The 144,179-nt window shown below is 43.8% G+C and overlaps 4 protein-coding genes, 1 long non-coding RNA gene and 2 pseudogenes across 6 annotated transcripts; 6 read left to right on the top strand and 1 right to left on the bottom strand.

Annotated features, from left to right (window-relative positions):
- Positions 1 to 16,565: 16,565 nt before the first annotated feature.
- On the top strand, positions 16,566 to 41,192 carry FHIP2B (FHF complex subunit HOOK interacting protein 2B). The gene is made up of 17 exons (XM_044278985.1): positions 16,566 to 16,771; positions 20,389 to 20,467; positions 23,898 to 24,106; positions 24,541 to 24,645; positions 27,082 to 27,204; positions 27,289 to 27,408; positions 29,661 to 29,863; positions 29,944 to 30,055; positions 30,138 to 30,214; positions 30,332 to 30,521; positions 31,163 to 31,323; positions 31,451 to 31,567; positions 32,705 to 32,783; positions 32,965 to 33,111; positions 34,491 to 34,631; positions 40,376 to 40,476; positions 40,662 to 41,192. Exons 1-17 carry the CDS (start codon positions 16,727 to 16,729, stop codon positions 40,762 to 40,764), a joined length of 2,112 nt encoding a protein of 703 aa, XP_044134920.1. The 5' UTR covers positions 16,566 to 16,726; the 3' UTR covers positions 40,765 to 41,192.
- A 2,486-nt stretch (positions 41,193 to 43,678) lies between these two features.
- NUDT18 (nudix hydrolase 18) lies at positions 43,679 to 48,808 on the bottom strand. Of its 2 annotated transcripts, none has more exons than XM_044282943.1 (4): positions 48,691 to 48,808; positions 47,210 to 47,367; positions 46,065 to 46,278; positions 43,679 to 45,254 (listed from the first exon to the last, which is right to left on the bottom strand). In XM_044282943.1, exons 1-4 carry the CDS (start codon positions 48,752 to 48,754, stop codon positions 44,719 to 44,721), a joined length of 972 nt encoding a protein of 323 aa, XP_044138878.1. In that variant the 5' UTR covers positions 48,755 to 48,808; the 3' UTR covers positions 43,679 to 44,718. The 2 variants fall into 2 exon arrangements, with proteins under 2 accessions (XP_044138878.1, XP_044138879.1); XM_044282944.1 differs by lacking the exon at positions 48,691 to 48,808 and adding an exon at positions 48,612 to 48,677.
- Positions 48,809 to 49,498: 690 nt separating this feature from the next.
- LOC122929392 lies at positions 49,499 to 83,028 on the top strand. Its single transcript, XR_006387970.1, has 5 exons — positions 49,499 to 49,560; positions 55,372 to 55,490; positions 55,620 to 55,748; positions 56,779 to 56,995; positions 82,905 to 83,028. It is a non-coding gene; the product is annotated as an uncharacterized LOC122929392 (long non-coding RNA).
- A 120-nt stretch (positions 83,029 to 83,148) lies between these two features.
- On the top strand, positions 83,149 to 96,062 carry LOC122925612 (annotated as a pseudogene).
- An 11,884-nt stretch (positions 96,063 to 107,946) lies between these two features.
- Positions 107,947 to 109,446, top strand: LOC122929393 (nodal homolog 2-A-like). The gene is made up of 3 exons (XM_044282945.1): positions 107,947 to 108,232; positions 108,464 to 109,173; positions 109,294 to 109,446. Exons 1-3 carry the CDS (start codon positions 107,950 to 107,952, stop codon positions 109,444 to 109,446), a joined length of 1,146 nt encoding a protein of 381 aa, XP_044138880.1. The 5' UTR covers positions 107,947 to 107,949.
- A 13,751-nt stretch (positions 109,447 to 123,197) lies between these two features.
- Positions 123,198 to 124,707, top strand: LOC122925613 (nodal homolog 2-A-like). Its single transcript, XM_044276969.1, has 3 exons — positions 123,198 to 123,480; positions 123,712 to 124,421; positions 124,555 to 124,707. The coding sequence occupies exons 1-3, from the start codon at positions 123,198 to 123,200 to the stop codon at positions 124,705 to 124,707; spliced, it is 1,146 nt and encodes a 381-aa protein (XP_044132904.1).
- A 15,689-nt stretch (positions 124,708 to 140,396) lies between these two features.
- Positions 140,397 to 141,891, top strand: LOC122925614 (annotated as a pseudogene).
- Positions 141,892 to 144,179: the final 2,288 nt, after the last annotated feature.

Genomic DNA, 144,179 nt, shown 5'->3' on the forward strand with positions numbered 1-144,179 from the left:
ACAGATCGCCCCACAAAAAATGAACCCAGAGCACACAGCTCTGTACACATAACTACAAAAAAGTTATAGGTGTCAGAATATGGTGATACTATTTTTTTCATCTCAAGGATTTACATTTTTTTTTTTCAGTATTAAAATTCAAGAAAAATTATACAAGTGTGGTATCGATGTAACCGTACTGACCTGGAGAATGAAGATAACACACAGTGAATGGTATAAAAAACAAAACAAAAAAAAACCTTTGTCAGAATTGTGTTTTTTCCCAATTCCCTCCCCTTTTGGAAACAAAAATTCTGCTTCCCCTACATTGTATGCAACTGTAAATGGCGCCATTAGAAAGTACAACTTGTCCCGCAAAAAAGCCCTCATAAGGCTACATGCACACGAACGTTGTTTGTTTCCGTGTCCGTTCCGTTTTTTTTTGCGGATAGGATGCGGACCCATTAATTTAAATGGGTCCGCAAAAAAAACACAGACAGCACACCGTGAGGGCTTATTTTTTGCGGGACAAGATGTATTTTTTAATGGTACCTTTTAATTTAGCATGTGTTTTGTTGGAAAATGAGAAAAAAAAAATCTTTTGGGGTTAAATTGAAAAAAAAAAACAACCATAATTCTACCAAGGTTTTGACATCACAGCGTTCGCTGTGCGCTAAAAATTATATGACTTCTTTATTCTGCGGCTCAATACAAATCCAGCGATACCACACGTGTATAGTTATTTTTTTTGTTTTACTACTTTAAAAAAAATAAAAACCTTAGCAAAAATCTCTTTTCTTTGCATAGCCATTTTCTGACAGCCATAACTTTTTTATATTTCGCTTTATTAAGTCGTATAAGGGCTTGTTTTTTGCGTAACGAACTGTAGTTTTTGTGGTACATACGACTTTTTGATAATTGTTACTCAATTTTTCTGGGGGAGGGTTGACTAAAGAATAGTGAATCACATGTTTTTCATTTTTTTTTTTCGTTTCGACATTCACGGGACAAGAATTTGAAAAAAATATTTTAATAGTTCAGACTTTTTCAGATGTGGCGATATCGAACATGTTTATATTTATATTGTTAATATATTTGTATATGTAAAATTGGGCAAGGGGTGATACTTTTATTTTTATAACTTTTTTTAAAAAAACTATTAGACCCCTTAGGCCCCTTTCACACAAACCATCCGGATTAGGTCCGGATGCGTTCAGGAAAACTTGCACCATTTCGCAAGCAATTGCAGTCAGTTTTGTCTGCGATTGCGTTCAGTGGTTCATTTTTTTTCATGCGGGTGAAATGCGCATTGGTGTTTTTCACGCGCGTGATAAAAAAACGGAATGTTTATAAATAACATCTCTTAGCAACCATCAATGAAAAACGCAATGCATCCGCACTTACTTGCGGATGCAATGCGTTTTTCACGCAGCCCCATCCACTTCTTAGCATCTTAGAGAGCTAAATATTTCCTGGTCAGAAGTGTTCCCCCCCCCCCCCACAAGTGGAGATCGGGGAAAGCCTCCTATGCGAACATGTTCTATTTTTTTGCGGTGCGGAGGAACGGACCAAAACGCAATGGAAGCACTCCGTAGTGCTTCTGTGCCTCCGTTCCACACCGCAGCTCCGGATTGTAGACCCATTCAAGCGAATGGGTCTGCATCCGTGATGCGGGGAGCACACGGCCGATGCCCGCATATTGCCCTCATTTCTTGTATATTACACTTCAAACCAACAGGTGGCAGCACTGAACTGGGATATAGTGAGTTATGTATAGAATAAAGGAGCATATTCCATTATTCTATTCAAGTTGCAATCTGATGATAAAATAAAAAAAATAAAAATGTTTAAAAAGTTTAGAAAAATATATCGAAAAAAAATTCTAATCACCCCTTTCCCCAAAATCAAAATAAAAGAACAATTAACCCATTCCTGACCAGCGCTGTAATAGTATGGCGCAGCAGGACATGACTTGCCGCCCAGCGTCGTACTATTACGGCGGGCTGATCTCGCAGGTGCAGGAGCTGCACCCGCCTGATCAGCAGCAGGGGTCCAGCAGTGACTGATAGCCGGACCCCTGCATCGGTGAAAACACTGATGCCGTGCATTAAACTTTGATGTGCTGTGGTCCGTGCGATGTATAGGGAGGGAGGGAGCAGCCATCGGGTCCCCGCGCTGCTGTGACGGGGATCCGATGGCAGGGAAGGCAGTGTGATGCCTTCCTTAGGCATCGTGGCTGCCTTCCATGACAGCCTGCGAGATCCAGCCCCCTGGATCTCACAGGCAGGAAGCTGTAGGTGTATTACACTGTGTAACACACTTACAGCCAATCCATTACGATACAAAAGTATTGTCATGCATTGTAAAGGGGATCAGACCCCTAGAAGTTGAAGTCCCAGAGTAGGAAAAAAAAAAAAAAAAAAAAAAAAGTAAAAAAAAAATTAAACGTCCAAAATAAAGTAAAACAATAAAAAAAATAGGTAAAAAAAGAACAGTAGACATATTAGGTATCGCTGCGTCTGTATCGACCGGCTCTAATAAAATATCACATGACCTAACCCCTCAGGTGAACACTGTCAAAAAAAAAAAAAACTGCTAAAAAAAAATTTTGGGGGTCACCTTACATCACTAAAAGTGCAACACCAAGCAATCAAAAAGGCATATGCCCCCCAAAATAGTACCAATCTAACCGTCACTTCATCCCGCAAAAAATGAGCCCCTACCTAAAAATAAAAATAAACTATGGCTCTCAGACTATGGAGACACTAAAACATGATTTATTTTTTTGTTTTAAAAATGCTTTCATTGAGTTAAATGTAAAAAAAAAATACAAAAAGTAGACATATTAGGTATTGCTGCGTCCATAACAACCTTCTCTATAAAAATACCACATGACCTAATCTCTCAGGTGAACACCGTAAAATAAAATAAAAACAGTCATGAAAGCCATTTTTTTTTGTCACCTTACATCACAAAAAGTGTAATACCAAGCGATCAAAGTCATATGCACCCCAAAATAATACAAATCAAACCGTCCTCTCATCCCTCAGAAAATGACACCCTACCTAAGGCTGAGTTCACACGGGCGTTGCTGGAAAATGTGCGGGTGGGTGCGGGAACATGCGCGATTTTTCCGCACGAGTGCAAAACATTGTAATGCGTTTTGCACGCGCGTGAGAAAAATCGGCATGTTTGGTACCCAAACCCGAACTTCTTCACAGAAGTTCAGGCTTGGTATCGGTGTTCTGTAAATTGTATTATTTTCCCTTATAACATGGTTCTAAGGGAAAATAATAGCATTCTGAATACAGAATGCTAAGTAAAATAGCACTGGAGGGGTTAAAAAAATAAAATAAATTTAACTCACCTTAATCCACTTGATCGCGCAGCCGGCATCTCCTTCTGTCTTCATCTTAGCTCTGTGCAGGAACAGGACCTGTGGTGACGTCACTCCGGTCATCACATGATCTTTTACCATGTTGATGGATTATGTGAGGACCGGAGTGACGTCACCACAGGTCCTTTTCCTGCACACAGCTAAGATGAAGACAGAAGAGAAGCCGGCTGCGCGATCAAGTGGATTATTTTTCACCCCTCCAGCACTATTGTACTATGCATTCTGTATTCAGAATGCTATTATTTTCCCTTATAACCATGTTATAAGGGAAAATAATAATGATCGGGTCTCCATCCCGATTGTCTCCTAGCAACCGTGCGTGAAAATCGCACCGCATCCGCACTTGCTTGCGGATGCTTACAATTTTCACGCAGCCCCATTCACTTCAATGGGGCCTGCGTTGCGTTGAAAACGCACAATATAGAGCATGCTGCGATTTTCACGCAACGCATAAGTAATGTGTGAAAATCACCGCTCATCCGCACAGCCCCATAGAAATGAATGGGTCCAGATTCAGTGCGGGTGCAATGCGTTCACCTCCCGCATTGTACCCGCGTGGAATACTCGCCCGTGTGAACTTAGCCTAAGAAAGTCTCCCAAAAAATAAAAACTATGGCTTTCAGAATATTTTTTTCAAAAATGCTTTATTATGTAAAACTGAAATAAACAAAAAAAAGTAGTCATATTTGGTATTGTCGCGTCCGTAACAACCTGCTCTATAAAAATACTACATGATCTAACCTATCAGATGAATATTGTAAATAACAAAAAATTAAAACGGTGCCAAAACAGCTATTTTTTTTGTTACCTTGCCTCACAAAAAGTGTAATATAGAGCAACCAAAAATCATATGTATCCTAAAATAGTACCAACAAAACTGTCACCTTATCCCGTAGTTTCCAACATGGGGTCTTTTATTTTGGAGTTTTTACTCTAAGGGGGCATCAGGGGGGGTCTTCAAATGTGACATGGCAGCTTAAAATTATCCTAGTAAAATCTGCCTTACAAAAACCATATGGCGTTCCTTTCCTTCTGCGCAATGCCGTGTGCCCGTACAGCAGTTTACGACCACATGTGGGGTGTTTCTGTGAACTACAGAATCAGGGCAATAAATATTGAGTTTTGTTTGGCTGTTAACCCTTGCTTTGTTAGTGGAAAAAAATTGATTAAAATGAAAAATCTGCCAAAAAAGTGAAATTCTAAAATTTGATCTCAATTTTCCATTAATTCTTGTGGAACACCTAAAGGGTTAACAAAGTTTATAAACTCAGTTTTGAATACCTTGAGGGGTGTAGTTTCTAGAATGGGGCCATTTTTGGGTGGTTTCTATTATGTAAGCCTCACAAAGTGACTTCAGACCTGAACTGGTCCTTAAAAAGTGGGTTTTGGAAATTTTCGGAAAAATTTCAAGATTTGCTTCTAAACTTCTAAGCCTTCTAACGTCCGTCCCCCCCCCCCCCCCAATAAAAATGGCATTCCCAAAATGATCCAAACATGAAGTAGATATATGGGGAATGTAAAGTAATAACTACAAACCGGATTCCAAAAAAGTTGGGACACTATACAAATCGTGAATAAAAACTGAATGCAATGATGTGGAGGTGCCAACTTCTAATATTTTATTCAGAATAGAACATAAATCACGGAACAAAAGTTTAAACTGAGAAAATGTACCATTTTAAGGGAAAAATATGTTGAATCAGAATTTCATGGTGTCAACAAATTCCAAAAAAGTTGGGACAAGGCCATTTTCACCACTGTGTGGTATCTCCCCTTCTTCTTACAACACTCAACAGACGTCTGGGGACCGAGGAGACCAGTTTCTCAAGTTTAGAAATAGGAATGCTCTCCCATTCTTGTCTAATACAGGCCTCTAACTGTTCAATCGTCTTGGGCCTTCTTTGTTGCACCTTCCTCTTTATGATGCGCCAAATGTTCTCTATAGGTGAAAGATCTGGACTGCAGACTGGCCATTTCAGTACCCGGATCCTTCTCCTACGCAGCCATGATGTTGTGATTGATGCAGAATGTGGTCTGACATTATCTTGTTGAAAAATGCAGGGTCTTCCCTGAAAGAGATGACGTCTGGATGGGAGCATATGTTGTTCTAGAACCTGAATAGATTTTTCTGCATTGATGGTGCCTTTCCAGACATGCAAGCTGCCCATGCCACACACACTCATGCAACCCCATACCATCAGAGATGCAGGCTTCTGAACTGAGCGTTGATAACAACTTGGGTTGTCCTTGTCCTCTTTGGTCCGGATGACATGGCGTCCCAGATTTCCAAAAAGAACTTTGAATCGTGACTCGTCTGACCACAGAACAGCCTTCCATTTTGCCACACTCCATTTTAAATGATCCCTGGCCCAGTGAAAACGCCTGAGCTTGTGGATCTTGCTTAGAAATGGCTTCTTCTTTGCACTGTAGAGTTTCAGCTGGCAACGGCGGATGTCACGGTGGATTGTGTTCACTGACAATGGTTTCTGGAAGTATTCCTGAGCCCATTCTGTGATTTCCTTTACAGTAGCATTCCTGTTTGTGGTGCAGTGTCGTTTAAGGGCCCGGAGATCACGGGCATCCAGTATGGTTTTACGGCCTTGACCCTTACGCACAGAGATTGTTCCAGATTCTCTGAATCTTCGGATGATGTTATGCACATTTGATGATGATAGATGCAAAGTCTTTGCAATTTTTCGCTGGGTAACACCTTTCTGATATTGCTCCACTATCTTTCTGCGCAACATTGTGGGAATTGGTGATCCTCTACCCATCTTGGCTTCTGAGAGACGCTGCCACTCTGAGAAGCTCTTTTTATACCCAATCATGTTGCCAATTGACCTAATTAGTGTTAATTGGTCTTCCAGCTCTTCGTTATGCTCAAATTTACTTTTTCCAGCCTCTTATTGCTACTTGTCCCAACTTTTTGGGGATTTGTTGACACCGTGAAAATTTGAATCAACGTATTTTTCCTTTAAAATGATACATTTACTCGGATAAACGTTTGATCTGTCATCTACGTTCTATTACAAATAAAATATTGACATTTGCCATCTCCACATCATTGCATTCAGTTTTTATTCACAATTTGTTTAGTGTCCCAACTTTTTTGGAATCCGGTTTGTATTTTTGGAGGTATTACTATCTATTATAAAAGTAGAGAAATAGAAATTTGCAAATTTTTCAAAATTTTTGATAAATTTGGTATTTTTTTAATAAATAAAAATGAAATATTTCGACTCAATTTTACCACTGTCATGAAGTACAATATGTGACGAGAAAACAATCTCAGAATGGCCTGGATAAGTAAAAGCGTTTTAAAGTTATTACCACATAAAGTGACACTGGTCAGATTTGCAAAAAATGGCCTGGGCAGGAAGGTGAAAACTGTCCCGGGGTTGAAAGGGTTAAAAAAATAACTTCATGGGAGTTGCTGTGTGCGAAAACACCTGCATTATTAAAATATAAAATAACATCCCATATGGTACCGTATTTTCCGCCATATAAGACGCACTTTTTCCCCCCCAAAAATGGCCTGGGCAGGAAGGTGAAAACTGTCCCGGGGTTGAAAGGGTTAAAAAAATAACTTCATGGGAGTTGCTGTGTGCGAAAACACCTGCATTATTAAAATATAAAATAACATCCCATATGGTACCGTATTTTCCGCCATATAAGACGCACTTTTTCCCCCCCAAAAGTGGGGGGGAAATAGCTGTGCGTCTTAATAAGCGGATACTTCGCTGGCTGCTATGCTGCACAGTGCGGCCATTGAAGTATCACACTCATGGCGGGGCCCGGTGCAGTGATTCTACTCTAATACACCGGGCCCTGCAACTGTAAAATACATTCAATCCGATCTATATCTAAATGTATACCGCACTGTTCGGTACTTACTGTAGTAACGTAAGTATAGCATTAAGACGGCGCAGACCGGCAGCTCCCTCCTCATGCGCCGCCTGCCCGCCTATCTCACTTTATGAATGAGCAGGCAGGCGCAGCAGGTGGCGCATGAGGAGGGAGCTGCCGGTCTGCGCCGTCTTAATGCTATACTTACGGTACTACAGTAAGTACCGAATAGTGCTGTATACATTTAGATATAGATCGGATTGAATGTATTTAACAGCTGTGGGGCCCGGTGTATTAGAGTAGAATCACTGCACCGGGCCCCGACATGAGTGTCTCTGCCTCCTCCCTCCACACTGATGCATCTGATGGGGGATCTGTGGATGACATACAGTACAGACCAAAAGTTTGGACACACCTTCTCATTCAAAGAGTTTTCTTTATTTTCATGACTATGAAAATTGTAGATTCACACTGAAGGCATCAAAACTATGAATTAACACATGTGGAATTATATACATAACAAAAAAGTGTGAAACAACTGAAAATATGTCATATTCTGGGTTCTTCAAAGTAGCCACCTTTTGCTTTGATTACTGCTTTGCACACTCTTGGCATTCTCTTGATGAGCTTCAAGAGGTAGTCACCTGAAATGGTTTTCACTTCACAGGTGTGCCCTGTCAGGTTTAACCACTTTAACCACTTCAGTCCCGCTAGCTGAAACCCCCTTCATGACCAGAGCACTTTTTACACTCCTGCACTACACTACTTTCACCGTTTATCGCTCGGTCATGCAACTTACCACCCAAATGAATTTTACCTCCTTTTCTTCTCACTAATAGAGCTTTCATTTGGTGGTATTTCATTGCTGCTGAGACATTTTTCCTTTTTTTGTTATTAATCGAAATGTAACGATTTTTTTGCAAAAAAATGACATTTTTCACTTTCAGCTGTAAAATTTTGCAAAAAAAACGACATCCATATATAAATTTTTCGCTAAATTTATTGTTCTACATGTCTTTGATAAAAAAAAAATGTTTGGGCAAAAAAAAATTGTTTGGGTAAAAGTTATAGCGTTTACAAACTATGGTACAAAAATGTGAATTTCCGCTTTTTGAAACAGCTCTGACTTTCTGAGCACCTGTCATGTTTCCTGAGGTTCTACAATGCCCAGACAGTAGAAAAACCCCACAAATTACCCCATTTCGGAAAGTAGACACCCTAAGGTATTCGCTGATGGGCATAGTGAGTTCATAGAACTTTTTATTTTTTGTCACAAGTTAGCGGAAAATGATGATTTTTTCTTTTTTTTTCTTACAAAGTCTCATATTCCACTAACTTGCGACAAAAAATAAAAAATTCTAGGAACTCGCCGTGCCCCTCACGGAATACCTTGGGGTGTCTTCTTTCCAAAATGGGGTCACTTGTGGCGTAGTTATACTGCCCTGGCAATTTAGGGGCCCAGATGTGTGAGAAGAAGTTTGCAATCAAAATCTGTAAAAAATGGCCTGCGAAATCCGAAAGGTGCACTTTGGAATGTGTGCCCCTTTGCCCACCTAGGCTGCAAAAAAGTGTCACACATGTGGTATCGCCGTACTCAGGAGAAGTTGGGGAATGTGTTTTGGGGTGTCATTTTACATTTACCCATGCTGGGTGAGAGAAATATCTTGGCAAAAGACAACTTTTCCAATTTTTTTATACAAAGTTGGCATTTGACCAAGATATTTCTCTCACCCAGCATGGGTATATGTAAAATGACACCCCGAAACACATTCCCCAACTTCTCCTGAGTACGGCGATACCAGATGTGTCACACTTTTTTGCAGCCAAGGTGGGCAAAGGGGCACATATTCCAAAGTGCACCTTTCGGATTTCGCAGGCCATTTTTTTTACACATTTTGATTGCAAAGTACTTCTCACACATCTGGGCCCCTAGAATGCCAGGGCAGTATAACTACCCCACAAGTGACCCCATTTTGGAAAGAAGACACCCCAAGGTATTCCGTGAGGGGCACGGCGAGTTCCTAGAATTTTTTATTTTTTGTCACAAGTTAGCGGAAAATGATGATTTTTTTATTTATTTTTTTCCTTACAAAGTCTCATATTCCACTAACTTGCGACAAAAAATAAAAAATTCTAGGAACTCGCCATGCCCCTCACGGAATACCTTGGGGTGTCTTCTTTCCAAAATGGGGTCACTTGTGGCGTAGTTATACTGCCCTGGCAATTTAGGGGCCCATATGCGTGAGAAGTAGTTTGCAATAAAAATGTGTAAAAAATGGCCTGCAAAATCCGAAAGGTGCTCTTTGAAATGTGTGCCCCTTTGCCCACCTTGGCTGCAATAAAGTGTCACACATCTGGTATTGCCGTACTCAGGAGAAGTTCGGGAATGTGTTTTGGGGTGTCATTTTACATATACCCATGCTGGGTGAGAGAAATATCTTGGCAAAAGACAACTTTTAAATACACACAAGAACAATTGGATTGGTAGACGTTCCTATAATACTTAGATAATCACAGCCTGATGAACGTTTAAAATTAAAGAACAAAGCTTTATTTAAAGTCTGTTTAAAAAGAGGGTGGGGAAACCCATATGTCACAATCTGTGACCATCAGGCAACTAATCTTTGAAATGTATACAGAGAGGGGAACAAATACCTCTGCACATTAGAAAGATTAGGTTAGAACCCGACCTGCTAGCTGGAATTTCTATGCATATGCAGGCCGGAGTAAAGGGACACTAAAGTCAGTGTGAATGGATGCACTGTGTGTGTATAGCCGGTGATCCTGTAGGATGTATATACACAGATAAGGTTGTGCCAACTGGTACAGGTATCCTGAAATGCTCAATACACTTGATCACACTGCCTCTGTCAAATAAAAGTCTCAAAGGACTTACAACCACTAGATGTAGTGTAGAATACAGATCAATCTTTTATGTGTATGGCTGATGGTATATACCTAGGTCACAGCCCTATATCCGCAGCCAGTATTGGCTATATACAATCACTCAGAGCCAATTTGATTTAGCTCTATTCACACACACCAAAGCCAGTATATTTTGGCTCATCCATTCATCACATGCAAACACCAAGGCTGACTAAAAGGTTAATTGCATCTAATGCAGTCCTGCCTAAAGAGCTGTATCCTGATACAATGTAGTAGCTCTACGCGTTTCTATGTGACCTGTTAATATCACACATCTTCAGGAGCTTCTTTTATTGTTACTAATGTCACAACAGTAAGCCGCACTGTGGTGTGCTATGGCTAATGGCGCTGTAATGGCCGCACGCGGCCGATAGAACGCCGAGTTCATATGGACGAGGCCCCGCCCAACAGGAAGAGTGTACCGGTACCATCTCCAATCAGAAGTAGGGGCGGGCCCTCTGGCTCCGCCCTCTGACCGGCCGATGCCGAAAATAATTCTTACACTTCCTGACATAGGCTGCGTTTTACGCAGTAACAAGGGGAATGAAGTTCGCGGCCCATGTAGTGTCATTTGAAACCAGAGCAAATCCACAAGAAGGGGTGCCCTCAAGATTCATAAACAGAAAAAGACAGGTACCGCTCCTACCCATGTCGTATGACAACAATGGGGAGGGGTGAATTGCTACACTGATAGACTCAAAAAACATCACTGATACTCGCAGCTCAGGTTTGATATATATATAATATACATCCAGCATGTATAAGTGCACATCAATATATATATATATATATATATATATATATAACCCCTGATATACCAAAATGGAAAGACAAGATGCAGCTTACATCATATTTAGATCATATTTATATTTAAATTCAAATCCAAATTTAAACTTAAAGGGCAGCATATAAATGTATACAAATCAAATATGAAATCAAATTTAAAGGGCGGCATATAAATATGTACAACTCCACTATCAGACGTACAGCTCCAATATAGATGACATATATCATCCCATGTGTATTGGGACTACTGTATTAGATGAAACTGGCGAAAGATATGGACTCATTAAGCCCTGGTGGTTGAACTGTCTGCAACTTATATGTCCACATCGCTTCTTTTCGTAGTAAGGGTATGTCAATATCCCCTCCACGGATTGACATCTTCACTAATTCAATCCCTTGTATTTTTAACGCATCAGGGTCACCGTCATGCATTTCGCATACATGACGTGCCACTGATGTGTCCCGTTTGTTACGGATGTCTGACATATGTTCACCGAATCTGCGTCTCAATTCACGTCTTGTTTTACTGACGTATTGTGACCCACATTGGCAACTGATTAGATATACAACACCCACAGAGGTACACCTGATAAACGCCCGTATCTTGTACCTTTTGCCTGTTGTGTGGCTGGTAAAGAATTCTCCTCTCAGGATATTCCTACAGATGATACATGAGCCACAGGGAAAGGTACCTTTGAGGGTATTTTTTAACCAGGTCTCAGGTTTAGGTTGTGTATATAAACTCTTCACCAAGTGGTCACGTAGATTTGAACTACGTCGGTACGTGATTGAGGGAAAATCTGGAATAAGCTCCCCAATATCTGGGTCAGATTTCAAAATAGACCAATGATTTTGCAAAATGTCACGAACATTATTGTGAGCCTTGTCAAAAGTTGCGACAATTCTGGGCGTAGGGTCCACAGTGTTTCTTGGTTTTGGAACCAGCAGTTGGGTACGATCTGTACTCATGGAGTGATGGAACGCTTGTTTCAAAGCATATTGTGGGTATCCCCGATTAATAAAACGGCCTCTGAGGTCAGATGCAGCAGCTCTAAAGTCACCTAGGCCTGAACAGTTCCTCCTGGCCCTGAGGTACTGTCCCTTCGGAATACCTCTTTTCAGGGTCAGGGGATGACCACTCTGCCAGTGTAGAAGATTGTTAGTCGAAGTTAGACAACTTTTCCCATTTTTATATACAAAGTTGGCATTTGACCAAGATATTTATCTCACCCAGCATGGGTAAATGTAAAATGACACCCCAAAACACATTCCCCAACTTCTCCGGAGTACGGCGATACCACATGTGTGACACTTTTTTGCAGCCTAGATGCGCAAAGCGGCCCAAATTCCTTTTAGGAGGGCATTTTTAGACATTTGGATCCCAGACTTCTTCTCACGCTTTCGGGCCCCTAACATGCCAGGGCAGTATAAATACCCCACATGTGACCCCATTTTGGAAAGAAGACACCCCAAGGTATTCCGTGAGGGGCATGGCGAGTTCCTAGGAATTTTTTTTTTTTGGGCACAAGTTTGCGGAAATTTATATTTTTTGTATTTTCTCACAAAGTCTCCCTTTCCGCTAACTTGGGACAAAAATTTCATTCTTTCATGGACTCAATATGCCCCTCACGGAATACCATGGGGTGTCTTCTTTCCGAAATGGGGTCACATGTGGGGTATTTATACTGCCCTGGCATTTTAGGGGCCCTAAAGCGTGAGAAGAAGTCTGGAATATAAAGGTCTAAAAATTTTTTACGCATTTGGATTCCGTGAGGGGTATGGTGAGTTCATGTGAGATTTTATTTTTTGACACAAGTTAGTGGAATATGAGACTTTGTAAGGAAAAACAAAAACAAAAACAAAAAAAAATTTCCGCTAACTTGGGCCCATAAAAATGTCTGAATGGAGCCTTACAGGGGGTGATCAGGGAGTCTATATGGGGTGATCACCCCCCTGTAAGGCTCCATTCAGACGTCCGTATGTGTTTTGCGGATCCGATCCATGTATCAGTGGATCCGTAAAAATCATACGGACATCTGAATGGAGCCTTACGGGGGGTGATCAATGACAGGGGGGTGATCAGGGAGTCTATATGGGGTGATCAGTAGTTCATAAAGGGTTAATAAGTGACGGGGGTGTAGTGTAGTGTAGTGGTGTTTGGTGCTACTTTACTGAGCTGCCTGTGTCCTCTGGTGGTCGATCCAAACAAAAGGGACCACCAGAGGATGGAGATGTGATTTTTATAACCCCTAACAGGTATATTAGACGCTGTTTTGATAACAGCGTCTAATATACCTGCTACCTGGTCCTCTGGTGGTCCCTTTTGTTTGGATCGACCACCAGAGGACACAGGCAGCTCAGTAAAGTAGCACCAAACACCACTACACTACACTACACCCCCCGTCACTTATTATCCCTTTATGAACTACTGATCACCCCATATGGACTCCCTGATCACCCCCCTGTCATTGATCACCCCCCGTAAGGCTCCATTCAGACGTCCGTATGATTTTTACGGATCCACTGATACATGGATCGGATCCGCAAAACACATACGGACGTCTGAATGGAGCCTTACAGGGGGGTGATCAATGACAGCCACTGGCAGGCTGGAGATACACTCGCTTACCTTCCGTTCCTGTGTGTGCGCGCGTTCACAGGAAATCTCGGCTATCGCGAGATGACGCACGGATGCGTCCAGGAGTAAATCAACCACCTTCCGGACGCATCCGTGCGTTAGGCGGTCGGGAGGTGGTTAATAAGTGGGATTTCTTGCCTTATAAATGGGGTTGGGACCATCAGTTGCGTTGTGGAGAAGTCAGGTGTATTTGTATTACGGCAAGAAAAAAGCAGCTAAGTAAAGAAAAACGAGTGGCCATCATTACTTTAAGAAATGAAGGTCAGTCAGTCCGAAAAATTGGGAAAACTTTGAAAGTGTCCCCAAGTGCAGTCACAAAAACCATCAAGTGCTACAAAGAAACTGGCTCACATGCGGACCGCCCCAGGAAAGGAAGACCAAGAGTCACCTCTGCTGCGGAGGATAAGTTCATCAGAGTCACCAGCCTCAGAAATCGCAGGTTAACAGCAGCTCAGATTAGAGACCAGGTCAATGCCACACAGAGTTCTAGCAGCAGACACATCTCTAGAACAACTGTTAAGAGGAGACTGTGTGAATCAGGCCTTCATGGTAGAATATCTGCTAGGAAACCACTGCTAAGGACAGGCAACAAGCAGAAGAGACTTGTTTGGGCTAAAGAACACAAGGAATAGACATTAGACCAGTGGAAATCTGTGCTTTGGTCTGATGAGTCCAAATTTGAGATCTTTGGTTCCAACCACCGTGTCTTTGTGCAAAGCAGAAAAGGTGAACGGATGGACTCTACATGCCTGGTTCCCACCGTGAAGCATGGAGGAGGAGGTGTGATGGTGTGGGGGTGCTTTGCTGGTGACACTGTTGGGGATTTATTCAAAAGTGAAGGCATACTGAACCAGCATGGCTACCACAGCATCTTGCAGCGGCATGCTATTCCATCCGGTTTGCATTTAGTTGGACCATCATTTATTTTTCAACAGGACAATGACCCCAAACACACCTCCAGGCTGTGTAAGGGCTATTTGACCATGAAGGAGAGTGATGGGGTGCTGCGCCAGATGACCTGGCCTCCACAGTCACCGGACCTGAACCCAATCGAGATGGTCTGGGGTGAGCTGGACCGCAGAGTGAAGGCAAAAGGGCCAACAAGTGCTAAGCATCTCTGGAAACTCCTTCAAGACTGTTGGAAGACCATTTCAGGTGACTACCTCTTGAAGCTCAGCAAGAGAATGCCAAGAGTGTGCAAAGCAGTAATCAAAGCAAAAGGTGGCTACTTTGAAGAACCTAGAATATGACATATTTTCAGTTGCTTCACACTTTTTTGTTATCTATATAATTCCACATGTGTTAATTCATAGTTTTGATGCCTTCAGTGTGAATCTACAATTTTCATAGTCATGAAAATAAAGAAAACTCTTTGAATGAGCAGGTGTGTCCAAACTTTTGGTCTGTACTGTAAGTGCCATCCACAGATCCCCCATAACAGTGCGACATCCACAGATCCCCCCATAACAGAACGTCATCCACAGATCCCCCCATAACAGAACGTCATCCACAGATCCCCCCATAACAGGGCGTCATCCACAGACCACCATTAGTTCAAAACCTACTAAAAGCACACCTTTTGGTTCAAAATATTTTTTTCTTATTTTCCTCCTCAAAAACCTAGGTGCGTCTTATCATCAGGTGCGTCTTATAAAGCGAAAAATACGTTAAATGGTTTGACGGAAAAAAATAAAAATGGCCAAATTAATTTTGTTTTTCCATCACTTTAGTTCTCAAAAAATTTTTATAAAAAAAAATCAAAAGTCGTACACAGCAGTCATATTAGCAGAAACTACAGATCGTCCGGCTAAAAATGAGCCCTCACACATGTCCGTAGACATACGGCAACTCTAAAATACCGTACATGGTATGGGGGTCAGAATATGCCAATGACAAGAAAAAATTGTTTATTTTTTTATTTCAGTATTAAAACGCAAAAAAAAACACGATATAAGTGTATTATCCCTGTAACCGTACGGATCTGGAGAGTGAACGCCTTAAAAATAAAGCCTGTGGCGGAATTGCGGTTTTTTTTTATTTTTAATTCCCACCCTTTTTCGATTTTTTTCTTGCTTCCCACTACATCAGGGATCAGCAACCTCCGGCACTCCAGCTGCTGTGAAACTACAACTCCCATTATGCTTGTTCTTGTAACTCCCACAGAAGTGAAAGGAGGATTCTGGGAGTTGTAGTTTCAGAACAGCTGGAGTGCCGAAGCATACGGATCCCTGGTCTACACAGTATGCCATATTGAATGGCGCCATTAGAAAGTACAACTTGTCCCGTAAAAAAGAAGCCCTCATACGGCGATGTGAACGGAAACATAAAAAAGTTGTGGCTCCAGGAAGGTGGGGGAGTGAAAAACGAAAAATTGCTGTATCGGGAAAGGGTTAAAGCTGTTGCGTCATCTCATACATTGTGGGTATATCGCTAGGGTATGCCCCCAATGTCTGACAGGTGCGGGTCCTACAGGTGGGAGCCTGAAAAGTGCAGGGGAGGGCACCGCAGGGGTGCCCTCCATACGTTTCGCCACTCCATTGACTTCTATGTGGCCGAGGCACTGCCATAGAAATGAGGGCGGCCGCGCATGCGCCGTCTGCTCTCCTTCACTTTGCAGGCTCTGATCTATAGATTGGTGGCGCAAATCTGTCAGATGGGCCAACCCCTTTAAGAAATCTCCCGCGAATATCGGGGAGTGGCTTTTATCCCCCCGGTCCGTTATTTTATGCTGCAGATTGAGAAATCCGGTAAATTTCCGCCGTCCCCTCAGAGTACAGACTTTGCATGGTGGATTTTGAGGCCATTAGCCTAGACCTGCGTGCACACGGTGCGGCTGGAACAGGACTTTCTGAAATTTTGCAAAAACGTTTTTTTAGCTGCAGCAACTTTGAGGTTATCACACGGTACGAAGTGACCGCAGGCTCCTCCGAGCACCCAGCTTTCCGGGGCACAGAGGAGGCCTCACAGACTCGCGCTGTAGCCTCCGTCACGGTGGGCGGAGCGGGAGAGGGTGGGACGGGGCACTGTTCAGGAAATACCGGAGACTGGGCCCGACACCGGGAGCAATGACTCCATGGCCGCCGTGCTGACACTGAGGTGGGAAACATGGCGGACAGGCCGTGAATGACACGACGACAGGGGAGGCAGACGGGACAATGTGGAGCCGCCTCGGAGCCCTCCTGCAGCAGGCCGTGGAGACGGTAAGTGCCCGTCGGTAGCCATAGGGCCGCACACCGAGGCCATGTGACGCGGGAGGTGCACTACGTCACACCTACGGTGCCGTCCGGTAACAGCGGGTCACGTGACGTCACGGCGCGCGGCTCTGCTACGTGTCAGCCCTCAGCGGACCATGGGGCGAACTAAAACTCCCAGCGCTGAGTGCATGGTGGGAGTTGTAGTTTTGTAAGTCGTAAAGACCCACAGGTTGGGGAACTGCTGGTGCAGAAAGTGCCCATAACTAGTGTCAGGGAGCGTGCCCTCATAAACAGTGCCAACCAGGGAGTGTGTGTCCTTATAAATAGTGCCAGGGAGTGTGCCCTCATAAACAGTGCCAGGGAGCTTCCCCTTATAAACAGTGCCAGCCAGGGAGCGTGTCCTGATCAACAGTGCCAGCCAGAGAGCGTGTCCTCATAAATAGTGCCACTGTGCCAGCCAGGGAGCGTGTCCTCATCAACAGGGCCAGCCAGGGAGCGTGTCCTCATCAACAGGGCCGGCCAGGGAGCGTGTCCTCATCAACAGGGCCGGCCAGGGAGCGTGTCCTGATCAACAGTGCCAGCCAGAGAGCGTGTCCTCATAAATAGTGCCACTGTGCCAGCCAGGGAGCGTGTCCTCATCAACAGGGCCAGCCAGGGAGCGTGTCCTCATCAACAGGGCCGGCCAGGGAGCGTGTCCTCATCAACAGGGCCGGCCAGGGAGCGTGTCCTCATCAACAGGGCCGGCCAGGGAGCGTGTCCTCATCAACAGGGCCGGCCAGGGAGCGTGTCCTCATCAACAGGGCCGGCCAGGGAGCGTGTCCTCATCAACAGGGCCGGCCAGGGAGCGTGTCCTCATCAACAGGGCCGGCCAGGGAGCGTGTCCTCATCAACAGGGCCGGCCAGGGAGCGTGTCGTCCTCAACAGGGCCGGCCAGGGAGCGTGTCGTCCTCAACAGGGCCGGCCAGGGAGCGTGTCGTCATCAACAGGGCCGGCCAGGGAGCGTGTCGTCATCAACAGGGCCGGCCAGGGAGCGTGTCCTCATCAACAGGGCCGGCCAGGGAGCGTGTCCTCATCAACAGGGCCGGCCAGGGAGCGTGTCCTCATCAACAGGGCCGGCCAGGGAGCGTGCCCTCATCAACAGGGCCGGCCAGGGAACGTGCCCTCATCAACAGGGCCGGCCAGGGAGCGTGCCCTCATCAACAGGGCCGGCCAGGGAGCGTGCCCTCATCAACAGGGTCGGCCAGGGAGCGTGTCCTCATCAACAGGGCCGGCCAGGGAGCGTGTCCTCATCAACAGGGCCGGCCAGGGAGCGTGTCCTCATCAACAGGGCCGGCCAGGGAGCGTGTCCTCATCAACAGGGCCGGCCAGGGAGCGTGTCCTCATCAACAGGGCCGGCCAGGGAGCGTGTCCTCATCAACAGGGCCGGCCAGGGAGCGTGTCCTCATCAACAGGGCCGGCCAGGGAGCGTGCCCTCATCAACAGGGCCGGCCAGGGAGCGTGCCCTCATCAACAGGGCCGGCCAGGGAGCGTGCCCTCATCAACAGGGCCGGCCAGGGAACGTGCCCTCATCAACAGGGCCGGCCAGGGAGCGTGCCCTCATCAACAGGGCCGGCCAGGGAGCGTGCCCTCATCAACAGGGCCGGCCAGGGAGCGTGTCCTCATCAACAGGGCCGGCCAGGGAGCGTGTCCTCATCAACAGGGCCGGCCAGGGAGCGTGTCCTCATCAACAGGGCCGGCCAGGGAGCGTGTCCTCATCAACAGGGCCTGCCAGGGAGCGTGTCCTCATCAACAGGGCCGGCCAGGGAGCGTGTCCTCATCAACAGGGCCGGCCAGGGAGCGTGTCCTCATCAACAGGGCCGGCCAGGGAGTGTGTGCCCTCATAAACAGTGCCAGATAGTGTGCCCTCATAAATAGTGCCAGGGAGCATGCCCTCATAAACAGTGCCAGCCAGGGAGCGTGTCCTGATCAACAGTGCCAGCCAGAGAGCGTGTCCTCATAAATGGTGCCACTGTGCCAGCCAGGGAGCGTGTCCTCATCAACAGGGCCGGCCAGGGAGCGTGTCCTCATCAACAGGGCCGGCCAGGGAGCGTGTCCTCATCAACAGGGCCGGCCAGGGAGCGTGTCCTCATCAACAGGGCCGGCCAGGGAGCGTGTCCTCATCAACAGGGCCGGCCAGGGAGCGTGTCCTCATCAACAGGGCCGGCCAGGGGGCGTGCCCTCATAAACAGTGGCAGCCAGGGGGCGTGCCCTCATAAACAGTGGCTGCCAGGGGGCGTGTCCTCATAAACGGTGCCACCCAGAGGGCGTCCCCTGATAAACGGGGCCAGCCAGAGAGCGTGTCCTCATCAACAGGGTCGGCCAGGGAGCGTGTCCTCATCAACAGGGCCGGCCAGGGAGCGTGTCCTCATCAACAGGGCCGGCCAGGGAGTGTGCCCTCATAAACAGTGGCGGCCAGGGGGCGTGCCCTCATAAACAGTGGCGGCCAGGGGGTGTGCCCTCATCAACAGGGCCGGCCAGGGAGCGTGTCCTCATAAACGGTGCCACCCAGGGGGCGTGTCCTCATAAACGGTGCCACCCAGAGGGCGTCCCCTGATAAACGGGGCCAGCCAGAGAGCGTGTCCTCATCAACAGGGCCGGCCAGGAGCGTGCCCTCATAAACAGTGGCGGCCAGGGGGCGTGCCCTCATCAACAGGGCCGGCCAGGGAGCGTTTCCTCATCAACAGGGCCAGCCAGGGAGCGTGTCCTCATCAACAGGGCCGGCCAGGGGGCGTGCCCTCATAAACAGTGGCGGCCAGGGGGCGTGCCCTCATAAACAGTGGCGGCCAGGGGGCGTGTCCTCATAAACTGTGCCACCCAGGGGGCGTGTCCTCATAAACGGTGCCACCCAGAGGGCGTCCCCTGATAAACGGTGCCACCCAGAGGGCGTCTCCTGATAAACGGGGCCAGCCAGAGAGCGTGCCCTGATAAACAGTGCCAGCCAGGGAGCGTGTCCTGATAAACAGTGCCAGCCAGGGAGTGTGTCCTGATAAACAGTGCCAGCCAGGGAGCGTGTCCTGATAAACAGTGCCAGCCAGGGAGCGTGTCCTGATAAACAGTGCCAGCCAGGGAGCGTGTCCTGATAAACAGTGCCAGCAAGGGAGCGTGTCCTGATAAACAGTGCCAGCCAGGGAGCGTGTCCTGATAAACAGTGCCAGCAAGGGAGCGTGTCCTGATAAACAGTGCCAGCCAGAGAGCGTGTCCTCACCTAGAATATCTCAGTAAGAGCTTGTTCATTTGTGTGTTTGTAGTCTCTGTCACAGATTCAGTTATAGAGACTGGACAAAAATCGGACACCAAACGTTCCGCACTATAGCGGTGGAGTCTGTTCAGCTCGGTTGGGATCAGGTATAGCATCTGATGGGCACCATTTACAGAGGTGGAGTGTGGATCTCTAGCAGTGAGAGTCCATCTGATTGAAGGTCCATAGATCCCACCATGTGAGGTCACAGCCTCCGTCCATATGGAGGGGCAGCTCTTCATTTTGGTATCAGACCCCCCCTCCCACATACCATCACGTATGCCGTTATCCTGGTGCATCACATATGTCAGTCCCCTGCAGTGAATGTGCATGTGTCTTCTTCCAGCGGGAGCCGACTCAGGACCTTCTGCAATCCTTCATCCAGCACTGGAGAGGGGTGACCCAGTACTACCTGGAGACAACCGGTAAGTGAGCTGACGCCCTAATCACCCGCCTTAGACCCTTTTTACACTGCATTATCGGGTTCCGGTAACCGTGCACGGCAGCCGGAAGAGGGGGGGGGGGGGGGGGTATATTAGTGTGGCAGTATTATATACAGGAGGTCCAGTGTGTGGCAGTATTACCGTATATACAGGAGGTCCAGTCTGTGGCAGTATCATATACAGGAGGTCCAGTGTGTGGCAGTATTATATACAGGAGGTCCAGTGTGTGGCAGTATTATATACAGGAGGTCCAGTGTGTGGCAGTATTACCGTATATACAGGAGGTCCAGTCTGTGGCAGTATCATATACAGGAGGTCCAGTGTGTGGCAGTATTATATACAGGAGGTCCAGTGTGTGGCAGTATTACGTACAGGGGTCCAGTGTGTGGCAGTATTACGTACAGGGGTCCAGTGTGTGGCAGTATTACGTACAGGGGTCCAGTGTGTGGCAGTATTATATACAGGGGTCCAGTGTGTGTCAGTATTATATACAGGAGGTCCAGTGTGTGGCAGTATTACGTACAGGGGCCCAGTGTGTGGCAGTATTATATACAGGAGGTCCAGTGTGTGGCAGTATATTTATGAGGTACAGTGTGTGGCAGTATTACGTACAGGGGTCCAGTATGTGGCAGTATTACGTACAGAGGTCCAGTGTGTGGCAGTATTATATACAGGGGTCCAGTGTGTGGCAGTATATTTATGAGGTACAGTGTGTGGCAGTATTATATACAGGGGTAGAGCATGTGGCAGTATATTTAGGAGGTACAGTGTGTGGCAGTATTATATACAGGGGTAGAGCATGTGGCAGTATTATATTTAGGAGGTACAGTGTCTAGCGTGTTGCAAAATGGGAAAATACAAAGAGAAGTTGGGAAAAGTTGTCATAGTGGTCTGGAAATAGAGAAGAAAATGATAAAATGACCGGTCACTGGTATGGTTGCATCAGTCATACTGGGAGCTGTGGTCTCACATGGTAGAGACTTCTATAGTTTGCTTTAGGCCTAGTTCACACTTCAGTGATTTTTAAACCAAAACCTGGAATGGAGCCTCCACAGATAAGGTAGAATGGAAAGATCTACACTAGGTCTGTGTTTTTGACCCTCACCTGGCTATGGCTGGAAATCACTGACCAAACACTGAAGTGTGAACTAGGCCTCACCCTGACAGTGGTTGTTAGAGTAAGGCTTCGTTCACACCACCGTTCAGCCTTTCCGTTCTACTGCTCCGAGAACGGAAAGGACGGAGAAGGCACATAACTGACGCCAAACGGAGCCCTTAGGACCCCATAGACTATAATGGGGTCCGTTATGTTTCCGCTCAGAAGATGGTTTTTAAACGGAGACAAAAGTCCTGCATGCACAACTTTTGTCTCCGCTTAAAAATCATCTTCTGAGCGGAAACATAACGGACCCCATTATAGTCTATGGGGTCCTTAGGCTCTGTTCGGCTCAGTTATGTGCCTTTTCCGTCCATTCCGTTCTCCTGCTCCTAAACGGAAGGCTGAACGGTGATGTGAACGAAGCCTAAGGCCTCGTGCAAGCGGCCGTTCCGTGCGTTGGGGACCGCAATTGCGGGACCTCTGTTCTAGTGATTGATGGGGGTCTCAGTGGTCGGGCCACCAGCGATCAGCTAGTTATCCTGTGGATATGGGATAACATAAAAACTTTGGCACAACCCCTTTAAACAATAGGTCATTTTATAATGACACTTCCCCTTTAAGTAGGTTTAGGTGAAATAAGGAAAATAAATACTGCAGTAAGATTTTTATAGGGGAGGAAAGATTATTTTTATTATGTTTTGGGAATAGGGTTGGGAAATATTAATATTATTTTCTTTTTTTTATGAAGAGGAATTGGGGAGTTTTTTCAGGAAAGGTCGGGGAAAGGAATGGTTTGGGGGATGTTTCAGTTTTTTGTGGGGGTTTTCTGACAGGTGACGCAGTATAGGACGGTGCTCGACTCTTCGCCTTTCTACCGGCTCTTTTTCCAGAGAACCTTTAGGCCTCTTTCACATGAACAATACGGATGCGTTCAGGGCGCGTTCAGTGAAACTCGCACCATTTTGCAAGCAAGTTCAGCCAGTTTTGTCTGCGATTGCGTTCAGTTGTTTCAGCGCGAGTGCAATGCGTTTTGATGCGTTTTTCAAGCGTGTGATAAAAAACGGAAGGTTTACAAACAACATCTCCTAGCAATCATCAGTGAAAAACGCCTCGCACCCGGACTGCATCCAGGTTACATCCGGATGCTTGCGTTTTCCACTGAAGCCCCATTCACTTCTATGGGGCCTGCATTGCATGAAAAACGCAGAATATAGAACATGCTGCAATTTTCACGCAACGCAGAACTGATGCGTGAAAAAAACCGCTCATGTACACGGACCCATTGAAATGAATGGGTCAGGATTCAGTGCGGGTGCTATGCGTTCACGTCACGCATTGCACCAAGGCGGAAAAATTGCTTGTGTGAAAGGGGCCTTAGATTTAATGTTTTTGGAATAAAAAAGAAGACGTCTCAGGGATCTGGAGTCTCCTCCTGACATGTCCGCCCTGGGTGGAGTTTGTGCACAGATCCTGTTATCAGTCTCCTATCATTATATGGGGTTTTACACGCTGGTGTCAGAGGCCCCAGACCATGCCACTGCTATGGGGCTTAAAGGGGTATTCCGGTTTATTACAGGTTGTACTGTGGCTCAGCTCCCACTATGGATACAGCCATCCATCCACTGTATAGTTTCTGGCACGAAACAGCTGATAATTGTGAATTTTGGTTGTCTGACCTAATAGTTATTAAATAAAAAGTTTAAAAAAAAAGTTTAAACCCACTCAAATATAGAAAACAATATATCGGGATATATATCGCATATCGCACATGCTTAAAATTATATCGCAATATAGATTTTAGGCCATATCGCCCACCCCTACAGTGAATGCAGCAGCAGGGGAAAGTGGCAGATTTTCTAGGGCAGGGATGCTCAACCTGCGGCCCTCCAGCTGTTGTAAAACTACAACTCCCACCATGCCCTTCTGTAGGCTGTCAGGGAATGATGGGAGTTGTAGTTTTGAAACAGCTGGAGGGCCGCAGGTTCAGCATGCCTGTTCTAGTTTTTTTTTTTTGGTTACTTCACCCACCCAAAAAATTTAATAAAAAGTGATTAAAAAGTCAACTAGCCCTCAGACAGTATCCAGTCTGCAGGTGAACGTGTCCGGCCCGTAACACGGACATCCCATGGCAGCTCCGTCATCAGATCACTTCTCTTTCTCTGCAGACGAGTCCTGTCCGGCCCGTAACACGGACATCCCATGGCAGCTCCGTCATCAGATCACTTCTCTTTCTCTGCAGACGAGTCCTGTCCGGCCCGTAACACGGACATCCCATGGCAGCTCCGTCATCAGATCACTTCTCTTTCTCTGCAGACGAGTCCTGTCCGGCCCGTAACACGGACATCCCATGGCAGCTCCGTCAGCTTCTGGACATCCTTGTGTACGAGGAAAACGAATGTGGGACCAGAGGAGACCCAGAGGATGGAAATATCAGCGGACCTGCCGACAACACTGGACCCTGCATGGAGTACCTACTGCAGCACAAGATACTAGAAACACTCTGCACCCTGGCTAAAGCTGAGGTAGGTACACATAGGAGGTCACGGCGCAGCCATATGTCGCCCATAGGCTTCCTTGTTAAAAGACATAAACCACACAATAGACAGTACTTTTTTTGCGGGGGGGTACCTCGTAGTCGATTTAAAAAAGATATACCTACGTTTACTGGTCCAGTAGAGGCCAAAAGGACGTCCCTCTTGGCCTCCATCTGGGGCCTAGGGATACATTTAAAGGGATTGCTCAGGATTTAAAAAAATACGGCTAGGAGTGGGTAAAGTTCTAACTAATATTCACCGTTCAGTCACCCACTGCTCCAGCCGCACCTGTCACCTCAGAGGGCAGGTAAGGCAGTGCGAAGAGAGGGCGCTGGAGTCGGGCTTATCTAGAGCACATGAGGATGTTTTCTGCATTTTACCATCCTGTCTCATTCGTGACGCTATCCTCTTCTTACCCGCAGTACCCGCCTGGGATGAGAGAGCAAGTCCTGGTGTTCTTCAGTCGCCTCCTGACCAAGGTGCAGCGCCCCCTGCTGCATTACATCAACGTCCACCGGCCTGTACAAGTACGACGTGTTCCCCCTCGTCTTATTTACTGAAACTGTGTGTTCTGTATGAAAAAGGTTCTTCAGCTGGAGTGTGGCCTCCGGGTTCAGTCTATTAACCCCTTAATACATGGACAATGGGGGCATATTGCTAGGATATGCCCCCGTTGTCTCATAGGTGCGGGTCCTACCGCTGGAACCCACACCTATATCGAGAATGTAGCCCCGCAAGGTGGTGGCTGGCGGCCCCCACTGCCATTAATTTCTATCTGAAATAGCCGAGCCAGAGCTCAGCTATTTTCGCCGGCCCCTTAGAAAATGAATTGAGGGCAGCTGCGCATGCGCAGTGCACCCTCCTTCACTTGCGGAGCTCCGTTCTCAATATAGATGCAGGGCATTTTTGCATTTACTGGTTAAGCAGCTATAACTTTTTAAAAGTGATTTTAGAATTTATTTATTTTTTGCATGAAAACATTTCATTGTTTTTTTACTATTTCTTACTAATATTGGTAAAATATTGAATAATTTAAATGAAAAATATCTTTTTTTTTTCACACTCAAACTATTTTTTTTAAAGAGGTAAAATAAAATCCCTAATTGTATTTTTTTCCACCATGTGCGAGGGCTATTCTGATATATGAAGTGGTGTTAAAAGGGGACCCATCACCTCTCCTGACATGTCTGTTTTAGTAACTACTTGCATTATGTCTGTTCTTATGACTCTATATTGTTTTGTTCCTTGTTTTGGTCCAGATGGGTGTTACCAGTTGGAGGTGTGTCCCTGCACAGTCTGACACTGGCAGCACTGATTGGAAAGTGTCACAAACTCTGCAGGGACACCCTCCAACTGGTAACACCCAGTAGACCTTTATTGCAGACTGCTAGCAATTCATTCATTACTCTCAGCAGGAATAATAGAGGAATGGCACAGAGTCATAAGAATAGAACCTCCAGAATAGTTATTACATGGGGATGCAAGTAGTGGCTAATGCAGACATGTCAGGAGAGGTGGCGGGTCCTCTTTCAGACTCCCACAGATGGATTTTGAAATCTGCAGCATGTCAGTGCTTTGTACGTTTCTTTTGTGTGGATTTCGGCTTTTTCAATGAGAGGATGAGACGTGTCGTGGCCAAAGTCGTTGACTAGCTCCAGCCTGGTCTGCCAGGTAGTGCATGTAGCAGGGCCCCATAGGAAACTAGTACATTTCTCATAGACTCTAATGCTAGTGCATTGGAGTCTATGAGACAAACAATCTCTTGATTCTTTGTTATCGTTCCCTATGGGAACTATAAAACCGTGTAAAAAAAAAAAAAATATTCAAATTGCCGCCGTTTCCCCAAAATGAAAATAAAAAAATAAAATAAAATGCACATCATGAGTATCGCCACATGCGAAAATGCCCGTACTATCAAAATATGAAAATATTTATCCCATACGGAAAAAGGGCAAATGAAAAAATGTCCGATTTACAGTTTTTCGGTTTCTACAAAAAGTCGTACATCCCCCAGAACGGTATCAATAAAAAGTACAGATCGCCGCGCAAAATGAGCCCTCACACATAACTACAAAAAACTTATAGGGGTCAGAAAATGGCGACGGTATCAAAGCGCAAGAAAAACTATACATATGAGGTATCGCTGTATTCGTACTGACCTGGAGAATGAAGAGCACAAGTTTTGCCGTAAAAAAAAACCCCCCGTAAAACTGTGGCAGAATAGCATTGTTTTTTTCCAATTCCACCCCTTTTGGAAAAAAAATTCCCACTAGATCCTATGCAACATTAAATAGTGGCATTAGAAAGTACAACTTGTCCCGCAAAAATCAAACCCTTATACGGCGATGGGAATGGAAAAATAAAAAAGTTATGGCTCTGGGAAGACAGGGAGCGAAAAACATAAACATAAAAACTGAAAATCACCTCGTCAGGGAACGGATTAATTCATTTCAGCAGGCTGCAATCAGCAACAGCACTGTGAATGCATGTTACTTGATGCAGTAACTGCGTCAGAACTGCATCAAAACTGCGCTATGTGCCAGCACCCTAAGGCCTCGTCCACATTTCCGTTTTTCACTGACGTGTGCTGTCCGCATTTTCTGCGGACCGCATAGGTACCCATTGATTTTAAATGTGTCTGTTCACATTTCAGTATTTTTTTTTTACTGACCGTGGGTCATGCGGGGCATGCACTACTTTGATCCGGATAGTAAAAACGGACACATGGACCAACCACGGAAACGTCACGGATGAAACGCGTATGCGTTTTTTTTCACGGATGTGACACTGACACGGAAATGTGGACGAGGCCTTACTGTTGCTAGTTAAAGGCCTAATCGCAGCTGTAGATTGAGCAGACTTGGGAGGTTTGGCCACATCCGTCTGTGCAGCGGCCACTATGAGGGACTTTGGTTTTGTCACTTGGCCAGATTATTTCCTGCAGTTTCCGTATTCTTTCACAGAAGCTGATCGCCCTGGGTGGAGATACTGTTGGGGTCACAGCACACAAGGAGGAGTTGCAATTCCTGCTTTCTATCTGCAGCCAACTGGAGAAGGAGCCATCACTCCTCTGCCATGTCCTGGAGGTATGGACATTGCCAGGCACACCTGTACAAGCCACCTCTGACCCTGCATTCTGTATTGGTGACCATGGGGTCTTTGTATTACAGAGTGAGAATTTAAGGGGCACCCTGTCTGCTGCAGGCGAGGAAGAAGAAGCCGTAGGACCTAGCAAGAAGAAACCTAAGCAGTCCTTGTTCAAAGCTGTGCTGAGACTCTGCCTCTGTCAGGTATTATAGTCCCCTCCACAGTCAGAGCTGATATAAGGATCTAGCCTAGGGGTCAACCACCTCCGGTACTCCGACTCCCAGCATGCACACATAATTCACTCCTATAGAAGTGAATGCAACATGCTGGGACTTGTGGAGTGCCAGAGATTGCTGAGCCCTGAGCTAGCTCCTCATCACCACATGAACATGGTCTTCATTTCACGTTAGTTGTCTCCTATAGTTCTCCAGCTTGGTTTGGTTATGTAGAGGTTCCTCTCACGTGTCTTATTGCCCCTGGTCCAGTGTCTATTAATGTCCATGTTGGTACTCTCCTTCCTGCTTCTCAAGATTAACATATTGTATTGATAAGGCCAAACAGAAACGTGTACTCAGATGCAATCTAGTTGAAATCTGCATCAAAAGGAAAAGGGCCACCATAAACCTTTCCCTGATCCCCCTTGTAAGAGTCCATTCACACGTCCGTATGAATGGTCCGGATCCGTTCCGCAATTATGCGGAACGGGTGTGGACCCATTCATTTTCAATGGGGACGGAAAAGATGTGGACAGCACACAGTGTGCTGTCCGCATCCGCATTTCCAGTCCGCGGCCCCAAACTTCCGGTCCGCGGCTCTGACAAAAAATAGAGCGTGTCCTATTCTTGTCCGCAGCTGCTGACAAGAATAGGAATCCTCTATATAGTGCCGGCGATGTACGGTGTCAGTGTTTTGCGGTCCGCAAAACACTACGGACGTCTGAATGGACCGTAAATGTGAGAGGTGAGTGAACGATAGGGAGAGCCAGTCTTGCGCTTGGCTTCTACTTGGGCTTCCACCCCAGCATCCTCTGGAACCCTCAGTCCAAGGTTTTGGCTCACTCTGAAAAGACAGCTAGAGGTTACAGGTGGCAAACAACCTAGAGAGGCTGGTGTGGAAGCACGACCACCACTGATGGAATACAGGGTGGTCGTAACCATGGAAATGAGGCGTGTATAATGTGATGGAAAAATGAATCCAGCCAGCAAAGGATACAATATGGACAATCGCAATACATTAGTAAGTGTCTTGTATTAAAGGGGTTATCCCATCAAAAGGATCATCGTTTAATTTGTCCACGCTGCAACAATGATCATTTTCCTAAATATAATGTTTAAGCCAATTCCTACCCTTCTCGCTAAAAACCTCCCCCTTTTACCTCATTGTTATACTGTGTCCTCCCTTAGTTACGGCTACCTTTCGCCGGCCGAATGCAATGGCCGCGCATGCGCGGCGAGCGAAACCACCTTCCAGTGTGTGGCTGCATTTCTTCCATGAGCGCGCACGCCGCCGGCCGCGCATGCGCGGTTCTTCATTCCCTTGTGCTGCTTCTGAAACAGAGCCGCGCAATGCAGGATGTGAGAGGGTAGAGAAAGCGCTGCAGCGTCTCCCAGAATGAAGTTCGGCTATAACGGGAGCGCGTACGCAAGTAAGGGAGGCGGAGTCAACTGATCAGCAGAGCGCTGACGAGCTGCCCATCAATAGGACGACGCCCCAGGAAATAGGCGTTAGTACATAGCGAACAGGAGACGCTGCGCTGAAATTAGAACTTCTACACAATACATGCTACTTGCTGAAGTGAGACATCCCCTTTGAAGTGGTCCTGGAAAAAGAATAACATTGGCCCCATGTTGTAAACAGATCCAATTTGACAGAAGGCGGGACAACACAAGTAGTACTATATTGCGGCACAAAATGCCATCCCAGTAGAGCCAAATACCACAATGCAACACAGTATACTGCCCCATCAGAACCAAATGCCTCCCCAGAAGCTGCCCCTCTATGGTGGCCGGGGTCAGCTACCGCATTCTGCCCTCCTACTCCAGCAACCTCAGGATGGCACCTGTGGCTGGTGACCAGGTGCATAATTATTTGACGCTCCCACGTGAACTCTGGGAATGTCAGATCATTGCTTGACTGGTTGGCGGCAGTGAGGAGGGCTCAGACGACCCCCTTGGCGGCCAGTCTGCCCCTGACCTTAGAAGGGAATGATATAGGATGCCCCTGAAGAGATGCTGGAAGATTGTGCCACCTGCTGTATGACCACCCACTGACCGTAAAACCAGAAAAGACTAAATGGTCCAGTGGTTGGACCATAAATGATACTGCAAGAGAATAACAGGGCTGACGACTTGCTGTGTGGTGAGGAGACGTTTTATGGTTTGCAGTCTGTATCGCAGACATAATATGAGGAAGAGAAGTATCATCCATCTAATGTAATCTGTCTCGCTTCTCTCAGTCACAGACCGGGCGACTGGCGGTGCGTGCCAGGGAGGCGCTCCTCGGGGTTCTGCGTGCCGCTCAGCAGGAGCGTCCAGCACATCTCATTGCACAGAGTGACCTGAGCCAGCAGGTGGCGCAACGTCTGTGCGAGCTGCACAGTGAGATTCCTCTGAGCACTCACCCGTGTGACATTACAGCCGCAGATGACACAGACTGGAGGTCAGGGCCCTGTGCTATATACAAAATGGAGGTCACGTTGTCCTATGTTCCCCAAGCTTAACACCATCTTTGAATTTCAGGACTGAGGTCGGCAGTGAGGAATACAATGCTATGCCGCCTGAAGTGGCAACTGTGAGGAGGTTTCTGTGCTGGGTGGAATTCTGTAATTGCCTCTTAAAGGAGTCCCATGAGGTGAGACCCTGTGCGGCCCTGCTGTGCATGATGGCCGTATTCTTGCTGTATCCTTAATGTCGCCCTCTGTTATTGTCCATAGATGATCGCTGTGACCATAGCAGATTCCATAGCAGATGGCTACCTGAAAGTGATTCTACAAGAGGAACTTCTCCATGTGTTAGTATCTATGGATGGAGGTGTCTGTGCAGCACAGGAGAGCCTGCAGAGAGCACATCTGCTACTGCCCTGATAGTCACCTACAGATTTACACTGACCCATGTGTATTTTCTCCAGATCCGAGCTCCGTATCCTACGAAGCACGGCTCTGCTCTCTGCACTGCTCCAGCGCCTGGGCCCTTCCCCACTAACCCATAGACTGGTGAGTTACCTGCTGGGAGATGACAGAGCCCCGGAGAAGAGGAGCGACCATGTGCCACAGCTGCGGACGCAGCTCATCCAGAGGTGTAACCACTTGTCTGATGAGGTAAGACATATCGGATGACAAACGCAGCTCTGCTACATCTAAGAGAGCTTGTCACTTCGCTGCTCCTGCATTTATTAGCTCGTGATCTCCACGCAATCATGTCTGTGGTTTCTGCTCCCAGGATCTTTTGCTGCTTGTGTAGGTTTGTACCTACAGTGCTGTGAAAAAAGTATTTGCCGCTTTACCGATTTTCTTTTGTTTTTGCACATTTGTCACACTTAAAAGTTTCAGATTGTCAAACGAACTTGAATATCAGACAAAGATAACCTGAGTAAATACAAAAAGCAGTTTTTAAATGATGATTTAATTAAGGCCTCATGCACGCGGCCGTTGATCGGCCGTTCCGTGCATTGGGAACCGCAACTTGCCTTCCCCAATGTATGGGCAATATCCGTGCAAATTCCACAGACGGATCCGGACCCGTTCAACCATTAAAGCTAAGCGCCCGAGGAAATCTAATAATTCAGTGCATTTAACCTCAATTGAATTGGCCTGGTGACTGTAATGGGTCAGCGTCCAGTTCTTGTGCTGTGCGTTCTACTTTCAGACAGCACCCGGATGTGAATCTGAATGATCTTTTACGGTGCATGTGATTAGCTCTGAGGATAAATGGGACATTTAGCCATTTTATGTTTGCTCAGATAAGTCTTGCTACATTGCGGCTCTTCGAGGAGATACTACAGCTACCCGAGGAGATGTGTATTCACAGCCTGGTGCTGCGTAACCTGGAGTCAAGGAGCTACCTGTCCGCAGTCCATGAGGAGGGCAGAGTACAAGACAGCGAGGCTTTTGAAGGCGCAGAGTAAGTGGCAGCATGTCCGGTAATGGAGGTGGTCTGGTAAGGAGCCGCCCCCCGTTACTGAAAACAGTTATTCTGGAACTTGTGTAGTTATCTCTAGTTGTGATAGCGGAATTATTGTCCCCTGCAGTGAGCTGGAAGAAGACCCCTACTTCACAGACGGGTTTCCAGATACAGGCCTGAGGCTTAATAATGGAAACCAACATCGTGGTACAGAATCTGCAGGAACAGAGCAGAGTGTCAGGAGGTGAGGATATAGGATGGTTGGAAATAAACTAAAATATGCAGGAGATGGGTGGGCATCACTAAAGGATCCTTTACACGGGCCGACTGTGCAGGCAATTATTGTGATCTGTTCATTCCCCGTATTTGCCTGCTCATAGCAGGAGGTGAGAGCTGCTGTTAGGCCCCTTTCACATGAGCGAGTGTCCTGTCCTGACCTTCCAGCACCGCCAGGTTCGCATAGCATTATATTGATTTATGATGCTATGTAACCCTTGGAGGTCTGGAATGTATTAGAGGACACTGACATAATGCTGTTAGTGTTATCCAATACATTCCAGAACTGTAAGACTACTTTCACACTTGCGGTAGCCTTTTACGGCAGGCTGTTCCGGCGGGGGAAAAGTCTGCGGGATCCGTGCTACTGCAAGTCCACCGTGCTGGCGGAAGTGCGCTCCGGCTCCATTCACTATAATGGGGAGGCCGGAATAACACTACAGCACACTGCTTTTTTTGTGCCGAGCTGTGGCTGGACCTCCGGCCCTCCCCCACTATAGTGAATGGGGCCGAAGTGGACTTCCGGCGGCACGGTGGACTTGTGGTAGCACGGATCCGGCAGACTGTTCCCCCACCGGAACAGCCTGATGGAAAAGGCTACTGTAAGTGTAAAAATAGTCTAAGGGTTACATAGCATCATAAATCACTAATTCTATGCGACTCTGGCGGTGCTGGAAGGTCAGGACGGGAGCTGCGCTCCTCAGAAACAATGATTTTACAGCACCTTTAAACAAGGCTCCTTCTCAAAATGTGCCCCAATCATCGACCCGTGTAAAGGGGTCTTAAGTATTATTATTACATTTTACTCACTTTGGGCTAAAAAATTGTTTAAATTGGTCTTTATTAAAATATTCAGCCATTTCTGAAATACAAGGGTTAAAAAAAAAAATCTGTGTATTTGTAAGCTGTCAGCTTTGTGTTTTGTTTTGAGGGCTCATGTGTAGCTCTTCTCTCTGAGCTCCTGAACTCATAAACACATATTTAAGCCATATTCTTATCAGCTTGTATCACAATGAGTAAAATGCAATTACGGTATAAAAAAAAAAAAAAGTTGCCCCAAAGGTGTCCATAGGCTTTAACAGGCAGTGGTGCTTGTGATTTCCAGCTTCCTGTCACTGGTTCCAGAGGAGATGAAATCTTCAGACTCAGGTTTTGACACTTACCTGCAGGACGCCCTGGTACAGGTGAGATGGCTTTATATGGTGTAATTTACCTGTGCTGCCCACATATCCTTGGACATTCAGAAATTAATAAACTCTGCCCCTCCACCCTACAATATCCCCCAAACGATACAGCCCCTTTAACGTTTACGGTGGGGTCGTATTTGGTGGTTTGTGAATGGCAGTGACCTCTTTCTCTACACAGTACCGAAGCTGCTGTCGGCGTGCGTCATCATGGGGATGGCCGCCGTCACCTCAACCACTAAAAACGGATCACCCCGGACAGGAGGAAATCTACGAGGGTCTTTTCCTTCAGGTTCTGTTCGATCGTTTGGGTAGCATCCTGGACCAGGTAATGTCCCCCCCTATGTGTCTGTGGTTTTCATTGTCACCCAGTAGAGGTAAAGTCAGATCACTTGGTCTTGTTTTTAGGAATCGTGAAGTCTTTCTTCTCTCATCAGGTTAAGGGCTAATGAAAATGATCGTTGGATGTTTTGAGGTCTGCAAATTGCGGATGCGCAAAACACGGATACCGGCTGTGTACATTCCGTATTTTGCGAAAGGAATGTCCAGCCCCTAATAGAACAGTCCAATCCTTGTCGGCAGTGTTGAAAATAATAGGACATGAAATGCACACTAAGTCATTTCCAGTTTTTTTGCGGACCCTTTGAAGAGAATTGTTCCGCATACAGGCCGCAAAACGGAACGGACATGGAAAAATAAATATGCGTGCATGAGCCCTAATAGAGGAAACTGTTCAGATCACTGGTGAAACATCTTCAAAATTTCTAACCAATTGTCTGGTCTTTCTTGATCCGTACCATCATGCTCCACACTAAATGACAGTACAGTATTCCACTGGTGGCCTAGGTGACAATCCTGCCCCGCTGTCTGCCAGTCTGCAGGATTCTCTGCATGGTCCCGAAACAAAAATTCTTGTAGCTCTTCTGTTCCAGTTTTGACCGGGGAACAAATGAAGGACTGGGGCTTAAAGGGGTTCAGCAAGTGGCATTTATCATGTAGAAAAAGTTAATACCAGGCCCTTACTAATGTATTGTGATTGTCCATATTGCCTCCTTTACTGGCTGGATTCATTTTTCTATCACATTATACACTGCTTGCTTCCATGGTTACCACCACCCTGTGGTGGTCGTGCTTGCACACTATAGGAAAAAGCGCCAGCCTCTCTGGTGGCCGGGATCATGGGATCTTTCGTAGGCTGGTGCTTTTTCCTCTAGCGTGTAAGCACGACCACCGCTGATGGACTGCAGGGTGGTCATAACCATGGAAACGAGCAGTGTATAATGTGATGGAAAATTGAGTCTAGCCAGCAAAGGAGGCAATATGGAGAATCACAACACATTAGTAAGCGGCTTGTATTCACTTTGTCTACATGATAAATGCTATTTACTGAAGTGAGAGAAACCCTTTAAAGGTGTTGTCTCCCCTTCCAAACGTCGTGGATCTTTAGCTGTGCACTTTCAGTTCATTCTGGGGGAGGTCACACGTCACTTGATTGGTGGCACAGGCAGCGCTGTAATAACGCCCACAGCTTTCCTGTGCGTGCTAGCTTCCCTGGCTGAGAGTGAAAGGGCACACCCCGATTTTTGCACTTGGACCCCAAGGGATCCAACATTTATCGCTATTCTGTATATAGCTATTAGCTGTCATTTGCAGGAAATCTTTAAGCTTTAATGTCGATCACCCTGTATCCACTGTTCTGTCTTCCAGCCATATGAAGTGAATCTGCAGGTCACCTCTCTGCTCACCCGCATAGCCCTCTTCCCTCACCCACACATCCAGGAATATCTTCTGAACCCCTTCATCAGCCTGGCCCCCGGTGCACGGACCCTCTTCTCTGTGCTAGTACGGGTGAGTATCCAGGGGAAAGCTGCAGTCCAGAGTCAGGATCTCTATACATAGGGATCAGATTATCCCCTTTGTTCTGGAGCAAGGTCTCCAGCGACTGACTAATCCCAGTTATTAATGTGGGGAACTGCTCGACATTGCTGCATTACACCTCAGCCATTGAAATCAGTGGGCGTTTATGTGACTGATAGGTGTGTAAAAAGCACTATCTGCTCCGACTGTGGTGTTTCATCAGGGGCCGCCGGTATTACCGCCATATGGCACATGCTAAGTGCTGGTATCATCTACTGAAAATAGTTACACACAGCGGCAACGGGAAACTCCACTAAGGCTACTTTCACATCTGTGTTTTCTCATACGTATCATTGGGGGACACAGGCTTGACCATGGGTATAGCTGTTGCCACTAGGTGGTGGACACTAAGCACAAAGGTGTGAGCTCCTCACTTCAGCTATACCCTTCCTACAGGGACTAAGCTAATTTTTTCCTTTTTTGATTTTTCTTTTCTTCTAGCTGGATTTCAGGCAGTCCTAGCTGCCTGCACTCCCACCCAGGAGACGGGAGACCAGGGGGTCCCCTAGTCCACTGCTCCTTCCCGTTCTCCAGAAGTCAAGGAAGACCAGAGGTTCCTAAAGCCTCTGCATCCCGCCAGCCTTCAGATCACCATGGCCGCCCACTACAAGTCCCCTCTGTTTCCGGTGTAGCGGCCCTCCCCAAGGTGCCGCACACCGAAGGTGGTGATCCTGCTGGAGCCGGGGGGGGGGAAGACGCCGGACACGTGAGTATTTCTGGACCCCAGAGTGTTCCCCTCCTCCCTCCCCTTCTCAGGTTACCTTTAGTGATTTCTCCTGTCGGGGGGTGTGGGGGGGGGGGGTTGTTTGGGTGTTTGGGCTGGAGAGGTCTCCGGTGCGCAATGCCCCCTCTCCTCGGGACCCCCTTCCTCCTTCTCAGCGTTCCCGGGCCTGTGCACCGCCGGGGCCGCTGTGCACCGCCGGTTTGGAGGCCTCTTTAGCAGGGACAGCAGAAGGGTCGGGCCTGCACTTCCCTGCGTTTTCGCCGGGGACTGACTTCATGTTGGGGGCGGGTCATGAAGTTCTCCCCACTCCCCCTCCCTCATCAGTATCCTGGCGTGAATCTTGGTGCCTTTTTCTGCCTCCACCCACCTCCTGTTTCAAGTGGACCTCTGCGGGACTCTGGCTCAAGGCACCTCTGGACAAACTACATTGAGGGACACAGGTTGAGTAACCTCTGTCTCCCCTTACTACACTGTTTAACCCCCCCCCCCCATCCTCCTACCTGTCCGAGCCCAGACCCCAGGCCCCAAAGCAGGTGGTCACTTCTGTGTGCCATTTTGCTTGTGCTTCTCGTCGCTCAAAATTTTCATCCAGTCAGTTAGATCCCCTCTGCTCTTCGCTGCTCCACCGCCAAGTGGCTCTGCCCCTGACCCAGTCGCCCCTACTGCCCAGCCTATGGTAGAGCTGGAGTGGGCTAGCTCCCTGTGTAAGCAAGGTACAAGATGTCTCCCATACCAACAAAGTCATTGTGGAAATACTGGGGCTCATTCCCATCGCGGCCGTCCCGCTAAACCGGCCAGACCATCCACCCCCAAAAGGGTGTCTGCGTCTCCCGTTTCCTCTCAGTCTCTGCCACCTGCCATAGAGTCTCACTCCGACGTGTCCTCCTTGGAAGAGGGATGTTCCGAGGAGAGGTTTTCAGATGCGGACTTTGTCTCTCCTGAGTCTTCAAAACTGTCCTTCATGGTGGACAGTCTCATTACAGCGGTTATTGAGACCTTACAGGTTGAGGACCCTGCACTCTCATCGGCCGGCTCAAGTTTTTCCTTCAGGCGGTCCCGTCGCTTGCCCAAATGTTTCCCCAACCACCAGGATTTTGATTCCTCTCTTTCCAAGGAGTGGAATTTTACTAATAGACATTTTGTCTTACGAAAACAATTAGACGTTCTTTATCCATTTCCGGACAATTTGACTAAGAAGTGGTCGTCTTCAGCTATAGTTGAGACGCCAGTATCCCGCTTGGCAAAACATACCACTTTGCCGATGGCGGATGGGGCTTCTTTCTTTGATATCAGGGATAAAAAATTGGAATCTTTCGCAAAATCATCCTTTAAAGCAGTGGGCACAGCACTGCGACTGGTTTTTGCCTCTACATGGGTGAGCAAAGCTATGGGTGAGTGGGCAAACAATCTACGTCAGAGTCTCTCCTCGGGGGACCCCTAGCAGGAACTTTCTGATATTTCCCTGCATCTCTCCCATGCCAGTGCATATATTTGTGAAGCCTCTCTGGACGCTGCCAGGCGTATGGCTTGCTCATCAGCCCTTTTGGTGGCTATTCGTCGTACCCTATGGCTCTCCTGCTGGGCGGCAGATAATGCTTCAAAGCGGACCCTGACGGCCCTCCCCTTAACCAGCAGCAGACTTTTTGGCAAACGCCACTCATTTACCACAGAACAGGGTTCGTTTTAACAAGTCAAAGAAGCATAAACCTCTTTTTTTGCCCCTTTCAGAGTTTTTCCAGCCCCAAGCGGCCAACCGACAAGTCTGCCGCTGATCAGAAGCGCAAGACTTCCTTTAAACCTCGCCCTTCCTGGCGTCCCCGTCAACAGGGCTCCAAGTCCTATAACCCCAAGACCTCCTCTGCATGATGTGCAGCTTTCAGCGCCCTCCGATCGGGTGAGCGGCCATCTTCATCTGTTTCGTCATGTTTGGCTGGCTCACGTCTCGGATGCCTAGATGAGAGAGGTCATCTCAAGGGTTGCAAGCTAGAATTCAGGTCCCGATTGCTGCGCAAGACCGTTTTTCGCGGGTTCTACTCCAATCTCTTTGTGGTCACCAAAAAAGAGGGGATGTTCTGTCCCATTCTGGGTCTTAAAGCACTCATCTGCTTCCTTCTGCTCCGCCGCTTTCGGACGGAGTCCCTGAGATCGGTCATTGCGTCCATGGAACTGGGGGAGTACCTGTCCTCGATAGACATCAAGGACGCTTATCTTCATGTTCCTATCTGCATCAGTCACCAAAAATGTCTCCGGTTCGCAGTGGGTCCCTTTCACTACCAGCTTGTGGCCCTCCTGTTCGGCCTGGCCACAGTCATGGCCCTGCTCCATGCCAGGGGTATAGTGGCGATTCCATACTTGGACGATATCCTGATAAAGGGTCCGTCATTCCGGGCAACAGTGGACAGTCTGCGCATAGTCCTGGACACCCTGTAACTCTTTAGATGGATTCTGAACCAGCAAAAGTCAGGTCTTTATCCATCTCAGCGGCTAACCTTGATGGGCATGTTACGCAACACCTTTCATCCATCTGCAAGCGATGGGGTCGGCCGGATGTGGATCTTATGGCTTCCCACTTCAACCACAAAAACGAGAACTTCGTTGCGCGGTCCAAGGATCCCATGTCCCTAGTGATTCCATGGATTCAGTTCACGTTTCCTTACGTGTTCCCTCCTATTCCCCCTCATTCCGCGTCTACTCCGGAAGATCTGGTCCAAAGGGCTGCCCGTCATTCTCATGGCCACACAGAGTGTGGCACGCATCTCTAGTCATCCTCCTCACCGACAAACCCTGGCGTCTTCCCCTTCGGGAGGACCTCTTTGCGCAGGGACCGATCTTCCACCCGAATTTACGGTCTGTACATATAACAGCATGGCTGTTGAAGCCGCCGTACTAAGGGCTCAGAGTTTCTCAGATGCTATTGTCCAGACCACGATTCGTGCCAGAAGGCCGTCGTCTTCCTGAATCTACCACCAGACCTGGAAGTCCTACTTTAGTTGGTGCGAGCGTCGCCAGCTGTCTCCCATTCTTTTCTTGTTCCCGCGACTCTTATCTTTCCTGCAGTCGGGCATGGACTTGGGGCTGGCTCTCAGCTCCCTCAAAGGGCAAGTTTCGTCTCTTTCCATTCTTATTCAGCGGAACTTTGCTTTCTGCGGTTTGGACCTGTCTGCAGGGGGTTGCGCTTGCTGAGTCCCTTTTCCGTCCTCCGTTGATTCCTTGATCTTGATCTAGTGCTCAGTGCTCTCCAATTTTCACAGTTTGAGCCTTTGCGGCAGGTGTCGCTTCGCTTCCTGTCCTACAAGGTGGCCTTTTTGGTGGCAATCACTTCCATCCATAGGGTGTCGGAACTCGCGGCTATTTCCTGTCGGTCGCCTTTCATGATCCTCCATCAGGACAAAGTAGTCCTTCGCCCTGTTCAGTCCTTCCTTCCGAAGGTTGTGTCGGCATTCCATCTCAATGAAGAGATCATTCTCCCTTCTTTTTGTCCTGACCCGTCTCATCCTCATGGGCAGTCGCTCCACACTCTGGATTTGGTACGAGCTGTTCGAGTCTATCTGTCCCAGACAGCATCTATCCGGCGGACGGATTCCCTGTTCGTCATTCCAGAGGGGCCTGATACGAGGGCTGGCTGCGTCTAAAACTTCTATTTCCCGATGCATTTGTTTGGTCATTGTGGAGGCGTACCGCATCAGTGACCGGAACCCACCCTTCCGGGTGACTGCTCATTCGGCTCAGGCAGTGGGGGCCTCTTGGGCGGTGCATCATGGGGCTTCGGCCTTTCAGGTATGCAAGGCGGCTACCTGGTTTTCTTTGCACACCTTTCCCAAATTTTACAGAGTACACCTTTGCTTCTGATTTAGCTTAGTCCCTGTAGGAAGGGTATAGCGGAGCTTACACCTTTGTGCTTAGCGGCAACAGTTATACCCATGGTCAAGCCTGTGTCCCCCAATGAACGGAAGAGAAACAGATTTTATGGTAAGTACAAAAATCTAGTTTTTGCTGGATCAGTCATGGGTTCAGTAAAAACGCATCCGGTATATAATATAATCCATTCGGAAAGGATCCGGTTATATTATATCCCAAATGAACAAGACGGATCAGTCACTTAATCCATTGTAAGTCCATGGGCACCAGATCCTTTTTTTTTTTTTTTTTTTTGTATCCGAAAAAACTGATCCGTCACCATTGCCTTACATTGTGTTTCATGACAGATCCGTCTTGATCAGTATCCCGGGATGCACACAAAAACACAGTTTGCATCGCTTTTGTGTGTTCCATGGGAACGCAATGGAACGGAATGCATTCTGTTTTTGTCCCCATTTATTGTCGATGAGGAAAAAACTAAAGCGTTTTCCTCCACTATTGAGATCCTATGACGGATCTCAATAGCGTAAAGGAAAGCGCTGATGTGAAAGTAGCCTTGAGATCCAGTCAGCATACAACATAGTGTTCTTCAGTCTGCTGCCGGGAAAGCCACAGGAAATAGGGAATTTCCGACTTCCTTCCAAATTCCCTTCGTTTAATCACCCTACTATACAGGTATACTCCCCAGTATTTTATTTAACCCCTTCCCGCAAATGGATGTACTATTCCGTTCAGCCTGCATTGTTCTTACTGCAAATGGACGTTATAGTACAGCACGTCACGGGCAGCGCCAGTACCATCCGCAAGCATCTTGCTGCAACTGCTGGGATGGTCGTCACCCTGTCTGGTCCCAGCCTTTTAATCCCTTAGTTGCGGTGGTCAATGGCAGTAGGGCCATCTAAGGATATTGATGTAGGAAGTGAGCATCCTCTCTCATGCCATCTGTGCCCTGCAATGTGCTGGCACCCAGGGTCCTAACAGGCACAGATATTAAAATATATGTTAAGTTAGATTAGGATATGTGCCTATTTCTGCTCCCTTAATACCCCCTCGTGCCCCTTTTCTCATCTCTTGTATGGATTACTACCTGTAGGTGGTTGCAGACCTCGCCCAGCGATCTCAGCGGGTATCAGATTTCCGGGAGTTGCTCCTTCTCGTTAGAAGACAATTGATGGGGGAACCTGCTGTTCATCCGTGAGTATATCTTCCTCTGTACCATACAGTTCCCACCTGTCCTTGAGAAGATCCCAGTGTTCACCATGACCTGTAGTGATGCTCTGCGACCGAGAAGCTCTTCCTAAAATAAGATATGGCCACACCAGACGACGGCCTGGTCTGTGTCATGAATCTCTTGTGTTTATCACTGTTTCTCTCTGCAGGTTGGCGCATGAAACACTATGCAAAGGCGTCGTCGTCCTGGAGGAGTTCTGCAAGGAGCTGGCGGCAGCTGCCTGTGTCACCCACCATCCCCTCAGCATCTAATGTCAACGTAATGGGACATGGAAATAGCCATGAATTCAAGTGCAATAGCTCTAATGTCTCCTTGGAGACACCCAAGACTATATTGTCTTATGACCTTACCGTGCCTTGTTTCGAAATCCCTGGAGCTTGGAGGAGCTGGGCCTCTTCCAATTTTATTGTAATGGGGCTTCCACCATAGTGGGGTCCACTTCCCACCAGCTCTTGCAGCCCCTTAGTGACTGTTTAGGTAGGTCCTGCAGGGTCTTTGTTTCGCCCACCGTGCTGCCACATCTTTCCCTCATCCGTAATTTTATCCTGTTCGTTGCTTTGGTTTTATGCAGTGTATGTGGGGGGTTTATCGGTTTTTAATTTTTTTTAACCCATCAGTGGGCTGCTTAAAGAGGACCTTTCATCAGTTTTGACATAGGCAAATTATGGTAGTACCTTGTAGGGCGGCCCCCACTAATGCCATGGGTGTTTTTTTTTTTTTTTTTTTTTTTTTAAAAGCCAGCCCCCCTCTTCCTCCTGATGATTTGGCACGCTGTATTATATATATAATAAGCAGTAAATTCGCAACGGGGAGGAGATGCAGAGTTCTGCTGTGGGCATCTCCTTTTCCCTAGCTGTGTGCGCGATCCAATCAGAGCGGACCATTCGAGAAGGAGATGCCCCCAGCAGAAGACTGCGTCTCCTCCCCGTTGCGAATTTACTGCTCATTATAATACAGTGCGCCAAATCATTGGGGGGAGGACTTTTAAAAAAAAAAAAAAAAAACACCTATGGCATCAGTGGGGGCAGCCCTACAAGGTAATACCATAATTAGCCTATGTCAAAACTGATGAAAGGTCCTCTTTAACACTCAGGCGGTCCGCTTCTGATCTGTCCTCCCTCCGTCTCGTCTAGAGGTAGAGTGCTCTTTTAACCCCTTCCATCCTGCCAGTGAGCACCTCTCTGCCCCATGTAAATAAATGCCTCTATGTGGATTTGTTTTCTTCCGTTTGTAATCCAGGGAGAAATCTGCGTTTTCTAATGATGAATTATTATGTGTGTATTTGCCATCTGCAGCTGTGGATGGTTAGGAGCCTGGCATCACAGGGAGAAGACTGACAGCTCTATTTTTTTCGGACACCATAATGGAACCTGACTGACCCCATCATTAAATGTCAGCGCCATTGGTGTCCGATGGATCCAACACCCCATGATGTCCTGGGAGACGCTCAGAGGTGCAGGAGACTGAGATGCGGGTTTGTGGTCCTCATACTGAAGGGCTGTTTAGAAGTCTCTGTGATATGAGGGGCATAATATGGACACCGGTGATTGTCAAGGCTACCGAAAACTGCAGTGAATAGAAACCATTCATAAATCACTGTAGAGAAAGACTGTTTGCATTGATAAATCTCCCCTGGACAGTAGCATAGGACCCCCACAATCAGCCTATTGAGAGGAATAAACCATCTGTGTAATGCACCAACATGGCGGTTGGGAGAGTTGCTCTGCTCTGACTAAGGCTGGGTTCACACGGGCGTGACGGATTTGTTCAGGATGCGTCCCGGGTGTTTTGCGGCAAACCCGCACGAGTAGGTACCCAATTGCAGTCAGTTTTGATTGCGTTCAGTTTTTATCGCGCGGGTGCAATGTGTTTTGCACGTGCGTGCTAAAAAAATGAATGTGGTACCCAGACCCGATCATTATTATTTTCCCTTATAACATGGTTATAAGGGAAAATAATAGCATTCTGAATACAGAATGCAGAGTACATGAGGGCTAGAAATGAATGGGTCTGGATTCAGTGCGGGTGCAATGCGTTCACCTCACGCATTGCACCCGCGCGGAAATCTCGCCCGTGTGAACTCATCCTAAGGTCACATCTGCTGCAAGCCTGATCCGGCACAAACGCCGGCTGTTGGACCGACCAAAAAACGTTGCATACAACAGTTTTTTGCCCGACCGAAACCTGTCTTTGCTGCAAAGTGACCTGATCACTGCAAAACCTCATCACAGTCCATGGGGAGCCAGTGGTGAACTGTAGAGTCCAGAAATGCTGGATCTACTGCTGCAGATGTGATCACGGCCTAAGTTCAAGTGCCGGGGATTCCGGTGATGTGTCTCCCATGCATCACTTGATGTATTTGAGACCACGCTTGTGGCCAGGCATCAGCTGCAGCACCAAACATGACCCCCATCAAATCGCAGGTGTATGAGCGGCCGGTGACCAGAGCATGTCAGTGGTAGCGGGGGACCGAGGGAGTGGTGCGGAGAACGTTGGTATGCTTCCCTATGCAGGTCTGGGGGAAGCGGGGTTGGCAGAAAGGTAATCATTGTTGGGCAAGCCCCTTTACGATTAATCCCCCCATGCTCAGCCAAGTATTTATGTCTTCTCAGTAGGAGCAGGGAAGTAAGTCGCTGCTGGACTCCTCTGGTGGTGACTTACCTCTCAGAGGACAAAAGGATCGGACAGTCGAAATCCAACATGCCTGATCCTGATCTCCACAAGGCATTAGACAGTTGGCGGGCGGTTAGTGCATATTCACACCCGGTATGCCCTCATGCAGACTTTTCTAAATGAGGCTTGTGGAAAATCCACACACATAAGTAATAATAATTGTTCTACACATTCTGCAGAAATAACCCTTCTCACATGTAGGGAAGTGATTTTCAGTCTAAGGCAGGCATCCTCAAACTGCAGCCCTCCAGCTGTTGCAAAACTACAACTCCCAGCATGCCCGAACAGCCTACAGGTATCAGCCTACAGCAGGGCATTGTGGGAGTTGTAGTTTTACAACAGCTGGAGGGCCGCAGTTTGAGGATGCCTGGTCTAAGGCATTTCTGCAATAAATCTGCAGTGTGTGAATGTCCTCTTCTAGAGAGGGTTCCCATTGTAAAGGATGATCAGCGTGGAGGTGGTAAGGACAGGCCCAGTCTGGCGCTCATCTGTACCATGGCACCGTTTATTCATGAGCCCACGCGGGGCGATGTGCTGCCGACAAACCATCACAGACCTGATCGCCCGGCATACGAGCGTATGTCTGGAAGCTGGGTGCGGTGGCAGCCATATTGGTTGTCACCCAGCTTTCCCAGACTCTTGAATCTACCCAGTTAAACTAGGTGCGGAGGGAACGCTGCATAACTGATGAGACCACATGTCATATATGTAGTTTACACGTGTACCCAGCGGCTGTAGGTGATGTCTGCCGCCATCTACCCATATCTCGTGAACATGCTTGGTTATATACCTCACACCCAAGTCTTATAGAAGAATATAAGCCTGACATCATGTCTGCACGCATGCTCGTGTTTTACAATATGGACATACATGTCGGTATATTGAAGCGACATACGGCATGTTGTGACTCCCAGCAGCTCTACGGCAGAGAACATAGGATAGCATTAGGCCGTATTCACACAGTCGGCATGCTGCGCAGTTATTTTTTTTTCCCAGGACATAAAACATCCTATTCACATGCACTGATGGCAAAATGCTAGCGGATTGTGACAGGAATTAGGCACGGCCCTTTAAGAATCCTACTAAGAGAGGGGTGCAAGATAACACATCCAAACGCTATAGTGATATTAAAGAGGAGCTCTCCATTCTCTGGACTTATATTGCCCTTAATAAGCTTTCCGACCATCTTCCCCCTCCCCTCTGTTATTCCTCCTGGAAATGTATCCCTAATGGGGGTTGTCCCACCATAAGATGTTATCCATAAGATCGGGACCCTCACAAATCACAAGAATGAGGTGCCGGAGTGAATAGAGCAACGGTCATGCATGCACGCTGTCCCATAGAGCACACGTGACCACCGCTCCATTGACTCCAATTAATGGTGGCCGACCCCGGCTGATCGGATACCTCTTCTCATTGGAAGGCCCCCTTTTAGTCAACTACTGGATGACACTGTATGGACACTCCCCATCTACCAGGGGAACTCCCATTTATGTATACAGTGCCAGGAGGAATTACCGAGGAACAGGGATTCAGCTATGTAAAGGCAGCAAGGTGTTCTTCTGCAACGCTTGCTCCAGTCGCTCTTTCAGTCCTTCATCCTCAACTGTCGCCCAGCTGAGACCCCCTGTTCTGACCACGGGCGGTTCAGGCCCCCGGAACACCCCCATGATATTAAAGCACACTCCATCTGCATTGTCCCCACCTTGGTGCTGGACGCCTAAGATGCCGTATGTCTCGGGACGATCTTGCAGCAGGTAGAGCAACGGAACGAGGATGCTGCCGCAACGTGCAGCGCACACAATGGTGGGGAGATGGCCGGTGGAGCTCTGCAGGATCTGGATTCCTCCGGGACTCGTCCACACAAGAAGCAGCCGGAGGACGAGAAAGGGAGACGGGCACAACTGTGGTAGGATAGATGGATGTGAGGGCAGGCGGCGGTACTCCAAGGCCAGCTTGATGAGAGGAAGAATGTCTCTGCTGCGCAGGGGCAAGGCCGACTCTGTGTCCCACCACGACGCCTGGAGAGATTCCTTGTCTGCTGCGGCAGAAGGTTTTAGAACGCCCCCTGCAGGGAAAGCAGTGTTACTCAGGATCGACCACACTTTTAGGGCTCATGCACACGAGCGTATTTTCTTTCCGTGTCCGTTTTGTTTTTTTGCAGACCGTATGCGGAACCATTCATTTCGATGGGTCCGCAAAAAAACCCCAAAAAAAGGAAGTTACTCCGTGTGCATTCAGTTTCTGTATGCCCGTTCCGCAAAAGAAATAGAACATGTCCTATTATTGTCCTCATTACGGACAAGCATAGCACTGATCTATTAGGGGCCGGCTGTTCCGTTCCACAAAATACTGAAACTTTTTTTTTTTTTTTCAATTAGATGACTACAACCTGCAACCCTCTTGTACTCTGTAATGACTATCTCTCCATTACAGAATACTGACGTGAGCCCCTCCTTCCTGCGATACGTGTATGGTGCTGGGACTCAAGGGGTTAAAAAAAACGCGAGGCAGCCCGGCACATTTATTATATTACATTTATTACCTATGGGTGAAAATGATACCGGAACTCCATGCCAGCTCCTAGAGGGCACAGATTTCAGTTCCAGGTATTTACAATAGTTGACCAGGTATGTGCCTATTAAAGGGGGGGGGGGGGGGGTCAGACTTTAATTGGTGGGGTTTAAACACTCCAGGACCCCCACTGATCCATCTGTAGGAGGCGCTTACCCTAGGCGGGTGACATCACATTTATCAGGCCTAGGCACAGTTCAGCCCAGCTGATCGGCAGGGGTCCCGGGGGTCAGACCCCCACAGATCAGTATAAAAAAAAAGTTGGAAAACCCCTTTAACAATTATTTCCTGTAATTCTCCATACCTGTTTCCTGAGCGAGGAATACAAATCGAACCCAGGAGCCGCCCCTCTCTTCTACCACCAGCAGGGTGAGGGGCTGGCACAGGAGCCCGGTCTCCTCCGTCACCTCCCGGCACAGACCCTCCACCAGGCTTTCCCCTCTCTTCAGCCGCCCAGCAGGGAGGTACCAGCTCCCCCAGCACTCCGCCTTGGCCTCCTGCATCATCAGCACCTCATTCTGGAGAAGAGATCACAGGTTCAAAGGGGGTCCGTGTCCTGCAGAGCATACACTCGCATAGGGGACCCCCAAGTGTTATTGACGGGGGGGGGTCCCAGTGGTCAATTATTCTGTGGATGGGTTATAATTTGATATGGTGCAAAAATCCCTTTAAGGGAAATCTCCCACAGGCCAATCCTTAAGGGTCTATTGACATGTCCGTGTGTGTTTTGCGGATCCGCAAAACACAGACATCGGCGATGTGCATTCCGCATTTTGCGGACCGCACATCGTCGGCACTTAATAGATAATGCCTATTCTTGCCTGCAATTGCCGACGAGAATAGGACATGTTCTTATTTTTTTCGGAAACGGAATTGCGGATGCGCAGTTCTGGATCCGGGCAGCACATCGTGCAGCCCCATAAAAATTAATGGGTCCGCAATTTGGTTCCGCAAAATGCGGACATGTGAATGGACCTTAAGGGTTCATTCACTCGTCCGTAAGTGTTCTGCGGATACGCAAAACACGGACACTGGCATCGTGCATTCCGCAATTTGCAGACCGCACATCGCCAGCACTATAATAGAAAATCCTTAATCTTGTCTGCAATTGTGGACAAGAATAGGATATGTTCTATTTTTTTGCGGGAACGGAAGAACGGATGCTGAAGTGCGGCTTCGCAAATGCGGATGCGGACAACACATTCCGAATCATTGAAAATAAATGGGTCTGCACCCGTTCCGCAAAATTGCGGAACGGAAGCGTACCCATTTTGCGGACGTGTGAATGGACCCTAAATGTGAGACAGGATTGGGCGTCCCCTTTGGCAGCATCTTCCATTGAATTCAATGGGCACAGCACCTGCCCCAGTTTTATCAGTAGATATGGTTCTCCCAGATGGGACTATCCCTCTAATGGGCGCTATACCGCCCCAGGCGCCTGGTCCTCACCTGTTCATTCACTAAGATGCCCATGACAATATAACATACGTTGTGCCTCAGTTTCATGGGTTGCGGGCTCTCGGGGGCCACATCGTATTTATCGGTAAGCGGGACAGCTCCTCCGTCTAGGACGGTTCTAAGCTCCTCCTCCGGACTGGAAGACATGTCTGAAACACGGAAAGAACATGTTCATTACTTACACCATGGGCCCCCGTCATCACAGTGCGGGAAAGAGGGAGCCCCCTCCCCGTGTGCACCTCCTATATGCCGTGGTCAGCATATAGGGGGTTAATCCGCTGCACTGATCGGACACACACAGCTCCGGGGCCCGTCCAATCAGCGCGCCGTACTATTACGTCCTCGGTGCAGGGGGGGGGGGGCTTACAAAGGTGGGCTGTGTGTAATGCTCTGCTGGGATGGGCCCCACAAAACACTGGTGGCCACATGGAAAGATAAAGATAAGCGGCTACAAAAATCATTGGCACCGCTTATCTCCAAGCATCTGTCGGGGTCGACGAGCCCATACACATCGCCAGCTTTTAGACATTGGTCTAGTTTTCTGGCTCTCGAATGGTCTTCTGTCATTCTTAATCCGTGTCCGGAAAAGCTGGGTAGCGCCTGATATGGCGATCACGCTTTTTATCACCCAGCACTATAATGGTTGTCACTTAAGACTTAAAGGGGTTGTCTAGGCACAGAAATTGATGACCTATCCTCAGGGTCAGACCGTAGGGGTCTGACTCCCGGTGTTCTGCAGATTACTATACCTTGGCAGAATGCTATATCCGGAAGTGACGCGGCCGCACTGCAAGCGCAGATCCACTGGATTCGTAATAATTGCACCGCCGTGGGAGAAGCACCTTCTTCATTTGCATGCACGAAACTGTACACCGCGTGTGCGCACTCAGGGACCGCACTCAGCTCTGCTATGTGGTGACCCCATCACCCCAATATCCTGCACTCAGCTCTGCTATGTGGTGAGACTGAACTGCTCCAGATGATGTGTCCGCGCGTGCGCACTCAGGGGTAGGGAGATCTGATGGAACATTTTGCACTGAAAAATCTACCTACCCCTGAATGCGCACCGCGGTGTACGGTTTGGCGCATGCAAATGAAGTAGGTGCTTCTCCCGCGGCGGTGCGATTGATTTTACGAATCCAGTGGATCTACGCTTGCGCAGATCCACAACCCCCCTCCTCCAGCTGTTTCCGGTGCGGCCGCGTCACTTCCGGGTATAGGAATCCGGCAGAACACCAGCACGCCGCGGTGCTGGAAACTATGGGGTCAGACGTCCACCGATCTGATATTGATGACCTATCCTATATCTGTAGCCTGGACAACCCCTTTAAGCAGAGATGTGCAACCTATGTCCATGCTGGGAGTTGTAGTTTCCCAGCAGCAGGAGATTCACCGGCAGCACACGGCTCTCAGCAGTCACATCAGCAGTCACATCCCAACCGTCTCATTCACATCCCAGCTGTCTCTCTCACCTCGTCTCTCCAAACCCGGAAACACTGGGCAAGCTGCTCCCTGCACACATTGGTCACTGCTCATCTAGCCTTCTCTTCTGATTGGCTGATATGAGATTAGGGAGTGGCTTAGTTTAAAGAGACATGACCCTAGTTTAGAAACTGCATAACACTGAATGGGAAAAAATGTTTGTAAAAATGCAGACTTTTTTTATTCAGACAACTTTGTAGTCGTTTTTAAGTACTAAGGAAAAACCTATGGGGATACACCCCAAACAAACCACGAGGTATGACAGTCCCAGTCTGATGTTGCGGTGGTGTAATTGCGCCTCTTCATAATTTTAGCGAATCTCCGGAGGTTAACGCATCAGTAACTGAAATGTACGCCAGCTGGGAGCGGCTTCTGCAAATTTTGAAACTTTTCTACTTAAGAAGACCCAATAGAAAAAAAAAAAAAACACCAGGAGAAACAGCATAAAAAAGTAATATCCGTTTCTGGGAAAGCTGGGTGATCACTAAAAGGCCATCAGTACAGCGTGTATTATCCTGCTTTCTTTCTGACTCCTGAGGACGCAGTAAGGCCCCTTTCACACGGGCGTCATTTTTTTTGCCCGGATAAGAGCCGGATGCGTTGCTGATGAACAGGACCTGGGGTGAGCTACTCCATTAAATAGAGCTTAAGGACCTTCGATGACGTCACTCCGGTCATCACATGGTACGTCACATGATCTTTTACCATGGTGATTCACCATGGTAAAAGATCATGTGTTGACCGGAGTGACGTCATCGAAGGTCCTTAAGCTCTATTTAATGGAGTAGCTCACCCCAGGTCCTGTTCATCAGCAGCGGAGACAGAAGGAGATGCCGGGCTTCGCGAGCAAGTGGACTAAGGTGAGTTAAATTTTTTTTTATTTTTTTTTAACCCCTCTAGCGCTGGTTTACTATGCATTCTGTATTCAGAATGCTATTATTTTCCCTTATAACCATGTTATAAGGGAAAATAATAATGATCGGGTCTCCATCCCGATGGTCTCCTAGCAACCATGCGTGCAAATCGCACGGCATCCGTACTTGCTTGCGGATGCCATCCGATTTTCACACACCCCATTCACTTCTATGGGGCCTGCGTCACGTCAAAATCGGAAAATATAGAGCATGCTGCGATTTGCACTGAACGCACAAGTGATGCGTTAAAAACATCGCTCATGTGCACAGCCCCATAGAAATGAATGGGTCAGGATTTAGTGCGGGTGCCATACGTTCGCCGCACGGATGGCACCCGCACGGAAAACTCGCCCGTGTGAAAGGGGCCTAAGGGTTCGGCTACACGGCACCAAAATACATGCGACTTGTCTGCCATTTGCTGTCGTACAACTATTTTAGAGCTGGGATTTGGCTGTGAAAACGCAGACAAGTCGTGCACGACTTACATTAAAGGGAACCTGTCACCGGGATTTTGTGTATAGAGCTGAGGACATGGGTTGCTAGATGGCCGCTAGCAGATCCGCAATACCCAGTCCCTATAGCTCTGTGTGCTTTTATTGTGAAAAAAAAAAAAAAGATTTGATACATATGCAAATTATCCTGAGATGAGTCCTGTACGTGAGATGAGTCAGGGACAGGACTCATCTCAGGTTAATTAGCATATGTATCAAATCTTTTTTTTTTTTTTTTTTTTTTTTTTACACAATAAAAGCACACAGAGCTATGGGGACTGGGTATTGCGGATGTGCTAGTGGCCATCTAGCAGCCCATGTCCTCAGCTCTATACACAAAATCCCGGTGACAGGTTACCTTTAAAATCAGAATAGTCATTAGTGTTGAGCGAACTTGTATTTTAAGTTCTGCGTCCAAAGTTCGGGTTCAGGTTATCGAAGAATCCCGTTATGGATTCCGCTACCACGGATCATAGCGGAATTTGGAATCCATAACAGGATTCTTCGATAATCCGAACTTTGGACGCCGAACTTAAACCACAAGTTCACTCAACACTAAGGCTGAGTTCACACGAGCGTGACAGATTTGGTCCGGATGCGTTCAGGGTGCGTTCAGTTAAACTCGCACCATTTTGCAAGCAAGTTCAGTCAGTTTTGGCTGCAATTGCGTTTAGTTGTTCAGTTTTTTCCGCGCGGATGCAATGCGTTTTGATGCATTTTTCACGCGCGTGATAAAAAACTGAATGTTTACAAACAACATCTCCTAGCAACCATCAGTGAAAAACGCATTGCATCCGCACTTGCTTGCAGATGCAATGCGTTATTAACGCAGCCCCATTCACTTCTATGGAGCCAGGGCTGCGTTAAAAACGCAGAATATAGAACATGCTGCGATTTTAAAGCATTGCAGAAGTGATGCATGAAAAAAAACGCTCATGTGCACAGCCCCATTGAAATGAATGGGTCAGGATTCAGTGCAGGTGCAATGCGTTCACCTACTGCATTGCACCCGCGCGGAAATCTCGCCCGTGTGAACTCAGCCTAATAGTCATGCACAACTTGTGATTTAGGGTAGCCACCTTTCCAGGGGTGCACCACCAATGAAGCCAGGTGAGGCAGCACCAGCTAGGGGCAAGAGGGGGGCAGCGGAAGGGCCATGGGCAATGAGCACTTTCATTGTGGAAAAGGGGTTAGCTTATGAAATTGGCATGGGGGGGGGGGGTAGCCGTTTCAGTTTTCGCCTCAGGTAGCAGAAAGGCTAGGTGCACCCCTGCAATTTTCCCAACAAAAAATACCAGCCAAGTTAAGCCACACCCTAAAGGGGGTGTGGTTGTGAGGCGTAGCTTAACACAGGGTGTTAAGTCGCTGTCATACTGTGGCCCCCAACAATAAAAATGCCCCCCAGTAATTTTAATGCCCCCATTAGTGTTTCTCCAGAATTAATAATGCCCCACTTAGTGCCATCATTAGTGCCCCCAGTAATCGTAATGCTCCTATTAGCGCCCCCCTTTTTAATACTACCACCATTAGTGCCCCTCAGTAATAGTAATGCCCCCATTAGTGCCCCAGTAATATTAATGCCCCCATTAGTGCCGCCCAGTATAAATAATGCCCCCATTAGTGCCCCCAGGAAGAATAATGCCCCCCAGGAAGAATAATGCCCCCATTAGTCCCCCCTAGGAATAATAATGCCCCCCAGGAAGAATAATACCCCCCATTAGTGCCCCCTAAAAAAACACTCACCTCCTCCTTGCTCGCACCACTGTGAGCGCTCCCTGCTGACTGGAAGCTCAGGACAGGACCTGCGCTCCAGCGTGATGATGTCTCGCAGGTCCTGTCCTGAGCTTGCAGTCAGCAGCGCGAGCAAATGGAGGAGGTTTTTTTTTAACACAAGTGTGGGGGTGGGGAGTAAAGGCTGCACTAATGAGCGCTCCACAATGGAAGCTTTCATTAGTAGCAGTCCTTGTAGAAAAAAATTACCGACACCGCCAGGGCCACTAAAATACCGGCCAGGTGGCAATCCTACTTGTGATGTGCGACAAAAAATCCGATGTGTCTCGTTGCATTGCGACACTGTTGACATACATTACATTAAATGTTGTGCAGTTTTCTTGTCACGTGACACACGTTGCTGTGTAGCGAACCCTGATCCATTCCCTGTTTTCATACTTACCAACATCTCTTTTGGTAAAATTTGGGCATATAAGCCCAGTCCCAGGAACGCCTTGGACCAACCCAGGAATGCCCACGTATGGGCGCGGTTTGTGTTAACCACACCCATTTTTGGCCCATTTGCCAATTCGGGACAGTTGGTAAGTATAGGGGTCATTTATACAACTGGTGTAAAGTAGAAATGGCCTAGTTGCCCAAAACAACCAATCAGATTCCACCTTTTATTTTATTTTGGACTGATCCTTTGGAAAATGAAAGGTGGAATCTGATTGGTTGCCATGAGCAACTAGGCCATTTCTACTTTACACCAGTTTGATAAATGACCCCCTAGGTGTTTTCATACTGCCATTCAGGACCCTAGGAAAGCTGAGTTGACCATTAAGGACATATGGGTGCACGCTCTATCTAAACTAGCCTGAGGATGTAGCTAGGGGTTCAGCACAGGGAGAAGGGCGAAACATATCTGCGTGATTGGAAGCCGGCTTACGTACCTACTGGTACCTGGGTACCGAAGCCGATTTTGGATCCCAGTTTTAAAATGGTTTTTAAGTTGATTAATCAAATCCCGAAGTTATTCACCGTAGTCTCGAGAGACTTTGGAGATAAAGAATTTCACCTCAGCATAGCCCATACATTTAAATGCTGTATACGGAGACTTCAGAGACTTCTACTAGTCACTACTATGAATATCAGAAGACACAACGTATATCGGAGATGTATACAAATCCCAAATATAACAGCAGGCCATATTACCATGCCCGTTCTCCATAAGGACATACACATCCAAACCCACTTGATAGTTGACAGCAGTAGACCAGCCACACAAGCAAGGAAAACATTGGAGGAGATTTCTCAAACTGGTGTAAAGTAGACCTGGCTTAATTGCCGTCAGTAACCAATTAGATTCCTCCTTTCATTTTGGACAGCTCCTTTGGAAAATGAAAGGTGGGATCTGATTGGTTGCTACGGGCAACTAAGCCAGTTCTACTTTACACCAGTTTGAGAAATCTCCTCCAATGTTTTCCTTGATTGTGTGGCTGGTCTACTGCTGTTTGATAAATCTCCCCCATTGTCTCTTGACATTCACACAGACCTTAGGACATACAAAGCAGACGACTGCCAAACCACCGGGTGATTGCACAGCTCCGCGCTCGGAGCCGGCCTTCCCACTGGCCTCTGTGGTCAACGCACAACATCTCTACATGTCGGTGTGACGTCATCCGCAGCTAGGGCTGCCCTGATTGTAAAAGGGACAGCCTCCGGGTATAGGGAATCGCTATTCCTGGTAATGCTCCCCTGGAATGCCCCCAGTGGTAGCAACCCCCTCCATTATAGTTGGACAAATGGGATGTGCAGTTCAACGGTGGATTGGCCATAGACCCTACAGGGAATTTTAACGGTGGGCCAATGCCCAGGTACATAATGATTTGAAGCTCAACGGCCACACGTGCCGTCAGGAACTCAATTGTATTACCATCCTCATGACAGTGATACAGTTGAATACTGTGGTTGGGGCGGCAGTATTTTGTGCTGCCCTGTGGTATTTGGCTCTGCTGGGGCAGTATTTTGTGCTGCACTGTGGTATTTGGTTCTGCTGGGGCAGTATTTTGTGCTGACCTGTGGTATTTGGTTCTGCTGGGGCAGTATATTGTGCTGCCCTGTGTTATTTGGTTCCGCTGGGGCAGGATTTTGTGCTGCACTACGGTATTGCTCACCCCGCCTACTTCAGTTGTCTTCACCTACTTGTTTAGTCCCGTTTTCTGTCAATTTGGACCCACCTACAACCTGGAACCATTTTTAGTTTTTTTTCCATGGCCACTTTAAGTTCCTAATCGGCTCCTAGTGCAAGTAACATTGTCAGAACTTGCAGCTCCTCAGTGGAGCAGTGCGCGCAGCACATCCCGATCCGGTCCCACTGTAACACTAGCGGAAAAAGACCACCTTAAAGTCTGAACACGATGGAGCTGAGACTGGCAAAGTATAAACTGCTAGCGGTGCTTGGTCAATGATCACACAACCAAGGCGGTGCCCCTTTATTTTGGGTTCTGTAGCAGGTATATGTTGATGCAGGGTCACATTAATACTGGGTGGCATCTCCCCTTGCTGCCATACAGTCGGCCCCTCAGGTATGGTAGTTGTCATACAGATGCTGGATCTTCTCCCAAGGGATGTCATTCCAAACTCAGTTCAGAGAGGGTGGTTCTTTACTGCTGTACATGGGAGGTCTGTCACACCGTCCAGTCCCAGATATTTTTGATGGAGGTTAACTCTGGTGATCGAGCTGGCCGGGGGAGCCGCTGGAGACCCGAAAGAGCATGTTGTGTAGTAGGGCTGTAGCAATGTTGTTGTTTTTTTTTATGGAGCTGGAGAGGGCACTAGCTTCCAAATGGGTGCACAATGAGGACATAACTACAGTGATGGGGCACAAAGGTGGGCTTTAGTACTATTAAGGGGCCACAAGGAGCACATAACTTCTCTGAGGGGCACAAAGGTGGGCATAACTACTGTGAACGGGCCACAAGAAGGACATAACTACTGTGATGCGGCACAAAGGAGGACATAGATACTGTAAAGGGGCACAAAAGAGGAGATAACTACTGTGAGGGGGCACAAAGGTGGGCATAACTACTATGAGGGGCACAAAGGTGGACATAAATACTGTAAAGGGACACAAAAAAGAAGATAACTACTGTGAGGGGGCACAAAGGTGGGCATAACTATTGTGAGGGGCACAAAGGAGGACATAAATACTGTGAGGTAACATAATGTGGACAAAACTGCAGTGAGGCGGCACACTGTGGGCATTTCTGCTGTAAGAGAGGCACAATGTGGGTGTTACTACTGTGAAGGAAATACAAAGTGGGCACAACTACTGTGAGGAGACAAAACTTGGGCATTACCGGTAATACTGTGAGGGTCCCAATTTGGCCATTATTGCGGTGTGGTAGCACTAAGGGGAAAGCAATGCCCTAGATCATCTTGTTATACATTGGGATGGCTCTGTCTTCCAGGGCAGCACAGCGCCCCCTGCTTGGGATTTACCAGGCACAATCACCATCTCCTGTTTATGTGGTTTTTGTTTTGGTCACCACAGGGACCTTGTTCCGGATCTAGCGAACATCACTCTGACACACCAGTGAAACCCTGGATGCGGTAGGACCAGTTGGGTCTTTCATTTATTAAGGTGTATTGGTACCGCCGTGATTTTATTAGGTAAGTGGGACTGGGTGAGGTTACTTATGTACAGTATTGGGTTGGAGCTAGAGGAGTGGCTTATTGTAAACAATATTTGTCTCTCATGCTTTTTAACTTTGCTCTCTTTATGTAAATTTGATTGGCAAGTGAGGGGGCGCCATGCTGAATCCATGCCCCGGGTGCTGTAAAGCCTAGCTACACCTCTGTTCCAACCCCCCCCAAAAAAAGGATTTTTTGTGAAAATGGGGGAAAAACAATGAAAGGATGTCCTTGCAGGTACATAGCTGCTTTTGAGGTTAGCAGCAGCTGCAGTTGTGCTAGGAGGCACTCCCAGCCTCAGCTCCTCACGTCTCACTCCCTGGCTGACAGCTTGCCTACCTGTCCCTATTTTACACACAATTCTTTCTAATTCCAGCCTTTCCTTTCACTCTCCCTGACAGTAGAATACAAGCATAATTCATTTTTCACTCTCCCTGACTGGCAGAGACTTTAAGGCTACTTTCACACTTGCGTTAGAGTGATTAAAATGCCTCATCAGTCAAAAAAATGCATTGAAATGCCAGATCCGCATTTTTTTCAGTCTGCGCATGAAGGATCCGGTATTCCAGTATATTGAATGCTGGATCCGGCACTAATACATTGCTATAGAAAGAAATGCTGGATCCAGTGTTCAGGCATGTCTTCTTTTTTTTTTCCGCCGGAGATAAAACCGTAGCATGCTGCGGTTTTATCTTTTGCCTGATCAGTCAAAACGACTGAACTGAAGACATTGTGATGCATCCTGAACGGATTACTCTCCATTCAGAATGCATGGGGATATGCCTGATCAGTTATTTTCCAGTATTGAGCCCCTAGGACGGAAAAGAAAAACGCTAGTGTGACAGTACCCTGACACCCAACCACTCTCATTCATAGCCCAGCACAGAATGTCAGCCCCCCCGATCAATACTTGCTTGGGGGACACATGGTGGCACAGCCCTCACTCCCCTTCCATTTCCCCTGTGTTTCTTTGTCTTTTCCTGCCTAATATAGTCGAATTTCTGTTAGTAACTGACCCCCATAGTTCTTTTAGAACTATTCCCTGTGGTTGTTGCTATAGTTATTTGGGGATCTCGTTTTGGTAGTAGTAGGTTTCTTTTACATATGGATAACATGGGTGTTGTTTTTGCCATAGATACGCTGCTTGGTTACCTAAGTGTTGAGACATTTGGTATTATGTTGCTTAGAACGTAATATATGGTTAAAAGCGAGATACACAGAGGGTAAGTCTAATGAGATTGCGAACTCTTTCTCTTGTTGCCAGTAGGAGCGGTTTCCTCAGCCAGTGCTGGGAGCAAACACAGCGGGAACTCCTTGTCCACCTCATCTATGGACCGGTCTGTCAGTGGCCAGCAGAACGTGGACTGGTTATTCAGCTGCATGGCCTGACTCGCTGTATTCATCTTCTACTATCTTTGACGTGGGAGTCATTTTACTATTTAGGCGTCGTCTGATGGAAAAGAAGCTGTCTAGCTCGGCAATAGGTAAACATTTGATATTTTCCGAAACTTTGTGGTGGTCAATCTAATCTAATCATGTGGTTAAAGGGAGTCTGTCAGCAGATTTACCCCTTTTTAACAGTTGCCATTATGCTGTAGCCGCAAAACAGACGATTAACACAGTACCTTTATACGCTTTGGTGGACTTTTAAATCTGCCAAAAACGAACTTTGATGAGGGCTCGCAAGTGCCCAGGGCGGAGTCCACCGTGTTGGAGCCCAGGCAGCTCTGCCTCTTCGGCTCTTATCCCCGCCCAGCCTCCTCCTCTGCTCGCCTATCTGTTGTCTCTCCCCCTCAGCGAGATCCCGCGCCGACGCGATGACTTCCTTGGTCGGGGCATGCGCATAAGCTACTGCGATGCCGTGTCAGCAATGGGCATTGCAGTGCGCATGCCCCGGCCAAGGAAGTTATCGCATCGGCGCGGGATCTCGCTGAGGGGGAGAGACAACAGATAGGCGAGCAGAGGAGGAGGCTGGGCGGGGATAAGAGCCGAAGAGGCAGAGCTGCCTGGGCTCCAACACGGTGGACTCCGCCCTGGGCACTTGCGAGCCCTCATCAAAGTTCGTTTTTGGCAGATTTAAAAGTCCACCAAAGCGTATAAAGGTACCGTGTTAATCGTCTGTTTTGCGGCTACAGCATAATGGCAACTGTTAAAAAGGGGTAAATCTGCTGACAGACTCCCTTTAAGCAGACTCTGAAAGGTTATCGGAATGTTTCTCCGGTTTTAGTCTGGAAATGCCCAATCACCTTCTCCTTATCAGACAAGTTGTTGTCTGTTTTAGTTCACGTCTGTTTTGATAGTTTTGTTGTTTGTTTGTGTAGAACGGCCTTTTTATTAGCCTTTTTCGCTTTTTGAGAATTAGCGTTCCTCCCGCAGCGAGTCCGCAATGCAGCTCCCGTCCTGACCTCCCAGTGCTGCGGTGGTCACATAGTATTATATCGATTTATGATGCTATGTAACCCTTACAGTTCTGGAATGTATTGGATAACACTGGCAGCATTAGGTCCGTGTTATCCAGTACATTCCAGACCTCCAAGGGGTATAGAGCATCATAAATCAATGTAATGCTAAGTGAATCCTGTCAGTGCTGGGAGGTCAGGCCGGGAGCTGCGATGCAGACTCGCTGCGGGAGGAACGCTCGTCTGCAAGGGGTCTAAGTGTAGACATTCTGGTTTGGCGTTTAGAGATGTTAGTTGTTTCTTGATCATTTCTAGATTTAGACATTCCTAGACATATCAGAGGGGCAGAGGTAGTTCATTGAGGATTGTGATTTGTGTCCAGTTTTTAACGTTAAAAGATGGTTTTCGTTATGTCCAATGGCTGGTCCTTCCTTTTTCATTCATATGGATGGATCCCCACTGACCATAGTCCAGTTTAATTCTGTCCTTGCAATTTTTGAATTTCAGTTCCCGTAAAATTTCTGCTCATTCCTTCAGAATAGGCGCTGCCACAGAGCCTGCGTGTCTGGGTTTAAATGAAAGTTTAACCCTTTCATAACCAAAGGTCATTGATGCCCCAGTGTCCAGGTCAAAATTTACAAATCTGACATGCGTCACTTTAAGTGGTAATAGCTTTGGAACACTTTTACTTATCCACGCCATTCTGAGATTGTTTTCTCGTGACACATTGTACTTCATGACAGTCATAAATTTGAGTCAATATATATCACCTTTATTTATGAAAAAATCCCAAATTTACCTAAACTTTTTTAAAATTTGCAATTTTCTAAATTTCTATTTCTCTGCTTCTAAAACAGAAAGTGATACCTCATAAAATATTTATTACATAACATTCACCATGTGTCTACTTTATGTTGGCATCATTTTGGAAATGTCATTTTATTTTTTTAGGACGTTACAAGGATTAGAAGTTTAGAAGCAATTCTTACAATTTTTAAGAAAATTTCCAAAACCCACTTTTTAAGGACTAGTTCAGGTCTGAAGTCACTTTGTGGGGCTTACATAGTGGAAACCCCCATAAATGACCCCATTGTAGAAACTACACCCCTCAAGTTACTTAAAACCAATTTTACAAACGTTATTAACCCTTTAGGTGTTCCACAAGAATTAAAGGAAAATGGAGATGGAATTTCTAAATTTCACTTTTTTAGCAGATTTTCTATTTTATAAAAAAAAATTCTTTAACACATTAAGGGTTAACAGCCAAACAAAACTCAATATTTATTACCCTGATTCCGCGGTTTACAGAAACACCCCACATGTGCTCGTAAACTGATGTAAGGGCGCACGGCAGGGCGCAGAAGGAAAGGAACACCGTATGGTTTTTGGAAGGCAGATTTTGCTGGATTGGTTTTCTGAACGCCACATTTTTTGCAGAAAGAGTTGAGGTTTTTATTGGTACCATTTTTGGGTACATAGGATTTTTTGATCATTCATTATTACACTTTATGGGACAAGGTGGCCAAAAAATTGTCTGTTTTGGAACATATTTTTTTTTTTTTTACAGCGTTCATCTGAGGGGTTAGGTCATGTGACAGTTTTATAGAGCAGATCGTTACGGACATGGCAATACCCAATATGTATACTTTTTCTTGAGAGAGGGATGGTTGAGAGAGGGAGCCCCCTCCTTCTATTAACCCCATGGATGCCGCTACTGCAGCATCTATGGGGTTACAGCAGTGTCAGCATAGAGCTGACACACGCTGCTGATGGCGGCGGCTCAGGAATGGAGCCGCCGCCATCACACACAGAAGGGGGACCGCATCGGGGGCAGCGCTGGAAACGGGGGAGGGGGGGCAGCATTTTACTTATTACAGATCGGGGCAGGAGGGGGCGGACCGCATCGTGGGCAGGATAAGAAGAAGGACAAGAAGGGGGCACAGATCAGGACAGAAGGGGGCGGACCGCATCGGGGGCAGGATAAGGACAAGAACAAGAAGTGGGCACAGATTGGGGGCTTCAAGAAGGGGGCACAGATCGGGGGCTTCAGGACACATTACCGATTTCAGGCTCTGATCTGCAGAGTGCAGATCAGAGCCTGAAACCGGCATTTTAACACTGCCGCAATCCAATTGGTTAGTCTGCACAGACTAACCAATCGGATCGATTGCCGGCAAGGGGCCACTCTGATTGGTCTCTTGCCGTCATTACTGCACTGTATGCTGTCCGTGACAGCAGCAGGGCAGGGGCAGAAGCTTTAATCCAAGCGCTTTGCAGCGCTTGGATTAACCACTTCAGCCCCGCTAGCTGAAACCCCCTTCATGACCAGAGCACTTTTTACACTTCGGCACTACACTCCTTTCACCGTTTATCGCTCGGTCATGCAACTTACCACCCAAATGAATTTTACCTCCTTTTCTTTTCACTAATAGAGCTTTCATTTGGTGGTATTTTATTGCTGCTGACATTTTTACTTTTTTTGTTATTAATCAAAATGTAAAGATTTTTTTGCAAAAAAATGAAATTTTTCACTTTCAGCTGTAAAATTTTGCAAAAAAAAACGACGTCCATATATAAATTTTTCGCCAAATTTATTGTTCTACATGTCTTTGATAAAAAAAAAAATGTTTGGGCAAAAAAAAAAATGGTTTGGGTAAAAGTTATAGCGTTTACACACTATGGTACAAAAATGTGAATTTCCGCTTTTTGAAGCAGCTCTGACTTTCTGAGCACCTTTCATGATTCCTGAGGTTCTACAATGCCCAGACAGTAGAAAAACCCCACAAATGACCCAATTTCGGAAAGTAGACACCCTAAGGTATTCGCTGATGGGCATAGAGAGTTCATAGAACTTTTTATTTTTTGTCACAAGTTAGCAGAAAATGATGATGATTTTTTATTTTTATTTTTTTCTTACAAAGTCTCATATTCCACTAACTTGCGACAAAAAATAAAAAATTCTAGGAACTCACCATGCCCCTCACAGAATACCTTGGGGTGTCTTCTTTCCAAAATGGGGTCACTTGTGGGGTAGTTATACTGCCCTGGCAATTTAGGGGCCCAAATGTGTGAGAAGAACTTTGCAATCAAAATGTGTAAAAAATGACCGGTGAAATCCGAAAGGTGCACTTTGGAATATGTGCCCCTTTGCCCACCTTGGCAGCAAAAAAGTGTCACACATCTGGTATCGCCGTACTCAGGAGAAGTTGGGGAATGTGTTTTGGGGTGTCACGTTACATATACCCATGCTGGGTGAGAGAAATATCTTGGCAAAAGACAACTTTTCCCATTTTTTTTATACAAAGTTGGCATTTGACCAAGATATTTTTCTCACCCAGCATGGGTATATGTAAAATGACACCCCAAAACACATTCCCCAACTTCTCCTGAGTACGGCGATACCAGATGTGTGACACTTTTTTGCTGCCAAGGTGGGCAAAGGGGCACATATTCCAAAGTGCACCTTTCGGATTTCACCGGTCATTTTTTACACATTTTGATTGCAAAGTTCTTCTCACACATTTGGGCCCCTAAATTGCCAGGGCAGTATAACTACCCCACAAGTGACCCCATTTTGGAAAGAAGACACCCCAAGGTATTCCGTGAGGGGCACTGCGAGTTCCTAGAATTTTTTTTTTTTTGTCACAAGTTAGCGGAAAATGATGATTTTTTTTTTCTCTTTTTTCCTTACAAAGTCTCATATTCCACTAACTTGCGACAAAAAATAAAAAATTCTAGGAACTCGCCATGCCCCTCACGGAATACCTTGGGGTGTCTTCTTTCCAAAATGGGGTCACTTGTGGCGTAGTTATACTGCCCTGGCAATTTAGGGGCCCAAATGTGTGAGAAGAACTTTGCAATCAAAATGTGTAAAAAATGACCGGTGAAATCCGAAAGGTGCACTTTGGAATATGTGCCCCTTTGCCCACCTTGGCTGCAAAAAAGTGTCACACATCTGGTATCGCCGTACTCAGGAGAAGTTGGGGAATGTGTTTTGGGGTGTCATTTTACATATACCCATGCTGGGTGAGAGAAATATCCTGGCAAAAGACAACTTTTCAATTTTTTTTATACAAAGTTGGCATTTGATCAAGATGTTTATCTCACCCAGCATGGGTATATGTAAAATGACACCCCAAAACACATTCCCCAACTTCTCCTGAGTACGACGATACCAGATGTGTCACACTTTTGCAGCCTAGATGCGCAAAGGTGCCCAAATTCCTTTTAGGAGGGCATTTTTAGACATTTGGATCCCAGACTTCTTCTCACGCTTTAGGGCCCCTAAAAAGCCAGGGCAGTATAAATACCCCACATGTGACCCCACTTTGGAAAGAAGACACCCCAAGGTATCCAATGAGGGGCCTGGCAAGTTCATAGAAATTTTTTTTTTTTCGCATAAGTTAGCGGAAATAGATTTTTTTATTTTTTTTCTCACAAAGTCTCACTTTGGGCTAACTTAGGAAAAAAATTTAAATCTTTCATGGACTCAATATGCCCCTCAGCGAATACCTTGGGGTGTCTTCTTTCCAAAATGGGGTCAGTTGTGGGGTGTTTGTACTGCCCTGGCATTTGAGGGTCTCCGCAATCATTACATGTATGGCCAGCATTAGGAGTTTCTGCTATTCTCCTTATATTGAGCATACAGGTAATGAGATTATTTTTTCCGTTCAGCCTCTGGGCTGAAAGAAAAAAATGAACGGCACAGATTTCTTCATTCGCATCGATCAATGTGGATGAAAAAATCTCTGCCAAAAAAAAAAAAGGAGGGGAAAGGCGTCTGCCAGGACATAGGAGCTCCGCCCTACATCCATACCCACTTAGCTCGTATGCCCTGGCAAACCAGATTTCTCCATTCGCATCAATCGATGTGGATGAATAAATCATTGCCGGGATTTTTTTTTTTTTTATATATATATATATATATATATACAAAGTGTTTGCCAAAGCATAGGAACGCCGCCTCCTCCTCAGCTCGTATGCCTTGGCAAACGTATCTGTTACTGCAGAGTAGAAATCTCGTCTTGCAGCGCCGCATACACCGACTTGCGTGTAATCTGACAGCAGCGCAATGCTTCTGTCAGAATGCACATCAGTGCTGCAGCTAATCGATCGGTTGGTCCACCTGGAAGGTAAAAAAAGAAAAAACCAGGCCGCAACGCAATAATTTTATTAACTTTGCAACAGAACATATAAACTTTAACTTTTTTAACTGAACATTAACCTTTTTGCTTACTGGTGTTTTTTTTTTTTTTTTTTTTTGCCTTTATAGAACAAACCTCTCCTTCCCCATGGGTCAATGTGCAAAGCGCAAATCGCCTAAAGATGTGGTGAAGTGCGTTATGCACTTTGTCCCATGTGAAAGGAGACGTTTGCAGCAGCTGTGTGAGTGAATGGGCCCTAATAGCTCTGTGTGCCTGTCCTGGTGAGATGATCCCTATGCTAATAGTGTACCTGTGAGTGGTACTTCCGGAAACACTCTCCAAAGCATAGGGCAGGGTGGTCAGGACAGTCAGGACAGAAATAGCGGGTGTCACGCCTTATTCCACTCCTGCTACAGACACGACATCTTTTTCGGGGTGACGGTTGGGTTGAGGTACCAGGAACGACATTGGGGAAATGTCGCTCGTGTGGACGGCTAACTACACTGGTGGATGAGGCCACGGAACCTCCTGGGTACAGGAGGTTCTCGATGATCTCTTCCTGAAATTTGAGGAAGGATCCAGTTCTCCCAGCCTTACTGTAGAGAACAAAACTATTATACAGAGCCAATTGAATTAAATATACAGACACCTTCTTATACCAGCGTCTGGTTCTGCGGGAAACTAAATACGGAGACAACATCTGGTCATTGAAGTCCACCCCTCCCATGTGAAGGTTATAGTCGTGGACTGAGAGGGGCTTTTCAATGACACGGGTTGCTCGCTCAATTTGGATTGTCGTGTCTGTGTGAACGGAGGAGAGCATGTAAACGTCACGCTTGTCTCTCCATTTCACCGCGAGCAGTTCTTCGTTACACAGTGCGGCCCTCTGCCCCCTTGCAAGATGGGTGCTAACGAGCCGTTGGGGGAAGCCCGCGCGACTAGTTCGCGCGGTACCACAGGCGCCAATCCGTTCTAGAAACAAATGCCTAAAGAGGGCCACACTTGTGGAAAAATTGTCCACATAAAGATGGTACCCCTTGCCGAATAAGGGTGACACCAAGTCCCAAACTGTCTTCCCACTGCTCCCTAGGTAGTCAGGGCAACCGACCGGCTCCAGGGTCTGATCTTTTCCCTCATAGATCCGAAATTTGTGGGTATAGCCTGTGGCCCTTTCACAGAGCTTATACAATTTGACCCCATACCGGGCGCGCTTGCTTGGGATGTATTGTTTGAAGCCAAGGCGCCTGGTAAAATGTATCAGGGACTCGTCTACGCAGATGTTTTGCTCTGGGGTATACAAATCTGCAAATTTCAGGTTGAAATGGTCTATGAGGGGCCGAATTTTGTGGAGCCGGTCAAAAGCAGGGTGGCCTCTGGGACGGGAGGCGGTGTTGTCACTAAAGTGCAGGAAACGCAGGATGGCCTCAAAACGTGTCCTGGACATAGCAGCAGAGAACATGGGCATGTGATGAATTGGGTTCGTGGACCAATATGACCGCAATTCATGCTTTTTAGTTAGACCCATGTTGAGGAGGAGGCCCAGAAAAGTTTTAATTTCGGAAACTTGGACTGGTTTCCACCGGAAAGGCTGGGCATAATAGCTTCCCGGGTTAGCGGTTATAAATTGTGTGGCATACCTGTTGTTTCGGCCACAACTATGTCTAAGAGCTCCGCAGTCAAGAACAGCTCAAAAAATCCCAGGGCCGAACCGATCTGAGCTGTCTCAACCCGAACTCCAGACTGGGCAGTGAAAGGGAAAACTACAGGTGCGGCTGAAGTTGGGGACTGCCAATCAGGGTTTGCCAGCACCTCTGGGATTCTAGGGGCTCTACGGGCACGTCTTTGCGGTGGCTGCGACGGGGTCACTACTGCACGTGCCACCGTACCAGCTTCAACTGCCCTTCTGGTGCTCGCTACTTCACCAGGTTGTACGGCAGTGCTGGTACTAGGTCCAGGAAGGGCTGCGCTGCTGGTGTATGCCTCACCACGTATTCCGACAGCACCAGCCCCACTCTGCTGCTCTTGAAGCGGATCCTGCGCAACCTGCGGTCTAGCGACACGGGGCCTGGTACGCCTGGTGCTATCAGGGACCTCAACCTCCTCGTCCGAACTTTGAGTCAGAGAGCCACTGCTTTCTACAGGTTCGTATTCTGACCCGCTAGATTCATCAGATGAGGGTTCCCACTCCTCATCCGACTGGGTCAGAAGCCTGTAGGCCTCTTCAGAAGAATACCCCCTGTTTGACATGTGGGCAACAAAATTTAGGGGTATTCCCTGAGACTACCCAAGAAAAAAAAGCAAGCCTGTCTTACAAAGGGGAGGCTAGCGAAGTACCGGAGGCCGCTGCGGTTGATAAAAAATATCAAAACTGATTTTTTTTATCGCCGCAGTGCGTGTAAAGTGAATGTGCAGCGATCAAAAAATTTTTTTTATTGTCACTGCGGTGGGGCGGGCGTGGGCGAACGCACGTGTGGGCGACCGATCAGGCCTGATCGGGCAAACACTGCGTTTTGGGTGGAGGGAGAACTAAAGTGACACTAATACTATTATAGATCTGACCGTGATCAGTTTTGATCACTTCCAGATACTATAAAAGTACAAATGCTGATTAGCGATACGCTAATCAGCGAATAACGGACTGCGGTGCGGTGGGCTGGGCGCTAACCGATCCCTAAACTACCTAACCAAGGGGCCTAAACTATACCTAAAACCTAACGGTCAGTACCAGTGAAAAAAAAAAGTGACAGTTTGCACTGATCACTTTTTTCCTTTCACTAGTGATTGACAGGGGCGATCAAAGGGGTGATCAAAGGGTTAATTGGGGTTCAGGGGGGTGATCTGGACCTATGTGTAGTGTTGGTGTACTCACTGTGTAGCCTGCTCCTCTGCTGGATCCAACCGACGAAAAGAACCAGCAGAGGAGCAGGCAGCCATATAACAGATCATATTTACAAATATGATCTGTTATCTGGCGCTCTGATTGGATTTTTAAAAAATCATCAGCTTGCCAGCCGCGATCATTGGCTGGCAAGCTGATGACGATTTACTCCCTGACGAAATGCCGGCCCGAACTGCGCATGCGCGGGCCGGCATAGCGCGTCATCTCGCGTCTCGCGAGATGACGCGTGTATGCGTGACTCTGCGCAGCGATGCCGCCTCCGGACCGCACATCTGCATTAGGCGGTCCGTAGGCGGTTAAAGAGCTGCCAGAACGTATATATACGTGGTAGCTGCACGGGGCATGTGCAGCTATCACGTATATATACAGATTGCAGTCGTGAAGGGGTTAATTAAGAGGATTCGTCAGTGGGAGTTTTATTGCTTTTAATGATACACCCGGCCTGGGACCATGGATGATCTAGTCTGATGCATCAGGCACTGGTGGGTGAAAATCCTGGCTGATCAACACCTGATTCCTCTTGACAAAGATCAGTCTCTCCACATTTTTGAGTGGACAGGCGAGTTCTTCTTGGGGTATCTATGGCCCCTGCCGCACTAAACACCCGCTCTGATGCCACACTACTGGCCGGGCAGGATAGCTTTTCCAGGGAAAACTCTGCCAGTTGCGGCCACAAATCCAGTTTGGCTGCCCAGTAGTCCAGCAGATCTTTAATGTGGGGTGGCAGGGTGCTGTCCAAGTATGCCACCACTTGCTGGTTCAGGTTCTGCTCCAGGTCTAGCTGCTGGTGAGTAGTTTATTCACTAGGTGGGTGAAGAAAGCTGCTCATCAGTGACTCTAGACTCAAGTTGCTGCTGATGGAGCTGGAACTGCTCCAACCCCCCCACCCTGCCACAGTAGCCATTGCAGAGGAACGTGAGTGCAGAGGACCCCCCCGGTCAGACCTGCGAGAGGATGGACGATGGCGCAGATAGGCAGCAGCCAACTGACTACATAGGATATCTTTATAGTAGTTCAGTTTGTCCTCCCTCTCAGCAGGTGTAAAAAAGCAAGTGAGCATGCATCGGGCCATTTGTGCAAGTGACTCGGAGGGACTCCATCTTCACTGCATACTGCCATAGTGTGTCTGGGTCCTCTGCCTCGTCTTCCTCATCGCCCTGTAGCTCCTCTGGCTGGTCCTGCTCCTCCTCTCCTGTCACCTGTGTAGAAAAACCAACCATTTTGCTACACATTGCTTGTGCTTTAATGTCCTTCTTCAGTTCAGCCCCCACAGGGCTCATGTGGCCGTAAGATCTAGGCACCACGTCTCCAGTACCCTGACCAGCCAGATTTACCAGCATCTGTTCCAGGACATGAAGCAGTGGAATGACGTTGTTCATCCCGTAGTCCTAGCGACTGACAAATAACGTGGCCTCCCCAAAGGGCCTGAGCAAATGGCAGGTGTCACACATGAGCTGCCACTGGCTGACATCGAAGTTACACAGGGGAGTACTCCTGTCCACTTGGATCATCAAGAAATTGTTTATGGCCTTTCTCTGTTCGTATAGTCGGTCCGACATATGGAGGGTGGAATTCCAACGGATGGAAATGTTGCATATCAGCTTATGTTGGGGGATGCTGTTCTGCCTCTGCAGGTCAAGGAGGGTGTGCTTCCCAGGCAAACGAGGTGAAGAACAGCGTGACACCGCCATGCCCTGCACATGTGGTATGCTGGAGGGGCAATGTGAATTGTCCCTGCAGTGGAGGATGAGGAAGCAAAGTCTACAAATGGCCATGTTCACCTCCTCCGGTGGCTTAACAAAACACAGCCACACCGCCGAGTAGGTGATTTTACCCCCAACACTCCGCATACTGACTGACTGCTACCGCCACTGCTTCCGTGAACCCCTGAACCACTACTTTCCGGGCAGGTAGGCTCCTGTGAAACAGGTGGTCTACCTGGGCATGTTTGGCTCCCGACCTCCCACTGCTGCGACCCTGCTGACTCCTGGCCACGCTAGCGACTTGCTGGCTCTGCCACTGCCTCACGAGCAAGCTGCCCCCCTCTTCTCCCGATGACGATTAAGCCCCTAATTCACCCGGATCCCAAGTGCGATCAGCTACATCGTCATCATCGAGTACTATCTGCATGTCACTGATGTCCTACTCAACAGTCTCTGGGTCAAGAGCCTGACCGCTTGCAACACCAGCTCCCACGCCACTCTCCTCATCACTACTTGACCGCCTACCGGAGGGAGTGGCGGGTGTCTCCTCCACATCTTGGCTGGCCAGTAGCCGTTGACTGTCCTCGCTGTATAGTAAAGCTGAGCCCACGGCATATAATACTTCTCTGGCTAAGGGAACAGAAAAGGACAGAGGCAGGTTGAGGACAGGTGAGGGCACAGGGCCATGCAAACTAAGGGTTGTGTCTGACGAACCCACCGACTCATGGCTGGGGGTGTCTGATGTCACTTGGAACAAAGTGGATGACCGAGTCAACCATTCAAGAACCGCTGGGTTGCTGGTCAAGACACGACAACTAGATGAGACTGGGAACTCAGGCCTCTTGTTGCGACTTCTGTTGCCACGCCCCCTTAATCTGCTGCAACCTATGCCTGCGCCAGAAACATTTAGGCCTCCCCTGTGCAGGGCCTGGCACTTCTCTGTCTGACATACTGTTAGATCAAATAAATAAATGAAAATTAAAAACTCCCCAAAAACGTCTGTAATTTTCTCACTTCACCACACAACGGCTAATAAGCCCTTTTTTCCCCCCACTAATACATGCTAAAAAGGGCTTTAGAACATAAAATTGCACCGCTGAACGGCAAATAGGCCCTTATTTTTTTCCACTTATACATGTCACAAAAGGCTTTCAAAAATATAACTGCACCGCTGAACGGCAAATATATATTTTTTTGCCACTACTACATGCCAAAAAGGGCTGTCATTTTCTCCCTTTACCACACAACGGCTAATGAGCCCTTTTTTTCCCCCACTAATACAATCCAAAAAATGCTTTGGAACATACACGCACAAGGGCAAATATGACGTAGAAATATTTCCTTATAATAAACCCTGTTAATGTCTGTATCAAACAGCACTTGCACCCCAATAACAAGAACGGTTTGCTGGAATTACAGAGCTGTATAATGGTAATTTGGATCCGTAGTCAGTGCAGCAAGGTGTAATAGGATTAGTGATGGACTAACATCGGCCCGGAGGATTCGCGAATGCGCGTTCGCAATCAAATGTTCGCGAACCGCGCGTTCACGGCGTGCCCCATTCACTTTAATGGCAGGTGAACCTGAAAAACCTTCAGGTCATATTTGCACCCAGCAAACACTTACTAGAAGTACACAAATAGTCCCACAACATAAACAGTGACATACCAGAGGGGGATCATTGGCAAAAATTCCCACAAAAAATATGTAGTTTTATCAGGGGCCATTTTTATGCATCTTAAAGGGAAACGCTCAAAAATGTGCCCTGCTGGAGCCTATCCATTAAAAAAATGCTTACGCTAACGTAATTTTTTTTTCTTCCATGGAACTGTATGGTAAACGGACGCCACTGTAAGGCATCAGTCTGAGGCATCTGTTAACGCATACATTTTTGGTACGCATTAAATGGATGGCAAAAATAGGATGTGAACCCAGCCCTAGAATAAGCACCAGTACACAGCGGAGCAGCGTGGCGGAGAGGGGAGGCCGCCATGTACTGACAGAGCGCTACCTGGTCCTGGTGGTCAGGGATGAGGTGCTTGCCAAGGATCATTTTCTACTGGGAAATACAGGGCACAGTATAATACACTAGAATCTATATAATATAAAGATATTATGCCTAACCCCCGAATAATAATACAATTAGGTGGTCATATATTATATAGAAATACTTCTAAGTTAGGCGTATTTCTGACAGATTGTGGCGCAAAGGTCCTTAGCACCACAATCTGTATATTTTTCACGCTCATGCCAGGTCTAAAAAAGGATGGCGTGGGCAGGGAAAGGGATACAGTTATGGCCATCCAGTTATTGGATACCACAGCCATACATTGACCGGATAACACCTCTGTACAGTGACCAGATAACACCGCCATACCGTCCCGATAAGAGGGCACAGTACAGGGAATGACTAGGGGCACTGCACAGGGTGTGGTAAGAGGGCACAATGCAGGGTATAAGAGAGCACAGTACGGGGGTGAGGGGCACAGTCACATGACCCTGTAACATTAGAAGGTCCTTATGGTGAATGAGATTCATACGCCACCATAATGAGAGGCAGAGGAGTGAGACAGGGAGGTGATTATGTAGCTAGAGATAAAAAATTTAACTTTCGGACAGTACAGGCCCCAAAAATTAGGCAATAGGCATTTACCTGACAGCAAAGAACTTTGAATTCTGTGACTGGAGGTACATTAGGCGGTCAGAAAAATGTCGGCCAGTACAGGCCCAAAAAATTAGGCATTCACACGACATAAAAGGCCTTTTATGCCGTTGTATATACATAAGACAGGGACCATTCTTTTTTCTGGGTGGTGGCGGATATGTGTGGGTTGGCATGAAGAATTTCAGTTACACGTGGTCATCACAGGTGTTGAATTCCTCAGAGATCCATGCCTCATTCATTAAAAAAAATGTGAGAGAGTCCACACTGTCGTAAACTAGGCGAGTGCGCTTATCGGTCACGATCCCCCCTGCTGCGCTGAATGTTATTTCGGACAGGACACTCGACGAGGGGCAAGCCAAGAGTTCCATGGCAAATTGTGCCAGCTCTGACCACAGGTCAAGCCTGCACAGTCTTCAAGGGATTCCTCGCTTCTCAGAGCGTCCACATCGGCCGTTAACCCGATGTAGTCAGACACCTGTCAGTCTAGGCGTTCCCTGAGACTGGATCCGGAGGGCGGCTGTCGATGGGTTGGCTGCAAGAATGATCACATATCCGAAGTGACCAACACATCTTCAAACCACCCTCTTTTTGCAGGCACGGTTGGATTGGTACCCGCACCAGTTTAGCTGTGGGTGGAAATTCCTCTGCCAGTGTCCGCAACAGCAGAATGCAGCATCTCTCGCAGCAAGACCTGGAAATGCTGCATTCTGACAGCCCTCTGTGATGCTGGTAACATGTCCGCCATTTAGTGTTTGTACCAGGGGTCTAAGTACGTTGCCACCCAGTACTGGTCCTTTCCTTTTATGCTTTTTATACGGGGGTCCCTTTTCAAACACTGGAGCATGAAGGGCCTCATTTGCACTAAATTGGAAGCAGTAGAGCACCCTGGCTCCTGCTCATCGCCCAGGATAATGTCGTCTCCTCCCCCCAGCCACGGACAACACCAGGAATCCCCGAAAAGTTTAAAGTCTGCTTTTCTTGCTCCTCCTTTTCCTTTTGCTCCTCCCTCCAGCCACCATTTTCCTCTGACTCCTCTTCAGACTCCTGCTGACTTGTCTCAGATGGAGTAGCCCCCCTGGGAATTCATTTAGCGTTGCGACTTCCTCATCTTCCAGCTCCTGCTCCTCAACGGCTTGATCAATGACGCGACGCAATGCATTCTCCAGAAAGAAGGCATAAGGTACGATGTCACTGATGGTGCTTTGGCTGCGACTGACCAGTTTGGTGATCTCATCTAATGGCCGCAGAAGTTTGCATGCGTTGTGCATGAGCAGCCACTGACGCAGTGAAAAAAAAAAAAAGCTCCCCAGAAACTGTCCTGATGCAGAGTTCGTACAGGTAGTCGTTAACGGCTTATTTCTGCTGGAGCAGCCTATCAAGCATATACATGGTGGAGTTCCATCGCGTCGGGCAGTCCAAATCAGACGTCTGATGGGCAAGTGGCGTCGCCGCTGAACGTCAGCAAGGTGAGCCATGGCCGTGTAAGATCTTCTAAAATGGGCAGAGATTTTCCTGGCCTGCCGCAAGTTGTCCTGGACCCCGAGGTATTTGGCAACGAATCGCTGCATGACTAAGGCCTCTTTCACACTTGCGTTGTTGGGATCCGGCGTGCACTTCCGTTGCCGGGGGCCGTGCGGACGGTGGGTGTGCTGCTCCCCCGCTCCCCACTACACTTTACCATGGCAGACAGGACTTTAGCGTCCTGGCAGCCATGGTAACCATTCAGAAAAGCTGAACGTCGGATCCGGTAATGCGCCGAAACGACGTTTAGCCTAAAGCCGGATCCGGATTAATGCCTTTCAATGGGCATTAATTCCGGATCCGGCCTTGCGGCAAGTGTTCAGGATTTTTGGCCGGAGCAAAAAGCGCAGCATGCTGTGGTATTTTTTCCAGCCAAAAAACGTTCTGGTCCTGAACTGAAGACATCCTGAATGGATTTCTCTCCATTCAGAATGCATTGGGATAATCCTGATCAGGATTTTTCCCGCATAGAGCCCCGACGACGGAACTCTATGCCGGAAAAGAAATACACAAGTGTGAAAGAGCCCTAAGTTCAGGACGTGTGCCATGCACGACACGTGTCATTTTGCCCTGTTTCAGCGTGCTCAGCAGATTGGCACTGTTGTTGCACACCACTTTACCAACTGTCTAATTGAGCGGGGTTACCCACTGATCGGCCTGTGACCGGAGAGTTGAAAGGAGTGCAGGACCGGTGTAGCTTTTGGCTTCCAGGCACAACAGCCGCAGAACTGCATGGCAACGTCTCACCTGGCACGTCGAATAGGTTCTGGGGAGCTTGGGGGACACAGCGGAAGAGGCGGTAGCAGTGGAAAAAGGAGTCAGCCGAGAAAGAGACTGAGGATGGAGTAGGAGGAGGAGAAGAAGAGGCAGGCCTGCATGCAATCCGTGATGGTAACACCTAATCCAAATGGGGGCCATGGGTTACATGCTTGACGGCCGTCAGAAGGTTCACCCAGTGGGCAGTAAAAGTTACGTACCTTCCCTGCCCGTGTTTGCTAGACCACGTGTCTGTGGTCAAATGTATCTTGGTACCGACACTGTGTGCCAGAGATATATTAACTTGCCGCTGAACGTGGCCATATAGTTCAGTGATGCCCTTCTGGGAGAAATATTTCCTTCCGGGGACCTTCCATTGCAGTGTGCCAATGGCCACAAATTTTCGAAAGGCCTCCGAGTCCACCAATTTATATGGCAATAGTTGGCGGGCTAGTTCTGACAAGCCAGCGGTCAACCGTTGGGCAAAAGGATTATCAAGCTTCATAATTTTTTTACGCTCAAACATTTGGCCCATGGAAGCCCGCCTTGTGCCAGATGAATGCGACGACGGCACGGTGGAAGGTGGAGTGGAGAAGGAGAAGAGGCAGGATGTGGAGCGCCAGGAGTGTGGCTTTATGGGTTCTGACGGCGTTGCTCCCACTGGGCTCGGTGATGGGAGGCCAAGTGCCTTCTTAAGGCGGTCGGCCCTAGGTGAGTGTTGGGCTTACTGCGACTTATGCGTTGACAGCACAGGCTGCAGATGGCAACACTATTATCAGACACGTTAAAAAAAGCCCACACTGCTGAGCCATGTGCCGGCGTCCTGGGAGTGCAAGATGTGACCGTGCATCGTGGATGGCTCGCTCCAGATACATTAGCAGTCTGCTTTTTGCCTCCTGTGCACTGCGAGTTCTGCCTGCTTCTCCTCCCTATCTGCTGCTCCGTCTCTCCCTCTGAACTCTCCTCTTCTTCCTCTCTTGTGGGCACCCACGTGATGTCCATCGACACGTCATCATCGTCACCTTCACCATCACTGACATTAGAGATCTCGGAGTAGGCAGCAACAGCGGGGACCACTCTCCTTGGGCTGATCTGGGTACTGTCGTCAGACCGCTGGGTGGCGGACGTTGCTACCTCCTGTTGCTCATCCGATGCCAAGAATGGCTGCTTATTGGTAAGGTCTGGGAATGGATGGGAAAATAATTCCTCTGACTTGAGTGGAGGGGCTATGGTGGTGGTGTCTTTGGGGGTGCACACAGCAGAGAGTAAGGAGAGTGCAGATACAGAGGATGCGGAAGGCTGAGTGAGCCACTCAACCAACTCTGGTGCGCCCTTTGAAGTGATCGCACGCGCCTTCTTCAACTTCCCACTTAGGCTCCGGCCTGGTGCATCTGCCCGACCCCTACCATTCCTGCGGAACGGTCTGCCTCTTCCTCTGCCTCTCATTTTCTAAATGACCCTCTGCCTAAGTTCGTAGAGAAGAGCAGTATTTGTGGAAGAAGGTATATCGCAGCCCTCAATCAGTATTTGGCGGAAACAGGTATATAGCACCCCTTGATCAGTATTTGGCGGAAACAGGTATATAGCACCCCTCAATGAGTATTTTGTGGAAGCAGGTGTATCGCAGCCCTCAATCAGTATTTTGTGGAAGAAGGTATATAACAATAGCACCCCTCATCAATATTTTGTGGAAGAAGGTATATGACGAAAACAGGTATATAGCACCCCTCAATGAGTATTTGGCGAAAACAGGTATATAGCACCCCTCAATCAGTATTTGGCAGAAACAGGTATATAGCACCCCTCAATCAGGATTTTGTGGAAGAAGGTATATAGCACCCCTCAATCAGTATTTGGCGGAAACAGGTATATGGCACCCCTCAGTCAGTATTTTGTGGAAGCAGGTGAATTGCAGCCCTCAATCAGTATTTTGTGGAAGAAGGTATATAGCAATAGCATCCCTCAATCAGTATTTTATAGAAGAAGGTATATGGCACCCCTCAATCAGTATTTGGCGGAAACAGGTATATAGCACCCCTCAATCATTATTTTGTGGAAGCAGGTGTATCGCAGTCCTCAAGCAGTTTTTTGGGGGGCAATAGGTATATCGCACCCGCAATTAGTTACAAAATGCAACCTCTCCCTTCACTGGCAAAACAATGTAAAATGGCGGCCAGATCTGGTTCTGTTATAAGGTAGGGGGTATGTCTATGTGCTGAAACGTCAAAATTGGCTGTCCTGTACCACCTGATGGATGTGTCATGGGTCAAAGTTTGGCGCTATACAAAAAAAAACGGCGTGTGCGAATATCGCCATATGTTCGCATGTTCGGCAAATCGCGAACGAGCAAAGTTCGCCGCAAAACGACTGACATAATGTCTGCCAGCTTAATACCCATTTTTCAGGTGACAGAAATCCTCTAAGCTTAGATAGCTCAGCTGAATCCACCAATTTCATGGGCACTGAATAACCATCTAATTTGTATGGAAGCCTCCCAACTTTTCTCTGACAGCAGATGTCAGGTGAAATGAAGATCAGACAGTCGGCTTTCAACTGCCCAAACCTTTTTGTTTTTGAGGAGATAAGTCATTGCCAGACGGTGTCAAACTAGGGCTCATTGGGACCACCAGAGGAAATTATTTCCTGGGTCCAGCCCCCAGATAATTAATAAAGTGTAATAAGTTTTGAATATAAGTGATTATCCTGAACCTTTGGGGCCTTCTACTGCATCACAGCTTGGGCCTACTGGAGGATCCTCTGGTGGGCCGGTCCAACCATTACCATGCTTTTACCAATAGCTAGACAGAGGGAGAGAAAAATGCAAAAAAAAAAAAAAAAAAAAAAAAAAAAGATAAAGACAAGAGAGAATAAATATTATTCCTTGGCCTAGACCCCAGAGTGTTATACACAACTTTTAAGAGCAATCTGAGCAGTTTCAATTGAGGACAAATTTATTCATACTGGAATCCAATCTTTCGACCATTTCATTAGAATTGAAGCCTAAGCAAATTTCCAGAGATTCACATATATCTGTTCAGGAATCAGGACATATGACTGCATAGCTGAGGTGAGCAGTATAATGTATGGGGGAAGTCGGGAGAGATAGTGAGTGTTCGGCCGACCACTAACTAATGAGTATAGCCAGGGGCGTACATAGAAATCACTGGGCCCCATAGCAAGAATCTGAATTGGGCCCCCTAACCCCGCCCACTACCCACCCCTGGCCCATCCCACCTCCTGTCCTGGCTCCTCCCCTGCCACACCCCTATTTGCCAATAAAGAAATGTATACATACGTTCGTACTTATTCGTACTGACCCAGAAAATGAAGGGCACAGGTCAGTTTTGCGACAAACGGAATGCTGTAGGAACAAAACCCTGTGGTATCTGAATCTATGGGACTCCTACGGATATCCATAAAAGTTTTATCTGCAGTCCTATGTAACATTACAAATAACAGTGATAACTCTCTGAGTACAGATAATGTAGTAGATGTCACCTGTAATCCTATGTAACACCACAAATAACACAGTGATAACTCTCTGATTACCGGAAATGTAGTAGTGTTACCTGCGTAAAAGTCCTATGTAAAACCACAGATAGCACTAGTGCTGATAATGTGGTAGTGTTACCTGCAGTAGTGTGCTTTCCTCCTATTCCCCCCCCCCCTTCCCGGGCATTTTGGGGGGCATTAGGGGTTGGGGGGGACGACTCATAGAGGACTCGGGGGGAGGCTCATAGAGGACAGAGTAGGAGGAAAGCAGACTGTCCTCTATGACCCCGCGCACCTCCCTCCCTGTCCGGTCAGGAGCGGTCCTTCAGTCTGGGCTGGGGCTGCACTCACTAATGCCACTGCACTTGCTGTCCGCAGGGCAGATGACTAGTCTTAGCCAGGCGGGCGGCGAGAAAGGACAATACGCGGGGCCCGTGCAGGGTGCAGTACGAGTCGCCTCCCTGAGTTGCTGCCTCTGCCAGTCCAGGAATGCACTGGCCAATCAGCAGCTGTCTTGCGCTGATTGGTGTGAAATGCAGCACGCCTGAAGCCCGGAGTCCTGGTCCTTCAGGTTAGTGATTGGCCAGTGGCTCTGACGGGGGGGGGGGGGGAGGGAAGGGGGTGTTTCGGAAGAACACACAAGAGCCGCTGCGCCGCATATTAACTAATTAACTAAGTGTGCAGAGCAAACGGAGGAGGCGGGGCCTTCCGTGCTCTCCGGGCCCCCCTGTGCCGTGGGCCCCATAGCAACGGCGTGGTCTGCCTTTATTGGCGGTACGCCACTGAGTATAGCCAGATTTAGGCCTTTTGTACACGAACGTAAGGGCTCCGCAATACATGGGTCACCATCCTTGTGCATTCCGCATCATGGATGCAGACCCATTCACTTGAATTGGTCCGCAATCACGGAGATGCGGTGCGGAACGGAAGCATGGAACGGAACCCCACGGAAGCACCATGGAGTGCTTCTGTGGTGTTCTGTTCTTCTGTTCCACAAAAAGATAGAACAAGATCTATCTTTTTGCGGAACGGACGGATAGTGGACCCCATTCAAATGAATGGGTCTGCGATCCACATGCGACTGCCCCACGGTCGGTGCCCGTGCATTGCGGACTGTAATTTGCGGCCAGCAGCATGGGCACGGAGCAGTTACATTCATGTGCAAGAGGCCTTAGTCTTCACCACGCAGTAGAGAGCAATAGACTGTAGCTAACCATTCTCTGCAGAGCACTGCGGTTTCCTCCTATTAAGGCCTCTTGCACACAACCGTATGTATTTTGCGGACCGCAAAAAATGCAGATGACATCCGTGTACATTCCATATTTTGCGGAACGGAACATCTGGCCCCTAATAGAACAGTCCTATCCTTGTCCGTAAAGCGGACAATAATAGGATATGTTCTATTTTTTTGCGGAAAATAAATACGGAAACGGAAGGCACACAAGTACCTTCCGTTTTTTTTGGCGGACCCATTGAATCGCCAAAAAAAACACAACGGAAACTAAATGAAAATATGTTTGTGTGCAAGAGGCCTAAAGCAATTTTAGCAGATACCATCCAGATTATTTGACTACTCCATTAGTTCATACCCTACTGCACATGGTCTGGATAGTTGATCTGTACCTTTCCGGATCTTGGCAACTCTTGTACTGCTTTAGACTACTTTATATCTCTGTTCAGACTAAGGGCTCATGCAGACGAACATGCCCTGTTTTGCCGTCCGCAAAACACAGATTCTGCCCGTATGCCTTCTGCAATTTACGGAACAGACGGCCCATTATAGAAATGCCTATTCTTGTCCACAAAATGACCCATAATTTTTGCGGGGCCACGGAACGGAGCTACTGATGCGAACAGCACACGGCCCCATTGAAGTGAATGGGTCCGCATCCGAGCCGCAAACAATGAAGCGCTGATGCGGAACGAAACAACGTTCGTATGAATGCGCCCTAAGACATATTCCTTGCCTTCCTCTTGGCTAGGAAGAGAATCCAATATTCCTCTTTAGCACCTACCTACGGAGTTGGTATTCCATTACTTCCTTATGGACAAATATACTGAACTCATGGGAGGAACTCTCCATGTGTAAAGCACCCATACATGGAGGGCAAGCCTGAAAAGGTGGTGTGGTTTCAGGGGCCTACACAGATCTCACAGGGTCATTTAGGGCCACTTACCTCTTAATTAAGTGGATAGAAATAAAGTATAATTGTTCTCTGCCTCACCGACTACCTGAATTCTGTGTTGGAAAAATTGAATTGTGAACACCATGGAGGATACTTTATGGTGTGAACATGACTGTCTTGTATGTCTTTCTTTTCTGTTCAGCAGGTCAGGGGTTAATCACCTCTTGCTTGCTGTGTATTCTGTGGTCCATTTAGAGGTTAATTCCTCTTTCTGTTCTGGTGCACCTGCGGGTCTTTTGAGCTAATGAGCTCAGCTATATGTTCTGTCTGATGATCCTGCCCCTTGGCTGAGCAGTGGTGGTTGTATTTAATGTTCTGATTGTTGGGCCAGGCCTGGGCAGTCTGTATGGTTGACCTGTGTCTGGTATGTGGTACCTTGTTCTTCCTGAGTTCCGGCTGTCTGTTTCCCTGCTTGTTTGGTCTCCGTTTAGTTGTTTATTTTTTGCTTTACAGTCTATCTTTTATTTATTTTTTATTCTGCTTGTTATGGTCTTCCACAGAACTGTGTTTTAGTCTTCGTTCCTGTTCAGACTGTGTATTTCCTGATCCTGCCTATGTTCCAATCCTGGGCCCTAGGATCGGCTGCCAAGTATTCCAGGACCATCCCAGGAGGCAGTGTTCTGATCACTGAATGGGTCGTCATTCAGTCCGGATGTTATGCATCTGTTTCATGAAATGCACCCACATGAAAAACTCGCTCATGTTTGGCCCAATGTCCAACCAGTTAGGCTACTTTCACACTAGCGTTCGGGGCTCCGCTTGTGAGTTCCGTTTGAAGGCTCTCGCAAGCGTCCCCGAACTGCATCCGTATGGCCCCAATGCATTCTGAGTGGATGCGGATCTGCTCAGAATGCCAGTCTGGGACAGTTTGGCCTCCGCTCAGCAGGCGGACACCCGACCGCTGCTTGCAGCGTTCGGGTGTCCGCCTGGCCGTGCAGAGGCAGACTGATCCGTCCAGTCAATGGGGATGGATCAGTTTGAATTTGACACTATATGGCTCAATTTTCAAACGGATCCGTCCCCCATTGACTTTCAATGTAAAGTCTGGATGGATCCGTCTGAGCAACTTTCACACTTAGACTTTTTTTTCTACAACATAATGCAGATGGATCCGTTCTGAACGCAAGTGTGAAAGTAGCCTTAGTTGGATTACTAATCATCCATCTTGATCCATAATCGGTGGATCTGTAAAAATTAGTGCTCATGCACATGAACATATTTCTTTCTGTGCCCATTCCGTGTTTTATGTTCTGATTGTGTAGCTTTCAGGACCATTTAAATTTTTATTTATTTTTTAAGATTAATGGGATCGCTTTCTATATTTGATTTATCTATGTATTTAATGTTTTTGCTGGTACATACTACCTGATGGTTATTGCCTGTTTATTTTAGACTAATATATCATGTGTTGGTGTTATGGGATTTGTTAGCTATTTAGTCCTTTTATGTAGAAAAATATGAAGGTACATTTTTGGGCCTCAAGCACATGACCGTTGTGTGTTTTGTGGATCTGCAAACCATGGATGGCATCTGTGTGCGTTCTGCAATTTCCAGAACGGCACTGGGAGCCATTAATATAACTGCCTATTCTTGTCCACCACAAAAATGCAGACAAGAATAGGACAGGTTATAATTATTTATTTTTTGCGGACCAAATCAACGGCCGTGTGCATGAGGCCTTAGTTGGAATTTACTTTACTTCTCTGTTCAGAACCAGATTTTGTTAATTTAGTTTTTGCGGACTGACTGCGGAACCATTTAATTTCAACTGAAAAAAAAGGTTACTTTGTGTGCATTCCGTTTCCGTTCCACAAAAAACATAGAACATGTCCTATTGTCTGCATTACAGACAAAGATAATACTTTTCTATTAGGGGCCAGCTGTTCCGTTCTGCAAAATACGGAAAGTAAATCATCCATGTTTTTTGTGGACTGCAAAAAAAACATACGGTAGTGTGCATGAGCCCTTATCCAAGCCATTCTGAGATAGTTTTCTCCTGACACTTTGTACTTCATGTTAGTTATAAATTTGTGTCAATGGGCCAGATTTATCATGAGCTCAAGTCAAAATAATGGAGTGAAAGTCGAAAATTTTTGCGCAATCGCTTAACCGCCTCCGGACCTACTAACGCAGGATCGAGTTCCGGAGGAGGCAGTCTCAGGCAGAGTCACGCATCTATGCGTCATCTCGCGAGATGCGAGATTTCCTGTGAACGCGCGCACACAGGCACTGCAGGTAAGCGAGTGGATCTACAGCCTGCCAGCGGCGATCGTTCGTGTTTTTTTTTTTTTTGTTTTGTTTTTAACCCCTAACAGGTAAATTAAACGCTGCTTTGATAACAGCGTCTAATATACCTGGTCCTCTGGTGGTCCCTTTTGCTTGGATCGACCACCAGAGGACACAGGCAGCTCTGTAATAAGTAGCACCAAGCACCACACTACACTACACCCCCCCTGTCACTTATTAACCCCTGATCACCCCATATAGATTCCCTGATCACCCCCCCTGTCATTGATCCATTCAGACATTTTTGTGGCACAAGTTAGCGGAAATTGATTATTTAATTTATTTTTTTCAGTTTTTTCTTACAAAGTCTCATATTCCACTAACTTGTGTTAAAAAATAAAATCTCACATGAACTCACCATACCCCTCACGGAATCCAAATGCGTAACATTTTTTAGACATTTATATTCCAGACTTCTTCTCCCGCTTTAGGGCCCTTAAAATGCCAGGGCAGTATAAATACCCCACATGTGACCCCATTTCAGAAAGAAGACACCCCAAGGTATTCGCTGAGGGGCATATTGAGTCCATGAAAGATTGAAATTTTTGTCCCAAGTTAGCGGAAAGGGAGACTTTGTGAGACAAAACAAAAAAAATAAATTTCCGCTAACTTGTGCCTAAAAAAAAAAATCTTCTATGAACTCGCCATGCCCCTCATTGAATACCTTGGGGTGCCTTTCCAAAATGGGGTCACATGTGGGGTATTTATACTGCCCTGGCTTTTTAGGGGCCCTAAAGCGTGAGAAGTCTGGGATCCAAATGTCTAAAAATGCCCTCCTAAAAGGAATTTGGGCCCCTTTGCACATCTAGGCTGCAAAAGTGTCACATGTGGTATCGCCGTACTCAGGAGTAGTTGGGCAATGTGTCTTTTTACATATACCCATGCTGGGTGAGAGAAATATCTCTCTATAACAACTTTGTATAAAAAAAATGGGAAAAGTTGACTTTTAGAGATTTCTCTCACCCTGCATGGGTATATGTAAAAATACACCCCAAAACACATTGCCCTAGTTCTTCCGAGTACGGCGATGCCACATGTGTGACACTTTTTTGCAGCCTAGGTGGGCAAAGGGGCACACATTCCAAAGAGCACCTTTTGGATTTCACAGGCCATTTTTAACACATTTGGATTTCAAAGTACTTCTCACACATATGGGCCCCTAAAATGCCAGGGCAGTATAACTACCCCACAAGTGACCCCATTTTGGAAAGACACCCCAAGGTATTTCGTGATGGGCATAGTGAGTTCATGGAAGTTTTTATTTTTTGTCACAAATTAGTGGAATATGAGACTTTGTAAGGAGAAAAAATAAATTTAAAAAATCATAATTTTCCGCTAACTTGTGACAAAAAATAAAAATTTCTATGAACTTACTATGCCCATCAGCGAATACCTTAGGGTGTCTATTTTCTGAAATGGGGTCATTTGTGTTTTTTTTTTTTTTTTTCTACTGTCTGGGCATTGTAGAACCTCATGAAACATGACAGGTGCTCAGAAAGTCAGAGCTGCTTCAAAAAGCGGAAATTCACATTTTTGTACCATAGTTTGTAAATGCTAACTTTTACCCAAACCTTTTTTTTTCTTTTTTTTTTATTGAAGACATGTAGAACAATAAATTTAGAGAAAAATGTATATAGAAATATAGTTTTATATGAAAAATTTTACAACTGAAAGTGAAAAATGTCATTATTTTTTTTGCAAAAATTTTGATTAATAACAAAATGTAAAAATGTCAGCAGCAATGAAATACCACCACATAAAAGCTATATTAGTGAGAAGAAAAGGAGGTAAAATTCATTTGGGTGGTAAGTTGTATGACCGAGCAATAAAACGTGAAAATAGTGTAGTGCAGAAGTGTAAAGTGGTCTGGTCATTAAGGGGGTTTAAGCTAGGGAAGCTGAGGTGGTTAATAAAGACTATTAGTAAAATGCTAAAATATATGTGGAAAAAAAAGTTAAAGTACAAGTTCAAGTAAAGGCTCAGGCTACATATATTCTACATTGGCTTTTTTTTATTATTTACAATTTTATTTTTATAATGAACAGTTTTATTTCACAATCATTGTTCCTGATGGATAGATGTGTGATAGGAAATTGTAACAATTCACTTTAAAACATTATGGCAGCATTACTGAAACACTGAGGTTTCCCCTCAAGTGTTAATTCTAAAGCAGTTTGTTTTACAGACATTAAAGGAGACTTTTCGTTTGAACAGGTACTTTTATGTCACCTAATGACTTGCTTCATTTACATAATATAAGTGTCTATTGTGGCCTTCACCTTTTGTTGAATTTACATAGATGAAAGGTCAAAGTTGTTAACATGGAGACCTTTGATCCATAGATATAAGTTAGAGAACCCTCAAGACCTCACTTCATTCTTGAAGTTCTGAGCAGACCTTACCTGTGCACAGATGTATTGGTTGACCTCCATTCTACACTTCATATTCATATCCATTGCTCTGGGAATGCCTTCTTCTCTACCAGGGAAACTAACTAGGATTCCTCTTCAACATTCAAACCTTGGTTTAAAGACTTCATCCAGTCTACATAGGACAGACTCCCTGAACATGAAGTAATCTCCTTTCATGATGCAGCATTATTAGGCCCTCATCATAAGGAATATGACAGACCTATCCAGCCTGGAACACTGTTCTTCAAGATTCTGACACCTTTCTAAGCCTCTGCCAAAAGTAAGTATTTATTGATTTATATTAAGAGAATTGTCATATGTTTAATTATTCCTGTTTTTTGTATAAGACATTGTAGACAACTAGAGCTGAGCATTTTATGTCTAATTGCTACCCTATAGAGATGTTCATTCACTTCTAATGTATATAAATATAACATGCATTGTATTTGGTAAAATTAGCTATAATGTAGCACAGTTGCTGTCCTTGATTTTCTTTTGTTTCTAGGTTGCGCTCAACTGTTATCCTTTTGATATATCTTCCCTCACAAGCAACAATGAAATACAGTTGGCAGAGTTTAGGATGTAGCTTTCTTCTACTGCAAGAAACCATGATGTGACCCTTGATCTATCACAGTGAAGAAGGCAAAAGGAAGGTTTTTTTTAGGGTCAATGAAAGTTGACCTTAATGGTGAAAGCAAATTGACTTTGTATCATTCTGGTGATAGACCATCTTCAATCTTATTTCCATCAAGAAAAAAATTCTAATCAAAAAGACATGAACAAGGGAACATCCAAGAATGATTGAGGAAACCTGTGTACAGAAGTTTCAAGTGAATTGTGTTGGTGGTTTTTTACCAAGGACACTCCTAACCTCCATGGATATCCCAACCTCCATCCAGACAGTTGAGTCGTCTAAATATGTGATGTCCCCAGTTTCTGGTATTAAGACACTTGGGAAAGGAATAAATGTAATGCATGGCATGGTCATGGCCAACTTTCCCACCAAACCTATTGAAGACTGAAGACCCTTGTGTAGAAAAGTGGATATCATTGTGGACTTTGAATAAATTGGATAGGGAGACCAGATAATCTATCCCAAGAAGTTCAATGCATACAGATGTTAAGAAGTCTGTCCTATCCCTCTGAGTGAGATCTTCAAGCCAACCAACCATGCTTATATTAAGGTGTTGTTATTTTTCTATATATTAACTTTACTGCTACATTTATCCTTTCATGATAAATAACCATTTCTTGAGAAAAATAATATATTTTCCATTTCGTCCACCATGACGGCTTACTATGAGATTGACCCTTGACCTCTGTAGGGGCAGGAACACAGAGTTTAAAAGGCCACCACCCACACTCACCCTCAGTGTTTCCTGTCCCTACGGGGATCAACCACCCAGAGCCCTCCTGGTGGAGGTGAGGAAAGTTTATTATTTTACAAATACCTGAGGATTTTTGTCCTCTCCCCCTGCAGTCTGGTCCAAAGCTGGGCAGAGGATCCAGATGGAGGTGATCTTGCTTCTGTTCCAGGAGCCTGTATCCCTCCCCACAGTGCGGTCCCCCTTCCCCTATGTTGAGGAAGCTGACCGCAGGGAAGCAGCATGCTGAACGCTGACTCTGTGGAAGCCTCAGCATTACTCACTGCTCCCGGCCCCTGGGGGGCCGACCTTGGACGGAAGGGGCGGGGCTTGGACGGCGCATGGCGATGACGTCAGACGCCGGGCCGACTACTTGTGGCGGCAGATTCAAACAGGCAGTGGCATCGATCTGCCTCCGGACACATAAACAGCACCTATGTCTGCTCCTGAAGCCCTGGACGCCCCTACAGCCCAGATGGACTCTGAAACTCCCTCGGCGACTCCAACAGTGAGTTCCCCTGTGGGGAAAAGACAAAATAATGTATCCTTTTGACTTTACTTGCCTGTTTTGTCTATTGATACCTGGCTGCTCCTCTCTTATAGGGAGTTAAAGAGCCCAGAACAAGGTCTAAAGTGCAAAGATGTGCAACTTGTAATAAAAGGCTTCCTGAGAATCATAAAAAGAAGCTCTGCCAGAGTTGCATTAAAGATCTTATAAAAGAGGAGCAACCGTCAATTTTGTCTGAGGTCAAAACACTTATTCAGAACGAAATGAAGTCCTCCTTGGCCTCCCTCAGATCAGTCCCGTCCACACCTCCTACAAAAAAACCTAGATTATCCGCTCCATCCTCCTCTGTTTCAGAGATTATGGATGAGGAGGCCTCCAATTCTAGACAGAATGTGGATCTGGACGTTCTATCAGAGGGTGAGATAACGGAAGATAGTAAAAAATACTTATTTTCTTCCGAGGATATGGAGGAGCTATTGGGAGCTGTCAGAGCGACCATGGGGATTGAGGAGGTGAAGAAACCGAGGTCCGTCTTAGACGAGATGTTCGGGGGACTTAGAGCAAAAAATCTAAAGTTTTTCCGATGAATGAAAATTTAAAGGACATGATTTTAGACGAGTGGACTTACCCTAAGAGGAGACTTGGTGTATCTCGTGAATTTAGAAACAGGTTGTTGTTTGATCCAGCGGATGTCAAATTATTTAATGAGACCCCCAAAATAGACATCCAAGTAGCAAAAGTAGTTAAGAAGACTTCCCTCCCATTTGAGGACTCTTCTCAACTACAGGACCTAATGGAAAGGAAAGCCGACTCTCTCCTAAAAAAAAAAAAAATCCTGGGAGACTGCTATGTTTGGGGTCAAAACCAACATAGCCGCAACATCTGTCGTGAGATCTGTTTTTGGCTCAACGAACTTGAAGAACATATCAAGAACAAGACACCTAGAGAGGAAATATTGAGCTCTATCCCACTCCTCAGATCTGCCACGGCGTTCTTGGCGGATGCCTCGGCGGAATCAGTAAGGTTCGCCCGCTAAGGATGCGGCCCTCACCAATTCTGCAAGAAGAGCTTTGTGGATGAAGGCCTGGGGAGGGGATAGAGCATCAAAAGCCAAATTATGCTCAATAGTGTTTTCTGGCGAATGTTTTTGGGCCTGTATTATACTCCATCCTGGAAAAGGCAGCAGATAAGAAGGGGTTCCCGGAAGAGACCAAAAAGAAGCCCTTTCGTTCCTCCAACCCTCAAACTAGACCCTATTAGGGCAAAGGTAAGGGGGTTAGATGGAGTTAACAGAAGGGGTGAAAAGGCAGAAGGTTCCTTCTTAACCCCCAAAACAAACAAGCAGATAAACAATGACGCCAGAGTAGGGGGAAGACTGCGGAATTTTCTGTCCCAGTGGGAGTCCATTACAAAAAATCCATGGGCCCTAAACATAATTCAGGATGGTTACCGGATAGAATTTTCCTCAGCCCCTCCAAAAAGATTCTAAATAACCTTCCACAGCCCAAAAATTATAGAGAAAATCTGGCAGGGTATCCTGCAACTTATAGACTCAGGCGTTGTGACAGAAGTCCCAAGTTCAGAAAGAGGAAGGGGTTATTATTCCAGTCTATTTCTGGTACAAAAACCAGATGGTACCTTCCGCACTATTATAAATCTAAAAGAATTGAACAAAGCAGTGGGATACAGGAAATTCAAAATGGAATCCATAACATCCATCATTCCTCTGATCAAAACGGGAGACTTCATGACGTCCATAGACTTAAAGGATGCGTACTATCACGTCCCCATAAACAGATCATCGCAAAAATTCCTCAGGTTTGCCCTAGCGGACAGCTCAGGAGTTGCAAGACACTTCCAGTTCACCGTGTTACCCTTTGTAATCTCATCTGCACCAAGGGTATTCACAAAACTAGTAGTAGAAATGATATCCCCCTGAGAGCAGAGGGGATAAAAATTTTCCCATACTTGGACGACTGTCTGGTCCTAGGATCCTCATAGCTGGAGACAACCAGCATTACCAGAGACCTGATGTGCAGGTTTTCAGACCTGGGGTGGGTGATAAACCTGAAAAAAATCAAATTTAATCCCCTCTACCAAAATGAAATTTCTGGGGGTAATCCTGGACTCGGTCTCCCAGGTGACATCCCTCCCTCGGGGAAAAAATTATGTCGTTTACGGAAAAAAAATAAAAAAATTCCAAAGTCAATCCCAGTGCTCCATTCGCAATGCCATGAGCCTCCTAGGCACAATGACCTCCTGCATAACAGCGGTGTCTTGGTCTCAGACCCACACCAGGATTCTCCAATCTTGGATCCTGAGAATCTGGGACAAGAGACAGTGCTCTCTAGAGAGAAAAATCCCCATCCCGATCAGGTAAAGTCAGATTTAAAATGGTGGACTAAAGAGGAAAACCTGCAAAAGGGTGTACCCTGGGTAAAAGATCCGGAGATTCTAATATACACGGACGCAAGTGGTACAGGATGGGGAGCAAAAATAGGCTCGCTAAATTACCAGGGCACTTGGTCAGACGCCATGAAAAAATGTTCCTCAAACCACAGAGAACTGGGAGGTGCTGAAGGTAGCACAGGACAAGGTCTCAAAAAAAACACCTAAAAATCCTCTCGGACAACGTAACAGCCGTGGCATACCTGAAACATCAGTGGGGCACACAATCGTCAAGCCTAAAGGAATTGGCGGGAAGACTTTTTTCCTGGGCGGAAAAGAACGTTCTATCCATCACAGCTATCCACCTAAAGGGTACAGAAAACATACAGGCGGATTTTCTCAGCAGAGTAACCATAGATCCCGGGGAATGGGCCCTAAACTCAATCGTATTCGAGCAGATTACCAGGAGGTGGGGGACCCCCAAGATAGACCTGTTTGCATCAAAAAAAGAACGCAAAGGTCCATCCCTTTTGCTCCCTAAACCCAAGAGACAACCCTTGGGCGACAGACGCATTTTCAGTCAGGTGGTCTTGGATCTAGCCTATGCTTTCCCCCCTTGGCCATTAATACCCAGAGTGCTGCAGAAAATAAGATTGGATCCGGTAACTGTAATACTGGTTGTCCCGTTCTGGACAAAGGAATTGGTTCCCAGTGTTAAAAGAACTAGCTCTGGAAGAACCCTGGATAATTCCCCCCCCCCCACCCCCACAGGAGGACATTATTTCTCAGGGTCCGATTCTCCACCAGAACCCAGGTCTTTTCAGACTATCAGCCTGGATCCTGAACGCGAAATCCTAAAAAGCAGAGGGCTATCAGAAAAGGTCATTAACACCCTTAAGTCCAGCAGGAAAGAAGTTACTTCTGCAATATATCTTAAGATATGGAAAAAATATTGTAGTTGGCTAGGCCAGACTTCCTCCCGTGAACTCTTCTCCAAATATTAAAAAAGTGCTGGATTTCCTCCAATGAGGGTTAGACCTGGGCCTTAGACCAAGTACTCTCAAAGTACAGATCTCTGCCTTAGGGGCTTGTTATGATACAGACTTAGCCAGTCATAGGTGGATAAGGAGGTTTATAAAAGCTGCCTCAAGATTGAGACCTTCCCTAACTCCTAGGACGCCTCAATGGGATCTAAACTTGGTACTAAAATCTTACGATTTCACCTTTTTCTCCTATACAGGATATAGCCCTCAAGCTCCTATCTTTAAATGCAGCCTTCCTAGTGGCAATTACTTCAGCCCGACGCCTAGGTGAATTCCAGGCGCTGTCCTGCAGGGAACCATACCTCACTATCTTCCCGGACAGAATAGTTCTACGTTTTAGACCCAGGTTTTCTCCCAAAAGTGGTGTCGAACTTTCACAGGGACCAAGAGATCATCCTTCCATCCTTTCCCAAGGACTGCTCATCACAAGATCAGTTCCAACTCCTGGACGTTAGAGATACTATCATACAATACCTAGAGTCAACAAAGGAATTTAGGAAATAACCTTTTCATCCAGTATGCAGGTCCAAATAGAGGAAAAAAGGCATCTAAAGCCACGATCGGCAGATGGATCAAATCTACTATTATCTGCTGCTATCAGAAGTCGGGTCTAGATAGCCCCACGAATATAAAAGCCCACTGCGTCTTCTTGGGCAGAAAAAGGAGGTGTCTCCCTAGACAAGATTTGTAAAGCAGCCACCTGGTCGAATATAAGTACTTTCATCAAACATTACCAAATTAACGTGTCAGCTTCTGCGGATTTAACCTTCGGTCAGAAGGTTCTACAAGCAGTTACCCACCCTGTCTAATAATCTGGTAGTTCTCATAGTAAGCCATCATGGTGGACGAAATGGAAAGACCGTAATTAGACTTAACGGTAATTCTGTTTCCTTGAGTCCACCATGACGGCCCAGATTCCCCCCCCCCCCAGATTTAACCCCTTAGTGACCAAACACATTTTTAAGAAATTGCATTCCAAGAGCTAGAACTTTTTTTTTTTTTTTTTTTTTTTTTTTTTTTTTTCTTTTTCAAAAATGTACTTGTATGAGGTCTTATTTTTTGCAGGACAAATTATAGTTTTTAATGTACCATTTTAAGTACATGTAATTGATTAAAGCCAGCCGTTTAGCTAAAACCCCCTTTGTTTACATCAGTAAAAACACATGGGTGGTCACTAAGGGGTTAAGGAGGGGTTGAGTATGAATTAATACTCAAAAAAATAAATGTATATTTAAAAAAGTGTATATTCATATATTGCCTAGGTTAAGGCTACACCCACTTGGTAATTTGGAAAGCACTGAGGGTGAGTGTGGGTGGTGGCCTTTTAAACTCTGTGTTCCTGCCCCTACAGAGGTCAAGGGTCAATCTCATAGTAAGCCGTCATGGTGGACTCAAGGAAACAGAATTACCGGCAAGTCTAATTACGGTCTTTTGTATTTTGTTTTAGAGTTTGAAGTTGTACAATCCAGACAGGTGGTTATTCCTCATGTATCCCAGTAAAGATGAGCGCACTATCTATGCCGATGTATGAAGAAGGAAAGGTGGTCTTGAAGCACCATGAAGATATGATTGTTGAAGACTGTGGATGTCATTGAAAGGACTTAACAGAGACTTCCTACTTGCCATAGTTGCTAGAATTGAAATATGTATTAACCTATAGTGGTCTTACAAGAGACCTTCCAGGCATCCAGGAAGAAATGCTTTAGAGTGTAACACTAAACAGCAAGGTTGTAACTATAGGGAAGCTGCAGTCTACCTAAAAGGCACCTTTTATCCCATATGAGAAGACCAAAGATGCATGTTTGGGGACCATATAAAAGATTGTCTAGCAATAAAGCAAATATTTGTTTTCTAAATATCCATAGACACATCTAAGGTTATATTATAAACATGTATATTGTGAGGTATAATAAAAAATAATTATTTGCAATACTGTCTTATGTGGTTTATTTTTATTTTTTTTGATGTCTATTTGTATTAGAGAAGTACAATCAGTCTGCACCATTGCATTTACAAAAACTATGAGCTCCAACCTATTCATTGTGTAAAATGTTTAAAGGAAGTGATTTGCAACCTATCCGGCATATATGGTATACACCAACCCATAAATGTCTCAAATTTGAGCATATTATCTAAGCTGCCCTTGCCAGGCATATGCACTGCTCCACTCACCCACTTGCTCTTTCCCAGTAGCCCAGACCTATAGGCCTTGGCTGGACACGGAGTTCTTTCTTTCAGTGGCAGACCATAACTTTTTTTTTTTCCCCCAGCAAGGCCATTCTCTGTCCTTAGGGCACACAAGCCTCTTCTCTCTGGCTCTTACAGGGCCATCACACGCACCCTAATTCACACCAGCCTATGGCTGGCCCCCTATAGGTACCCAAGGCACCTTTTACTTTATGGGATGGCACCTTAGCAATAGGTTATTAAGTTTGCTAGTTCCCTACAAATGTGTGCTGTTTTTGTTTGTCTGCCCATGTACACATTTCTGCCCGTTTTACCTCATTCTGACCCTCTGCTGCCTGACTTCTGTATAGACCCTTAACTGCATGCCCTAATCTTGGACTGCCCTGACTACGGATTTGCCTGATCCCTTGCTGTTCCACACCTGTATCTCTGAAGCATGTGGATCAGATGTCAACACTAAGCCCATTGCAGTCTTTAATTTTGGAAAATGATCTAAAGTGGTGATATGCAACCAAATAGGTGGGTTCCACATCTGGTGATAACACCTGTCAGACATTTATGGTACATACTGTTTATACCCTGTAAGTGTCTCAAATTAGAGCATTCCTTTAAAGAGGTTGTCTCATCATAAACATTGGTAGTATGATTTGCTAGGATATACCACCAATGTCAGATCAGTGTGAATCCCATATCACCAGAATGAAACCTCCTGAAGTGATCTGAGAGCAGCTTCACATGCGCAACCATCCTTCATAAATTTCTGTAGGACTTCCACCTCTGCTTCACTTTCGGGAGCAACTTTTGCGATTTTAGATTCAGGTCTGAGGGTTTGGACTACCACCTATCTGACTTTGATGGCATCTCATTGTGCAAGGTGTTAATGTTTTATGGGAGCTATAGTGACAGAGTTAATGGGAACAAATTATCCATAGAACATTACAGTCTCCCAGAAAAGATAAAGTACAGTCCATCCCCTAAGTGCTTGAAATTAGAAAAGCTACATATAAGGCCTAATCTGTGTGGATAGTATTGGTATCCTGTATCTAAGAGTATAACGGAGCTGTCTTCTGTCATTAATACCCTACCTTCTAGTGAAGAGATGACTCTGCTGACCCTGTCCCAGTCTATATTGTAAATCTAAAATTTTCTGTCATAGGAAAACTAGCTTGTTGTGTTTACTCCAATGGCCAGTGTAATCATTTCTGTTTACATGCATAATATGCCATTGGCAGTCTAATTCTATACTGTAACTATGAGATGGGGAAACTGCTCTCATTGTCTGAACACTGTTTGTGTCAATTAAGTTAAATATCTGGACTGACATTCTGCTGTTTGGCCACAAGATGCTGCTGTTTCCTAAACACAGCTAACAGACTGCATATTTTTCCATATTCATGAGGTGGGGTTACAAAGCCTGGATAGGAAGAGACAGAGCAGCCATCTTGGGGAGAGCTTGGAAGAGGCTCTAGGGCAGCCATCCTCAAACTGTGGCCCTCCAGCTGTTGCAAAACTACAACTCCCAGCATGCCTGAAGAGCCTACAGGTATCAGACTACAGCAGGGCATTGTGGGAGTTGTTTTACAACAGCTGGAGGGCCACAGTTTGAGGATGCCTGATCTAGGAGCTGTGTGTGAGGAAGATCCATCGACATTCAGGTGTGGGAGCACCCTTCGGTGACAAGAACTACAGCCCGGTGAAGCTGATCGTGTCCAAGGCCTGATCCTGCCCAGAAGAACAAAGATTGCTTCCAGGAACACTGATGAGAGATAAGGAGCAAAGTAACATACACTACAGTACCGCATGCTTGTAGGAGAAGCTTTTGTTGAGTTCACAGCCACCAGCGGAGGCAGAGCAGACCTGGGTCGGTAAGGCTGATCGTCCACGCACGTCATCAGTGTTGGCACCTAGAATTCTAGAGGCTGAGACCAGGCCTGTAGTTAGTTAGTTGGGGTTTCTGTTTGTCAGGCCACAAGTGTTGCTACTGTTCACTGCAAGGACTCCACAATTTAAATTGTAATTTCACACTGGAGAGCTGATAAACGTCTGGCTGGCATTTTGGCTCAGAAGGGATACTCGGGCACATGCTACAAGACGAGTTATGGGAGGGGGAATACTGTAGAGCATTGTAAGCGGCTGTGCTGCACCGCAGGTAAGCCTGTACCACACACCCATATAGCTGTTCTTGATTTTGAGGGTAATAACAGATACGATGTGGATGTTTAGTTGTGCTCCACTTTCTACACCACCCCTTCACTAGAGTAAGATTTAAAAAATTCATAGTTAAGGTAGATTTATTAACGGGATTGTCCGCTTTTTACTATTGATGGCCTATCCTCAGGATAGATTATCAATATCAGAATGGCAGGGGTACGACAGCTGGCACACCCATCGATCAGCTGTTTAAAAAGAAAGCAGCAATTATATGAGCGCTGCCTTCTCTGCTCTGTTTACTTGCTCCACACAGCAACTGCAGTGGCGAGCAGTGTAATTACAAGTTTGGGTCTCCATTCACTTCTTTGGGATAGCTCCATCTGTTCAAGTGAATAGGACAGCGCCATGCCATAGAAGTGAATGGGAACGTTGTACTGGTAATTACACTGCTGGTTGCTGCGAGCAGGTAAACAGAGCAAATAAGGCAGCACTTGTGCTTTCTTTTCAAACAACTGATGTGTCGAACCCCTACCGATCTGACATTGATGACCTATGCTGAGGATAGGTCATCAGTAGTAAAAAGCTGTCAACCCCTTTAAATCAACTGGACAAACTAGTTTCAAAACTTGAGTCCGTGGAGTAGAAATTCAAAATGTCTTAATGTGTGTTCAAATAATCCCAAAAAGTCTAAAACCCCCTAAAAATTGTAAATTGATACTCAGATTAAAAGGTAATAATTAAAGTGAAAAGAACCACTAAACATACCCAAACCCATAACCTTGTAACACATTCTACCAGTGCTTCTTTCCCTTTAATTATTACCCTTTAATGTATTAAGCAAATAAACAAAGTAATCATTCATATACTGTATCTATGATTATTGAAAATGTCCTCTGACTATTCACTAATATAGGTTCTATACAGTATGTTCTTCATTGTCAGAATAGGTTTCTGTCTTACAGACATGAGATGTACTTTTGTTATATTACAGGTATTTATCTCCCCTAATGACTCCTTCCGTTAACATAATTTAGAAGTCCATTTGGTCATTAACTTTGTCAGTCTTTTGAAGTTGAGGTTGTGTAGACGAAAGTTCAAAAGTGTGAACATGGAAGCTTTTGATCCAACCATTTAATTTGTAGGAAAATCTTCAAGACTTGGTTTAGTAATAGAAATGTTCTAAGCCATATTTCTTGAGACCTAGAAAGGGAACCCAGAGAAGATATCTACAGATATGTCTTCATCTCATACTTTATAATATTCTTAATGGTCATAAGTATGTGTTCCTCTTGACAAGGAAGAGAATCCAATATTTCTCTTTACTACCTACCTAATGAAGTAATCATTCCATTAATTCCTCATGGACAAATGTACTCAACTTATATGAAATACCCTCCATGTACCGTAGGATACATTTTATACATGACTCTCATTATGGGGGATGAGACAGATCTTTCCATCTTGGAACACTGGAGAATTCTTGACAAGGTGGTGTGGTTTCAGGGGCCTACACAGATCTCACACGGCCATATAGCAAAATTTTGAACCCCTTGCCTCCGATCCTCGTAAGATTTCTGACAAATTTATTTAAATTAAGTGGAGAAAAATTATTTAAAATCCCTGTTCTCTGCCTCACTGACAGTTCTGTGTAGGAGAAAGTGGATCCTGAACACCATATTTCTCCATCTATTTATAACACACAACTTATGTCATAAATATTAGGGGGAGCTCAGCAAGTAGGAAGTTTCTTTTTCTTCAAAAACCTATCATACAGGTCAACACCACAAACACGCTTATATTACCATAAACAGATAATTTGTCACCTCAATTTAAAGTTATTGTCTGAACTTTGATAAACTGTCCTAAGTGTGAAAATTGTATAGTCAAACCGATAAGGGCTATTGGATGAAGCACATATTATATTGAAGACTATCAGAGTATAAGACATTTTTCCCTCCCTTATCATCCTCTACAGGACCAAAACTTTTGGGCACCAACTTTTTCTATCTTATGAGACACCTTCTATTCCTTCTACTTAAAGGGGGGCTCTCACCTCCAAAATGCTAAAAAGTTGTAAGGGTCATAATATGGAGAATAAAAGAAAAAATATATATTTTTTTCAGTTTAAAAATGCAATAAAAAAATAAACATATATGGTATTGATTGATTCATACTGACCTGGAGAATGAAAGTAAGTGGTTATGGTATAGGGAACTCCGTAAAAACTAAACCTTTAAAGAAACTATTCTGGCATTGTTTTTTCCAATTGCACCCCATTTATAATTGGTTTCCCTCTTCCCACCACATTGTATGCAACAGTCAACAGTGCCACTAGAAAGGGCATCTTGTTCCTAAAAAAACAAATACCTCATACAGCTTTGTGAAGAGAAAAATAAAAAAAGTTATGGCTTTGGGAGGGCTGGGAGTAAAAAAAAAAAAAAAGGAAAATTAAAAAAAGGAAAATTGGCGTATCATCAGCCACTATCATCGCCAGTATATAGCCACCATCCTTCGGCTATGGGAATATAACCAACAAAGTCCCCTGAGGAACCAAGGATTTTGACTTGGGGAAACGCGTCGGGACAACAAATTTTATACCATCCAGGACTGTTCTCTTTGTCCTTCAAAACAGAGGGAGAACCAATTAGCCCACCGTGAGGTAACACCCTAGGGTCACGTGAGGGTAAGGAAAGGGTTTAGCCACCGAGAGGTGGGGTCGCCCCTTTCGGGGCGGGTGCTCTGCCTGTAGGCAGGGGTAGACACCACAGGGCATCATTAGGGATAATAATTCCTCCTGACCTCACCAGATCTGATCCAGCTATATATGAGAATCATCTAACTGTAAGTGCTATATCTCTTACCTTCAATACTAAATGACCTACTGCCTTGATGTCCACTGCGGGTCTTGATTCTACCTTCAATCTGGCATCTGATATAATATCATGAAATACTTGGAATTAATACTTCTCTTAAATAATATCCTGTAAAAGTTAAATTTTAATTGAATAGCTGATATTTCTGTGATATATTTGATGATAGCTTTTCACACTACTATATGACACTCTGTGATTGTATATAGATAAATAACAAAGATGAGATAGAAGACAGATAAATACGGTATTGTAAATCACAGGACAAAAACATTTCAGTAAAATTATACTATAGGTGTTACTGTAACATCCACACCTCTGGGATAAAACTATATAAAAATATATTACTTGAAGTAGAAGATCAAAGTTTTCTATAAGTGTTAGTAAAACACAATACACTATGTGCAGGTATATATATTTTTTAGAGTTTGTTGAAGTTGTACAATCCAGACACAATTGGTTGTTCCTCGTGTGTCCCAGTGAAGATGAGCCCATTATCAATGCTGATGTACGAAGAAGGAAAGGTGGTCTTGAAGCGCCATGAAGATATGATTGTTGAAGAATGTGGATGTTATTGAGAGGACATAACAGGAATTTTATACTTACCATAGTTACTGTAATTGATATATGTTTTAACCTGTAGTGGTCTTACAAGAGACCTTCCAGGCATCGACATGGAAATGCTTTCGAGGGTAGCACTAGACCAGGGGTGGCCAACCCGTGACTCCTTGCAACTTTATTTGCGGCTCGCAGAGGACCGAGGTCTGGTCAGAATTTGTGTTATTGCGATACTAGGCTGCGTAGCCTAGTATCTCAAGAGAACATTGCGTGTGCCGCGCTCGGCCTTCTACACGGAGGAGGGAGGTAGGGAGTCCCTCCCTCATATGACGCGACTGCCACTGCCACTAAAGCAGTGAAAGGAGCGGGCTATAAAGCTGCCCACACCACTGCCACCAATGAATGTGCGGCTAATTAAAGGAGGAGGGACGGGGGAGGTAAGAAACTGCTGCGCTGTCTGAGCTAGTGAGCTTGGCGAACAGCAGCAGCGGCAGCAGCCTCCTCCTGAGTGTCCTGTCCTCGCTCAGCATCAACCCCAGAGTTGGTGTGCCGCCAGCATAAAAGGTACCCCACACTCACACAGTGCAAGAGTGACTAGCCTGCCTCAAAATAAAGGCAGGCAAGAAACATGTATCAGGCAGCCAGCAGGATTGGGGTTAATGTGACTCATTAACCCCAATCTTGCCACTGCTATGTTTTAAACATGATGGGGGTCATTTATTTTTTATGTCAGGCTGGCTGCATGCTTTTGGACTCCATGTGCCTCACATTAATAGTAAGGGACCCCCAAAGTACCATCTCACATAATGAGCAACATAGGGTTAATGTGAGTTACAGAATACAGGCCACTTATTAATATGAGGCACATGGATTGACTGTGCCAATAGCAAGTGACTGTTCATGTTTGTAGCTCATGCATTAACCCCATGTTGCCCATTATGCAAGGATATGGATACTTGATAGGGTTATTATGAGGCACATGGGGGTTATCACTAGTAACGGTTGGACCTGTGCCTCACATTAACCCCATCATGTATCACTTTGGCAGCTTCCGATCTGAGTGATTGCATCCAGGACAGTTACCATGGCAGCCAGGATGCTACTGAAGCCTTGGTTGCCATGGTGAGCTCCCTGCTGCCCTGTAGTTATTAAATAAAAAGTGAAAACATTAAATAAAAAATTAATACAAAACACGAAAATATTAAAAGTTTAAATCACACCCTTTTCCTTCACACATAAAATCGCCATGCCCGAAAAAGTCCAAACTATTAAAATATAAAAAAAATCTCCTATGTGGTGAACACCGTGACAGAAAAAAATAGTCACCTTGTCCCCCCCCAAAAATAGGATAGGAGTGTTCTATTATGGGCCAAATGTTCCATAAAATGTTTGAAAACTCAGTTGCAGTAATACTGTTGTGTGCACGCATATTTGTGTAAATGTATAGCTTGTGGCTCCTGGCAGTCATACGTTTTTTTTTTGGCTCTTTGTGTCTGTAAGGTTGCCCATCCCTGCACTAGACAGCAAGGTTATAACTATAAAGGTGGAGAGGCTATAGTCGAACTAAAAGGCACTTTTATCTCATATGAGAAGACCAAAGCTATGAAAGATCTGTGATGTTTGGGGACCAGATAAGAGATTGTGCCTAGAGAAAAAAACGAAAGAAATGAAGCAAATAATCTCTAAATATTAATTCATGTTCCTAAGATAATATTTACATAATTATGTAGATGTATTGTTGATTGTGAATGGTGTAATAAAAATGTTTTATTTGCAATTCTGTCTTGTGTGTTTTTGCTTTGGGACGAGGCTACATGTATTAGAGAAGTACAATCCGTCTGCACCATTGTATTTACAAAAGCGATGAGCTCAGGCTATAAATGAGCAAAATTATTCTACAGAATCAATTTGTCAAATGAGCAGGGCTGTTCGGATCAATTTGTCCAATCAGCAGGGCTTCTTCAGTTCTGTGGATTCATTTTGCTCATCTCTAGTTTCAACCAATCCATAATGTAAAATGATTAAAATACGGTATTTTTCACCCTATAAGACGCACCGACCCATAAGACGCACCTAGGTTTTTGAGGAGGAAAATAAGAAAAAAAATATTTTGAACCAAAAGGTGTGCTTTTGGTGGGTTTTCAACTAATGGTGGCCTAATCTGTGTGGATATTTTTGGTATACTGCATCTAAGAGTAAAACAGAGCTGTCTTCTGTCATGAATATCATACCTGCTAATAATAATAATGATGAGATAACTCTGCTGGCCCAGTCCCAGTCTATATTGTAAATCTGAAAAGCTGCTTTTCTTTGCTGCTCCAGGGCCCAGTGTAAAACCTGAGCTAATTTCACTGTGCTAGAGGCCCATTAGTTTATATGTTGGTCTTTATATCACACAGTGCCGTTGGCAGTATTGGGTGGCCTCATAGAGAAGCAGTAAACAATAAACCACGTACTATGAGGTACAAGCCTAAGGGAATTTGACTCGAGGTCCCAGACAGATAAAAATAGGAAAAATTGACAGCATTTTCAAGGAATTAAAAAGGGCGTTCTTTTACTCAGACTCAATTGTTACAATATTTCATCTTATTATTATAGCCTTTCTCAAGCAAATACAAAGGTGCAACTGCCAGATATATATATATATATATATATATATATATATTTATATATATACATACCATATAATTCTTGTGGGCTTGTATATATATTACAAAATTTAAAAGGACATTGTGTGACAGTTCAAATAAAACAGAAGTACTGTGTAAGGCTACTTTTATACCTCTGGTGTGAAACTTTGGCATGGCCGTTCCATATTCTATAGCATGCAGTGGCTTGTGTCTGGCCGCTTCTCCACTTGTCGGATCTCCGCCGGATGCCATTATACTTAATAGGGCTAGTGGACATTAAGTCCGTATGGAAGAAAGAAGAGACCGAGGGGATATGATAGAAACTTTTAAATACATAAAGGGAATCAACTCGGTAAAGGAGGAGAGCATATTTAAAAGAAGAAAAACTACCACAAGAGGACACAGTTTTAAATTAGAGGGGCAAAGGTTTAAAAGTAATATAAGGAAGTATTACTTTACTGAGAGAGTAGTGGATGCATGGAATAGCCTTCCTGCAGAAGTGGTAGCGGCAAATACAGTGGAGGAGTTTAAGCATGCATGGGATAGGCATAAGGCTATCCTTCATATAAGATAGGGCCAGGGACTATTCATAGGATTCAGATATATTGGGCAGACTAGATGGGCCAAATGGTTCTTATCTGCCGACACATTCTATGTTTCTATGTTTCTATGTTTCTATGTATGTAGCAGCGCCAGATCCAGAGAATTTTAGATATGTGAAAGTAGCATACAATATACATAAAAACGTGATCAGTTCGGTGCCCCACTATTATCATTCAAAGCTGCACTGAAATACACAGTCCGGACTGCTGTGTTATACTAACATAATGTCTGGCACTTCTGTGTGCTGTGCCCTTCAGTCCTAAAAATGCATTTCAGTGAAGCTTTGAAACCTGGAAGCAGGGTAATGGGGGTATTAAACATAGAAACATAGAATGTGTCGGCAGATAAGAACCATTTGGCCCATCTAGTCTGCCCAATATATCTGAATACTATGGATAGCCCTTGGCCCTATCTTATATGAAGGATGGCCTTATGCCTATCCCATGCATGCTTAAACTCCTCCACTGTATTTGCAGCTACCACTTCTGCAGGAAGGCTATTCCATGAATCCACTACTCTCTCGGTAAAGTAATACTTCCTGATATTACTTTTAAACCTCTGCCCCTCTAATTTAAAACTATGTCCTATTGTAGCAGTTTTTCTTCTTTTAAATGTTCTCTCCTCTTTTACCTTGTTGATTCCCTTTATGTATTTAAATGTTTCTATCATATTCCCTCTGTCTCGTCTTTCTTCCAAGCTATACATGTTAAAGTCCTTTTAGTCTTTCCTGGTAAGTTTTATCCTGCAATCCATGGACCAGTTTAGTAGCTCTTCTCTGAACTCTCTCCAAAGTATCAATATCCTTCTGGAGATATGGTCTCCAGTACTGAGCACAATACTCCAAATGAGGTCTCACTAGTGCTCTGTAGAGCGGCATGAGCGCCTCCCTCTTTCTACTGGTAATTCCTCTCCCTATACACCCAAGCATTCTGCTAGAATTTCCTGCTGCTCTATGACATTGTCTGCCTACCTTTAAGTCTTCTGAAATAATGACCCCTAAATCCCTTTCCTCAGATACTGAGGTTAGGACTGTGTCACTGATTTTATATTCTGCTCTTGGGTTTTTACATCCCAGGTGCATTATCTTGCACTTATTAACATTAAATTTTAGTTGCCAGATTTTTGACCATTCCTCTAGTTTTCCTAAGTCCTTTTCCATTTGGTGTATCCCTCCAGGAACATCAACCCTGTTACATATCTTTGTGTCATCAGCAAAAAGGCACACCTTACCATCGAGGCCTTCTGCAATTTCGCTGATAAAGATATTAAACAAGTAGTAGGAAAATAAAAAAGTGATCTGGCCTATTTATCTGCATGACTACTCATATTACAGCTTGTAATAGTCCAAGATCATGGTGATAGCTTTACTTTAAGATCATAGGGAAAAATCCTCACCAACCATTTTCCATTAGTTCTACAGCACAGGTCCAAATGCAGTAGGGAAGCAGAGCTCTCAGAAAACCTGTAGCCCATGTCTGACATATGCATTGAACACTAGACATTGTGCCCCCACCTTAGAGAAGGGCAAAACACTGTGAAAGATACTGACATTCACAAATATTATAGTATACTACACTCACGATTTTAACTTCACGTAATACTTGTTCTATAGGCATACACAATAATAATTAAACTTGGCACTTACTGTCTTAATAAGACAACGCAGTGCTGGCAAAATATATTTGTTAATGTGTGTCTGAAAACTCCAAATACTATATGGTTTATATTTGTGTACATAAATGTCATTTAATCTAAGTAGAAAAGGGAGTTAAATAGATGAACTTATTTAAAGTCCTAGGCAACCAACACAGTGTTAAGACTTAAGGGCACAAAAGCAGTGAAGGTAAGTATCTCCATTTGAACACCAACCTCAGCGCAGAATTCCACACTATCCACCAGACTTTGCAAACGTGCAAATTGCAAAAGCTGGTTATTCAAGTGTGTCCCAAACAGCTTCATACTGTCTTAAATATGTCCCCTACTTTGTGCTAACTTATGTTTGGTAGGTTGCCCTGAAAAGAAGGTCAGATAGAAATGTATTCCATAGGGAAGAGTGAAAGGCTTAAAATATGATTTGGGTTCTACTCAGTCAAATTGGTCGACCAATTTAATTCAAAACCTACCAAATTGAATGTGCTTCAATTGGCCTGTTTTACAGTGGATTCTAAGAAATGGGAATAAAATAGGCTTAACATAGGCTAAGTGACTAAAAAGTTTACTGACGATTTATAAAAGACATGTATGAATAGATCATATACAAAGTAAAATAATCAATTAAACTTCAATCTTTGTATAAGCTCCTCGCCAGCCATCTCCCAACCCCAGCGTGGCCAACAGCCAATAGTGAATTCAAAAAGAGATAGTCACAGACATCTTACTATGTGAGTATTTATTTATTTTACTCACTTTTATAGTGGAGACGTTTTCCACAGTGCTTTACAGATATTAGCATGACATTGTCCCCAATAGGGCTCACAATCTAAGTTCCCTATTAGTATGTCTTTTAGAGTATAGGAGGAAACTTTAGTACCCAGAGGAAACCCATGCAAACAGGGTGTGAACATATAAACTCCATGCAGATTCGAATCCAGGACCCCAGTGCTTCAAGGCAACAGTGCTATAACTGAGTAAATGATGTCTTTCTTGGAGCTTAAAGCTTTGCTATATATAAGTAATATCACTAGTTCACTAAATAAAAAGATAATAATTAACCTCCTTACAGTCACGTTAAAATTGGAAAAACCCTCCCAAAAATGTCACTTTTCTATTGTACATTTTTAATGTGCGTCTACAGTAAATCTTGTTGGTGCACAACTCAGGGGACACCATTGCATTTTTTTTTATTATTATTTATTTTTGGTTTACAGAGGATACAGTTGAACAAACATTAAGATGTTGTAACATGGTTTACAAGAGCATATTATCCAAATTTCCGACTCCATAAATAAACATTTCCACAAAGTTGCTTGGCACAAGAGAGCAGACAAGTTTCCATGTGAGTTCAGGTTTTTCCATTAAGTTATATATGAGTCATTAGACTGGGGGGGGGGGAGGATCAGCAATTCTCGCCTAATAAAGAAATCGTTAATGAGGCTGTTGCCTATGTGTTTCCATGGTCCACTTCCCAATCATCAAGGGAGAGTTCTAAGCACCCATTATGTTCAAAGAGAGCTTGCGTTGTCTTGCCATGGTAACCATATTTTTAGGAACCTGTTGTGTGTTCTGATTATTCAACTGGACATTTCCTTGAATTGACATATCTGCTGTGTCACTATCTTCCCTTGCAGTTTGATATTCTTTGGGGGTCTGTGTTTGGTAGCTCTGCTCCATTGATCCAGGTGAGGGAGGGCTGACAATTTGGTTGTGAGTGTCACTGGTAGCCATGATGAGACCTCTACTCGAGGTAGCTCCAGGACCTGCCATGCTTTTTCCAGATCTGATAGTATGTAAATTATTACACGCCTGTCCCCTTTAAGGACAGAAAGGCTGAATGGGTAAAGCCATGAGTACAGTAACTTAGTGTTTCGAAGAGTTTCCAGGAGTGGTCTGAGTAACCGTCTTTTGGCTAAGGTGAACGGGCTATGTCTTGGTTAAATGTCAAATCTGCTCCTTCATATGATACTTTATTCCGTTCCCTGGCTGCAGACAATATACGTGCAGTGTCTACATAAGATAGCAAGCCGCAAACCACATCACGTCTCTCTGAGGGTTTTGGAGGCGGTCTCAGTGCCCGGTGAATGCCCTCAATTATTATAGACTGGGCTTTTTCTTGGCTTACCAAATCTGTAAACAGCTAAATCCCCAACTTGCGAAGCGTTTCAGCGGCTCAAATTTCCGGGAGACCCTTGATGTTTTGTCTTTTGCTTCGATTCTCCTGATCTTCTATCATAGATAAGGCCCTATTGGTTTCTTCCGTGTGGGTCGCTATTTTCCCAGCCATTGCTGTTGAATGTGCCACTAGATCTGTGGTCGTGTTCTCTAGATTCACCACCCGGTGTCCTATTTGTAAGAGTTCCAATTTTATGTTTGATAGTTTGGCCATCACTGGTGTTCTTGCTTTTCCCAGGGCATTTGCCAGGAAGGCTTTGGAAATGTTAGCGCTTACTGATTCCTCTCCCTCCATCTCCGGCATGCTTTCTGACTCTGAGTCGTCAACTACTTGTTGCAGCAATTGAGCCATCGGTCATATTGGATCCTGTTCCCTGTGTTTGCGCTTCTCTTTTTTTAAAGAATCTTTGCACATCTTGCTGATTCTTGCGATGTTTAGGAGTATCCAGTGGGTCCGGGTGCAGAGGATCTACGACTTCACACTGCCAAGGTCCAAGGAAGACTTCATATAGGATGATATCTGTGACAACCTGTGACAATCTCTATTTATATTGACCATTGGATTTTTGCTATATTGAGACCAGGAGCCCATTGATTACAGATTAAGTGATTGTTTTGTTTGTTTTGTTTTATACTCTGTATTTGATCTGTCTTTATACGTCTTTATCACTTGTAAGTAAACGTTTTACCCACTTAGCCTTTAAGTCCATTATATTTCTGTATTTTAAAATTTACTATAAAACATTTAGGGGGAGTTATATCAAACTGGTATAAATTAGAACTAGCTTAGTTGAATTTAGCAACCAATCAGATTCCGCCTTTCATTTTTCATAGCTCATTTGTTAAATAAAAGGTGGAATCTGATTGGTTTCTATGGGCAACTAAGCCAGTTGTACTTTATACCAGTTTGATCAATTTCCCTCTTAGTATCAGTAGTAGGATAGAGCAGTTAATATGCTTATTTATAAGGTGACACAAAGAGAGGGTAGAACATTTCCAGCCACTCTGGTTGGGACCCATGGCATCCATTGACATGGTTGGGTTGGCAGACTCTTGTATTGATCTGTGATGCAAGCTGTGAGTTGGGCTATACACCGCAGAATCTTAGAGATAATTGAAGCAATTGGTTAGTCTGCAGAGATGAGAAGGGTTACAGTCACAGGGATGGTAAGAGAAAGCACTTCTGTCTGGAGGGAGCTTTCTGGACTAGGTCTAAATGATAGATATATATAACAGAGCTTTAAGCTATCTATGAATATCTTTCTTTATGTTGGTCACCATTGGGTGGTGGTTATGTTGGCTGGCAAGGTGCTTGCCATTAATTATAGGTTAAGTGATAGTGTTTGTCCAATAATGATAGGCTATTTTTTACTCTGTATATGATCTGTCTATATATCTCTTTTATCAATGTTTATCAAAATGTTTATCCACTTAGCCTATGTTAAGCCTATTGTGTTGTTATAACTTAGAATCCACTGTAAAACAGACTTTTTACATATTAAATTGAGTATAATAGTGTGGGAACTAGGGCAGGGAAGATGAAAATGGAGATTCATATTACCCTGGACATGTCCCCTGCATCCATTAGCTCTTTATTTAAATACCAGCTCTGCTACATTTTTTTCCGATTTGATACTGGTGAACTAAAAAGGGTAGTCCAGGATTCTGATAGTGATTACCTATCCGCTGGATGGACCAACAATATCTGATTGGTGGTTGGACCGGTGGTGCACACCGACCAATCAGCTTTCTTGCAGTAGCTTTGGCGCTGGAAGTTGGTGAGAGAACTACATAGCGCCGTCTGTTGTGCAGCTAGTTACTGTAGCACTGCTTTCATTCACTTTAAAAGGCAATATTACAAGCAAAAGGTGTGATGTGTAATTTTTTTTTTTAGGAAATTTACATTTTATTTGGTTTTCAATCTCCATTTTTGCAGGACAACTACTAGTTTTTTAATGGCATCAAGTTGGGGTAGATATAAAGTTTTCAATAACAAATCTTTTTTGTGGGTGGAAAAATCTATTCTACCATTTTATTCTTTATTATTTTTAAATGATTCCTTTTTTCAGTTTTAAAATTATTTTTGTGTTGCTACATTCCATGAGCCATATGTTTTTTTTTCTTTAATTTTTCTATTTTTCCATTTGGGTACATTAGGGCTTATTTTTGCAATCAATTTTATTTGTGCCATTTTGAAGTAAATTAGTTTCGTAATCATTTTTGGGGAGCAAACTATTAGGTTTTGACTTTGACAGTGGGTGTGGCTTACAGTCTTGCTATATTTACATTGCATTAGTTGTCCTGCTATGCGGTTGTGTGGAAGCTTGGCTGTGAGCTGGATTTCATCACCTTCAGACCGTATTCACACCACAGTTAGCGTAGTGCTAGGACCCTTGCCATGCTGAGAGACCGTGACGTGGTGCATGATGGGCTCCGATGTGTTCCTGACAGGAATATATTGGCAAAAGTCTCAGCTTTTAATATCTGCTTGTATGACTAGCTAGTATAGTCAGTGGCATATCCGTTTGGTGCATTTTTTTCTGTGATTTATATAATTATATTTTCATCCTCACAATGCTCCGTTTTGTGTAGGATGCCTTTGCGGTGCATGTGGACCGCGCCGGCATCCTCCATTGTACAAATTTTTAGCTGGGGATAGTCGTTTGCTGCGGTCCACATGCAGTGGGACTGCTCCCCCAATGCGCTACAGTGTTTGGGGTTTGAGCAGTTCCCCCATATTTGCCACTATATTTCTGTGATTTTGTTAGACTTTGACAGAGCCTACACATTATGATTGGGGGCCTTTTTTAGGTCCCTTGCTGCCATGGCACCCCATTATCATCCCACAATTGAGTCAAAGGGGTAACTTTGGGCTTATTGAGAAAGTCCCTAAGGCCATATCCACACTATTACAGTGCAGTTCAGATAGTAAATGTTGAGTATTTCAGTAACCAAAATATTGTTCAAAGCAAAATACTAGCATTAAAAAAAAAATGCCAAATAAACATCTGCATGGAGTTTGTAAATTCTCTCTGGTTTTGTTTTGGTTTCCTTTGGGAACTTCAACTTCTTCTCATATTAGTAGGTCAGCTGACTGTGTGTAAAATGTGACCTAGTGACTATGTGTGTTTGAAAAATTAGATTATAGCAACCACTGGTAAAATAAACCTATATAAAGGCATGCCATGTACAGAATATGTAGATAATAGAGATGATGACAGATCAAAACATTACAGAAACTGAATTCTTCAAAACATATGATAATCTTACCAATTAGCATCTTGCCATTAAAATCATACTGTAGGTGTTACTGTAACATCCTCACCTCTGGGATAAAACAAAACTTTGACACCTATGATATAGAAGTTTTACTGGGGAAACAATGAGTTCAGAGGATTGTACTATTCAGATAGAAATACATTATTTGAAGTGGAAAATCAAAGTTTTCTATAAGTGTTAGTAACATATAATACACCATGTGCAGGTACACACTCTGATAAACTAATCAAAGTAATATATCTTCATCTAAACAGGTCTACAAGGTTTGTAAGCTGTTTTTAATATTTGTGTTCAGGTCAGACCTTCACCTGACCACAGTCCCAGAAAAGTGGGCCTTTACCAAACCCAGTTGAGTAAATAGATAGATAGATAGATACCATAGATTTCACTCAATAAAATATACTTTTTCCCTTGAAAATTGGGAAAAAATGTCAGTATGTCTTATGGAACAAATAATAGGGGGAACTTCTATTATGAAAACGCTCACTAGTACACAAAATGACAGATAGACTAAAGTTAGACTATAGATAAATAGATGATAGATAGATAGATAGACTATAAAAAGACAGAGAGATAGAAGAAAGATAGATTAACTAAAGATTTAGTTTATTACTGCACATATATGGAATGATTAATAACAGATGTAATTTTAGGTTGTACAAACAATAACAGTATCAAAAATATCATTATTGCAAATCTACAGACAGAAATGACATAGATAGATAGATAGACCATGAGATGGGTAGATAGTCAAATAATAAAGATGAAATGGAAGAAAAATATTGCAACGAACTGATCAAAAACATTCCAGACACTAAATGTATTAAAACATATGATAACATAATCAGACAGTAGTTGTTACTGTAACATCCACACCTCTGAGATAAAACAAATGTGACACCTATGATATAGAAGTGTTACTGGTAAACAATGAAAGGATTGTATGATTCAGGGTGATAGGAATACATAATTCGAAGTAGAAGGTAATAGTTTTATAGAAGTGTTAGTAAGACACTATATCCTATGTACAGGTACACACTGATACAATCATCAAAAATAATATATAACTATAACAATCTACCTTAAAAAAAAAAAAAAGACTATCATTACAAATCTACAGATGAAAGATAGACAGGTAGATTGATAGAGAGATCTTCGTACTGCGTTCAAATAAAAAGTGACTATGCTCATCACTATTTACTTTAAAAAACAATAATGACATCATTATTGCAAAAACCTAAAACTTATTAGCTGTGTGCCCCTCACAAACTCTTTCCTTTTTTGGATGATCAAGCAGAGGGTCTGTTTTATAGACATTAAAGAGACTTCTCTTGTATAAACAGGTACTTATGTCACATAATGAATTGCTTAATTTACATAATAGAAGAAGTGTCTATTGTGGCCTTGACCTTTTGTTGTTTTTCATAGATGAAAGGTCAAAGGTGTTAACATGGAGACCTTTGATCCATAGATATATAAGTTAAGAGAACCCTCAAGACCTCACTTCATCCTTGGAGAAGTTCTGAACAACATCTCCTGAGAGACATTACAGAAGACTGTTGTAGAAATGTCTTGGTTGACTGTTCTACACTTCACCCTCCTTTCCATGGTTCTGGGAATGCCTTCTTCTCTACCAGGGAATCAAACAAGGATTCCTCTTAAACATTCAAACCTTGGTTTGAAAACTTCATCCAGTCTACATGAAAAGACAGACTCCCAGAAGATGAAATACTCTCCTTTCATGATGCAGCTCTATCAGACCCTCATCATGAAGAACATAACAGACCTTTCCAGCCTGGAACACTCCGTTCTTCAAGATTCTGACACCATTTTAAGCCTCTCTGCCAAAAGTAAGTCTTTATTGATTATAGTAAGATAATTGTCATATATTTATTTGTTCCTGATTTTTCTATAACCACTGTAGACACCTAGAGCTAAGTGTTTTACTTCTTATAATTCCTACCCTATAGAGGAGATGTTGACCCATTTTTAATGTATAAAACATTGAATGCATTGTATTTGGCAAAATGAATGATCATGTAGCACAGTTGTTGACCATAATTTTCTCTCATTGCTTCTAGGTTGCTCTCAACTGACAAATCATTGGGTGTTATCCTTTGATATATCATCCCTCACAAACAACAATGAAATACAATTGGCCGAGCTAAGGATGCAGCTTTCTTCTACTGAGAGAAACCATGAAGTGACTCTTGACATCTATCACAGTGAAGAAGGCAGATTAAAGATCTTTCTGGGGTCAATGAAAGTTGACCTTAGTACTGAAAACGTATCAACTTTAAAGACTGTCAATGTCACCAGAATTATACAATCTTATTTCCATCAAGAAAAACTTTATAATAATCAAAAAGACATGAAGTACAAGGGAACATTCAAGAATGGCCAAGGAAACAGCTGTAAAGAGGTGTCAACTGAAAGAATTATGTTGGTGGTCTTTTCCAAGGACACTCCTTCTAATAACCTCCATGGATATCCCAACCTCATCCAGACAGTTGAGTCCTCTAAATATGTGATGACCCCAGTGTCTGGTACTAGGATACTTAGGAAAGGTAGAAATGCAATGCATGGCATGATCATGGCCAACTTTCCCACCAAACCTATTGAAGATGGAAGACCCTTGTGTAGAAGAGTGGACATGATTGTGGACTTTGAAAAGATTGGATGGGGAGACCAGATAATCTATCCCAAGAAGTTCAATGCATACAGATGTGACGGAGCCTGTCCCACCCCTCTGAGCGAGATCTTTAAGCCAACGAATCATGCCTACTTTAAAGTAATTATTACCTTTTTTCTGTATATTTATTTGCATTTATTAACTTTACTGTTACATTTAAATAGTCATGATAAATTACAGTTTCTTGATCAAATACTTTTTTTTATCTTTTTTTTTTAGAGTTTGTTGAAGTTGTACAATCCAGACACAATTGGTTGTTCCTCGTGTGTCCCAGTGAAGATGAGCCCATTATCAATGTTGATGTATGAAGAAGGAAAGGTGGTCTTGAAGCGCCATGAAGATATGATTGTTGAAGAATGTGGATGTCATTGAGAGGACATAACAGGAATTTTATACTTGCCATAGTTGCTGTAATTGATATATGTTAACCTGTAGTCTTACAAGAGACCTTCCAGGCATCCACATAGAAATGCTTTCGAGTGTAGCACTAGACAGCAAGGTTATAACTATAAAGGTGGAGAGGCAATAGTCAAACTAAAAGGCACTTTTATCCCATATGAGAAGACCAAAGCTATGAAAGATCTGTGATGTCTGGGGACCATATAAGAGATTGTGCCTAGAGAAAAAAACTAAATAAATAAAGCAAGTAATATCTAAATATTAATTCACGTTCCTAAGATAATATTTATATACATCATTATGTAGATGTACTGTTGATTGTGAGAGGTGTAATAAAAATGTTTTATTTTCAATTCTGTCTTGTGTGTTTTTGCTTTGGGACGAGGCTACATGTATTAGAGAAGTACAATCCGTCTGCACCATTGTATTTACAAAATCGATGAGCTCAGGCTATAAATGAGCGAAATGATTCTACAGAATCAATTTGTCCAATCATCAGGGCTTCTTCAGTTCTGTAGATTCATTTTGCTCATCTCTAGTTTCAACCAATGCATAATGTAAAATGCTTAAAGGGATTCTGTCAGCACATTTTACCCCCTACAGTAAAACATAGCTACTTGTAGGTCTCCATGAGCTGTATTAAATGATACCCTTATTATCTAATAGTCTTGATTTATTTCTTTATCGTTTTTAGTGATGTGCTAATGACTTACATAAGGTGCCCAATGGGATGTCCTTTCCTAAATTGGTGCCTAGCCGCACCCCTTGGTCCGGTGCCCAGCACCGCCTTCCTAAGTCCAGCGCGGCCTCTAAAATAATATTTTCAAGAGTCGGCACGCTGACGTAATCCCTGAGCATGTTTGAAATCCCGCGTGTGCGCACTACACACTGTAGTCTGTGCCCGTGTGGACTACAGGTAAGGGCATCGTCGAGTAAAGGAGCTTAAGGACAAAAAAAAGCACATTCTGGACAAAGGCTCCTGGACTTGATTGCCTCAAACCGGTAACATTGCTTGAGAAAGGCCCCATTGTGCTGGGTTGAAAATTTTCAATCTCAGGTAATAAAGCGGGTCCATCAACTGTTTTACCCATATTGGAGTGCTGCCTTGTTTTTTCAAGTTGTATATCTAGACTATCTGCCAAAGGTCTTGGAGAAATTGCACCCAGTTTCTGCAGGGCTGCTGCATTTATATATATTTTTATGGCAGAGCTATATTTTATGGCCGATATAATGAGTGACAGTTTATGGACCAAGTTATTATAATCCAATAAAGTCTCCCAAAAATAAAGTGCAGTCCCTTTCCAGAATGCTTGAAGTTTCAGACAAGCTACATGTAAGGCCTAATCTGTGTGGATATTTTTGGTATACTGCATCTAAGAGTAAAACAGAGCTGTCTTCTGTCATGAATACCATACCTTCTAATAATAATAAGATAACTCTGCTGGCCCAGTCCCATTCTATATTGTAAATCTGAAAAGCGGCTTTTCTTTGCTGCTCCAGGGACCCAGTGTAAAACCAGGGCTAATTGCACTGTGCTAGAGGCCCATTAGTTTCTATGTCGGCCTCTCGAGCTCTCCACAGTGCTGCACCTCCATACATCTCAATCTACCACCCTACTCGTGCTCTCCGTTCTGTTAGCAACCTAAGATTAATAACCTCCATGAATCGTACCTCTCACTCCCATCTTGAAGACTTTTCTCAAGCTGCACCCACTTCTCTACCTTCAAACAAGCCTTAAAAACACATCTTTTCAGGCAGGTTTATCAAGCTACCTAAACTGACTATTCCCCGACTAAACCTCCCCCCACCAACTCCTCTGGCCTAAACTCGATCCTCTAGTAGTCGTAAACCCGAAGCAGATCGTCCGGCACCACTCCTGTCAGTTCAATAATGGCTCAAATCCTATTTATCACAATCAACTACCTTATGTGTCACCCACAATTCCTCATCGATTGTAAGCTCTTGCGAGCAGGGCCCTGACTGCTAGTGTTTCAATTGCATATTAGCCAGTTAGTTTTGATTCGTACATGAACCCTATGAATTTGCAAAGCGCTGCGGAATATGGTGGCGCTATATAAATACATTTTATTATTATTATTATTTATATCATTACACACTCGTGCACACCGTGCCATTGGCAGTATTGGGTGGCCTCATAGAGAAGCAGTAAACAATAAACCACGTACTATGAGGTACAAGCCTAAGGGAATTTGACTCGAGGTCCCAGCCAGATAAAAATAGGAAAAATTGGCAGCATTCTCAAGGAATTAAAAAGGTCGTTCTTTTGCTCAGACTCAAGTGTTACAATATTTCATCTTATTATTATAGCCTTTCTCAAGCAAATACAAAGGTGCAACTGCCATATATCTATACCATATAATTCTTATAGGCTTGTATATATATTACAAAATTTAAAAGGGCATTGTGTGACAGTTCAAATAAAACATAAGTACTGTGTAAGGCTACTTTTATACCTCCGGTGTGAAACTTTGGCATGGCCGTTCCATATTCTATAGTATGCAGTGGCTTGTGTCTGGCCGCTTCTCCACTTGTCGGCCGGAATGTGTTCGGATCTCCGCCGGATGCCATTATACTTATTGGGGCGAGTGGACATTAAGTCTGTATGTAGCAGCGCCAGATACAGAGAATTTTAGATATGTGAAAGTAGCATACAATATATATATAAAAACGTGATCAGTTAATAAATCCCATACAACAAGGAGTCCAGAATGCCAGTTTTTATTTTTCTACTGTCCTTCGGTGCCCGACTATTACCGTTCAAAGCTGCACTGAAATACACAGTCCGGACTGCTGTGTTATACTAACGTAATGTCTGGCACTTCTGTGTGCTACGCCCTTCAGTCCTAAAAATGCATTTCAGTGAAGCTTTGAAACCTGGCAGCAGGGTAATGGGGGTAGTATTAAAATAAAAAATAGTGATCTGGACTATTTATCTGCATGACTACTCGTATTACAGCTTGTACTAGTCCAAGATCATGGTGATAGCTTTACTTAAAGGGAACCTGTCACCAGTTTTATGGTGTCCTAACTAAGGGCAACATAAATAAGTGGCTGATTCGCTTAGCAAAATGCTGGGTCACTTTCTTTAATTGACCCAGTCAATCTGCCAACATCTTGTATAGAAAAGCTCCAGCTGATAATGATGGTCATGAATATTCATGAGCTCCTGACTCTCCCCGCCCACCTGCTGCTGAGTGACAGTTATTTTCCATATGAATCAGCAGCAGGTGGGCAGGGGAGTGGCTATAGCTCTAAATTAAATATACGCTGGACTCAATGACATCACGCCGGACTCCAATCAGCTCATTAGCATGTGGCATCTTTGTGTGTATATTATGAGGTAACCATCTGTCACACCAGTAAGTGAATACATCTAAGGTACGTTTTAGTAGTTAATGATTGTATATAATTAGTTAGATTATAATCAAATATCCACATGACAGGTTCCCTTTAAGCGTCATAGGGACAAATCCTCACCAACCATTTTCCATTAGATCTACAGCACAGGTCCAAATGCAGTAGGGAAGCAGAGCTCTCAGAAAACTTGTAGCCCATGTCTGACATATGCATTGAACACTAGACATTGTGCCCCCACCTTAGAAAAGGGCAAAACACTGTCAAAGATACTGACATTTACAGAGATTATAGCAAACTACACTCACAATTTTAACTTCAAGTAATACTTGTTCTATAGGCATACACAATTAAACATGGCACTTACTGTCTTAAAGGGTTTCTACCCTTTCTGCTCAGACATCTCCACTGCGCCTGCACCGATGACGTCATAGTGCTCCATTGGCGCAGGCGCAGTGGAGATGTCTGAGCAGGGAAGCGGTCGGACATTCACTGCGCATGCGCCTAATACAGCCACGCACGGCGCATGCGCGTGAAGTCGTCCGTTTGATGCATTCTGAAGCAGATGGGCGGGCTAGAGGGAGGCGCTGGGCGGCGGCATCTTGAGAAGGTAGACCGATCCTCTAGGTGCTAATGACGCCCCCATAGCACCTAGAGGGTCATTTACATATCAATATAAGTTCTTTTTTTAGGTAAACGGCTGCCCCAAAAGCTATTATAGCAGGATAGTTTGGCAGAGCAGACACTAGCGGATCGCTAGTGTCTGACACCTAATTATGTGAAATCAAAGTGGTAGAAACCCTTTAATAAGACAACGCAGTGCTGGCAAAATATATTTGTTAATGTGTGTCTGAAAACTCCAAATACTATATGATTTATATTTGTGTACATAAATGTCATTTCATCTAAGTAGAAAAGGGAGTTAAATAGAAGAACTTATTTCAAGTCCTAGGCAACCCACAAAGTGTTAAGACTTAAGGGCACAAAAGCAGGGAAGGTAAGTATCTCCATTTAAACACAAACCTCAGCACAGAATTCCACACTATCCACCAGACTTTGCAAATTGCAAAAGCTGGTTATTCAAGTGTGTCCCAAACAGCTTCATACTGTCTTAAATATTTCCCCTACTTTGTGCTAACTTATGTTTGGTAGATTGCCCTGAAAAGAAGGTCAGATAGAAATGTATTCCATAGGGAAGAGTGAAAGGCTTAAAATATGATTTGGGTTCTACTCAGTCAAATTGGTCGACCAATTTAAATTGGAACCTACTAAATTGAATGTGCTCCAATTGGCCTGTAATAGTGGATTTTAAGATATGGGAATAAGTTAGGCTTAACTTAGGCTAAGTGACTAAAAAGTATTTATAACTGAGCATTTATAAAATAAATGTATGGATAGATCATATACAAAGTAAAATAACAATCAATTAAACTGCAATCCTTGGATAAGCTCCTCGCCAGCCATCTCCCAACACCAGCGTGGCCAACAGCCAATAGTGAATTCAAAAAGAGATAGTCACAGACATCTTCCTACATCATTATTTATTTTACTCACTTATATAGTGCAGACCTTTTCCGCAGTGCTTTACAGACATTAGCATCACATTGTCCACAATAGGGCTCACAATCTAAGTTCCCTATCAGTATGTCTTTGGAGTATAGGATGAAACTGGAGTACCCAGAGGAAACCCATGCAAACAGGGTGTGAACATATAAACTCCATGCAGATTCGAACCCAGGACCCCAGTGCTTCAAGGCAACAGTGCTAATCACTGAGTAAATGATGTCTTCCTTGGAGCTTAAAGCTTTGCTATATATAAGTAATATCAATAGTTCACTAAATAAAAGATGATAATTAACCTCCCAACAGTCACGTTAAATTGGAAAAACCCTCCCAAAAATGTCACTTTTTTATTGTACATTTTTAATGTGCGTCTGCAGTAAATCTTGTTGGTGCACAACTCAGGGGACACCATTTTCTTTTTTTGCCATCAAGTTATATATGAGTCATAAGACTGGGGGGGGGGGGGGTCAGCAATTCTCGCCTAATAAATTGTTAATGAGGCTGTTGCCTGTGTGTTTCTATGGTCGAGTTCCCAATCCTCAAGGGAGAGTTCGAAACACCCATTATGTTCAAAGAGAGCTCGCTTTGTCTCGCCATGGTTACCATATTTTTAGGAACCTGTCGTGTGTTCTGGTTATCCAACTGGACATTTCCTCGAATTGACATATCTGGTCCACCTTCTTCTTTCATTTCTGAATGGAAGGGGGTCTCGCAATGTAATGGTATTAGTGATCTAGCTATTGCTAATAAATGTGTACTGAGGTTCCCCTTGGATGGTGTGTATAATTTATTGGGTCTCGCTAAGACTATCATGTCTATAGAAATCCTCAACTCCCTTCCTAATATCTTTCTGAGGTTTTCTTGTATTCCATCCCAGTATGGGCGTATCTCTGTGCAATCCCACCAAATATGAGAGAGTGATCCCACTCCCTCCCCACAATGCCAGCAATGTGCCGAACCAGTCAGACCCCTTCTGTGTAGGAATTCAGGGGTTCTGTACCAACTGGATAGTAGTTTATAGTGTCCTTCCTGTATACGGATGCATAATGAAAAACCGTGTGATGTTGCTAGAACTCTCCTCACCTCCACCTCTGTCAGCGACAGGCCCAACTCCTTCTCCCACGCTGTCAGGAAAGGGGGCTTGACCTCTCTCCCCTGACCCCCCCGCCGCCGCAAAAGCACGTAAAGGACTGAGACTTTTCTTTGTTTCAAAATTGGTGAGATAATAAGCTTATTTAAAACGAGTCAATGATTCCATTATTTCATGTTTCTTTAGAACACTGCGGCAGATTGTTTTAAAGTGGGATTGGCAAAGAAAGAGAGAAAAAGACTGTCTGAGGCCTTCAGGCAGAGCTACAGGTGGAGGAAACTGGCCTTTCCGAAAAAACCTTTCTAGAGATGTGGAGGCAAAAGTGCTCCAGAGTGCTTGATAGGTCCCTGCTGGGGATCCCATCAATTCTGGTAGTAGACTGGCTGGCATTAGCGGGGAGATTCCCTGTATAAGTTTGGTGTTTAGTTTGGACCATGTCTCCCATAGCCCCCTCAGTAGTGGATCACAGGTCTTCCCTTTCGAAGCCATAGCCGTTGTTGGAATGAGGGACCCGTGGTATATTCTGCCAGCCTAGTTACGTTTATCTGTCTCTTTGGGTCTACCATTTCAAGCCATCTTTTTAATTGTATCGCCTGGTAGTACCTATGAATGTCCGGTATCCCCAGACCTCCCTCCCCCCGACTTCTAACCAGTACATGATAAGGGATTCTATCCCTCCTCCTTTTCCACAAATAGCTTGAGAAGGCTCATTTGATGTTTGTGAACAGACTAGAGGGTAACGCAATTTGGACCATCTGTAGTGTGTATAGGATCTTACGGAAAACATGTTTACCAAATAAAGGTCCTGTTGGTCCCCTGGTATCTTTATACCTAAGTATGACAGTGGTCTTTTTGAAATTGGGAAAGGTGTAATCCTGCTCAGTTTTGTGAGTTCATCACTAGACAGTGTGACATTTAACATTTCCGATTTTGTGGTATTAACTTTAGGGTCCATTCACACGTCCGTTGTTTCTTTCCTGATCTGTTCCATTTTTTTGCGGAACAGATCTGGGCCAGTTCTGTACCCATTCATTTTCAATGGGTCCTGAAAAAAAATCAGACATTGAGCTGTCCAATTTTTTTCAGGACCCATTGAAAATGAATGGGTACAGAACTGGTCCAGATCTGTTCCGCAAAAAAATGGAACAGACCAGGAAAGAAACAACGGACGTGTGAATGGACCCTTAAAGTCAGAGAGTGCACTAAAGGCTTTCAGTTTATTATCTAGGCTCGGCATCCCTGTCTCTGGATTAGTGACTAGAAAAATCAGGTCATCAGCAAAAGCTGAGCATTTAAGGTTTCTTTTGCCATATCGGATGCACGTGATTAGAGGGTCCTGACAAATTGATTGTATTAGCGTTTCTCTACCATATTTGACCATTGTGGGTCCGTTTGCTTTATAATAATCAGGTTTATGATGCTCGGAGGCAATGAAGCTACGGCTTCATGCTGCCATCCACTCCAGCGGCCAGGCTACACCCAGCATTTTTAACCCCTTAGTGACATCATTAATTTTAGCCTTAATATTTTCATCCTTTGTGTTTTAGTAGTCATAACTTTTGATTTTTTTTTATCTAAATATTATATTTTTTTGTTTTTTTAGGGATTAGTTGTAGGTTTTAAGAACCATTATGGGGTATATATTGTGTATTAAATAAATTTTATTATTTTATTTATGGGGTAAAGATAAAAAAACAGCAATTTTTACATTATTTTGTGGAATTTTTTATGGTGTTCACTGTGTGGTAAAAATAATATAATTTTATTATGTGGGTTTCTACAGTGATGATAATCCCACATTTCAATATATTTTTACTGTTTTTGTTTTCCTCCTGCAGCTGCTCCCTTATTCTCCTCTAGACTGACAGGGAGGGCTACTTTAACTGCTCATATCTCTGGTTTGGTACCAACTAGAGATATTGTTTGAAAGCTGGCATTCCAAACTTTAAGACAATACCAGAATGACTGAAATCAGGGGAAGATATCACTGTTAGAAATCGAGATGCAGGTAATACTGCTGAAAGTGAAAGTAAAAGCAGGTTTTACCCATGATTATTCCTGAATCAATTTCTAACAGTCATTTCTCCTCTGTTGCTTGGACTTTAGCTGTCATTTTGTCTGGAATGCCAGCTTTTAAACAAGTCCAGTTGTATGTTTCTATCTGCTACCATTTAGGGGATAGCAGCATTCATTTTCTGCCTAAGACCAGCTCGGGCAGAACAGTTAGCTACTTTTCCCACTGCCGGAAAAGGGAAAGATCCACTAAAATAACTAAAAATAATCCTGTAACACATTCCTGGGTCTTTCTCTTTAATTATTAACGCTATGTACACTTTCTGAGGCATTTTTTATGATGGCATTTTACTATTTTGGGTTGAAAATCATTTTTTCAATTGGTCTTTATATAAAATATTAAGCCATTCTGTCACAAAGGGTTGACTGTTTTTCTAGATATATGATTCATACTTTTTACTTTCTCTTTGCACCAGTTATCTAATAAACCTTATCTTTAAATTACTAAAAGGTCATAAACACTTATTTAAGCCACATCTCAGCCCTGTACAGAGAAAATGGCTCCAGATTTTTAACAAAAAACAATTGAAAAAATAATTGGACATTCGTCTAGGTAAAAATGGTTCATGTAACAGAGTTTTGAGGGCCAAGGCAGACTTTATAGTGACAAGCTCTCTTTATATTAACCATTGGATTTTTGCTATATTGAGACTAGGAGCCCATTGATTACAGATTAAGTGATTGTTTTTTTGTTTGTTTTGTTTTATACTCTGTATTTGATCTGTCTCTATAAGTCTTTATCACTTTTTAGTAGACGTTTTACCCACTTAGCCTTTAAGTCCATTATAGTTCAGTATTTTAAAATTGACTATAAAACATTTAGGTGGAGTTATATCAAACTGGTGTATATTAGAAATAGCTTAGTTGACTTTAGCAACCAATCAGATTCCACCTTTCATTTTTCATAGCTCATTTGTAAAATAAAAGGTGGAATCTGATTGGTTTCTATGGGCAACTAAGCCAGTTGTACTTTATACCAGTTTGATAAATTTCCCCCTTAGTATCAGAAGTGGGATAGAGCAGTTAATATGCTTATTGTTTATAAGGTCACACAAAGAGAGGGTAGAACATTTTAATGCTGGTTGGGACCCATGGCATCCATTGACATGGTTGGGTTGGAAAACTGTTGTATTGATCTGTGATGCAAGCTGTGAGTTGGGCTATACATCGTAGAGTCTTTAGAGAAAATTGAAGCAATTTGTTAGTCTGCAGAGATGAGAAGGGTTACAGTCACAGGGATGGTAAGAGAAAGCACTTAGCTGTCTGGAGGGAGCTGTCTGGACTAGGTCTAAATGATAGATATATATAACAGAGCTTTAAGCTATCTATTAATATCTTTATATCTTTCTTTATGTTGTTCACCATTGGGTGGTGGTTATGTTGGCTGCCAAGGTGCTTGCCAATTATTATAGGTTAAGTGATAGTGTTTGTCCAATAATGATAGGTTATTTTTTACTCTGTATATGATCTGTCTAAATATCTCTTTTATCAATGTTTATCAAAATGTTTATCCACTTAGCCTATGTTAAGCCTTTTGTGTTGCTATAACTTAGAATCCACTGTAAAACAGACCTTTTACATATTAAATTCAGTAGAGTAGTGAGGGAACTAGGGCAGGGAAGATGATAATGGAGAATCATATTACCCTGGAGAGGTCTCCTGCCACCATTAGCTCTTTAATCAAATACCAGCTCTGCTACATTTTTCCGATTTGACGTATAAGAGCAAGTTGTTAACTGTATAAACAGAAAAACAGGGCGCACCATAGGGTAAAAACGTTTGGGAATTTAGAGTAAACTTCAATTTTGGAGGCTCACCTTATAGGGTTGTGCAAATGTAGGCACAACGCTATTGAAGACGTGTCGGAGATATATTAAATCCCGAATTTGAGAGGTAGGTATGCAGCCACGGATGCAGGTGTCCTCAGATGAGCGTGCCAAGGCCCACATAGAGGATATGTATAAAGTAGAAGAGAGGAGCATCCCTCGGCGTAAGGAACCAACCAGATGCAGATGATGAATCTTCAGATATATTTATTGCAACCACACAACGCGTTTCAGGGATAGAATCCCCTTTATCAGGTGAAAAGTATTGCATAACACATAGACAAACATGCTGGATATATATACATACACAAATGGTCACATGTAGATAGGTCAGAGGGGAGGTGGGCATTGCTCTGAAACATCCCCAGACTGAGGTCACAAAGATAATGTTCAAACTAAATGAATGGGGCACATATAGATATTTACTGCCACATTGGGCTTACAAGCTAACCTTAAAACTGTATTCTAATACATAACATACAAACAGATCGCTGTGAATGTTCCTAATTCTGCCAATCGCTAAAGAGGAAGAGCTACGATCCCCAGGGTCACATGATCACTACTCCGATCGTGTGACCTATGATGTAAGCTATTGTTTTTTTCCGATTTGATACTGGTGAACTAAAAGGGGTAGTCCAGGATTCTGATAGTGATTACCTATCCGCTGGATGGACCAACAATATCTGATTGGTGGTTGGACCAGTGGTGCACACCGGCCAATCAGCTTTCTTGCAGTAGCTTTGGCTAGTTACTGTAGCACTGCTTTCATTCACTACAAATGGCAATTTTACAAGCAAAAGGTTTTTTTAGGGAATTAAATTTTTTATTTTAGTTTTCAATCTCCATTTTTGCAGGATAACTACTAGTTTTTAATGGCATAAAGTTGGGGTAGATATAAAGTTTTCAATAACATATTTTTTTGTGGGTGGAAAAATCAATTCTACCATTTTATTCTTTATTATTTTTAAATGATTCCTTTTCAGCTTTTTTTTTCTTTTTTAACTATTTTTGTGTTGCTACATTCCATGAGCCATATGTTTTTTTAAAATATTTTAACATTTGGCTACATTAGGGTTTATTTTTTAAATCAATTTTATTTGTGCCATTTTGAAGTATATTAGTTTTGTAATCATTTTTGGGGAGCAAACTATCAGGTTTTGAATTTGGCAGAGCCTAATAATCTTATACACATTGTATTTGGGGGCATTTTTTTACATCCCTTGATGCCATTGCACCCCATCATCATCCCACAATTGAGTCAAAAGGGTAACATTGGGCTTATTGAAAAAGTCCTTGAGGCCATATCCACACTATTGCAAGTGCAGTTCAGATAGTAAATGTTAACGATTTCAGTAACCAAAATATTGTTCAAAGAAAAATACTAGCATTAAAAAAAATGCCAAATAAACATCTGCATGGAGTTTGTAAATTCTCTCTGGTTTTGTTTTGTTTTCCTTTGGGAATTTCAACTTCTTCTCATATTAGTAGGTCAACTGACGTCATGTAAATCGTGACCTTGTGAATATGTGTGTTTGAAAAATTAGATTATAGCAATCAATGGTAAAAGAAACTGATATAAAGGTATGCTATGCACAGAATATGTAGATAATAGAGATAAGATATTGCAAATGATGACAAATCAAAACATTACAGAAACTGAATTCTTCAAAACATATGATAATCTTACCAATTAGCATCTTCCCAGTAAAATCATACTGTAGGTGTTACTGTAACATCCAAACCTCTGGGATAAAACAAAACTTTGACACCTATGATAAAGAAGTGTTACTGGGGAAACAATGAGTTCAGAGGATTGTACTTTTCAGATAGAAATACATTATTTGAAGTGGGAGATCAAAGTTTTCTATAAGTGTTAGTAACATATAATACACCATGTGCAGGTACACACACTGATAAACTAATCAAAGTAATATATCTTCATCTAAACAGGTCTACAAGGTTTGTAAGCTGTTTTTAATATTTGTGTTCAGGTCAGACCTTCACCTGACCAAAGTCCCAGAAAAGTGGGCCTTTACCAAACCCACATAAAGCTAGAACACCTTCTCATATAATAATATATAACTTTTAATAATAGCTTAAAAACGCATGCTCACATAAAGCTCAGACCCCATGGGTCAAGATACCAGATACGAATGGGATACCTATTATTTCAGAACTAATGAGGATACCTAGTTTTCCCTATACATCCCTCGCTAGATCTTAGCTGAGATCTACCGAGGGATGTATAGGGAAAACTAGGTATCATCATTAGTTCTATGTGCTCCCTATTTGTCGCCATTATAGATTGTTTACCAGCAAGCATCCTCACTACGTCCGTCTCTGTGGTGAGTCCCCTGCAAATTTATGGGCCTTATTTATCACACCGTGAGTAATCCCAGAATAAATAACCCAATGTTCTGAAATAATAGGTATCCCATTCGTATCTGGTATCTTGACCCTTGGGGTCTGAGATTTATGTGAGCATACGTTTTTAAGATATTATTAAAAGTTATATTTTATTGTATGGGAAGGTGTTCTAGCTTTATGTACTATTTATACTTCCTCATTTTTGTCTATATACTGCCAAGGCGGTCTTGTGTTCTGATGACTTTATCAAACCCAGTTGAGTAATCAGATAGATAGATAAATACCATAGTTTTCACTCCATAAGATATACTTTTTCCCTCGGAAATTGGTAAGAAATGTCAGTGTGTCTTATGGAACAAATAAATAAAGCTAGACTATAGATAAATAGACGATAGATAGACTATAAAAAGACTATAGAAGAAAGAATAGAAGAAAGATAGATTAGCTAAAGTTTCTTGTATATTACTGCACATATATGGAATGATTAATAACAGATGTAATTTTAGGCTATACAAACAACAGTATCAAATCATTATTGCAAATTTACAGACAGAAATTACATAGATAGATAGATAGATAGACCATGAGATGAGTAGATAGTGAAATAATAAAGAAAATATAAAGATAAAGAAAAATATTGCAAAGAACAGATCAAAAACATTCCAGACACTAAATGTATTAAAACATATGATAACCCAATCAGAAAGTAGTTGTGACTGTTACATCCACACCTCTGGGATAAAACAAAAATGTGACACCTATAATATAGAAGTTTTACTGGCAAACAATAAGAAGATTGTATAATTCAGGGTGATAGGAATACATAATTTGAAGTAGAAGGTAATAGTTTTCTAGAAGTGTTAGTAAGACACAATATCCTATGTACAGGTACACACTGATACAATCATCGAAAATAATATAGAACTATAACAATCTACCTTAAAAAAATAATGACTTTATCATTGCAAATCTACAGATAAAAAGATAGACAGATAGATTGATAGAGAGATCTTCGTACTGCATTCAAATGAACTTTTGACCAAAGCGACTATGCTCAACACCATTTACTTGAAAAAAAGTAATGACATTATTGCAAAAACTAAAACTTATTAGCTGTGTGCCCCTCACAAACTCTTTGCTTTTTTTGATGATCAAGCAGAGTTTCTGTTTTATAGACATTAAAGGAGACTTTTCTTATATAAACAGGTAATTATGTCACCTAATGACTTGCTTAATTTACATAATAGAAGAAGTGTCTATTGTGGCCTTGACCTTTGTTGTGTTTACATAGATGAAAGGTCAAAGTTGTTAACATGCAGACCTTTGATCCATAGATATATAAGTTAAGAGAACCCTCAAGACCTCACTTCATCCTTGGAGAAGTTCTGAACAACATCTCCTGAGAGACATTTCAGAAGACCGATTTAGAAATGTCTTGGTTGACTGTTCTACACTTCACCCTCATCTCCATGATTCTGGGAATGTCTTCTTCTCTACCAGGGAATGAAACAAGGATTCCTCTTAAACATTTAAACCTTGGTTTGAAAACTTCATCCAGTCTACATGAAAAGACAGACTCCCAGAAGATGAAATACTCTCCTTTCATGATGCAGCTCTATCAGACCCTCATCATGAAGAACATAACAGACCTTTCCAGCCTGGAACACTCCGTTCTTCAAGATTCTGACACCATTCTAAGCCTCTCTGCCAAACGTAAGTCTTTATTGATTAAAGTAAGTTAATTGATATATATATTTTTGTTCCAGATTTTTCTATAACCACTGTAGACACCTAAAGCTAAGTGTTTTATTTCTTATAATTCCTACCCTATAGAGGAGATGTTGACCCATTTTTAACGTATATAACATTGAATGCATTGTATTTGGCAAAATGAATGATCATGTAGCACAGTTGTTGACCATAATTTTCTCTCATTGCTTCTAGGTTGCTCTCAACTGACAAATCATTGGATGTTATCCTTTGATATTTCTTCCCTCACAAACAACAATGAAATAAAATTGGCCGAGCTAAGGATGCAGCTTTCTTCTACTGAGAGAAACCATGAAGTGACTCTTGACATCTATCACAGTGAAGAAGGCAGATTAAAGATCTTTCTGGGGTCAATGAAAGTTGACCTAAGTAGTGAAAACGTATCGACTTTAAAGACTGTCAATGTCACCAGAATTATACAATCTTATTTCCAACAAGAAAAACTTTCCAATAATCAAAAAGACATGAAGCACAAGGGAACATTCAAGAATGGCCAAGGAACCAGCTGTACAGAGGTGCCAACTGAAAGAATTATGTTGGTGGTCTTTTCCAAGGACACGCCTTCTAATAACCTCCATGGATATCCCAACCTCATCCAGACAGTCGAGTCCTCTAAATATGTGATGACCCCAGTGTCTGGTACTAGGATACTTAGGAAAGGTAGAAATGCAATGCATGGCATGATCATGGCCAACTTTCCTACCAAATCTATTGAAGATGGAAGACCCTTGTGTAGAAGAGTGGACATGATTGTGGACTTTGAAAAGATTGGATGGGGAGACCAGATAATCTATCCCAAGAAGTTCAATGCATACAGATGTGAAGGAGCCTGTCCCACACCTCTGAGCGAGATCTTCAAGCCAACGAATCATGCCTACTTTAAAGTAATTATTAACTTTTTTCTGTATATTTATTTGCATTTATTAACTTTACTGTTACATTTACATAGTCATGATAAATTACAGTTTCTTGATCAAATACTTTTTTTAAATCTTTTTTTTAATCTTTTTTTTTTAGAGTTTGTTGAAGTTGTACAATCCAGACACAATTGGTTGTTCCTCATGTGTCCCAGTGAAGATGAGCCCATTATCAATGTTGATGTATGAAGAAGGAAAGGTGGTCTTGAAGCACCATGAAGATATGATTGTTGAAGAATGTGGATGTCATTGAGAGGACATAACAGGAATTTTATACTTGCCATAGTTGCTGTAATTGATAAATGATAACTTGTAGTGGTCTAACAAGAGACCTTCCAGACATCCACATAGAAATGCTTTCGAGTGTAGCACTAGACAGCAAGGTTATAACTATAAAGGTGGAGAGGCTATAGTCGAACTAAAAGGCACTTTTATCCCATATGAGAAGACCAAAGCTATGAAAGATCTGTGATGTTTGGGGACCATATAAGAGATTGTGCCTAGAGAAAAAAACTAAAGAAATGAAGCAAATAATCTCTAAATATTAATTCATGTTCCTAAGATAATATTTATATAAATCATTATGTAGATTTATTGTTGATTGTGAGAGGTGTAATAAAAATATTTTATTTGCAATTCTTTCTTGTGTGTTTTTGCTTTGGGACGAGGCTACATGTATTAGAGAAGTACAATCCGTCTGCACCATTGTATTTACAAAAGCGATGAGCTCAGTCTATAAATGAGCGAAATGATTCTACAGACTCAATTTGTCAAATGAGCAGGGCTGTTCGGATCAATTTGTCCAATCAGCAGGGCTTCTTCAGTTCTGTGGATTCATTTTGCTCATCTCTAGTTTCAACCAATACATAATGTAAAATGCTTAAAGGGATTCAGTCACCACATTTTACCCCCTACAGTAAAACATAGCTACTTGTAGGTCTCTCTGAGCTGTATTAAATAATGCCCTTATTATCTAATAGTCTTGATTTATTTCTTCATAAAATCGTTTTTAGTGATGTGCTAATGACTTACATAAGGTGCCCAAGGGGATGTCCTTTCCTAAATTGGTGCCCAGCCGCACCCCTCGATCCGGTGCCCAGCACCGCCTTCCTAAATCCAGCGCGGCCTCTAAAATAAAATATTCAAGAGTCGGCGCGCTGACGTAATCCCTGAGCATGTTTGAAATCCCGCGCGTGCGCACTACACACTGTAGTCTGTGCCCGTGTGGACTACAGGTAAGGGCATCGTCGAGTGAAGGGGCTTAAGGACATAAAAAATGCACATTCTGGACAAAGGCTCCTGGACTTGATTGCCTCAAACCGGTTACATTGCTTGAGAAAGGCCCCATTGTGCTGGGTTGAAAATTTGCAATCTCAGTATACTGCATCTCAGAGTAAAACAGAGCTGTCTTCTGTCATGAATTCCATACCTGCTAATAATGATGAGATAACTCTGCTGGCCCAGTCCCATTCTATATTGTAAATCTGAAAAGCGGCTTTTCTTTGCTGCTCCAGGGCCCAGTGTAAAACCTGGGCTAATTGCACTGTGCTAGAGGCCCATTAGTTTCTATGTCGGCCTCTCGAACTTTCCACAGTGCTGCACCTCCATACATCTCCATCTACCACCCTACTCGTGCTCTCCTTTCTGTTAGCAACCTAAGATTAATAACCTCCATAATTTGTACCTCTCACTCCTGTCTTCAAGACTTTTCTCGAGCTGCACCTACTCTCTGGAATACTCTGCCCCGGAATACTAGGTCAATACACAACTTCTCTATCTTCAAACGTGCCTTAAAAACACATCTTTCCAGGCAGGTTTATCAAGCTAACTAAACTGACTATTCCTCAACTAAACCTCCCCCACCAACTCCTCTGGCCTGAACTCGATCCTCTAGTAGTCCCAAACCCAAAGCAGATCGTCCGGCACCACTCCTGTCAGTTCAATAATGGCTCAAATCCTATTTATCACAATCAAATACCTTATGTGTCACCCCCAATTCCTTTATAGATTGTAAGCTCTTGCGAGCAGGGCCCTGACTCCTAGTGTTTCAATTGCATATTAGCCAGTTAGTTTTGATTCGTACATGAACCCTATGAATTTGTAAAGCGCTGCGGAATATGGTGGCGCTATATGAATACATTTTATTATTATTTATATCATTACACACTCGTGCACACCGTGCCATTGGCAGTATTGGGTGGCCTCATAGAGAAGCAGTAAACAATAAACCACGTACTATGAGGTACAAGCCTAAGGGAATTTGACTCGAGGTCCCAACCAGATAAAAATAGGAAAAATTGGCAGCATTCTCAAGGAATTAAAAAGGTCGTTCTTTTGCTCAGACTCAAGTGTTACAATATTTCATCTTATTATTATAGCCTTTCTCAAGCAAATACAAAGGTGCAACTGCCAGATATATATACCATATAATTCTTATAGGCTTGTATATATATTACAAAATTTAAAAGGGCATTGTGTGACAGTTCAAATAAAACATAAGTACTGTGTAAGGCTACTTTTATACCTCCAGTGTGAAACTTTGACATGGCCGTTCCATATTCTATAGTATGCAGTGGCTTGTGTCTGGCCGCTTCTCCACTTGTCGGCCGGAATGTGTACGGATCTCCGCCGGATGCCATTATACTTAATGGGGCGAGTGGACATTAAGTCTGTATGTAGCAGCGCCAGATACAGAGAATTTTAGATATGTGAAAGTAGCATACAATATATATAAAAACGTGATCAGTTAATAAATCCCATACAACAAGGAGTCCAGAATGCCAGTTTTTATTTTTCTACTGTCCTTCGGTGCCCGACTATTACCGTTCAAAGCTGCACTGAAATACACAGTCCGGACTGCTGTGTTATACTAACGTAATGTCTGGCACTTCTGTGTGCTATGCCCTTCAGTCCTAAAAATGCATTTCAGTGAAGCTTTGAAACCTGGCAGCAGGGTAATGGGGGTAGTATTAAAATAAAAAATAGTGATCTGGACTATTTATCTGCATGACTACTCGTATTACAGCTTGTACTAGTCCAAGATCATGGTGATAGCTTTACTTAAAGGGAACCTGTCACCAGTTTTATGGTGTCCTAACTAAGGGCAACATAAATAAGTGATTCGCTTAGCAAAATGCTGGGTCACTTTCTTTAATTGACCCAGTCAATCTGCCAACATCTTGTATTGAGAAGCTCCAGCTGATAATGATGGTCATGAATATTCATGAGCCCCTGATTCTTCCCGCCCACCTGCTGATGAATGACAGTTTGTTTCCATAGGAATCAGCAGCAGGTGGGCAGGGAGTGGCTATAGCTCTGAATTAAATATACGCTGGACTCAATGACATCACGCTGGACTCAAATCAGCTCATTAGCATGCGGCATCTTTGTGTGTATATTATGAGGTAACCATCTATCACACCAGTAAGTGAATACATCTAAGGTACTTTTTAGGGGTTAATGATTGTATATAATTAGTTAGATTATAATCAAATATCCACATGACAGGTTCCCTTTAAGCGTCATATGGACAAATCCTCACCCACCATTTTCTATTAGTTCTACAGCACAGATCCAAATGCAGTAGGGAAGCAGAGCTCTCAGAAAACCTGTAGCCCATGTCTGACATATGCATTGAACACTAGACTTTGTGCCCCCACCTTAGAGAAGGGCAAAACACTGTCAAAGATACTGACATTCACAGAGATTATAGTATACTACACTTATCATTGTAACTTCAAGTAATACTTGTTCTATAGGCATACACAATAATAATTAAGTGGAAGTAGAGGGATGGCACTCAAAACATAGGTGATGTATGGAGGATAGATAGATTTAAAGATTATTTATTAAATAGCTGGATGTGCCTAAAAAACATTGGCTGGGTATGCCTGAATAAAAATAGTATCATACCCAGCCATTGTTTTTTAGGCACATCCAGCCATTTAATAAATAATCTTTGAATCTATCTATCCTCCATACATCACCTATGTTTTGAGTGCCATCCCTCTACTTCCACTTACTCCTCCTCCATTACAAGCGTTGGGTACACTTTGTTTGGATTGAGCACCATATTCCACCCCTTGGAGTTATAGTGAGCCGCCTCTTACATATATACAATAATAATTAAACATGACATTTACTGTCTTAATAAGACAACGCAGTGCTGGCAAAATATATTTGTTAATGTGTGTCTGAAAACTCCAAATACTATATGATTTATATTTGTGTACATAAATGTCATTTAATCTAAGTAGAAAAGGGAGTTAAATAGAAGAACTTATTTCAAGTCCTAGGCAACCCACAAAGTGTTAAGACTTAAGGGCACAAAAGCAGGGAAGGTAAGTATCTCCATTTAAACACAAACCTCAGCACAGAATTCTACACTATCCACCAGACTTTGCAAATTGCAAAAGCTGGTTATTCAAGTGTGTCCCAAACAGCTTCATACTGTCCTAAATATTTCCCCTACTTTGTGCTAACTTATGTTTGGTAGATTGCCCTGAAAAGAAGGTCATGTAGAAATGTATTCCATAGGGAAGAGTGAAAGGCTTAAAATATGATTTGGGTTCTACTCGACCAATTTAAATTGGAACCTACTAAATTGAATGTGCTCCAATTGGCCTGTAATAGTGGATTTTAAGATATGGGAATAAAATAGGCTTAACTTAGGCTAAGTGAATAAAATATACAAAGTAAAATAACAATCAATTAAACTGCAATCCTTGGATAAGCTCCTCGCCAGCCATCTCCCAACACCAGCGTGGCCAACAGCCAATAGTGAATTCAAAAAAGAGATAGTCACAGACATCTTCCTACATCATTATTTATTTATTTTACTCACTTATATAGTGCAGATCTTTTCCGCAGTGCTTTACAGACATTAGCATCACATTGTCCACAATAGGGCTCACAATCTAAGTTCCCTATCAGTATGTCTTTGGAGTATAGGAGGAAACTGGAGTACCCAGAGGAAACCCATGCAAACAGGGTGTGAACATATAAACTCCATGCAGATTCGAACCCAGGACCCCAGTGCTTCAAGTCAACAGTGCTAATCACTGAGTAAATGATGTCTTCCTTGGAGCTTAAAGCTTTGCTATATATATAACTAATATCACTAGTTCACGAAATAAAAGATGATAATTAACCTCCCAACAGTCACGTTAAATTGGAAAAACCCTCCCAAAAATGTCACTTTTTTATTGTACATTTTTAATGTGTGTCTGCAGTAAATCTTGTTGGTGCACAACTCAGGGGACACCATTTTCTTTTTTTGCCATCAAGTTATATATGAGTCATAAGACTGGTGTGGGGGGGGGGGGGGGGTCAGCAATTCTCGCCTAATAAATTGTTAATGAGGCTGTTGCCTGTGTGTTTCCATGGTCGACTTCCCAATCCTCAAGGGAGAGTTCAAAACACCCATTATGTTCAAAGAGAGCTCGCCATGGTTACCATATTTTTAGGAACCTGTCGTGTGTTCTGGTTATCCAACTGGACATTTCCTCGAATTGACATATCTGGTCCACCTTCTTCTTTCATTTCTGGATGGAAGGGGGTCTCGCAATGTAATGGTATTAGTGATCTAGCTATTGCTAATAAATGTGTACTGTGGTCCCCCTTGGATGGTGTGTATAATTTATTGGGTCTCGCTAAGACTATCATGTCTATCGAAATCCTCAACTCCCTTCCTAATATCTTTCTGAGGTTTTCTTGTATTCCATCCCAGTATGGGCGTATCTCTGTGCAATCCCACCAAATATGAGAAAGTGATCCCACTCCCTCCCCACAATGCCAGCAATGTGCCGAACTAGTCAGACCCCTTCTGTGTAGGAATTCAGGGGTTCTGTACCAACTGGATAGTAGTTTATAGTGTCCTTCCTGTATACGGATGCATAATAAAAAACTGTGTGATGTTGCTAGAACTCTCCTCACCTCCACCTCCGTCAGCGACAGGCCCAACTCCTTCTCCCACGCTGTCAGGAAAGGGGGCTTGACCTCTCTCCCCTGACCCCCCCGCCGCCGCAAAAGCACGTAAAGGACTGAGACTTTTCTTTAAAACGCAGCACAAACGAATGGTGTATTTATTTTTGAAATTTAAGAACATGGGGTGGAAAATGGGCGGGGTTTCAGAAAATCAAGCGCGCAATATCTCGGAAACCAAAGCGGCGCAAACGTTAATTTTTGCAGCACAAACCAGCACAAACGCAGCACAAACGAATGGTGTATTTATTTTTGAAAATTAAGAACATGGGGTGCCAACTTCACACAGGTCTTTTCTTTGTTTCAAAATTGGTGAGATAATAAGCTTATTTAAAACGAGTCAATGATTCCATTATTTCTTGTTTCTTTAGAACACTGCGGCAGATTGTTTTAAAGTGGGATTGGCAAAGAAAGAGAGAAAAAGACTGTCTGATGCCTTCAGGCAGAGCTTCAGGTGGAGGAAACTGGCCTTCCCGAAAAAACCTTTCTAGAGATGTGGAGGCAAAAGTGCTCCAGAGTGCTTGATAGGTCCCTGCTGGGGATCCCATCAATTCTGGTAGTAGACTGGCTGGCATTAGCGGGGAGATTCCCTGTATAAGTGTGGTGTTTAGTTTGGACCATGTCTCCCATAGCCCCCTCAGTAGTGGATCACAGGTCTTCCCTTTGGAAGCCATAGCCGTTGTTGGAATGAGGGACCCGTGGCATATTCTGCCAGCCTAGTTACGTTTATCTGTCTCTTTGGGTCTACCATTTCAAGCCATCTTTTTAATTGTATCGCCTGGTAGTACCTATGGATGTCCGGTATCCCCAGACCTCCCTCCCCCTGACTTCTAACCAGTACATGATAAGGGATTCTAGCCCTCCTCCTTTTCCACAAATAGCTTGAGAAGGCTCATTTGATGTTTGTGAACAGACTAGAGGGTAACTCAATTTGGACCATCTGTAGTGTGTATAGGATCTTAGGGAAAACATGTTTACCAAATAAAGGTCCTGTTGGTCCCCTGGTATCTTTATACCTAAGTATGACAGTGGTCTTTTTGAAATTGGGAAAGGTGTAATCCTGCTCAGTATTGGGAGTTCATCACTAGACAGTGTGACATTTAACATTTCTGATTTTGTGGTATTAACTTTAGGGTCCATTCACACGTCCGTTGTTTCTTTCCTGATCTGTTCCATTTTTTTGCGGAACAGATCTGGACCAGTTCTGTACCCATTCATTTTCAATGGGTCCTGAAAAAAAATCTGACATTGAGCTGTCCAATTTTTTTCAGGACCCATTGAAAATGAATGGGTACAGAACTGGTCCAGATCTGTTCCGCAAAAAACGGAACAGATCAGGAATGAAACAAAGGACGTGTGAATGGACCCTTAAAGTCAGAGAGTGCCCTAAAGGCTTTCAGTTTATTATCTAGGCTCGGCATCCCTATCTCTGGATTAGTGACTAGAAAAATCAGGTCATCAGCAAAAGCTGTGCATTTAAGGTTTCTTTTGCCATATCGGATGCACGTGATTAGAGGGTCCTGACAAATTGATTGTATTAGCGTTTCTCTACCATATTTGACCATTGTGGGTCCATTTGCTTTCTAATAATCGGGTTTCTGATGCTCGTGGGCAATGAAGCTACGGCTTCATGCTGCCATCCACTCCAGCGGCCAGGCTCCACCCTGCATTTTTAACCCCTTAGTGACATCATTAATTTTAGCCTTAAGATTTTCATCCTTTGTGTTTTAGTAGTCATAACTTTTGAATTTTTATCTAAATATTATATTTTTTTGTTTTTTTAGGGATTAGTTGTAGGTTTTACGAACCATTATGGGGTATATATTGTGTATTAAATAACTTTTATTATTTTATTTATGGGGTAAAGATAAAAAAACAGCAATTTTTACATTATTTTGTGGAATTTTTTATGGTGTTTACTGTGTGGTAAAAATAATATAGTTTTATTATGTGGGTCTGTACAGTGATGATAATCCCACATTTCAATATATTTTTACTGTTTTTGTTTTCCTCCTGCAGCCTGTCAGCTCTACAGCTGCTCCCTTATTCTCCTCTAGACTGACAGGGAGGGGGGGCTACTTTAACTGCTCATATCTCTGATTTGGTACCAACTAGAGATATTGTTTGAAAGCTGGCATTCCAAACTTTAAGACAATACCAGAATGACTGAAATCAGGGGAAGATATCACTGTTAGAAATCGAGATGCAGGTAATACTGCTGAAAGTGAAAGTAAAAGCAGGTTTTACCCATGATTATTCCTGAATCAATATCTAACAGTCATTTCTCCTCTGTTGCTTGGACTTTAGCTGTCATTTTGTCTGGAATGCCAGCTTTCAAACAAGACCAGTTGTATGTTTCTAGCTGCTACCATTTAGGGGATAGCAGCATCCATTTTCTGCCTAAGACCAGCTCGGGCAGAACAGTTAGCTACTTTTCCCACTGTCGGATCTGGATTCAGGGAAAATAGTTAAGTGGTTAAAGGGAAAGATCCACTAAAATAACTAAAAATAATCCTGTAACACATTCCTGGGTCTTTCTCTTTAATTATTACCTTTTAAAGGCTATGTACACTTTCTGAGGCATTTTTTTTATGATGGCATTTTACTATTTTGGGTTGAAAATAATTTTTTCAATTGGTCTTTATCAAAAATATTAAGCCATTCTGTCACAAAGGGTTGACTGTTTTTCTAGCTATATGATTCATACTTTTTACTTTCTCTTTGCACCAGTTATCTTTAAATTACTAAAAGGTCATAAACACTTATTTAAGCCACATTCTTATGAGATAAGTACTGAGCTATAATGAGTCAGGTTAGCTGGCTGACTGAGCTTTGAGAACATTAAAATCCTGCTACTAGAGCATCTCAGCCCTGTACAGAGAAAATTGCTCTAGATTTTTAACAAAAACCAATTGAAAAAATAATTGGACATTCTGAGGAGGGGGTGGGCATTCGCCTAGGTCGGGCATGTCCAAAGTCCGGCCCGCGGGCCAATTGCGGCCCGCGGCCAGGAGTAAAACGGCCCCCCAGAGGTTTGATTGAATCGTTGGTATTCCGGCCCCCGGCCCCGCTCACCAGTCACCGCCAGCTCACCGGGAGCCCACAGCTTACAGGAAGAGGCTGCATCAGCAAAGGCCAAATCTCGCGGCGACGTCCGAGATCACGCAAGATTTGGTCTTTGCCTTCACAGAGAAGGAAAGCCGAGATCTCACAACGTCCGAGATCTCGCAGGATTTGGGCTCAGGGAGAAGGAAAGCCCAAATCTCAGATGTCACGAGATCTCTGACGTCACGAGATCTCAGACATCGCGAGATCTCGACTTTTCTTCTCTGTAGTAAGGCCAGAATATATATGTCTTACAGAATAGGTAGGATTATCTTTGTTTTACATTGTAAATTATGGGAACTATCTTATAAATGTCTAGACTATGAGGCCCATATCTAAAGAGTTCTCCTCACAGTCTATAGATTGCACCCTTCTCAGGTTGGCCTCTCTGATTAGGTCAGTTACATAAATGGCTAGGCCAGGCCAGAAACCTAATTCCTCTGTCTTCTTACAGATTAATTTTCCTAACTAACTGCACATACACTATCTCACTCTGACTGAATGGCCAGGAGGATGGCAGCAAATCCCCAATACAGTTCAACCTCAACCTTGTTGCATAGTTTTCTACACAGAACCGGCATAGAGTTCCGTCATCGGGGCTCTATGCCGGAAGAATCCTGATCAGTTTTATCCTAATGCATTCTGAATGTAGAGAAATCCGTTCAGGATGCATCAGGATGTCTTCAGTTCCGGACCTGAACGTTTTTTGGCCGGAGAAAATACCGCAGCATGCTGCGCTTTTTGCTCCGGCCAAAAATCCTGAACACTTGCTGCAAGGCCGGATCCGGAATTAATGCCCATTGAAAGGCATTGATCCGGATCCGGCCTTAAGCTAAACGTCGTTTTGGCGCATTGCCGGATCCGACGTTTAGCTTTTTCTGAATGGTTACCATGGCTGCCGGGACGCCTTTGAACCAGATCTAGCCTATCTGCTGCAGTCCAGATCTCAGTTTCACCCTTCACATTAGTGCAGCAAGATTTTTTTCAGTTGAAATGAATACATTGTAAAATCTCAGTTAAAGGGAACCTGTCATCAACTTTATGCTAATCTCACTGAGGGCAGCATAAATTAGTGACAGAAATGCTGATTTCAGCGGTGTGCCCCTCATGAGCGAAAAGTAAGTGGTTGCTGAGAACCAGCATCATAATCATTACAGCCCAGGCCTTGAAAAGAGTCAAATCTACCTGAGAAGAGTCCTGGTTATTCCTAATCTCCTGCTCTCCCCGTCCATCTGCTGATGATTACCAGTTCTCTCCTAGACAGAAAGGGAACTTGGTAGAAGACGGTCAGTCATCAGCAGGAGAGCAGGAATCTATGACTAACCAGGACTCTTCTCAGGTGGCCGGGACTCTTTTCCAGGCCCAGTCTGCAATGATTGTGATGTTGGTTCTCGGCAACCACTTACTTTTAACTTATAAATGACAGGCCGCTGAAATCAACTCCCCTGTCTCTACTTTATTCTGCCTTTAGTATAGTATGGGCGGAATAAAGTTGATAACAGGTTCCCTTCAATGTCAGTTGGTCAATCAGTTATAAATATATTTGAACATATGAGTATACTTGGTGTTATGTTCCAGTTCACATTTTTGGAATTTAAAAGTTAACAGACAACCTTGTAACGTACTGTTTCCGACATATTTCTGCCTCCTGTTTTTTATATTGGAGGCAGAGTGATTTAACACCTGTTTAGATTTGTCATCCAAGTCACAAAATGAAAGGTATGCCGTTTGCAATAAAATTTGCATAAAATAGTTAATTTGCATGTAATTTTCATGGTTCAAAGAATGTTGGGCAAAATGGTCGGCCCTCGCACATGTTCAATTTATCAAATCTGGCCCTCCTCGAAAAAAGTTTGGACACCCCTGGTCTAGGTAAAAATGGTTCATATAACAGAGTTTTGAGGTCCAAGGCAGACTTTATAGTGACAAGCTCTCTTTATATTAACCATTGGATTTTTGCTATATTGAGACTAGGAGCCCATTGATTACAGATTAAGTGATTGTTTTTTTGTTTGTTTTGTTTTATACTCTGTATTTGATCTGTCTGTATAAGTCTTTATCACTTTTTAGTAGACGTTTTGCCCACTTAGCCTTTAAGTCCATTATAGTTCAGTATTTTAAAATTGACTATAAAACATTTAGGGGGAGTTATATCAAACTGGTGTACTATTAGAAATAGCTTAGTTGACTTTAGCAACCAATCAGATTCCACCTTTCAATTTTCATAGCTCATTTGTAAAATAAAAGGTGGAATCTGATTGGTTTCTATGGGCAACTAAGCCAGTTGTACTTTATACCAGTTTGATAAATTTCCCCCTTAGTATCAGACGTGGGACAGAGCAGTTAATATGCTTATTGTTTATAAAGTCACACAAAGAGAGGGTAGAACATTTTAACTCTGGTTGGGACCCATGGCATCCATTGACATGGTTGGGTTGGAAAACTGTTGTATTGATCTGTGATGCAAGCTGTGAGTTGGGCTATACATCGTAGAGTCTTTAGAGAAAATTGAAGCAATTTGTTAGTCTGCAGAGATGAGAAGGGTTACAGTCACAGGGATGGAAAGCACTTGGCTGTCTGGAGGGAGCTGTCTGGACTAGGTCTAAATGATAGATATATATAACAGAGCTTTAAGCTATCTATTAATATCTTTATATCTTTCTTTATGTTGTTCACCATTGGGTGGTGGTTATGTTGGCTGGCAAGGTGCTTGCCAATTAATATAGGTTAAGTGATAGTGTTTGTCCAATAATGATAGGTTATTTTTTACTCTGTATATGATCTGTCTATATATCTCTTTTATCAATGTTTATCCACTTAGCCTATGTTAAGCCTATTGTGTTGCTATAACTTAGAATCCACTGTAAAACAGAACTTTTACATATTAAATTCAGTAGAGTAGTGTGGGAACTAGGGCAGGGAAGATGAAAATGGAGAATCATATTACCCTGGACAGGTCCCCTGCATCCATTAGCTCTTTAATCAAATACCAGCTCTGCTACATTTTTCCGATTTGACGTTTAAGAGCAAGTTGTTAACTGTATAAACAGAAAAACAGGGCGCACCATAGGGTAAAAACTTTTGGGAATTTAGAGTAAACTTCAATTTTGGAGGCTCACCTTATAGGGTTGTGCAACTGTAGGCACAACGCTATTGAAGACGTGTCGGAGATATATTCAATCCCGAATTTGAGAGGTAGGTATGCAGCCACGGATGCAGGTGTCCTCAGATGAGCGTGCCAAGGCCCACATAGAGGATTTGTATAAAGTAGAAGAGAGGAGCATCCCTCGGCGCAAGGAACCAACCAGATGCGGATAATGAATCTTCAGATATATTTATTGCAACCACACAACGTGTTTCGGGGATAGAATACCCTTTATCAGGTGAAAAGTATTGCATAACACATAGACAAAGATGCTGTATATATATACATACACAAATGGTCACATGTAGATAGGTCAGAGGGGAGGTGGGCGTTGCTCTGAAACATCCCCAGACTGAGGTCACAAAGATAATGTTCAAACTAAATGAATGGGGCACATATAGATATTTACTGCCACATTGGGCTTACAGGCTAACCTTAAAACTGTATTCTAATACATAACATACAAACAGATCACTGTGAATGTTCCTAAATTCTGCCCATCGCTAAAGAGGAAGAGCTACGATCCCCAGGGTCACATGATCACTACTCCGATCGTGTGACCTATGATGTAAATTATTGTTTTTTTCTGATTTGATACTGGTGAACTAAAAGGGGTAGTCCAGGATTCTGATAGTGATTACCTATCCGCTGGATGGACCAACAATATCTAATTGGTGGTTGGACCGGTGGTGCACATCGGCCAATCAGCTTTCTTGCAGTAGCTTTGGCGCTGGAAGTTGGTGAGAGAACTACATAGCTCCATCTGTTGTGTAGCTAGTTACTGTAGCACTGCTTTCATTCACTTCAAAAGGCAATTTTACACACAAAAGGTTTTTTTAGGGAATAAATTTTTTTATTTTAGTTTTCAAGCTCCATTTTTGCAGGATAACTACTAGTTTTTAATGGCATAAAGTTGGGGTAGATATAAAGTTTTCAATAACATATTTTTTTTGTGGGTGGAAAAATCTATTCTACCATTTTATTCTTTATTATTTTTAAATGATTCCTTTTCAGCTTTTTTTTTCTTTTTTAATTATTTTTGTGCTGCTACATTCCATTTAACATTTGGCTACATTAGGGCTTATTTTTGCAATCAATTTTACTTGTGCCATTTTGAAGTATATTCGTTTTGTAATCATTTTTGGGGAGCAAACTATTAGGTTTTGAATTTGGCAGAGCCTAATAATCTTATACACATTGTATTTTGGGGCATTTTTTTACATCCCTTGATGCCATTGCACCCCATCATCATCCCACAATTGAGTCAAAGGGTTAAAATTGGGCTTATTGAAAAAGTCCTTAAGGCCATATCCACACTATTACAAGTGCAGTTCAGATAGTAAATGTTGACTATTTCAGTAACCAAAATATTGTTCAAAGCAAAATACTAGCATAAAAAAAAAAAAAGCCAAATAAACATCTGCATGGAGTTTGTAAATTCTCTCTGGTTTTGTTTTCCTTTGGAAACTTCAACTTCTTGTCATATTAGTAGGTCAACTAGATTATAGCAACCACTGGTAAAAGAAACTGATATAAAGGTATGCCATGCACAGAATATGTAGATAATAGAGATAAGATATTGCAAATGTTGCAAATGATGACAGATCAAAACATTACAGAAACTGAATTCTTGAAAGCATATGATAATCTTATCCAACAAGCATCTTGCCAGTAAAATCATACTGTAGGTGTTACTGTAACATCCAAACCTCTGGGATAAAACAAAACTTTGACACCTATGATATAGAAGTGTTACTGGGGAAACAATGAGTTCAGAGGATTGTACTTTTCAGATAGAAATACATTATTTCAAGTGGAAGATCAAAGTTTTCTATAAGTGTTAGTAACATACAATACACCATGTGCAGGTACACACTATGATAAACTAATCAAAGTAATATATCTTCATCTAAACAGGTCTACAAGGTTTGTAAGCTGTTTTTAATATTTGTGTTCAGGTCAGACATTCTTCTGACCACAGTCCCAGAAAAGTGGGCCTTTACCAAACCCACATAAAGCTAGAACACCTTCCCATATAATAAAATAAAACTTTTAATAATAGCTTAAAAACGCATGCTCACATAAAGCTCAGACCCCAAGGGTCAAGATACCAGATACGAATGGGATACCTATTATTTCAGAACTAATGAGGATACCTAGTTTTCCCTATACATCCCTCACTAGATCTGAGCTGAGATCTACCGAGGGATGTATAGGGAAAACTAGGTATCATCATTAGTTCTATGTGCTCCCTATTTGTCGCCATTATAGATTTTTTATTAGCAAACATCCTCACTACATCCGTTTACCAGCAAGCATCCTCACTACGTCCGTCTCTGTGGTGAGTCCCCTGCAAATTTATGGGCCTTATTCATCACACCATGAGTAATCCCAGAATAAATAACCCATTGTTCTGAAATAATAGGTATCCCATTCGTATCTGGTATCTTGACCCATGGGGTCTGAGCTTTATGTGAGCATACGTTTTTAAGATATTATTAAAAGTTTTATTTTATTATATGGGCAGGTGTTCTAGCTTTATGTACTATTTATACTTCCTCATTTTTGTCTATATACTGCCAAGGCGGTCTTGTGTTCTAATGACTTTATCAAACCCAGTTGAGTAATCAGATAGATAGATACCATAGTTTTCACTCCATAAGATATACTTTTTCCCTTGAAAATTGGCAAGAAATGTCAGTGTGTCTTATGGAACAAATAAATAAAGCTATACTATAGATAAATAGACGATAGATAGACTATAAAAAGACTATAGAAGAAAGAATAGATGAAAGAAAGATTAACTAAAGTGTCTTGCATATTACTGCACATATATGGAATGATTAATAACAGATGTAATTTTAGGTTGTACAAACAACAGTATCAAAAATATCATTATTGCAAATCTACAGACAGAAATTACATAGATAGATAGACCATGATATGGGTGAAATAATAAAGAAAAGATAAATAAAAATATTGCAAAGAACAGATCAAAAACATTCCAGACACCTATGTGTCACAAAAATGTGACACCTATGATATAGAAGTTTTACTGGCAAACAATAAGAAGATTGTATAATTCAGGGTGATAGGAATACATAATGCGAAGTAGAAGGTAATAGTTTTCTAGAAGTGTTAGTAAGACACAATATCCTATGTACAGGTACACACTGATACAATCATCAAAAATAATATAGAACTATAACAATCTACCTTAAAAAATAAAATGACTTCATTATTGCAAATCTACAGATGAATAGATAGACAGATAGATTGATAGAGAGATCTTCGTACTGCATTCAAATGAACTTTTGACCAAAGCGACTATGCTTAACACTATTTACTTGAAAAAATAGTAATGACATCATTATTGCAAAACCTAAAACGTATTAACTGTGTGCCCCTCACAAACTCTATTCTTTTTTTGATGATCAAGCAGAGTTTCTGTTTTATAGACATTAAAGGAGACTTTTCTTATATAAACAGGTACTTATGTCACCTAATGACTTGCTTAATTTGCATAATAGAAGTGTCTATTGTGGCCTTGACCTTTGTTGTGTTTACATAGATGAAAGGTCAAAGGTGTTAACATGGAGACCTTTGATCCATAGATATATAAGTTAAGAGAACCCTCAAGACCTCACTTCATCCTTGGAGAAGTTCTGAACAACATCTCCTGAGAGACATTACAGAAGACCGATTTAGAAATGTCTTGGTTGACTGTTCACTTCACCCTCATCTCCATGATTCTGGGAATGTCTTCTTCTCTACCAGGGAATCAAACAAGGATTCCTCTTAAACATTCAAACCTTGGTTTGAAAACTTCATCCAGTCTACATGAAAAGACAGACTCCCAGAAGATGAAATACTCTCCTTTCATGATGCAGCTCTATCAGACCCTCATCATGAAGAACATAACAGACCTTTCCAGCCTGGAACACTCCGTTCTTCAAGATTCTGACACCATTCTAAGCCTCTCTGCCAAAAGTAAGTCTTTATTGATTATAGTAAGATAATTGATATATATATTTTTGTTACAGATTTTTCTATAACCACTGTAGACACCTAAAGCTAAGTGTTTTATTTCTTATAATTCCTACCCTATAGAGGAGATGTTGGCTCATTTTTAACGTATATAACATTGAATGCATTGTATTTGGCAAAATGAATGATCATGTAGCACAGTTGTTGACCATAATTTTCTCTCATTGCTTCTAGGTTGCTCTCAACTGACAAATCATTGGATGTTATCCTTTGATATATCTTCCCTCACAAACAACAATGAAATAAAATTGGCCGAGCTAAGGATGCAGCTTTCTTCTACTGAGAGAAACCATGAAGTGACTCTTGACATCTATCACAGTGAAGAAGGCAGATTAAAGATCTTTCTGGGGTCAATGAAAGTTGACCTTAGTACTGAAAACGTATCGACTTTAAAGACTGTCAATGTCACCAGAATTATACAATCTTATTTCCATCAAGAAAAACTTTCTAATAATCAAAAAGACATGAAGCACAAGGGAACATTCAAGAATGGCCAAAGAACCAGCTGTACAGAGGTGCCAACTGAAAGAATTGTGTTAGTGTTTTTTACCAAGGACACTCTCTACTAACCTCTATGGATATCCCAACCTAATCCAGACAGTCGAGTCATCTAAATATGTGATAACCCCAATGTCTGGTACTAGGATACTTAGGAAAGGTAGACATGCAATGCATGGCATGATCGTGTCTAACTTTCCCACCAAACCTATTGAAGATGAAAGACCTTTGTGCAGAAAAGTAGACATGATTGTAGACTTCGAAAAGATTGGATGGGGAGACCAGATAATCTATCCCAACAATTTCAATGCATACAGATGTGAAGGAGCCTGTCCCACCCCCCTGAGTGAGATCTTCAAGCCAACCAACCATGCTTATATTAAGGTAATTATTATTATTTTTCTATATATTTACTTTAGATTTATTAACTTTATAGCTGCATTTATCCTTTCATGATAAATTACCATTTTTTAAATAAAAATAATATAATTTTTTAATATTTTTTAGAGTTTGGTGAAGTTGTACAATCCAGACACAATTGGTTGTTCCTCGTGTGTCCCAGTGAAGATGAGCCCATTATCAATGTTGATGTATGAAGAAGGAAAGGTGGTCTTGAAGCACCATGAAGATATGATTGTTGAAGAATGTGGATGTCATTGAGAGGACATAACAGGAATTTTATACTTGCCATAGTTGCTTTAATTGATAAATGTAAACTTGTAGTGGTCTTACAAGAGACCTTCCAGGCATCCACATAGAAATGCTTTCGAGTGTAGCACTAGACAGCAAGGTTATAACTATAAAGGTGGAGAGGCTATAGTTGAACTAAAAGGCACTTTTATCCCATATGAGAAGACCAAAGCTATGAAAGATCTGTGATGTTTGGGGACCATATAAGAGATTGTGCCTAGAGAAAAAAACTAAAGAAATGAAGCAAATAATCTCTAAATATTAATTCATGTTCCTAAGATAATATTTATATAAATCATTATGTAGATGTATTGTTGATTGTGAAAGGTGTAATAAAAATGTTTTATTTGCAATTCTGTCTTGTGTGTTTTTGCTTTGGGACGAGGCTACATGTATTAGAGAAGTACAATCCGTCTGCACCATTGTATTTACAAAAGCGATGAGCTCAGGCTATAAATGAGCGAAATGATTCTACAGACTCAATTTGTCAAATGAGCAGGGCTGTTCGGATCAATTTGTCCAATCAGCAGGGCTTCTTCAGTTCTGTAGATTCATTTTGCTCATCTCTAGTTTCAACCAATACATAATGTAAAATGCTTAAAGGGATTCTGTCAGCACATTTTACCCCCTACAGTAAAACATAGCTACTTGTAGGTCTCCCTGAGCTGTATTAAATGATACCCTTATTATCTAATAGTCTTGATTTATTTCTTCATAAAATCGTTTTTAGTGATGTGCTAATGACTTACATAAGGTGCCCAAGGGGATGTCCTTTCCTAAATTGGTGCCCAGCCGCACCCCTTGGTCCGGTGCCCAGCACCGCCTTCCTAAGTCCAGCGCGGCCTCTAAAATAAAATATTCAAGAGTCGGCGCGCTGACGTAATCCCTGAGCATGTTTGAAATCCCGCGCGTGCGCACTACACACTGTAGTCTGTGCCCGTGTGGACTACAGGTAAGGGCATCATCGAGTGAAGGGGCTTAAGGACATAAAAAACGCACATTCTGGACAAAGGCTCCTGGACTTGATTGCCTCAAACCGGTTACATTTCTTGAGAAAGGCCCCATTGTGCTGGGTTGAAAATGTGCAATCTCAGTATACTGCATCTCAGAGTAAAACAGAGCTGTCTTCTGTCATGAATTCCATACTTGCTAATAATGATGAGATAACTCTGCTGGCCCAGTCCCATTCTATATTGTAAATCTGAAAAGCGGCTTTTCTTTGCTGCTCCAGGGCCCAGTGTAAAACCTGGGCTAATTGCACTATGCTAGAGGCCCATTAGTTTCTATGTCGGCCTCTCGAACTTTCCACAGTGCTGCACCTCCATACATCTCCATCTACCACCCTACTCGTGCTCTCCTTTCTGTTAGCAACCTAAGATTAATAACCTCCATAATTTGTACCTCTCACTCCTGTCTTCAAGACTTTTCTCGAGCTGCACCTACTCTCTGGAATACTCTGCCCCGGAATACTAGGTCAATACACAACTTCTCTATCTTCAAACGTGCCTTAAAAACACATCTTTCCAGGCAGGTTTATCAAGCTAACTAAACTGACTATTCCTCAACTAAACCTCCCCCACCAACTCCTCTGGCCTGAACTCGATCCTCTAGTAGTCCCAAACCCAAAGCAGATCGTCCGGCACCATTCCTGTCAGTTCAATAATGGCTCAAATCCTATTTATCACAATCAAATACCTTATGTGTCACCCCCAATTCCTTTATAGATTGTAAGCTCTTGCGAGCAGGGCCCTGACTCCTAGTGTTTCAATTGCATATTAGCCAGTTAGTTTTGATTCGTACATGAACCCTATGAATTTGCAAAGCGCTGCGGAATATGGTGGCGCTATATAAATAAATGTTATTATTATTATTATTTATATCATTACACACTCGTGCACACCGTGTCATTGGCAGTATTGGGTGGCCTCATAGAGAAGCAGTAAACAATAAACCACGTACTATGAGGTACAAGCCTAAGGGAATTTGACTCGAGGTCCCAGCCAGATAAAAATAGGAAAAATTGGCAGCATTCTCAAGGAATTAAAAAGGTCGTTCTTTTGCTCAGACTCAAGTGTTACAATATTTCATCTTATTATTATAGCCTTTCTCAAGCAAATACAAAGGTGCAACTGCCAGATATATATACCATATAATTCTTATAGGCTTGTATATATATTACAAAATTTAAAAGGGCATTGTGTGACAATTCAAATAAAACATAAGTACTGTGTAAGGCTACTTTTATACCTCCGGTGTGA

This window comes from Bufo gargarizans, chromosome 2 (genome assembly GCF_014858855.1).
Source record: "Bufo gargarizans isolate SCDJY-AF-19 chromosome 2, ASM1485885v1, whole genome shotgun sequence".
Classification (NCBI taxonomy): Eukaryota; Metazoa; Chordata; class Amphibia; order Anura; family Bufonidae; genus Bufo; species Bufo gargarizans.

Bases quoted from the DNA above. Each gene is read 5' to 3' on its own strand.
- FHIP2B (XM_044278985.1), top strand. From the start codon at position 16,727: ATGTGGAGCCGCCTCGGAGCCCTCCTGCAGCAGGCCGTGGAGACG. The intron at 20,468-23,897 runs GTAAGTGAGCTG...CTTTCTCTGCAG, and splicing joins GTACTACCTGGAGACAACCG to ACGAGTCCTGTCCGGCCCGT. The intron at 29,864-29,943 runs GTCAGGGCCCTG...TTTGAATTTCAG, and splicing joins GCAGATGACACAGACTGGAG to GACTGAGGTCGGCAGTGAGG.
- LOC122925613 (XM_044276969.1), top strand. From the start codon at position 123,198: ATGTCTTGGTTGACTGTTCTACACTTCACCCTCATCTCCATGATTCTG. The intron at 123,481-123,711 runs GTAAGTCTTTAT...CATTGCTTCTAG, and splicing joins TCTAAGCCTCTCTGCCAAAC to GTTGCTCTCAACTGACAAAT. The intron at 124,422-124,554 runs GTAATTATTAAC...TTTTTTTTTTAG, and splicing joins CGAATCATGCCTACTTTAAA to AGTTTGTTGAAGTTGTACAA.
- NUDT18 (XM_044282943.1), bottom strand. From the start codon at position 48,754: ATGAGCAGTGACCAATGTGTGCAGGGAGCAGCTTGCCCAGTGTTTCCG. The intron at 47,368-48,690 runs GTGAGAGAGACA...TCCGTGTTTCAG, and splicing joins TCCGGGTTTGGAGAGACGAG to ACATGTCTTCCAGTCCGGAG. The intron at 46,279-47,209 runs GTGAGGACCAGG...TCTCTTCTCCAG, and splicing joins GCATCTTAGTGAATGAACAG to AATGAGGTGCTGATGATGCA.
- LOC122929393 (XM_044282945.1), top strand. From the start codon at position 107,950: ATGTCTTGGTTGACTGTTCTACACTTCACCCTCCTTTCCATGGTTCTG. The intron at 108,233-108,463 runs GTAAGTCTTTAT...CATTGCTTCTAG, and splicing joins TTTAAGCCTCTCTGCCAAAA to GTTGCTCTCAACTGACAAAT. The intron at 109,174-109,293 runs GTAATTATTACC...TTTTTTTTTTAG, and splicing joins CGAATCATGCCTACTTTAAA to AGTTTGTTGAAGTTGTACAA.